Source organism: Balaenoptera borealis (assembly GCF_965194805.1).
Source record: "Balaenoptera borealis genome assembly, chromosome: 2".
In the NCBI taxonomy this organism is placed as follows: Eukaryota; Metazoa; Chordata; class Mammalia; order Artiodactyla; family Balaenopteridae; genus Balaenoptera; species Balaenoptera borealis.
The window spans coordinates 15,230,967-15,375,145 of NC_138867.1; the positions used below are offsets into that span (position 1 = coordinate 15,230,967).

Genomic DNA, 144,179 nt, shown 5'->3' on the forward strand with positions numbered 1-144,179 from the left:
TGATTTAACGTTGGTTTCTGATTCCAGCATTCTCCTTTCAGAACTTTGAGTGGGTCATAGATTTCTTAAGCTTCAGTTTGTCTGGAGGGAAAGCACAGATTTCCTTCTTACGTAGGCTCATCAGCGTTAAAAAACAGGGCAATTACGGGTCCACCACAACCTAGTCCAACATATGGACACTTGACTAAAGACCGGCTCATACACAGGAACTGGCAGTGGAAGTGGGGTAGCAGGGATAGAGCAGCAGATTCCAGCCCTTCTGCCTTCACGGGGGCGACAACCCTTGTTTCTCAATCCCAAGCACCCAAAACTTATCGATCTCGAGCAGCATCTTACAGGCTGTGTGGAGGGCTTCATTAGGCTGTGTGACCAACTGTCCTGGTTTGTCCAGAACTGTCCTGGTTTCAGTCCTAAAAGTTCATGCATCCCAGGAACGCCCCCCAGCCCTGGGAGAATCAGGATGATCATCCCACCCTTAGCTGTAAGAGAAATACTTAACACAGAATGGTTCTGTAGCCAAAAAATTGTAGAAACTGCTCCTACGGTTTCCACCTTTTAGAGATATAAAAGATAATAATATACTGAGGCACTTAAGCTCTTCAGCAAAGACACCTGTTAACACTTATTGTTTCCCAAACTTATTTGGCCATAGAACCCTTGACAACACCTCTTTAACATTGTTGATTATAACTTGAAAAATACCCTTATGGTTTCAAGGATATTGTGATTTATAAGAAGAAATCTATTTCTCATATATATTTCGTCTTTGTCCATGGTTCCTGGTTCACAGCTCCCCAAACCCTTGGAATTTCTTAAGCAGTAAGAGAAATGCGGGCATCTTTTGTCATAATATTTTGTCTCTTGTCCTCGGTTTGTGAAATCACTTCAGAACCATAAGGGTAAAAGGGGTGTCTTGTTATTCATAATAAGCCCCTTTCCAGCACAGCTGGGTTTATGTTAATGAGGTAAATTTTGGAGAGCACCTAAGGATGGGGGCTGGTTGTCAGGAAACCAACCATGAATAGAAGGTTGGAACTTTCTGTCCCATCCTGATTTCTGGGGAGGGAAGAAGGGTTAGATGTTGAATCCATCACCAATGGTCAACGATTTAATCAATTGTGCCTGTAATGAAGGCTCCATAAAAATCCCGAAAGATGGGGTTCAGAGAGCCTCTGGGTTGGTGAACACTTGGAGATTTGGGGAGAGTGGCCTCTTGAGAGGGCGTGGAAGCTCTGCGTCCCTTCCCCATAGTTTGCCCTGTGCATCTCTTCCATCTGGCTGTTCCTGAATTGTGTCCTTTTATCATAAACCAGCGATCTAGTAAGTAAAATGTTTCTCTGAGTTCTGTGAGCCGCTCTAGCAAATTAATTGAACTCGAGGAGGGGGTCGTTGGAACCTCTGATCTCTAGTCAGTCAGTCAGAAGCCCAGGTGACGATCTGGACTTGCTTTTGGTGCCCGAAGTGGGGCAGTCTTGTGGGACTGAGCCCTTAAGCTGTGGGCTCTGACATTGTCTCCTGGTGGATAGTGTCAGAACTGAGTTGAGTTGGAGGACACCCAGCTGGTGTTGGAAAATTGCTTGGTGGGGTGAGGAAACACTGCCCCGCTCCCAACTCACACATTGAAATTGGATACAGAATTTTTAGTTGCCCTTTTTAATCTTGTGCAGTAATAAACGTATCGAGTGATGTTTTCTAGTAAGCAAATTTCTGCTTTCTGGAAGCATCTACTGACCTTCCCTAATTCACTAGAAGAGTGGAAGAGAAATGTGTTTCTGATTTCCATTTCTGGCTAAGAAGGTATTTTTTCCATAGTTAACAAGGTGTTACGAGAGATGGCTAGAGGTCTCTAGAATCATTTCTTCTGTGCTCTGACCTAGGAAATTTCCCATTGCAAACCTATTGGTGGTGCCTGGCGTCTGACATGTGATTGGCACACAGAAATATTTTTACTGAACGGAACTAACCTTCACTTATACTCTTGCTTCCATGGGGGAGATGGATTTTGAATTATAAACATATATAACAACAATTTGTTTAAAAATTAGAGACAACCTGTAATTATATTTGAAGTTTGCCTGTGGTAAAAAAACATTTTAAGAGTCTAAATTTTATAGTTTAAAACATGTCTTTATATTCCCCACCGAAATCGTTCTGTTTGAGATGACATTTTAATCTTCTGAGAAGTGTATGAACAATCTCTTAGAATTTCAGGATGTCGGAATACGGTATGTTCTCAAAAAATGGCAGCCGGTGTCATCTTATTAGTTGGACCAGGTATCTCAGGGATCATCTACTTCTATGGATAAATTGAGGGCCAAAAGTGAAGTTGCTTATCCCTGTAAATGTCAGAATGGGGGCTAGAATCTTAATGTGATAAATTCTCATCATACCTCATCTCAATATTCTTCAGATTATTACTTCCTGTGAGAAAAATATAAGGTGAGGATTTAATTCCAAGTCCATATGAGTTAGTACAAGCTCTTTCCCCTCCCCCTTTGAATATCTAGCAGTGGCATTATATTTTCTACAACCAATGTTGCATGATCAAATCAGACTACCTCAAGTTTTAGTTTTTCGGGAGCCACAGCATTTGCGGCTCCTGAGAACTCTGTGACAGAGATTACGTGACGGACGTTTATTAGGGAGTGTATTTGATGTGGACACCTGTCAGAAAGAGAGAAAGTTTGCAGGATTACGTGAGGGAAGCTGTGATGCAACGCATCTCACTAGGAGCTCTGAAGCTGAGGTGGCCCTCAGAGTTGGCTCCTCCTGGGGCAAGGGTCTTGACCTTTACAAGCCCTGTGAATTAGTCACTGGATGTGGGCAGTTGCAGGAAGGGATGCAACTTCGAGTGAAGTAACTCCTTTTCACCACGGCAGTTGTCATGGGGGTGACACACAGAGTCTGGAGGCTGCAGTACTGCCAGCCCCTGGGGGAGTGAGCTTTCATTCCCGAGGGGGATCTGTGCTGAGCACTGCAGGGCCCCCCACGGGCCTCATCCCGTCTTTCCTCCCAGGCAGCGGATGATTAGATTAAAATGTTCTGCGCTAACTTCTGCGATGCATCAAAGAACATGGACTGAACCCAGTACAGGAGTGGCTACAGAGCCGACTCCTTTTTGAAACAGATCTGAGCAGATAATAATAATCCTTTTAATGTCAGCCGTCTGGATGCTAATTCTGTTTACTTTGATAGAGTAGAGATGGTGGTAAAGAGGCCTGACTTTAAAAAGAAGAAGAGGGGCTTCCCTGGTGGCGCAGTGGTTGAGAGTCTGCCTGCCAATGCAGGGGACACGGGTTCGAGCCCTGATCTGGGAAGATCCCACATGCCGCGGAGCAACTAGGCCCGTGAGCCACAACTACTGAGCCTGCGCGTCTGGAGCCTGTGCTCCGCAATAAGAGAGGCCGCGATAGTGAGAGGCCCGCGCACCGCGATGAAGAGGGGCCCCCGCTCGCCGCAACTGGAGAAAGCCCCCGCCCAGAAACGAAGACCCAACACAGCCAAAAATAAATAAATAAAGTGTTTAAAAAAAAAAAAAAAAAAGAAGAAGGAGGAGGAGGAGGAGGGGGAGAAGGGGAAGAGGAGGAAGAGAAGAAGAAGAAAAAAGTTATGGTGCCAGAGTATGGGCATTTTTTTTTAACTGTTTCGTTACTTTGTATATTTCCGTGCAATCATGTATTGCGCACCATTTTTTAAAAAGTATTGCATAATGTAAGTGTAATTCCTGCCCCCGCCTTGGAGAGTGTCTTTGTTTAGGGAAACCTCAGGGCAAGCAAAGAATAGTGGTTAGTGACAGCCTGCCCGCTAGAGCCACACTGCCTCGTTCAGTTTCTCCAATTCCACCGCACACGGGCTGTGTGACCACGGGCCTCATGTGTCCAGGATCCTGCCTTAGAAGGTGGCTGGAGAGTTTCACTCCGGGGCACTGCTCAAAATACACAACCTCACCATAAGATGCAGCAGTTCCACTCCTGGGTATATATATCCAAAAAACCCGAAAACACTAATTCAAAAAGATACATGCACCCCAATGTTCATAGCAACATTATTTACAATTGCCAAGATATGGAAGCAACCTTAGTGTCCATCAACAGACGAATGGATAAAGAAGTGATATATATATATATATATATATATATATACACACACACAGACACACATATATACACAATGGAATAGTACTCAGCCATAAAAAAGAACGAAATGTTGCCATTTGCAGCAACATGGATGGACTTAGAGGACATTATGTTAAGTCAGACAGAGAAAGACAAATACTGTATGATATCGCTTACATGTGGAATCTAAAAAAACCCAACAAACTAGTGAATATAACAAAACAGAAGCAGACTTACAGATAAAGATAACAAACTAGTGGTTACCAGTGGGTAGAGGGAAGGGGGGAGGGGCAATATAGGAGTTGGGGAGTGGGAGATACAAACTACTGGGTGTGAGGTAGGCTCAAGGATGTACTGTACAACACGGGGAACACAGCCAAAATTTTATAATAACAGGAAGTGGAGAATAACCTTTAAAAATTGTGGACCACTATGCTGTGCACCTGTAACTTACACATTATACATCAGCTGTTCTTCATAAAAAAATAAACTGTAGGTTCCAAACAAAGAAACAAAAAACACACAACCTCTAGTTGCTGTTTTTCCCCCCAAATGCACACCTTTCCTGTTGACCTCCATCCTAAACCTTTCAAGTGTGCATCTGGAACATCCTGTTTTTTCTGTTGTAAAGACTTTCTTTATATCATCAACTCGTTGTAGTCTAATCCGTTGTCCTCCCAGGGACGCTGTTCTTCTTGAATTACTGGAGGCTGCTCTTTCTTCTACAGTCCCTAATCTGGGAGAGGGCACCAGCATTGCCCTCAACCCCTTTCCGGTGCCTGGATAGTACCTGCCCTCTGGTAGAAAGCCTCTTTGTTTTGGGTCATGCCATCCACCTAATCCACCCTACATCCTTGTGGATCACTGTCATCTACTGGCCTCCTGATCTCTCCCAAATTAAGGAAAACCTTGGTCGTTGGTTCACGGTCTCCTCTAGGTCACCATCTGCAACATACAGAGTCAAATTGATGTCCATGTCGATAACCCCAGACGTGGTGACCTCTAAGGCTTCTTGATCTCAGAACCAATGCATTTTCCTCCACTGCATTTTAGCATCTCTCTTTCACTAGCACACTCTGTACCTTTTTACTGCCAAACAGTGTCACCTCTGAAAACTGCAACAGCAATAACTTAATGTTTTGGCTTGAGTCTCACAAGAAGCAAACACTGAAAATAGATTCCAGTCCAAGTAGTTTACTGGACCTAATCCCAGTAGGGGAGTGGGGTGACAAGGAAGAGAAGGAAACAGAACATCCCTTAGAGCTATCCCATCTGGAGGAAGGGAAAAGGAGCTGGGCAGCTATCCACCAATTCCCATGAGTCCTTGGCTAAAGGCTGCTTCTAGTGGACATTAATTGCTTGGTGTTTCTGGCCTGAGAAGGCGCTGAGCTGAAAGCAAGTAAGTCTGGCTAGAGAAGGGGGCATAGAAGTAAGGATTGGGTGACACAGACAGCATCCATTTCACCTATCAATTCATCTCTCTTAATGTTGCATTTCCCCTAAACATGCCTCTCGTCTTTATTGAGGTCCCTAATCCCTTGACTTGTTGGTTTTCAGCTAAACGATCAGCCTCCTGGTACCACAATTCCTTCCATATGGAGCCTGGGTCCCAAGAACAATTTGAGCTTCTTTCTCTCAAGCCTCTCAAATTCACTGTCTCCTGGCTGTTGTTTTTTTTATTTTTTCTTCTTTTTCTTTTTCAACCACAATTTAGTATTTCCCAACTAAGCTCAGACTATAATAGCTAGAAAGAATTGCTCACCCAGGCACACTGGTGCCACCGCAAATTAATGGAAATCTGTCTTCCCAGTCTATTATATTTTTTTACTTGTTCTAGATCAGCCCTCTTTTGAATAACTCTCAGTGGCTCCGCTAAACTTTCCCTCTTTCGTCAGGCATCTTCTCAGCTTTTGTCCCTCTCATTCTCTGTGATGACTCGGACACATTTCTTTGTAGACTGGGCTCTATATTCACTGCCTCCATTTCTTCTCCTCTCCCTCATTCCACAACCTGCCCCAGTGTGGTTTCTGGTTCCATTACCTCAATAAAACTGTTTTTGCCATAAAGCCAAACTCTGTGTCAACTCAATGGACATTCCTACTCTCTTCTTTCTTCTTAGCAAACTTCTTGGATATTTTCTGTTTCTGGAACATTCTCGTCTCTTATTTTCGGTGCCACAAAACTATCTTAGTTTCCATCTTATCTTTCTGGCCAGTTCTTCCGTCTCTGGACAGTCTCATTATCTTCGATGCATCCACTGAATGTTTGAGCTCCTCAGAAGTTTGTCTTGGACCCTACCCTTTCCTCTATAATCTTTCTATAAACCATCTTGCTCTACTGATGCCTGTGCTTTATATCTACAGGTTAGCCTTCTCCTGCAGGACTTAGGCTCCTATGTGCCGCAGTCAAAGACATGTTAAGGTCAGTATGTCCAGAAGTAAACGCATAATCTTTCCCCCAAACCCAGCCCACCTTCAGGGTACTTCATTTCAGCAATGCACTCAGTCTGTGCAGAATGGAAATCTAGGAGCCAGCCTCAACACTCTTTCACCTTATCTTGCTGAACCTCGCTTCATAAATGTCTCTTGAACTCATCCCTCCGTTTTCACCACTACCACCTTTTTGAGCTATAGTTACTTCTTGCCAGGATTACACAAATGGGTCCATCTTGTTCTCCTCTCACTCTTCTAATCCTTTCTCTGGGCTACGGCCAAAATCAACTTCATGAAATCCGAATGTGATCGTGTTACCTCTGCCCCCAGCCCCTCTTGAAATTCCTCAGTGACTTCTTAGTACTTTACTGATTAAGATGTGCCTTCCTGACACGTCTTACAAGGTCCTACTTATGTCTCCAGCTCACTCTTTCTGCTCCAGCCACACTGCCTGTCTTTTCCTCCTGGCTCTTTCAATTCTCCCCACTTTCACAGGACTTTTGCAGATGCTGAACCCTCCCTCTATCTCTTCTCTAGTTGACTCCAACTTGTGGATTGCAGTCACATCTCTTCAGGGAGTGACATGTCCTAGCTGTGTTACTTTAGCAAAGAAGGCTTTGTTGATACCTTGGCAGGTCAATTCCTTTCTGTTATAAACTCTTATTGCACCACGTAAATCTCCAGAAATCTATCCCAGTTGCAATTTTACATGCATTTGTGTGAGTTTTTGATTAATGCCTGCCACTCCATCAGATTTTAAGCTCCGAGTGGACAAGGGTGATGCTTATTGTGGTGCCAGGGTACTTGGCAGGCGCTCAGAAAAGATTTATTGAGAGAGTGACAATTAGTGAATGACTAATTTTCTATTTCCTAGAGAAAATCAAGTTTCTAGAAGTGAATGCCCTCATTTTCCAACCCACACCTTAATGAGTCTATAGTCCCGGGAAGATCTCTGTTCTAGATGAACCCCCTCAACTGTGCTCTTAATCACGTGCCTTCCCTGATCTGGTTCCAATGAGTCCATCTTTCTCATATTTCCACCTTTCCTTATTGCCTTATTCCTTTCTTGTATCCATTTATATTTTCAAGCCCCATCAGAAAAAAATATCCCCCTCAATCTTACATGTTGTCTGTCTCTACTTCTCATTTTCATGTGCTGTCATCTTCCCTAATTAATTTTGAAATCAAATTCAAATCTTTTCCTTGAACTCTAGACTCTGATTACCGACTGGTGACTTGATATATTTATCTGCATGTCTCAGGGGCTCTTCCAATTCAACCTGTTTCAACCCTTTCGAACCTGCTCTTCCTCTACTCCTTTAGAACTGGTAAAAAGTACTATCCCTCACTCAGTTACCAAGTTAGGGTTCTGATAGTCAACCTAACAGCCTTCAACTTACGCTCTATCCCAATTAGTCAACATGGCCTGTCTATAGTATTTCTTAAATGTTTCTGGAATCTCTGCATTTAATCCGTATTGATACTCATTGTTACTTCTTGGACTATGGTGAGAGCTTCAAAATGGTCTCCCAGGTCAGCCCAGCCTCACTTTAGTCAGGTATTCACACTGCTATAGTGATCTTTCTAAGGCACAAGTCTGGTCCTGTGTAATCCGTACCCCTGCCCAGGGTCCCCATGCTCTCAAATGCATTGACGTAGCATGCAAGCCCCTACATGATTAACAGCTTCACCTCCAGCTGTTTCTCCCATTATCCCCTCTGCTCTAGATATTCCCCAGTCCTTGCTAATCTTGTAATGCTAGGACGTTGCACTGTTTTATGCTTCTATGCCTTTTTACGCACTGTTTCTCCCTACAACACCCTTCCCAGACCTTTGGAAAAATGGAGAAGCCCGACTCATGCTTCAAAGTCCAGGTCAATGACTACTTGTTTTGAACAGCTTTTCCTGAATCTTCCCAAATAGTGTTGAGCATTCTGTCTACTGTGCTTTCCACGTACCATGTCACATTCTGTTAGAACTCATGTTGGCAGAGCTGCTGCATAGGGTTGTTCAGGTTGCAGACTGCACAACTCTCGGACCCTTGTTCACAAAATCAGCACCGTCATACCTCATGGCATTATTTTTGAACTCTTTTTCCATTCTTTGTTCTTAAGGATCACAGGAATGGGGAAGAAGGATAAAAAGGTTAAGAATGTAGTGTGTGGAAGGAAACCATAAACAAAACGAAAAGGCAACCTACAAACTGGGAGAAAATATCTGCAAATTATGTGACTGACAAGGGCTTAATTTGCAATATATACCAATAGCTCATACAACTCAATAACAAAAATATCAAACAACCCAACCCAAAAATGGGCAGAAGACCTAAATAGACTTTTCTCCAAAGAAGACATATAAATGGCCAATAGACACATGAAAAAATGCTCAACATCGCTAATTATCAGAGAAATGCAAATCAAAACTACATTGAGGTATCACCTCACATTGGTCAGAATGGCCATCATTAAAAACTCTACAAATAGGGACTTCCCTGGTGACGCAGTGGATAAGACTCCGTGCTCCCAATGCAGGGCGCCCGGGTCCGATCCCTGGTCAGGGAACGAGATCCCACATGCATGCTGCATCTAAGAGTTAGCATGCCACAGCTAAGGAACCCGCCTGCCACAACCAAAACCTGGTGCAACCAAATAAATAAATATTTAAAAAAGTCTACAAATAATAAATGCTGAAGAGGGTGTGGAGAAAAGGGGACCCTCCTACAATGTTTGTGGGAATGTAAACTGGTGCAGCCATTATGGAGAACAGTGTGGAGGTTCCTTAAAAAACTTAAAACACAGTTACCATGTGATCTAGCGACTCCACTCCGGGGCATATATCTAGAGAAAACGTTAATTCAAAAAGACACATGCACCCCAATGTTCATAGCAGCTCTATTTACAATAGCCAAGACATGGAAGCAACCTAAATGTCCACTGACAGATGAATGGATAAAGCAGATGTGGTATATATATATATATATATATATATATATATATATATATATATATATATATATATATCTCCACACATACACACAGCCATAAAAAAGAGTGAAATAATGCCATTTGCAGCAACATGGATGGATCTAGAGATTATACTAAGTGAAGTAAGTTAAAGACATATCATACGATATCACTTATATGTGGAATCTAAAATACGATACAAACGAACTTATTTACAAAACAGAAACAGACTCACAGACATAGAAAACACACTTATGGTGACCAAAGGGGAAGGGGGAGAGGGATAAATTAGGAGTTTGGGATTAGCAGATACAAACAACTATATATAAAATAGATAAACAACAAGGACCTACTGTATAACATGGGAAACTATATTGAATGTCTTGTAATAACCTGTAGTGGAAAAGAATATGAAAAAGAATATATATGTATAACTGAAACTTTGCTGTGCAGCAGAAATTAGCACAACATTGTAAATCAACGATATTTCAATTAAAAATTAAGAATGTAGTGTGTGGAATTTACACGTGCAGCATTGCTATGTTAACTCAAGACAAATGAAGGACAAAGACATGGGTGCAAGTTAAGTCAGGATGCTCATGTGGTAAGGCAGGAGCTTAAGAGCTAAGCTTTGTTGGGCTTTAATGTACCACACTTAAGTGGCAAATTGCGTAAGAGGTGTGACAAGAAGAAGCTGGCTTAGGGTGGTGATGTTCGTGCAGAACCCCAGAGCAGGAAGAGCTGGAAGAACATAAACAGGCTCTTTAAAAATGACCTGCCCTGGTGGCGCAGTGGTTGAGAATCTGCCTGCCAATGCAGGGGACACGGGTTCGAGCCCTGGTCTGGGAAGATCCCACATGCCGCGGAGCAACTGGGCCCGTGAGTCACAACTACTGAGCCTGCGCGACTGGAGCCTGTGCTCCGCAACAAGAGAGGCCGCGATAGTGAGAGGCCCGCGCACCGCGATGAAGAGTGGCCCCCGCTCGCCGCAACTAGAGAAAGCCCTCGCACAGAAACGAAGACCCAACGCAGCTAAAAATAAAATTAAAAAAAAAAAAATGACCTAAACACAATTGACCACTGAAAGAGGAGTTGATGACTGGTGCTGGCAGTGGGGAATCTCGCCCATAAATCTCCTCCCAGGGCTGCTTAAGTACTCAGTTATGGACAGACCAAGGCAATCACCGCTAGTGTGGGTGGGTCGTTTGTTTATATGTTTGTCCCTCCCGTCTCTCAATAGATGGAGAGCTTCACTAAGCCAGGCATTGAATCTTTTGATTTTTAATCACCGGTATCTTAGGTGGTGCCTGGCCCATGATGGGCCCTGCCACACCGGTCTCAGCCAGAGGGAAAAAAGAGAGAGGTTTATGGACTTTGACAATAACAGTAATAATAATAACAGTCAACACTCATATAATCTTTATTACGTGCCCTGCACTTTTCTAAGTGCTTATCTATAGTAACTCACTTTATCCTCATATGTAGGTATCATAATTCCCATTTTACAGATGAGGAAACTGATGCTAAGAGATGTTAAGTAACCTGCCCAAGGTCACACAGCTAACAAGGAATGGAGCCTCCTTGGTACCCCACCTCTTGGGATGGCAATTTTAATCTGAAGAGAGGTTGAGGAGTTTAAAGCAGATTAATTTCCACCTGCCTTTTTTTTTTTTTTTTTAATTATTATCTCAAAGCTCTTAATTTTTATTTTATTTATATTTTTTATTTTTGGCTGTGTTGGGTCTTCGTTTCTGCGCGAGGGCTTTCTCTAGTTGCGGCAAGCGGGGGCTACTCTTCATCGCGGTGCGCGGGCCTCTCACTATCCCGGCCTCTCTTGTTGCGGAGCACAGGCTCCAGACGCGCAGGCTCAGTAGTTGTGGCTCACGGGTCTAGTTGCTCTGCGGCATGTGGGATCTTCCCAGACCAGGGCTCGAACCCGTGTCCCCTGCATTGGCAGGCAGATTCTCAACCGCTGCGCCACCAGGGAAGCCCTGAGGAGTTTAAACGAAACTTCTGTGCAACCTCCTGCTCTGTCTCCCTACAATCTCATTGCTTTTTGTCTTATTTTCTCTTTTGTCTTTCATCCTTGGAAACCCCTCATTGCTAATAGAACCAATTATGGGCTTTCATGCATGTTCTTTTTTCTCTTTGTAGTCCTGGTGGGTGAGTCAGTGGGCAGAGAGGTTGAAACTCCTATTCCAGGGAGACATTCCACTCCATTTTACTGGGCTGCCTACCTGTTCCCTTAGGCTGCCTTCCTTTAAATTGGTGAGAAATTAGGGAGATTTTCTCCCAACATTTTACCCACTCATCTTTTTGTTTTGGTACTGTTTCTGGGGATAGAAGGCTGAAAGGTACCTTCCCATCTTTGTAAACACACAGGTTTTTCTGGGTAACACTTTTCAAGGATTTAACATGGGTTTTCCCTCCTTATCTGTTTAAGGACAGTTGATAAACACTTCCTTTTTCTCTAGCTTATGCTTTTCCTTATGCTTTCCTATTTTCTTCAATGGCTTTTGTGAATTGAGCAATTTTATAACTTGGTTCCACTTTGTCATCTGACCCCGGAAGTCAAATAATTATATTTCTTTCGGAAACATTTATAATTTAATTTTCTTTGTTACTTAGCTGTATATCCCTAACCTGTAGAGAGCTTGGAGATACAGTGTTGTAATACGAGGTCCGTGAGCCTGAAGTTTCCTGGTGAAAGGCAAAAAACAAAAAAAACACACCTGGCTTGCATTTGCGGAGGATCCCACATGTTCCATTATTTTCTTTGGATCCCCAACGGGCTTTTAAACATGTACATGTTAGTATTTTTGTGTCACGTATATTAATAAATAAGAGCTTTGATTTTTAAATTCTAGTTCTGTGGGAGAAAACAGACATTGTGTTTAATATGCACAGTATCAACAACAATGGACAGATTCCAATTCATTCCTTGATTTGGATCTTGAAAAATATTTAGTTGAAAATAATCCCTTTCCACCCCCGTCCCCTGGTGTTTTCTAATTATATAGTTGGTTGGCCTAAGAGTCTGCCAATGCTGGCCTATGCCATTTCTCTTACAGGATTTGTCTTCTTGAAGCATTTAGGCTTCTTAGATTTCCTCTTGCCTAAAAATAGAACAGTATGTGCTCACAGTCACTTATATGTTAAGGACAAAAAGTCCATGGATTTCTGTCCTTAATTCTCTCTAAATTACATTTGGTTTCTAAATGGTGTCAAAATGAGGCATGGCAGCAAACCTTCAGTTTTGCAATTGGTACATTTCCAGTGGTGGTAACAGAGCTCCCTTTTGTAAAGAACTGAGTAAAAGTTATTTTTCTAGGATTAAGTCATGTCCTATTTGGAAGTGAGACTACAGATTAGGTATGGCTGGGTTTCAAATATAGGGTATTCCAGTCAATTGATTCTATAAATCACTTGTACTTGTCAGGCCACGTGTCCTAACTTTCCACTAGGAAAATATGGTCCCTGTATTCATTTTCTAGGGATGCCATAGGCTAGGGGGTCTTAAATAACAGTAATTGCTTTTCTCACAGATCTGGAGGGTAGAAGTCCAAGATCAAGGTGTTGGCAGGGTTGGTTTCTGCTGGGGTCTCTCTCCTTGGCTTATAGATGACCATCTTTTTGCTATGTCTTTGCTATGTGGTCTTTGCTCTGTGTTCACATTTTGTGTCTTAATTTCCTCTTCTTGTAAGAACACCAGTTAGATTGGATTAGGGCCCACTCGTATGACCTCGTTTTACCTTAATTACCTCTTTAATGACCTAATCTCTGAAACTGTCTTATTCTGTAGTACTGGGAGTTAGGACTTCAACATATGAATTTGAGGGGCGGGATGTTGGGGACACAGTTTACTCCATGACAGTCCCTACAGGGCTGGTCATCTTCTGGCCCTTGGCAGGTAACTGGAACTTGACCTTCTTTAGGATATTTATTACTATACTGAAGAATGATAGTGATCTCAAGGGGTTGACACACTCCTTGATACCACCAAAGAATAAGGAATGTTTTAATTCCAGAAAAAAAGTTTAATAGTATAAATATAATAATATAATAGATTATTATTATATAATAAATATAATAACCTGGAGTGCCTTTAGATAATAAATCGCTTTGTCCAGCAATGGCAGAATCTTAGGCTACCAACTATGATAAATGACATCTCAATACTTACTAATTAGTTAAAATTTGCAAAGTAATGCATTAATATTCTTTCCTCACCGATTATGATGTAGGCACTTTGCCCTGCTAGGAGAAAACAAACACTTCATCCTCCTATCCTTGAGTTCCTAGTTTAGGATCTCAAAGATTGCAGATATAATGGGGTCTCACATATGTGTCAACCAGGTATCAGGCTACCCACCCTGCCCTTAGATCTGGATCAGATCTGTTCAAACTCCTTGTCTACCAGGAAGTTCAATGCAGTTGTCAAAAACTTCTATCCATTCCTGGTGTCACACTTCCAGTCACCTCTGCTTTCAGCTTCCTGCTTCTGCTGAATTTTTGTTCTCCACTCTATGTTTTGCAGCTGTTCCTTTATCTTTTCCTTGGAATCAACCCAAACATGGGACACAACCCTTGATTATTTGCTCCTTCCACTAAAATACAATATATGATGTAGCTGTGTGCAGTAGATTTCTGTTGGCAATTTGATGACAAGGAAAGTTACACTGCAAGGCCATAGAGCAATTCATTTAAAATTCAATAACGGACTTCTCTATTCTTCAAAACACTTCTTGGGCATTTGCATTAACTCAAATTCCATTCCTCCACTATTTTGCTGAGACCTCTTTCTGTTCTCTGCCTTCCTTCTCATTTCCTTCTCTCCCTCTCTGCCTGCCTTCCCTGCTCTCCCTTACCTCACTCACTCCATCCATCTAATTCTCTTTCACTAAATAAGCAGAGCTGTTGGACTATCTTCCTGTAGTTTGCTTCCAAATTACACACTCAGGGCCTCAGCTTCTACCCCTACAAGTTTTTTCTTATACAAATACAGTTCTATCCCAGAGTAAACCACTACAGCTAATTGGGAATAATGAGATTTCTTAACTTGATACTCATGCAAACAGATTGAGTGTTAGCATTTTAGCAGTAGAGGTTAGTACACATTCTTTGAAAATTTAGGGAAAGAGGTAATTAGTCATGCCTACAAGTGTTTGAACTTCGTAATAGGAGGAGGTGACTTTTTAACAGGGTCTTGAGGGATGAAAGGAGGGAGGGAATTTTCCCCTCCTCCACCCCCATTCTACTTAGAGGGAGTAGCCCAGGGGGGGAAGCAAAGCGCTCCACAGTTGAGCAAGGGGTCCTAAAAGCAGAAGGCTGGGACATACAGGGGAGAGAGAGGCTGGGCCCACATTTCTGATAGCCTGTGGTAGGTTGCAAGGTCCAAGCCTCAATTAGGGCTTTTATTTGTTTCATTTTAACAGAGAATTTTCTGCAAAGGCTACTACAGATCTGAGATCAAAAGTCAGAGGCAGTCGACTTCTTCGAAAGTTTAAGCCCCTCTAGTCCCAAACTGCAGCACCTCTATTTACTCAGAGAACAGAAAGATGATAGGAGGGAAATTTCTTTTGGTTCCTTGCTTGCTTATCAAGGCGATTCACTTTCCCATGTGACAGATCTCAGAAGATTTCCTGGGTCCTTGGTGTTAAAGGGTAAGTTTTTTAAAAAAGGCAAAGTCATGATTCTTATGAAAATGAACACATGACAGAGATATTCTTGGACTTCCCTGGTGGCGCAGTGGTTAAGAATCCGCCTGCCAATGCAGGGGACACAGGTTTGAGCCCTGGTCCGAAAAGATCCCACATGCCGCAGAGCAAATAAGCCCGTGCCTCACAACTACTGAGGCTGCACTCTAGAGCCTGTGTGCCACAACTACTGAGGCTGCACTCTAGAGTCCGCGAGCCACAACTACTGAGCCCGCGTGCCTAGTGCCCGTGCTCTGCAACACGAGAAGCCACCGCAGTGAGAAGCCCGCACACCGCAACGAAGACCCAACGCAGCCAAAAATAAGTAAATAAATATTTTTAAAAAAAGAAAAGGCAATTTCTTTTAATTAATTATTTTTTGGCTGCGTTGGGCCTTCGTTGCGGTGTGTGGGCTTTCTCTAGTTGCAGCGAGCGGGGGCTACTTTTCGTTGTGGTGCATGGGCTTCTTATTGCTGTGGCTTCTCTTGTTGCAGAGCACGGGCACTAGGCACGTGGGCTCAGTAGTTGTGGCTCACGGGCTCTAGAGCTCAGGCTCAGTAGTTGCGGCACACGGGCTTAGTTGCTCCGCGGCATGTGGGATCTTCCTGCACCAGGGCTTGAACTAGTGTGCTCTGCATTGGCAGGCGGATTCTTTTTTTTTTAAAGTATGTTTACCACCTATGTCATATCTTACTTTATTTATTTATTTATTTATTTTTGGCTGTGTTGGGTCTTCGTTTCTGTGCGAGGGCTTTCTCCAGTTGTGGCAAGCGGGGGCCGCTCTTCATCGCGGTGCGCGGGCCTCTCACTATCGCGGCCTCTCTTGTTGCGGAGCACAGGCTCCAGACGCGCAGGCTCAGTAATTGTGGCTCACGGGCCTAGTTGCTCTGCGGCACGTGGGATCTTCCCAGACCAGGGCTCGAACCCGTGTCCCCTGCATTGGCGGGCAGATTCTCAACCACTGCGCCACCAGGGAAGCCCCGGCAGGCGGATTCTTAACCACTGCACCACCAGGGGAGTCCCTGGGTCCTTTACTTTGATAGGTGATTTTTACTTCGTATTGTAGATATTTCTTCCCTGGACTGTATCCCTAAGGCCAGTGCCTTTCTCTTTCATTGCTTTGGGCAGGTCACAAAAGCAAGTTTAGACCAAATATATGTTCTAGAAGAGTAACACGGATAACCTTCTATTTTACAATAGTTGTACACACTACGACCCATCCTCACTGTCCGTGTTCCCATAGCACCATGCAACTGGAGGTAGAGTCATTCTGAAATGAATAGAAAAGCCCTCCGATGATTTAAAAAATTTTCTGTTGCTTCTTTTACAATAGTAGCTGAAAATAATAATCTGACACACTGAATGCTGTGATCCTCAGATGGGGTTGTGTGTACTCAGAAGATGCAAAAGCTAATCCAATCGGGAGTGGGAAATATATTTAAACTATTTGAGTTTATTCTCATATTTTAAAATGTATATGCAGTAAAATTGACTTTTTTTAGTGTACAGTTCTCTGGATTTTAACACATATATATATAAATTTGTGTAACCATTGCTGTAATCAGTACCCAGGACATTTTCATCACCCCAAAGTATGACACACGAGATAATGTCACACTTTCAAATTGATTTTCATGTGTGTATTATTTTATGATATGCACAATATATTAGCATAGTAATACATATTTGTAATTTTTGAATAAGTCATCGTATTTTACAGGTATGAGAGCTTAAAGTTCTTTACTAACAGAGGCATATAAATAAAAGTGTTTGAAGACAACCTCTATAGACAGTAGTAATGAAAATCGTTAATTGGGAAAAGTGACATAAGCTGATTTGTTTTAAAGATAACTGGGCAGCTGTGCTGAAGCTACGACGCAGAGAACCTGAAGGTTGGTGGACCAAATGGACCATTATGATTACTTAGGCAAGAAATGCTGAAGGCCTGGATTAGTTAGTGACAGAGGAGCAAGGTGGCATTCAAGAGACTTCTCTGGGGTGAACTGGGAGGTGTGGGTGAGTGAACGTGGGAGAAATTGAGCAGAGATGTGGGATTTGTTGGGTGTGAGGCAGGGCTGATGGTGGTACCACCCAGGGAGAACTTGACTGCAGAGGCAGACCTGGTTTACCGGATGCGGAGATAATGAGTCCAGGTTGGTTCCATTAAACTGAAGAGAAACTGACTGAAATCATGTGAATGATGTGCAGTGGTGAAGGTCCTGGGGTCCATGTTGGGATAACCTTTTGGATTTATAGTTTATAGTTACAGCCAGTTGGAGCCAGTTAGGAGACACATGGGCCCATTTCCTATCTGTCATATGGCAGGACTGACCTCACGCTCCAGGATTTAAAAATGCCTTAGAAAGAACAGTACCGGGGCTTCCCTGGTGGCGCAGTGGTTGAGAATCTGCCTGCCAATGCAGGGGACACGGGTTCGAGCCCTGGTCTGGGAAGATCCCACATGCCGCGGAGCAACTAGGCCTGTGAGCCACAACTACTGAGCCTGCGCGTCTGGAGCCTGTGCTCCGCAACAAGAGAGGCCGCGATAGTGAGAGACCGGCGCACCGCGATGAAGAGTGGGCCCCGCTCGCCGCAGCTAGAGAAAGCCCTTGCACAGAAACGAAGACCCAACACAGCCAAAAATAAAATAAATAAATAAATAAATAAAATTAAAAAAAAAATTATCAAGTCTTAATAATAGAGAAAAAAAAGATTAAAAAAAAAAAGGATAGCACCTCTTCATATATATATATATATACACACACATACATATATATATACATTTTATATATATATATTTTATATTGGAGTATAGTTGATTAACAATATTGTGCTAGTTTCAGGTGTACAGCAAAGTGATTCAGTTATACGTATACATGTCTCTATTCTTTTTCAAACTCTTTTCCCATTTAGGTTGTTACATAATACCGAGCAGAGTTCCCTGTGCTATACAGTAGGTCCTTCTTGGTTATCCATTTTAAATATAGCAGTGTGTACATGTCAATCCTAAACTCCCTAACTATCCCTCCCCCACCCTTCCCCCCTTATTTATATATAGTTTTAATTGAGATATAATTGACATATAAGATTGTATTAGTTTAACAATGATTTAGATATACGTATGTATTGCAAAATAATTACCAAGATTAGTTTAGTTAGCATACATCACCACACTTAGTTACAAAAAAATTTTTTTCCTGTGTTGAAAACTTTTAAGATCTACTTTCTTAGCAACTTTCAAATGTACAATACAGTGTCATTAACTATAGTCACCATGCTGTACGTTACATCCTCAGGACTTATTTATCTCATACTGGATGTTTGTACCTTTTAGCCACCTTCACTAAAAGGGACACTTTTAATCTCCTGAAAAGTTGTAGTTCAGACTTCTGGCCAGTTATACCTCAGGGGTGTTCTCAGCTGGAAAGCAACTTGGCTTCTGGCTATCAGGAACCTCTGCCTTTTCTGTCTTAACTCCTTCGCTGCCAAAAGTTCAGCAGGACTGGAGCAAAGGGCCAGATGGAGGGGGCATGAAAATGAGGGTGAAGATGGGGACGCGTGGGGTGTGCTCATCTGAGCAGATACCTGTTTATCTTTAGAGCCAGATCTGAGGCTACAATGAGCAAAAAAGGAAATCCAGAAGGGCCTTGGGTTTACTTTAAAAGCTAAAGACCATAAATTGCTTGCAGGACTTCAGAAAGGGACTTAACTATGATCTGATATCTTTTCAGAAAGTTCGCTCTGGTGGCTGTTTTGAGCAGTGGTCTCACAAGTTGCAGGGGAGACTTGTACTCTGAAAAGTATGCAAGAAAAAATGAGAAGAAAATTGGTTGCAGATGTACTCTTTTATTTGAAAAAAGAAGACACTAAACTTGACTGATATTTAAACAGTAGTTCAGAGTATTACATTTGTATAACTTATAAATAAATGTACCCAGATTGGGAATGCCTGCTCAGAAATATTTTACTGATGGAGACGCAATTATGGTCTTTTGCTTTTACTTTAAAATAAACCCAAGGCCCTTCCGGATTTCCTTTTTTGTCCTTTATGGGATACAAAAGAGGAGGAGATGAAGCAGTTGGGATAAAAAGAAAGAAGCAGATGGGAATGGTATTTAGGATTTGGTGATTGATGGTTTGTGAGTGAATCTTTGATAAAACCCTGGCCCCTCAATGAAGAATGTATTGCCTTTCTAGCACTTCGACAGAACTGCCATCAATTCTGTGATGGCATTGTAATCTATCTAGTTATTTACCAGTCGTTTTCCTCTCTGTCTTCCAGAGGTGTATTCCTAGCAATTTAGTGGATGCTAAAATAATATTGCAATGTGACCATTACTTTAAATGTTTTAATAGCTCAAAAATGGAAGAGATTCATAGTTTTGAATAAGAGAGTATTCCATATAACGGTTGGCACTCAGCCTTTTGCTTCAAGAATGAAATAAGAATGTATTAGGCTATGCTGTGGAATTAGGGCTGTTAAGACTGGCCTTACGATTCTGCACTACAGGTTGGAAATTGAGTTAGTCATTTGTTGGTGCCACTATTTGAAATTTACATGGTGATTCAGGACACTATTAAATATTCACATTTTACAAACTGCAAACATCAGAGTCCAAATTAATCATAAAAGTTATTTTTTCCTTACGAAAATTTAAGAGTCAAAATTAGCCATAAAAGTTATTTTCAAAGCATTTCCTTTTGGAGATGTAAGGAATGCTGACTATTCAACAAACAGTAGTTGCATAAAGAAGATTTTGGTCCCATGATCTGGCTGAAGCTTTGCAGGAACAGCTGCTTATCTCATGAATGGAATTTCCTGTTAATATTCTTGTGGGCTAATTGTTCATCAAAAGTATAACAAACGTCAACAAATATCACAAATGTGTTACATCTTAATATTTAAGAGACAGCAGAAATAGTTCAGATGTTTAACTTGGTTGCGCTTAAAAGGCAAGAGCACAATCTTTAGCTTTTGTCACAAACTACCCTTGAAAGGATTAATGCTATTCAGAGAAACCATTTGGTTTAAATGCCCTTTTCTTTTAATTTACAGCAACATATGGCTTAAGATAAGACAGGCTAAGGGAAGAAACAAAATTGTAACTTCAAACATCGTTATTATAAAGCACCTTCGTTTTAAATGGATTGCATATAGTTTTCGTCCCAACTACATATGGAAATAAATTTTCTTAGACTGAAAACACTTCAAATGGACTCAAATTCCTCGGCAGCAACCACAAGGACATCTACTTTTTAATGTGAGATGCGAGGTGCTTAGATGGAGGTCCCAACCATAGGAAGTAACATCACCGACCCCAGGGCTGAGGTCAGAAGTGGAAATTTAGTGTCAGTAGAAACCTCCCGGAACACAAGACAACAGGTTTTTAAAAAGCATTTCCACTTTTGTTTTTTTTCTTTTCCTCCTAGTAAAATTAGCATTTTGCACTAGGGAGCTGTTTCAGGAATTTTAGCATAACACTCTGCACTTGTTCAGATTGTTAATCCTGCCCTATTTTCTCTTCCTTCACCCTAACACACTCAGAGTGCCCAAGAGCTAGAAACAAGCTACAGGTCTTTTTCCATTCGCTTCCAGATAGAGTCAGGCTTCTGAAAACCAGAACTGCCTCTCACCTGGTTGGCATCTTCTCCTGGGGAGGGAAGGTCACACCGTCACAGGCACTGGAAGCCACATTTGGGGTTACAAGGAGGGAAGTTTAATTACTCCCACCTCTGCTTTCATGTCTGTTCCTGTACATTTGCAGCTGTTAACTCTCTTCTGGCTACCTGTGTTTAGTCCCAAGAACCTCCATGTCAATGATGATCAGACCTAGGCACGGCCACCAATCTCCTCTCACCCTTGGAAGAAGGCTTGGCAAGTGTCTGAACACACAGGGTGGTACTGCCTGTAACCAGTGCTCTGTTTATATGTAGTGTTTTTTATAGTTCTGTATAGTTCAATTTTCTGTATTAATAACAAATTCTTGTAAGTATGCCATATAATAATTTTATATATTCATGAGTTTCGCAAACATTGAGTGAGTATCCCTTCCTACGTGCCCTGCTATAGGTGGGGCATACAGGGATGAGTGACACTTTTCCTGCCCCCAAGGTACACGAAATAAGAAAATGAAATAAGGAAGGTGTTGGCAACCACCCAAAAGCCAAAGCTCAGGGCGTCGCCTGTTTTTATCCACCCTGCTAACTGAGAATATGAAGAATTACAGACGAGAAGAAGAGTATGTGAAAGAGATGCATGTGACTTGCAAAGCCTACAAGTAGCTACTATCTGGCCCTTCACAGTCAAAGTTCGTTGACCCTGGACATAAGGACTGTAACGCAAGGTAGAACTTTGAATGTTTTACCTCCATTGAAGTCCTATCAGGAATGGTCAAAATGCTATAGGGTTCCAGAGGGGGCAGCTGCTATTTTTGAATTGCATCCTTCGTCCAACTGACACTTTTTGACTCTCCTTGACAAAAATGAAACAACACAAAAACAAAAACAAACACATTCTACAGAGGTTTTTTTTTTTTTTTTTTTTAATTTATTTATTTTTGGCTGTGTTGGGTCTTCGTTTCTGTGCGAGGGCTTTCTCTAGTTGCGGTGAGTGGGGCCCACTCTTCATTGCGGTGCGCGGGCCTCTCATTATCACGGCCTCTCTTGTTGCGGAGCACAGGCTCCAGACGCACAGGCTCAGTAGTTGTGGCTCACGGGCCTAGTTGCTCCGCGGCATGTGGGATCTTCCCAGACCAGGGCTCGAACCCGTGTCCCCTGCATTGGCAGGCAGATTCTCAACCACTGCGCCACCAGAGAAGCCCTCTACAGAGTTTTTTAACTTCACTGAAACCTTTGGAAATTACAAATATGGCAATAGTTAAAGCCGTTTTATTCTTTTGGGATAGAAATCTCTTTACCTCTGAGAGCGGACACAGAAACCGTCAAAAAAAAAGAGAATTTCCTTTTGTTCTCTTGGAGTTTCCTAAAGCATCTCACATTTAATTAGTGGCATCATTTTGTTGAGTTATCCATTTCTTCTAGCACATGCTGGGTGATCAGTTGTCTTCCTACGCTATCCAGAGCTGTCATGGGAAGCGTCCAGAGGAATAGCACAGTATTATTATTATTTTTCTCCACAATTCTCTAAACTGAATAGTAAATCCTCATAATTTTAAGTGCAAGAGACTGAAAACTGTGGAACGCTTGATGAATTTGCAGGTCATCCTTGCGCTGGGGCCAGGCTAATGGTTCCAATTTTAGTATATGTGCTGTTACTCTTGACTAATGGGATCAAAGGAAGGATTTAGAATGGAGGAAGTGAGCCTTCAAGAAAAGGTGGAATTTCAATAAAAGCAAATGGGAGAGAAGCGGTTTCAGGAGGAGGGAAAGGGAAGAGAGAGCAAAGAACCCAGTCCGTGCCTCTCAACCCGTAACTGCACCCTGGAATCCCTGGGGAGCTTTTAAAACATACTGAGGCCAGACCATAAAATGGAAAACAAATGGGAACAAATACACCTAACTGTATATCAAGTTGCAACATAAGCACACGGAGAAAGAATTATTCCAAGTGACTTTTGAACGCAGTACTCTAACTAGATATCCCTAGCAGGAAATATTGTAAGGATAAAAAGAATTGCAAAGAAATGTTAAACTTCCCTCAGCAGTTTTATTAGTAGTCATATGGCACTGTGATCTTGATACTATTTTATTTGTATGATGAGATAAAGCAGATTAGTAAATATGTTAATTTTATTAATGTTTGGTGAAAGGGAAAAGAGGTACAAATTAAAAAGTCAAAAATGTTGAGAAGGCTAAATTTTAACAGGAAATACTGATATGAATTCATGATTTGTATATATGTAGATATCTTAGTTTTTGATCTAAAGTGTGTGTGTGTGTATTTCTACTGAAAGAACCTAAACATGATGACATCCCAGTAGCCACGAGAAGGCTATGGTCACTTAGTTTCTCAATATCATTTAAAGAAATCGGTGCTTTTGGAGAGCTGGTTGGTTCTAGGCCTGGGTCAAGGGAAGTTCAAGGTGAGAATAGGAATCTTACTGTGCCAGAAAGGAAAATAGTGTCAAAGGCTAATGAAGTCATCAAAAGGTCAAATGCTACCAACTTGATAGCATTTCCATTAGGCAAATTTGGGACACTTTGAGAATGAAAAAGAATGACAAGTGTTATTGATTGTAAAATATGGAATAAATTCAGAAGAGCATAGTTACAGAAAAGAAAGAGAGACAGAGAGAGAAAAAAGAAAACCTTGCTCGCTACCACTGGAGGTGATTCCTATAAAAACTCTCTATTCTAAAAATTGGTAATTAAGCAGAAAGAATTAGCATTTACTCTGCCTTTATGATAAGAGATAGAGCTCATATCAAGTTGATGAGAAAATGTGTTTTTTTTTTTTTTTTTTTTGCCCCCTGTGGGAGATTACCAGTTAAGAAATATAAAGGATGATAGAATTTTAAAAATGACCATTTAACTCTCATGCATCATGAGTGAGAATGTAAGACGGTACAGCCACTGCGGAAAAGAATTTAGCATTTTCTTATAAAGTTAAACAGACACTTACTGAACACTCCAGAAATCCTATTCCTAAGTATTTACCCAAGTGAAATGAAAACGTAAGTTCACAGGGAGACCTGGATGAGAATGTCTGAATGGGTTTGTTCGTAATTGCCTCAAACTGTAAACAACCCAAATGTCCCTCACCTTGGAATGGCTAAACAAACTGCAGAGCACTCTTGCAATGGGATTCTATTCAGCAATAAATGGGAAAGAACTACTGATACATGAACAGCATGGATGGGTCGCAAATACATTCTGTTAAGTGAAAGAAGCCAGACTCAAAAGGCTACACAATGTATGATTCCATGTATGTGACATTCTGGAAAAGACAAGTCTAAAGGGACAGAAAATATGTTAGTGGTTGCCAAGGTCTGGGCTTGGGGGTTGACTGTAACAGGATATGGGGGGACTTTTGGGGGGGAGTGGAAGTATTCTATATCTTAGTGGTGGTGGTACAAACATATACATGCATTTGTTGAGACCTACAGAACTGTACAGAAAAAAGAGTGACCTTTCCCTGTACATGGATTTTGCCTTAATAAAAAAGTGAAAAAAAAAACTTTTTTGCAACTTCTAATCAAATAATTCTTCCAGGCAAGGGTAATCAATAGGTCTTAAAACTATTAGATGGAATTTTGTTGGGGAAATAAGAAATTCATGTGCCAGAATACCACCTCACAGATTCCTTGCTAATTTTAATAGAAAAAAGAGTTTTAATGGAGATATATGACAGTCACCCCCTTAATCACAGGGTCAAGGTCAGGATCACTAATGGTATGACAACCCAACATTATATGCCACCTGGTGTGGTGTAAATACACACCTCCTATGAATTATACTTGCCTCAAAGCTTGATTTGAATCTAGTCTCTTTAGACTTAAATTTCAGTTTAGGACCAACTGGGAATAGATGTATACGTTAAATAATGCCACAAAGAGACAATCAGACCAATACAGATTCTAGGCTATGCTATAAGACAGCCGGCCTGGTTGCTTTAAAATGTCAACATAATTTTAAAAATAAATAAATAAAAGGGAGAACAATAGACTAAAGAGTCTTAACAAGCAAGTGCAATGCATGAAAATTGATTGGATTCTGGTTTGAAAAAAGAGGAAAAAATGAGATTTTTGAGGCAATTGGGGAGATTTGAACATGGACTGGATATTGGGGAGTTGCTGTTATTTTCTTAGACCTGATAATGTTACCGTGTTTATGTAGGACAATGCCATTATTTTGGGATAGTTCCATGCTTAAATACTTACAGGTAAAATATTATGTCTGCAAATTATGTTCAAATAGTTCAGCTGTATATATCTATCTGTGTATCTATGTATCTTTCTACGTATCTATCTGTGTTTATATAGATCTATCATCTATCTCTCTATCATCTATTTCTCTATCAATCTATCTATCACATTGCAAAATATTCACGATTGTGATGGGTTCACAGATTTCCATGTGTTATTCTCTCCACTCTTTTTTAAAAAAATTAATTAATTCATTCATTAATTTATTTATTTTTGGTTGCATTGGGTCTTTGTTGCTGCGCGCAGGCTTTCTCTAGTCAGGTGAGCAGGGGCTACTCTTCCTTGTGGTGCGCGGGCTTCTCATTGCAGTGGCTTCTCTTGCTGTGGAGCACCGGCTCTAAGCGCGTGGGCTTCAGTAGTTGTGGCACGTGGGCTCAGTAGTTGTGGCTCGCGGGCTCTAGAGTGCAGCCTCAGTAGTTGTGGCGCACGGGCTTAGTTGCTCCGTGGCATGTGGGATCTTCCTGGACCAGGGCTCGAACCCGTGTCCCCTGCATTGGCAGGCGGATTCTTAACCACTGCGCCACCAGAGAAGTCCCTCTCCACTTTTCTTGATGTTAAAAAAATTTTATAACAAAAAGTAGGGGAAAAATTAATAGCAGATCCTACTCTAGACAAAAGAAATCAGGATGTCTTGGGGACAGGACTGAAGCTACAGCATTTTTTAGAAGCTCCCCAGATGATTTTTTCAGAAAACATAAAACAACCAATTTATTAGGCTCCTGGATTCTGTTGGTCAGGAATTCAGACAGGGCAAAGAGGGGATAACTTGTCTCTGTTCCACGACGTCCAGGGCCTTGGCTGGGATATCCGGGTACCTGGAGGCTGGGGTCATCTGGGTGCAGCTTCACGCGTGTCTGGCGGTTGAGCCTAGCTGTCGGCTGGAGCCTTAGCTGGGCTGTCAGCCAGCACTCCTCTAGGTGGCCTCTCTACGTGGTGTCTCTGTATGGCCTCCAGGTGATTTTAATCTGAAGTCAGCATTTTCCCAACCTTGGACAGTCAGAAGAATGATCTTAAGCATTTATTAAAATTCAGATTCTCTGGCTCTTTTCCTGGGTGTGGGATAGGGACTATTAATATTTACGGTTAAAAGCCACCCAACTGATTCTAACAGAAAGGTGAGTTTGGAAAGCACTGACCTAGTGCATCAGCCGTAGTTTTCTCTTAAGGTCCCAGATCTGTCCAGACACCAAGTACCAGACACCAGAGAAGAGGGACCATGTCATTTTCTATTGCCTTATTTCTGAAATTTTGTCCCACCTTCTTCCTCTGATTTCTAGATTATCTTGCTGCCTTTGACTCTTTCACTTGGCTGTGATTATGGTTCTTCCATGGCTATGTGGCTTTTGTTGCTTTAGTTGAAACACTTGTCTCATTTGACTAAGCCCTTGGAACTTCTTACTCAAGGCATGATTATGTGGGTATAGAAATTGGATGGGTTTGAGATAAACTGGGAGAGAGAAAAATGAGGCCAGGTCAGACCAGGTCTTGAATGCTGGGTTGAGGAGTTTGGCCTTAAGTCAAACTTAATATGCAATGGTAATTCAGAGAGAGTTTCTTGATTAGGAGTGCAAAAGGATCAAGGATGTGTGTTAAGAAAGTGAATCAGGGGCAGGGAGGACCTGGAGGCATGGAGAACAGGTTAGGGCCTAGGAGAAAAGTTATGGGGGGCATTTACCAAGAAGGCAGCAGTCTCAGTGTTAAGGAGGAGATGGATCTGGGATCCATCATTTTCAAATTCCTTACAGACCACCATCATATTCTTTGGCATTACTGTTGGTGTATAAAATGGAATAAATATTTTATCTTTGAAGTAGAAAGATGACGCTGCTGACTTATAAGCTACACTCTGAGTTGCTTTTAGGCTAGTCATGATGTACTTGAGGTGATCAAATGAGTTCATGACTCTGGTTCCCCTCTTGACCAAGGGAACTGAAACTGAGCCAGACTTTGGATGTGTGGACTTTTACTTCAGGCGCATGATTTTCCAGCCAACTGAGCCTACTATCATAATCTAAAACTAAGGAAGAACTTCTCTAAGGATGTTCTTCTGAGGAGGTTGCCTCAGAGAAAAGGATGGTCTTCTGAGGAGTTCCCAGTGGAATCTGTTAAGTGATTACTCAGATATACTGGTGTGTTTTTTGTTTTTGTTTCTTTTGTTAAAATTCTGCCTAAATTTAATGAGGGTATAGTTCCTGCTCGTTAGTTTGGAATAAGGAATAACTTGTAGATGAATCTAGGATAGGTCATCAAATTATAGGCCACAGCTGAATAAGGTCCAATGCCTGTTTTTGTAAACAAAGTTTTCCTGGGGTGCAACCATACTCATTCCGATATGCCCTCTATGGCTGCTTCCAGCGACAATGGCAGAGTGGAGTAGCTGCCACAGAGCCTTGGGTATTTACTATCTTGTCCTTCATAGAAAATGTTTATTGACCCCTGATCTAGGAGAATGACTTTCTCATCAACTGATGGCGTGATTCTGCACGTTCAGGATATTGGAGGAAGGACGATGAGAGGAATGCAAACATCTTTATCTATTTTTTCCTTTAAAGCCAAGAAAGTCTAGTTGGCAGAAACAAATTTGGGTCCCCTTTTGTGTGTATGTTCTTTGAAGTTTCCCTTCTTTTTCTCCCCCAGCTCCTCCTCCCCCTCCCCCCCCTTCTTCTCCTCCTCCTCCTCCTTCTTCTCCTTCTTCCTCTCACATCTGTGGTTTCATCTGTGATTTGTGGTACCAGTTAACACTGTGGGCTCTGGAAGCAGACTGCCCATGTCCACAGCTCAGTGGCTCTACTGATTCCCTGTACACCTTGGGCAAGTCATTTGACTGCTTTGTGCTTCAGGCTCACCTATGATAATAGAACCTGCTGTCCAGGGTTGTTGGGAGGATTAAGTGAGATAATGCAAGGCATGGCTAGGACAGTAGCTGCCTACAAGCAATACTCTGTAAACACTAGCTCTTACTAGTATCAATTTGACTTAGGGTCATCTACAGCCAACATTCCTTGCTGAGACTTCCAAGATTCTTCATGTCAGTGATGACTTATTTCAGGATAAGAACCTGTCATCCGTTTCAGGGCTCTCTGAAATGTTTTTCCAAGCAGTTCTCAAAGTGTGGTCCCTGGACCAGCAGAGTCAGCTTTACCTGGGAACTTTACTAGAAATGTAAATTCTCAGGCGCCATCCAAGATTTACTGAATCAGAGACTCTGGGTGATGTGGTGATAAAGGTTTAACAACTGGCTCACCAGGGGAAGATATGTCCTAGAGTTTGCTGATTCCAGTCATTTAAATTCTCCCATTGTGACTGCTTTCAAGCTACCAAAGTGAAGTTATCGAATGCATTGTTATTGAGTTGGAAAGAGATACACACAATCATCTCTCCTGAGCTGATAGGGGAACCTGCTCTAGCATGCTACTGGCCCAGAGAGCTGTGTTTCAACAAGCTTTCTGGATGATTCGGATGCACGCTGGAATTTGACCACCATCGCCCTAAAGAGCTTAGTCTTCCAGAGATCCGGGGAGAAAGTGTAGCAGAGCGCCTGGACTTTGACAGCAGAACAGCTGGGCACACATCGCACTCGGCCACTTCTTGACCTTAGGCAAATGCCTGGCGTATACTTAAGCATAACTGCATATCCGTTGTTATTATTATTACTCAGGCTTCATTCCTTCTACAGTCAACCAACACCTTCTCAAACACTTAGAGGAGCTCCGAGGACTTTTACTGCTGCCCAAGACCCCTTGGGTAAGCCAAGGATGATCCCATTGCTGCACTTTGCAGGTAGAATGGGAGAACTTTCCTGAGGACTTTGTCATATTGTCCGTTGTGTCTCACGGTGATTATGCAAAGTGGAAAATGGTTGTTACCCGCATTTTACATGATCATAAAAATAGCCAACATCAGTGTGGTGATTTGCAGAGCATTGTTGTAATACTAGGTTGGGGTCCAGGCTATAGGTGGGCTGGAGGTTCATTTTTGTCCTATAATATAATATATGTATCTGAAACGACTCAGGTGGAGGTCTGGCAAATCTTTTTTTTTTTTTTTTTTGGCCGTGCCCCACACAGCTTGTGGGACCTTAGTTCCCTGACCAGGGATTGAACTCACCCCTCCTGAGCTGGAAGCGCAGAGTCTTAACCACTGGACCACCGGGGAAGTCCAAATCCTTCTTGATAATCCCAATTTCCACCACAGTCAAATAGCTGGGCTCCTGCGTGTAAGGGAGCCTAGAGGCCAACGTGCTAATCCTGAACTCTCATGAAACTTCCTTAACTTCGCTGAGTACGCCCAGCCGCACCCCAGTGTTCACACCAGCGTCTATGCCGGTCCTCCTCTGGTCTTCCTTTTTTTGTTGATTGCCAGCCCAGTGTCCACCTCCACTTCTTCCTTGTGAACAGAGCCCTGAATTTGTTCAGACACCAGGCGAAGATGTGCTTAGGGCAGGTGGGTCCCTCATGCGTGAACTCTGATTCCAGAGCTGTCCAATAGAACTTTCTGTGAGGATGGAAACAGTCTATATCTGCACTGTCCCTTCTGGAGACCACTGGCTGCATGTGACTATTGAGCCCTTGAAATGTGGCTTGTGTGACTGAACAACTGAATTTCTAATTTTTTTTTTTTTTTTTTTTTTGGCCACACCAAGCAGCATGTGGGATCTTACTTCCCTGACCAGGGACTGAACCCCCGCCCCCAAGTGGAAGCGTGGAGTCTTAACCACTGGACCACCAGGGAAGTCCCTGAATTTCTAATTTTAACTGATTGTCATTTAACTCTCAATTGCTTCGTGTGGCTGATGGCTACCGTGTCAGATCGTACAAAGACTCCAAATCATGATAGTTCCGGCCCTCTTTGCCAGGCGTTGCCAGACATGGTCACCTGGCCCAATCCTGACCTCCAGGCTCCGGTGAAAAGGGATGTGGGTGTCTGGGAAAGACTTTTGTCCCTGCTAAAGGAGAGGGATGCCCTAGGAAGCACCTGTCATTCTCATCCCCTGCCCCATCCCCCTCCCACAATTTCCTCCCTGCCCTGCAGGTTGTCATGTGCAGTGTGAAGCTTGGTGCCTTGCGAACCCTCTTGTGACAATGAGAGGATGATATTAATAAATAAAGTTAATACAAACTAACATGTATGGGGACTTCCTGGAGGTCCAGTGGTTACGACTCTGTGTTCTCACTGCCGAGGGTCCAGGTTCAATCCCTGGTTGGGGAACTAAGTCCCACAAGCCACGCGGCCAGAAAAAACACAAAAAACAAAAAACAACCACCCCCCTCCAACGTTTATGTAGTGCTTATTACACATCAGGCCCTGGCCAAGCAGTTTACACGTACTAATGTAATGCTAGCAAGGCCCCTGGGAGGGAGGTACTGTGTCACCTCCAGTTTCACAGCGGAGAGAACTGAAGCTCAGAGAAGTTAACTTGCCAGAAGTCCCACATCTAGGAAGCACCAAAGCTGGGATTTGAACCCAGGGACACTGACGGCAGAGGCTGTGCCCCTCACTGCGGCACCATCCTGCCTTTCCAGAACCGAGAGAACGGCATAACCCTGAAACCACCAATTCCCTAGACTTCTTGGTATGTGAGACGAATACACGTCCTTATGTTTAAGCCACTTAAGGTTGGTTTCCTGTGACTTGCAGCCTCAGACATCCTAACTGATACTGTATCTTTGAGTGGGTCTCCTTCATCTGGAGTTCCCGACCACGCTGGTCCACTGTATCACACCTCCACCAAGGGCTGATTCACAGCTGACACGGATTAGGAAACCATCCCAATGTCAGGGAGGAACAATCCATCTGAGGCCTGGGAACACCGATGTCGAAATATCTAGATAGAGATGCTCACGGGGGGATTCCATCTGTGCTTACCCTGGAGCTTATATTACAGCAAAGCTCTGTCTTTCAGCTCCTGCCCTAATCTCTGATTCTGATAAATGAAGCTTGTCCAGAGGTAATGTGCAAAAGAGAAACTCAGAGAGATAGGGAGACTTGAAAATCATGCATACAAGTCTGCAGCGCAAATTCTTCAAGTCTGTTCATTATGTTCTCATCGTGGAGTCAGCATCTGGGCTCCCCAGCCTCTCAAGCCCTCTTCTGTGACTAAGAATTCAGGCCAACTTGAAGTTGTGTTTCACTGATAACAAGTACGGTGTTTGTCTCTCCAGGCTGATGAAAATTTGGAAAGCTATGAATGTTCGATTCATTCAGTTAGAAGTAAACATGGGTTTATGGGAATAATGCTGAGACTCTCTTGTCCAAGACAGCGTGTGACACATTGAGCAGGGACAGAGCAGGCGCCCATTCACAGGTGGAGCAGGAAATCTCCTTCCATCCCCAGAGCCATCCTCCTGCTGCTGGGTGGCTCTACCTTCTCCATTGCCTTTCTCCACACTGCCCCAACCCTTGTAGTAGAAAAGAATTTTACGACATCCCAGGACTAAGTAGAGCCAGGGCTGCAATGGCAGGATGCACGGGATGGTCTGAGAGGAGGAAAGAGCAAACCTAAGTGGCAGACAGTCCTGGGTCCAATCTTCACCACTCTCTTTATTTGTCCCTTTACTTATTCAGCAAAGAATTCATGTGCACCTACTATTAAAGGCACCAGAGATAACAATGGTGGAAAAACTCTTCCTGGGAGAAAAAAGAAACTGCTGTAGGATCCCGCTGGGGTTTTATTTCTTAATCTTATTTCAATATTTGGTGTATCCAAAGACCCAACATTATATCAAGTCTGCAAGATAAATAGGTTAGGCTTTATTGTCTCATTTCACAGGAAGGTTGAGGTCAAGTGACTTTCTCACGGGATGTGGGTAATTGGCAGATGCAAGCTGCCCGAACCCACATCTTCCGACTCATTTCTTTTCTCCCAAGACACCTCACCCTGGGTGAGGGCCAGTCCCTGCCGGGTTCACTGCTCTGAAGCAGACCCTCAGAAGTTCTTCTTTCACCATGAGCCCCTCATTGTAGGGATGGGAGGGGCCCCTGGCAGACTGTGCAATCCTGCTGGCTAGTCTTTGAAGTAAAAAAATCTCGAGATCAAAGGAAATATTTGGTTGAACCCAGTCATTTGGACTTGATCTGCTAGAAACCTTAATTTAATTAGCAACATAAACTTTGTAAAGACTTCACTTTCTCAGCTTGGTTTAACATATATCATTTTTTTAAATTTCTGAGTGACTTGGAACAAATAAGGGGAAAAATGTAGACTATCTCATGTAAGACACGAACTTTGAAATACTTCGACCTCATGAGTATTTTTCAGTAGTACTGACCCAGACTTGTATAATTTTCATGCTACTATGAGTAAGAAGTTAGAGTGGGAAATATTTTGGACTGAATTATCTAGTTGTGTTACAGAAAGGCAACCTGCCCAGATTCTTTGATGTTTGAAATCATAGCATTTTAGGAAGGAGGGTACTAGCAATGTGGCATATTCCATAGGTCAGGTGCTTTATATATGTTGAAAGAATTCAGTCCTTATAAGAACCTGTGACATAGGTATTCCTCTCTCTAGATGGCAGAAGAAATCAAGTGACATTCCCGTGGACACACAGCTTGGATGCGTGGAGCTAAGGTTTGATGCCGGCAAAGTCCGAGCCCTGGTCTGTGTTCATAGTTTACTATGTATTTAGAGCTGCCTTTAGACCTTCAGAAATCATCTGGTTCACTTCCTCTTACATCAGAGCTGAAGAAATTAGGTCCTGAAACTTAAATCCCTGATGGAGTGCAGACAAAATCCAGCCACTAACTCTCTGGAGGGTGGTCCTCTCTTTCGCACCTCTGCAGATGGTAAAGAATCGCGAAAGGTCGTCCCGAGTGGATGCAACCACCTCTGGGGTCCTTGAGGAAACCCTTCCATTTCAGGATGTTTGCCTGACAGTGAGGAGCCTTCCAGGGCATTCATGGCCCAAGAGAATGGGTCTCCTTATTTCTATTTGTGTATGGTGTGTGTGTGTGTAAGCTATGGAATCCACCCTCCTCTGTGGGAAGGCATTCATTTTAGAGACGTGTCTGCCTTAAGCATTTTTTCCCAGGGAGGAATACACGTGGAAGTGGAGATGCCTCTGGCCAAGATTTCAGCCCGGATCTATTTCATGCTAAACCTATTGTTTGCTGTTACGTAGACATGGCCAGGATTTGGAGGCCGTCCGTCATTTGAGTTCATCACATCCCACAATTGGAGGTTTCCAGTGACTCTGGAAATAACTTACATGGCTAGATCTTGAGCGAGAATTGGTACCTACTGCTTATATTTTTTTCTTTTCAATTTCACCTGCTAACAGAAAACAGGAGAGTGATTGTGTGACTGCTAGTACTGATGATGTGAATTCTCTTTTTCTTAATAAGGCCAGGCTCTTTAGAAAGACAGAAAGAACGAGGGAAGGAAGGAAGGAAGAAGGAAGGAAGGAAGTGACGAGCTACATTTGAGAAACTCTCAACAGGCGGACCAACCTCTCCCCCTTGCTCAAGAAGAGTCAGACTCTCTCTAGAGTAGTCTCCGTTGACTCACCCTAAAGTGACCTCCACGGACTCCTTTTCAACAGTCTGAAACGTAAACTTGCATAACTTGGCTGGAGGTTACAGAAATCCAATATTATTTGTAACCCCCCCTCCTTCTTATTCCTGCCCCGATCCTGCCACCACCAGCATTTCTTTAGCTGGGAAAATTTTAAAGCTTCTTACCAGAATTTGCTGCATGTGGTTAAAATCCCCAGGTAAAATGTGAGCCTGGCATAAAGAATCAGTTTGTTTTAGAGCCACGTTCAGAATAATAAGTGACAATGAGATAAATTCCTTTGTAAGGAGGCTCCTAATTCCTATCACCTAATGATTTCCCTGAAAACTATTTGAAATTCAGAATCTAGGAACAGTTTGCAAAAACAGATTATACGTCATTTGTGCTGAGAACTATTTCAAATCTGGGTTCCAGTGTAAGAGGAAATATGGAAGGAATGGGGGATCGTACTCCAAACTGTGTGCAACATTTTAATGCATTTTTAAAGGAATACTGAAGATAGTGGCTAAAATGAGCTGATGATTGCTGGATCTGAGTGATGGATACATAGGGCGTTATTATTCTTTCCTCCATGCTGTTGTGCATGTTTGGAACTTTCCTTACCAAAAAAAAAAAAAAAAAAAAAAACCAAAAGACAAAAAACAAAAAAACAAAAAAGGAGAAAAGAGAAAGAAAACAGTGGCCGAGAGAAATGATCATGGCCCTCGTACTGGACTGCTCTCAACTTGCAAGAGGCTTCAAGGGGACCTTAACAGAAGCACGGATTCCATTCAGTTCCAACTCATCTTTTAAAGAGACTTTAAAAAAAATGTTTTCTTGGAACTTTAAAAGCACACTCAAAAACTATTTCAACACAATCCAGCCTGGGAGGGGTCAGAGATGGCAGGAGAACAAGACGGTTGAGAAAGTCTATGACGTACCGTTAGCGGCTGGTTGAGATCGTTTCCAAGCAGAAACAGAAAGGGAAGATTAGAAAAATAGCCTAAAACCAGTGAGCCCGAGATTAGTCACGTGGCTGCTGCATAACTCGACTTTACCTAGGGCCGGAAGAGAGCACTTCCGTTCCCGGGTCTTAATTATCCTAATCACTACAGGTCTGGCTCCTTTGGGTGACTCCGTGTCCCACCCCTTCCAGACAAGCAGAAGGTACAGTCATGCTTTAAGGCAAATTGTCCTCTGGTTCAGATTTTCCAGTGGAAAAAGGCATGTATATTAGGCAGATTATTTTACCTTCGCTGTCACGCCAGGGTAAGCTTCCTAGACTGGTTAATTCTCCTCCTGCGGGACTGAGGGCTCCCAGCCGTCAGCGGGAGAAGCAGAATCGCTTCCTCCTCCAGGGTATCTGCGGCCCCAAAGATCCCCCTTCCACCTGGGGTGGCGCCCAGCCCACCGAGCGCTCCGGTGCCCCGGGGGCTCAGCGGACTGGAACCGACTGGACGCTTGTGGGGCTCCTGGAGGCCGGCGAGTCCCATCGTGTCTGCCATTCTGTTGTCTCCAGGGATCGCCCAGGGCCTGGCCCCTCCGGTAATGTGTCTCCCGTGCTCCCTGCTGCTCTGTGGGTCTCTCGCAAGGACTTCTGACTCCGCCTGTGCTCCAGATCTTCCCACAGCGCTGGCTGCATCCTGGTTACAAGCCGGATAATCTCTTCTGCATTCTCAGAGCCTTCAAAGGATGCCAACCTTACCTGCAATCTGGCTTTCTGTTCACTTTTCCACCTTCCACCGGCCAGGGTGGGGATTCAAGGTTATGTCAGTCTCCTCTCCTCCCCCCCCCCGCCCCTCCCCCAATCACTTGCAGTCCATCACTTTTCTTCTTTTTTGGAAAATATCCTCCATCTCTTTGGTGCTTGACATTGTGTGGTTCCTCTCCCTTTCCTCCTGACTGTCCCCTATGGGATGGCTTGGTGACTGCTCCCTCCCACCTCCCCAGTTCAATTAAGATGTGAGTATGTGTGTGTGTGTGTGTGTGTGAGTGTGTGTGTGTATGTACCTATATAGTGTCAAGACCCCCGGCTGCAATACCTGCTGACTTGGATTCTAATTTCCACTTTGTACTCGCTAGTTTGTGTGACTTTTGGCCAAGTGACTGAGTGTTTTTAGGGTTATGAACTCCTCTCTAAAATGCAGATAACAGGAATTCCTAGAGCATATGGTTGTCGAAAGGATGGAATGAGAAGATCCAAGTAAAGTGATTGGCACGTTTCAGGCATAACTCAAGAATTATTAACTATTATATCTGGCTGCTTCTTTTCCTTCCCAAATCCACCACCATCTGGGGAAACTTCAGTGTTCTTTGGAACAACCTAAGCTGTTTCCCACCAGAGATTCCCTGCCTTCTGCCGCATGCCCATCGCACATCCTAATGACAACGTCCTGGTCTACGTGTCCCCCCTTCACCGACAGTGTCACTGCCTTCTTATCCATCACACCCTCGTCTTCCTGTGTCACTAGCTGGAACCTTCAGCCTTGGTCAGATGAATTACGTTCCCTGCAACCTACACAGGCTGTGATGTGTATGTAATTCATCTTGTGTGAGATTCATGTTTATTCTAAGGTTGTACTTTCATAATTCTTCCATTAAAAGGATGAATATGGGGCTAAGCCACTCCCTATGTGAAGAATCTTATTCTCTACCTCTCAGCTGGAGATTGGGCCTTAGGCCAGTAATGGCCTTGATCCCAGGGGGTGATCCGTCTAGGACACTGGCTTGGCAGGGAGGCAGGATGGCACCCTTCACCTGATAATGACTCAGTAGCTGGGACACCAGGAGGTGGTCTTCATCATCTGAATTCATTGTCTGAGCTCCGATGAGGAATGGGACAGGACCTCTGAGCTCTGGGACAAACCCAGCTATGCTCCTCTGCTTCCTTGACTTTCTTTGATTTCCCTTAAATTTTTCTTTGGTAATTTCGGAAATTCCAGTCTGACTCAACCCTGCTGAGTCACAGCAAGGATAAGGGATTCTGTCCTCGCGTGAGCCAGACCTGGAAGATGGCACTGCTCTTTGGGAGGCAACATAGGGACGGCAGAGGGAATAGGACCAAGGGCTGCCTAAGGCATTCTGAGCAATCTTGGCGCACAGAACCAGCAAGCTAATGATCTTCCTGTGCCAGGGACGTGGGGAGCCAGGAAAGTTGGGGAGAAGGTTTAGCTCGGCTTGATCTTTCCCATATTCTGAGAGGTGGCTGGCCCTTTTCCAGCGATGCAATGGGGAGGAAGGGAGAAGAAACTCTCATGGATACTGAGAAATTAGAACATGACAATGTACTTGTACCACATGGCTTGAGGTTTTATGAAGTCCCAGAGAATCAGACACATTTCTATCCAAAATACAGAAAAGGCACCCAAAAGGCAACTTTTGATTGACCCTGATTTTGGAGGATTTCTGCACTCTTCTCTTATTGGTGGATAATTAAGAATAAAATAGAACTGTACAATATTTAAAAGAGACCACAGTAGCCCCCCCCCCTTATCCATGGGGATACGTTCCAAGACCCCCAGTGGATGCCTGAAATCACAGATAATAACAAATCCGATATGTTATGTTTTTTTCTATACCAACAGATGGGTATGCTGGACAAAGGGATGATTCATATTCTTGGTGGGACAGAGTGGGACAGTGTGAGATTTCATCATGCTACTCAGAATGGTGCGCAATTTAAAATTTATGAATTGTTTACTTCTGGAATTTTCCTTGTAATATTTTTGGACCGTGGTTGACCTCAGGTAATTAAAACCATGCAAAGTGAAACCTCAGATAAGGGGAAACTACTGTATACAGGGAGTTGGGAGATCTGTCTCCCAAACCCTGTTCATCCACTGAAAGGCTATGTGATTTAGGACAAGATGCTTAACTCGGCTCTATATTTCCTGAGGTTTAAAATAACTGTTCATTAAAAAAAAAAAAAACTCTTTCTTTAAGATGTCATGAAGAATAAGGGAACATTTATGTCATCCTTTGAGCAACTCAAGGGAGCAAGATGCTTTAAAAATGCCATCTGCTCTGTGAAGTTTTTAGGTAGTTGAGGAGAACTATAAAATGTACCAGGAAAAAAAAAGGACATATCTCTAGAAAGCATTAAGAGCTGTGCATGTAAAGATAAATAAAAATAGTGTTTTATATTTCATAAAAAATTGGAATAGCGGGGTTGGTTAGACAGCAAAAAAGGAAACGAAAGGGAGAAAACAGAGGAAAAATTCTTTAAAGCCTTACATAGTAAGTTAAGTCTCTCTTCACTGCCATTCCCAGAATTCCATCCTACTGTTTCTGAGTTTGGTCATAAATAATTACCTTCCTAGGGATGCAGTAACAAAGTGCCATAAACTAGGTGGCTTAAAACAACAGAATTATGGATGCTGGAAGTCTGGGATCAGGGTGTGAGCTGGACTAGTTTCTTCTGTGGGCTCCGAGGGAGAATGTGGGCCATCCTTCTTTCCTAGCCATTGTCCGCAATCCTTGGGGTTCCTAGCTTGTAGATGGATGACCCCAATCTCTGCCTCTTTCATCACATGCCTCTTCTCTCTGTGTGTCTCAGCGTAGAAACTTCCTCTTCTTTTAAGGACAACAGTCATACTGGATTAGGGTCCACCCTAATGACCTCACCTTAATTTGATCACATCTTCAAAGAACTACTTTCCAAATAAAGTCACATTCAGGTGTGTTGGGGAGTTAGGACTTCAACACATTATTTTGGGGCAGGGGGACACAATTCGACCTACAACGCTGACCAAGTTAAAACTGAATCTTCCCTTTGCCCGGGTGATTGAGGCACTGGTAACTTCTCTGCATGGGTAAGGCGTCTGAGGGCACTTTAGAGGGCAGGCGGGAAGCCCAGGGACTGAGCTGTAGGGACTTGAATTGTGCTGTACGTACCTTTATGGTGCCTTTGCTGTAGCTTTTGCCCAGGGTTCCATCGTGCCCTCCACTAGCCCCGAGCCTCAGCTGTTCTGCTCTCAGCCCAATAAATTTAGTTTTAGTTTAACAAATAAATCAAATACTTTAAAAAATGGAGTTAGTTAAATGCAAAAGTCAAATGCTTTTAAGAAATGGGTCAGAATACGTGCTTCTGGCCTCTTGCACTCCACTTCGTTTTCCGGCATTTCCTGCAGCCACAAAGGAGCCCCTCTTGACCTTCTGAGGCAAAGGGACCACATCCCCCTCGAGATTAGGCCCTCACTCAGCTGGAGGCAGCTGGTGATGTCAGCTGCATTATGAAATTAAATGCCTTCTACTCCTAAATCTTATTTTAAAGCTTCTCTGAGTCCCCTAAATTTTCTTGTCTGTGTTTATCAGCAGGGGTGACGAGGGGATGGGGAGAGGAGAAAGGAGGGGGGAGGACATTTTCAGCAGAGCCAGTGCTGTACGACAATTACAAGACCCGCTGTTAACCTCTGACCTGACCGGCTTGGTTCACATTCTCATGCAGCTTCATGTATATTAACCTTAGTACAGAGTCAATTCTGGGTGCCCAGAGTGAGCGACTTTTTAGCTTCTGCTGCCAGAAAATGGATTTTTTCCCCTTCTCACAAAATGTGAAAAAGGTGGCCTCTCATTTTGTGAAAACAATATGCTTTTGACAATATTAGTGAAATGACTTGAGTTTATCCCAGTTGATGAAAGGTTTAGAGTTCATTCTGGTCTGCTTTGACTGCAGTGCTCCCTAGTGGATACTTTTATAATAAGGTTCTCACGGTTGATCACTTGACAGAAATAGAAGAATGAATTTTAACAAACTCATTGTTTTCTAAAGTGGGTTCGTATTTCGTTTCTTCTTTTTTTTCCAACGAAAGTTCACTTCAATACATGACCAGATTGTGTATACGTATAATCCTCTGACTGTTCACATGAAATTCTCTGCACGTCCCCTCTTGCTTGTTTCAAGAGAAGGGAGAAGGAAGGGAGATGTAAGGAAATGAGCACAGAAGGAAATGACCATAAGGACTTTCTGAACTGTGGTTGGTAACGTGATATAGGTGCCTCGAAAACTAAAATGCTGAAAATATGGCTATAGTGAAGATTTTTTAAAAAAATAAATTTATTTATTTTATTTTTTTATTTTTGGCTGTGTTGGGTCTTCATTGCTGCACGCGGGCTTTCTCTAGTTGCGGTGAGCGGGGGCTACTCTTCGTTGCATTGCGGTGGCTTCTCTTGTTATGGAGCACGGGCTCTAGGTGTACGAGCTTCAGTAGTTGCGGCACACAGGCTCAGTAGTTGTGGCTCACAGGCTCTAGAGCACAGGCTCAGTAGTTGTGGCGCATGGGCTTAGTTGCTCCGCAGCATGTGGGATCTTCCCAGACCAGGGATCGAACCTGTGTCCCCTAACCACTGCGCCACCAGGGAAGCCCTATAGTGAAGCTTTAAAACTGAGATTATCATGACTAAACAATTTTAACAGCAGGATAAGGATATGAATTCACACAGCCAGAGTCTGACCTCTATTTTCTGCCAGAAGGCTTGTAACAAGTGTGTGGGGAGGAAACAGCAGGTCCCCAGATAAAGGCCACTTTCTTGCTGCTTTGCATAAAGATATTCTGCCTGTGACTTTTTCCCCATTTTATTCGGCTAAGACCCGGATCTCCAGCTGCCCTGCTGGCTCCATCTCCTTCTGGTCCATAATTGGGGTGGAGCTGAAGGCCCTGGCCTCCCTTCCTGGCTCTGTAGAGTCCAGGAGACTGCACGGCTGCAAAGCCAAGGGATTCAAGCAAGGATTGTCTTGTACGGGAAACAGACCTAGGGTGAGGTTTCTCAAGTCTTCTCTAAAGCTATCGCAGAGATTCCCAGACTTTGAGATTTTACACGCAAGCCAAAAATAAAAGAAAGTTTTAAGTGGGGAATTAAAAAAAGACTGCTAATTAAAAAAGTTTTCCCCAATGAATGGCATTAAAAGTAATAATTAAACAACTATTATCCACATTAGTTCATAAAAGAGAGAACAGTTATATACGAAAGATAAGACATAATTATAGAAGGACATTTCTTCCGGTGGAAATTGTGTTTTCTGTATATGTTATACATGTGTGTATGTGTATCCATAGACACAACACACACACACACACACACACACGCACACACACACTTGCCCTTCCTTGTCTTTCATTTCACCACGGAACAGGGAAAAGTTTGTCCTGAATTGGCAGCTGTCTGTGAACTGGCTTTGGGGGACGGTGTGGGAACTTGGCTCCTGAACTTTGACCCTCCCTGGCATGATTTGGAGAGCACCTCCACTACCTGATTTCTTTGAAATTGGACTCAGGACCCACTGCTGTGTAAGGAGAGATGAATTGTGAGAGACAGAGTTTGCCGTCGAGGGCTACAGAGCTTGTTCCCTGCTGGGCTCTGCTTGCTGTGAAGGGCACATGAGAAGTTCAGACTTCTGAGAACCTTGGGGACCACAGGACCCAAAGACAGTGCCTGGTTAATCCTTCCAGGTTAGTGCAGAACCACATGTGAAGCATCCCAGACAGATGGGCTGTGCTCACGCTTAGGGCCAAAGCATCCTCGTACACGGTAATCCTACCCTCAGGCATGCTGGCTCTCAAAAAGGAAATCCACAGACCCTTAGAATCAGCAATTTAGAGCCAGAGTGGGCCTAAAATCACGTAGTTGAATTTCCCCATATTATGAAGTCACTCATTCACCTGGAAGAGGCAAAGGACAAGCACAGGTTCACTAAAATGCTCTTGGAGGGGCTGGCACTACTCCGTATGCACCACTGCCCAACATTGGAACCTTGAACACCTCAAGGTGGTGGGTGCCTGGGCTGGGGTCTCCTGACACCCAGCCTCACTCCTAACCCCGACCCCCTGAGATACAACCTTTACCTACTAGTAGCCCTGTGAGCCGAAGAAAAGGCAACAGCAGAGGACTTTCTTGAGAGCCTTCTCCCCCTGGGCTGGGATCAGTTATTTTATCGTCTAAGCTTTCTCTTATTGATGCTCAATCTTTTTATCCTTTCTTTAAAGCCATTATTTTACAAATATTTAATTGTTAGTTATTGTTTTTCTCAAATTTAGTTCCCTTTTCACAAGTATTGTTCCAAATGGGTCACAGTGTCCTAATGTCCAATTGACGTTGAACATTTACACAATTTAGGCATTTTCCTATTCTGTCCATTTTGAGTGTCTGTGCATTGCACACTCCTCATCTTTTTATTGGTTGTGCATCCTTCCATTTGCCTTGTCTTAGGCTGCCAACCTTTGAATTAGTTGTATATTTCAACTATTTAACTCAGTTCGTTGATTTTGTTGGTGTCTCTGTCGTGAACTTAATGATGCCCCTTTCCCCACCCCCCATAAAAAGAGAAATGTTCACGTCCTAATCCCTGGAACATGTGAATGCTACCTTGTTTGGGAAAAGGGACTTTGCAGATCTAATTAAGTTAAGGATCTTCAGATGGAAGATCATCTTGGATTATCTCAGTGGGTTCTATATCCAGTGACAAGTGTCCTCATGAAAGACACACGTGGGAGAGACACACGGAAAAGGTGATACAGAGATGGGAGCAGAGACTGGGATACGGCCACAGGCCAGGGAATGCTGGCAGCTCCCAGAAGCTGGAAGAGGCAAGGAAAGGATTCTCCCCCAGAGCCTGCCGAGGGCGTGTGGCCCTGCCAGCACCTTGATTTTGGACTTCTGGCGCCTAGAACTGGGAGAGAATACCTTTCTGTTGTTTTAAGCCACCAAGTTTGTGGTCACTTGTTAAGGTAGCCACAGGAAACTCATGTAGTCTCCGATATTCTAAGACTATGTTCAGCACATTTCCTATATAGTGCTAGTCATTCACTATTCCCATATTTAATGCTATTTTCCAACTGTCGACATTTTACTGCAACTTTTCGGTCACTGATCTCAGTCCTTTGTGTATTCTAATCATTACTTTTTTATTTTTTATAAATTAACTTTTTAAAATTTATTTATTTTTGGCTGTGTTGGGTCTTCGTTTCTGTGCGAGGGCTTTCTCCAGTTGCGGCGAGCGGGGGCCACTCTTCATCGCGGCGCGCAGGCCTGTCACTATCGCGGCCTCTCTTGTTGCGGAGCACAGGCTCCAGACGCGCAGGCTCAGTAGTTGTGGCTCACGGGCCTAGCCGCTCCGCGGCATGTGGGATCCTCCCGGACCGGGGCACGAACCCGTGTCCCCTGCATTGGCAGGCGGACTCTCAACCACTGCGCCACCAGGGAATCCCCTAATCATTACTTTTTATGTGTCAACTTATGAGCTGTGTCTAGGATTGGAGGAGGCTTCAGTGTCTCTCTACCAGTCAACAGAAAATAAATTGGTTTATTTTCTGATCCGCAAATTTTGGAGCAAAAGTCTGGGAAACTTACAGAGTTGAATGGTTTGACAACTCAAAAGGAAATACATGTCCTGTGAAGGTATTTGTGAGCTATTACACTGATTACATTCTTGTAGCAGTTTAGTGTGGCTTGGAGCTAGACTTGCTGGGCTGGGATCCAGCTTTACCAGTTGATGGTGGGCAAGTTATTTATCTTCTCTGGGTCTCAATTTCTCCATCTGGGAAATGGGTAAGATGATGGGTAAGAAATGGGTACCAATTTATAGGGATTTTGGTGAGGATTAAGTTACACATTTAATCCTGTGTAAAGTTCTTAGAACACCAGCAGAGGCATGCTGAGTGCCACAGAAATCTTAACTATTCATGTCTTTATACCTCAAACATCCAATTAGTGTGAAAGCACCTTAAAAACGGGGAAGGACTGAGTGTTCATAACCTTAAATTATTCCTTTAGACTAAGAGCATCAAGAAAGATCTCTGACAGACGTAAAGAACAGACTTGTAGTTGCCAAGGGGGAGGGGGTGGGAGAGGGATGGATTGGGAGTTTGGGATTAGCAGGATTATATTATATATAGAATGCATAAACAACAAGGTCCTACTGTATAGCACAGGGAACTATATTCAATATCCTGTGATAAACCATAATGGAAAAGAATATGAAAAAGAATGTACGTATATGTATAACTGAATCACTTTGCTGTACGGCAGAAATTAACACAACATTGTAAATCAACTACACTTCAATAAAATAAATTAAAAAAATAAAAGAGAGTGCCCCTAGGTACATAACCCTGTGTATAACTGAAAATAAAATTTTAAGCAGAATACAGTTGCCTAGGGACAAACAAGGAATGATAGTCATAAAGTTAGTAGTATTATCGCGCTTTATGCTGTTGATGGTTGTTTTTACCAGGCAGTGTCATGACAAATGCCCTCCCTTATTAAACCAGCCAGGACTCTTTTCTTGGTCCTTTGCAGTATTCCTCCAATTTATTCCATCATTGCAATTCAAGGGCTAATAGATTAATCTCCTTTAGCTCATTACGGTTACATGACTGCGCTGCTGTAAATATTCATGGAACCCATCCCCACGGGACTAAGTCTTTTCCCTCCAGTAGAATTCTGAGCACAGCCTTCTGCGGTCCCCAGATCTTATGAAATTCCCATCATCTACAGTAGCGGGCTCAAAGCTCTTTGATCCTGCGTACAATCCGTGGAGAAAAAAAATTCACCAGTCATATACATAATACGCAAATACAATTATACTAAGCATAGGTACATGATAAAGCACACAACAACAGGAAGCTTTAAAAGATAAATCTATGCAGAAATAGAAAGTATTTCTAGATGTCTTGCTAATCATGTTGCTCAATCCCGCCATTAGCTGTCACCTCCAGGCACGGTTTACTTTTAGGGCGAGGTTCCTCTTTAATAATAGTGGGTGCAAATCCTCATGACAATGCATCTTCCTGGCGCCTTAAAACTTTTTGTCCATAGTATTATCAGAGGTGATCTGATTACCGCTGCTTTTACCTCATGCTGAAGTAGAGATATATCTGCCCTGACATTTTCCTGTTGCTTGTCTGTGTTGGCTTTATGTACAGTATGCCATTTCTTTCTGGGAATCTATTTAAGCCACTTGTCCGTTTTTTTGAGGGTTAATTAAGCTAAAACATGAACTGTCTGCACTGCAAAACGTGACAATAAATAGGAAGTGAAGAAACAAAGAGGAGCCCCTTTGGTCACCCACTCCCCTTTGGGATAAACTTTCGCACTCACGGGCCGTCTGACACCCAGGCTGAGTGAGGACATCGGTGTCCATTGCTATATTTAATGCTGACAAAAGAGAAGACCCCATATGCTCTTGTTGCCTCCCATTTTGTGTACTTTCAGGGTGAACGTGCATCTCTTTGGGGACCACTGTCTACAGATAAAAAGTCCAAACTGTTTAGCCCCACTTCCAAGACCCTCCAAGACCTGGTCTCCACTGGCTTTTCCTGCTCAGATGGTCAGACAGCTGGGGCCATACTGGATGTACACAGTTAGACTTGTTTAAGTGGATTGCTCTCTGTTCCCTTCAAGTATCCCTCATTTTTGCCTCTAAAGTCCTTGGACCACCCTCCCCATGTTCAAGTAGACAATTCTACCTTTCCAAGGAAACTTGGGCCGGATCTCACCTCTCCACAAAGTCTTTCCTTACAACCTCAAGGCTGCAGCAAGAGCTCCTCTCTCTGACTCTGGAAATAAACTTTTGGGGATTAGGCAAACTGCCTGCTGAGTTATCTTCTAGTATTGTCTTTAACTGTTATTGAGAATTCTATTATTATTATTCTAGTTCTACATGCTTCTGTCTTATCTCCCCAACTGGACTGGTAATTCCTTGATGATGAACCTGTTTTATCTTTTTTTTTAGTTAACTTAAAATAATCAAGGTAATAGGTGCACATAATTTACGATGTCACAAGTAAGAAAAAGTTTATAATGAAAAATACCATTTTTCTACTCACTCATCTTTCTTTTCATGTTCCTTACAGGAATTCCCTTTCTAGTCTTATTTGGTTCTCCTGGCAAATTCCTCCCTGTATTATTGCCCTTTCTCTAGGTCTCGAATTGTCACTTATAGGCTATCTATTGAATTTCTGCTAAGGAATATAAACATAGGGTATTCTTCTCCCCATCTTTTCCTCCCCCTTTTCAACCTTGCATTTTCCTAATAAGTCACAATTTGTTGTTAAATTATTAGTCAGTATTTACATACTTATGACTATATAACTGAGCCAAGTAGAGTATACGAGCTCATTTCTTTTTCCAAACTTTTGTTGTCTTTGAAACTGTCATTACATTTTATTTCCAAATGCTCTCGTAGAACTAACAAGTGTCTGTCAGTATTATTTTCCAAATTCTCAAATGCATCATATAAGCTTTCGGTTCAGGTTTTGCTGGGAGAACTTCCTCCTCTGGATTTTAATTCACTTGATCTAGCCTGGACCAGTTGTTGACTGAACTGGCAGCACTGCTGCTCTACTGGGACTTCCCTCTGATGCTCTCCTATGTTCAGCATCCTCCTTTCTTGATTCCATGTCTCACTTCTCCTTGGTGTTGGTCCCCATTCTGATGGGGTCCTTAAAAGTCTGCAAATGTCTATTCCACTCTTACGTTTGGTGCATAGATTGGCTGGGTATAAAATCCTAGACTGAGAACAATTTTCCTTTAGAATTTAAGAAGTTTTCTCTCTCACTTCTGGTGTTTCCATTCTTATTCCTGATTCCATGTGTTTCTTTCCTCTCTGAAAGGCTCTGGCATCTTCTCTTTATCACTGGGGAATTTCAAGACAGTCTGCTTTGTTGTGATATTTTCATACATTGTGCTTGGCACTCAGTGTGCCTTTTTTATTTGGAGACTTGTGATCCTCAGTTCTGGGGAAAATTTTTCTGTAAACTCTTCGACAATTTCTTACTTTCTGTTCTTTTTCTGGAATTTCAGAAATGTTGGACCTCTTATTCCATACCTATCTTTCTTTTCTTTCCTAATTTCTATTTCTTAATATTTTTGTTTTACTTTCTAGAATTTGCTCCATATTATATTTTAATCTTCTATTAAAATTTATCTCTTGGCTATAATTTTTTTTTTAATTCTCAGGAAATCTCTCTTGCTCTTTGACGCTTGTTTCATATCTTCCTGTTCTTATTTTATGAACAAACTCTGTTCTCTAATAGCTCTGATGGGGGAATTCCCTGGCAGTCCAGTGGTTAGGACTCGGCACTTTCACTGCGGGGGGCCTGGGTTCAATCCCTGGTCTGGGAACTAAGATCCTGCAAGCCGTGCAGCGTGGCCAAGAACAAACAAACAAACAAACAAACAAAAACAGTTCTGATGGTATACACACACACACACACGCACACGCACACGCACACACACACATACACACACACACACACACACATCTGTTTCCTGCATCATCTCTATTTCCCCCGGAGTCCTTCCTATCACTCTCCTCTAAGTCATGTTACAAATTTTCTTAAATACCTGGTAATCCTTGGCTGTCCTTTTGTAATTTAGACTAAGAGACTTGAAAGCGATTTACAGCTCTCTGTGTGGGCAGAGCTGTGGGCAAATGGGCTTCACAATGGTGTCAAACTAAAATTTTGGCTAGAGGGCCAACTGGCCTTTTCATTAGGGAGCCATTTCTCCAGAGAAGACTCCAATCTCCTATTGAAGGGTATTTTATGGCTGCAGGAAAAGACAGGTAACACGTTCTGGAAAACGTTTCTGGCATCAGGTTGTGGGAAATGGGCTGGGTATTCTACTATCATTGGGGCGACTCTCAGTTAATTCCCGCACTTTCAGGCCTGTTGCCTCATCCTCTTTCTGTGCTCACCAGTAACCATTAGGCTGGTGCTTCTCGGAGTCAGTTTCTCTAGAGCAAGTTTCCAGTCCAGGCTGGGGGCAGGGAGCTTGGAGGCGGTTGCCTCTGTTGAATGGTTGGGAGGGAAGCTGGGGCTGCATTTGTTCTACGCAGAGACTGTCAACCACCCCCCTGCACCGCCCCTCTGCCTTTGGGTATCTCCCACCTCGAAGTTGTGGCTCTTTGAAGGTTCTGTAAGGTAAGCTGGCTTTCCAATACTTCTGGAAAAGAATTACAGTTTAAACCACTTTCTTTTTCATTAAAGGGACCAGCTGAAGAATTATTGTTATGAATTGTGTGACGGGGTGGAATTGGTGGTGCTTGATCTGGGCTGAAAGAATCAGCAGGAGCTGCAGACCAGACTCTACGTGACCCAGCACGCTGGCTGTTAACAGGCACGCATTAAAAGCTGTATTAAGAACACTAAGTTGTCACCAACTGGAAAGTAAATTTGTATTCTTTGGGACATTAGAATCCATTCTTGCAGAAACATCAAGGGGATGTAAAAATAATTTTAATTTGGCACCAAACAGACATTGCTTTGTTACCAGTTAGAACCAGTAGGGGAGTATGTACTTTCCCTTCCTTGATGCCGAGAACAGAAGTGAAGAGCACAAAATTATTTAATGGAATGGAATTTTAAAATCAGAGTATCTCAGGTTAAGTAATTTGGTTTCATCGAATGCACTTAGCAGTCAAAGAAATGTGCAGCTTCTGAAGAACGGGCTGTAAAGGCAGAGTAGCAGCATCAAGAAAATTAACACTAGCTGTTCAAGAAATGACTCTCGAGTATGTGCGCCCCGTGGATGGCACTTAACCACGCTTTCCATCGCTCTCCATGTAAAATATGTCTTAGTCTCTTTATTAGACTCTAAATCTCATTTTAAACCTCTCTATGATGCTAACACTTTCTAAGGCAAATTAAATAAAGCCTAAGTATGTTTTTATCATGAATATGGTAGGTAAAGTGGATGAATGGAAATGATCAATGATACTAATAACTTAACATTTATTCATTGTTTAATATACACCACACTTGAGGCTAAGCATTTTATAAGTATTTGTTCACTTATTCTTACAATCACCATACAAGATATTGTATCAGTCAATTTAGATTAAGTTATGCTGCAGTAGAAAAGAGCCCTCAGATCTCAGAGGATTATGACAACACTCGCTTACTTTTTATTCACATGACATGTCCATTGTGGGGCTGCATCACTAGGGACCCAGGGGTTAGAGCAGCATCTGGGTGGGTGGTGGTAGTCTCAGGTGATGAGAGAGGAGAGATGGTGAACCATGAGCTGGTTCTTAAAACTTCCATTCAGAAGCGATACATGTCACTTCTCCCCTGCATTCAATGGCCAAAGCGAGTCACGTGGTCACTCCTGACCTCTATGTGTCAGGGAAGTTTTAGTCTGTTTCATGGAGACACATCTCAAATCACGTGGCCACGCCTGCTATCAGCAGGTGGGGACGTCCTATCCTCCATCAGGAAGAGCAGCACATATTTTGAGGAATACACCCTACCATAGACAAAACAAAACCAGCAAAACAAAACAAAAACACAATATCGAGGGCTTAATCATGCAGAAATGTTAGAATCAAACCCTGTATGCTACTTTTTTAAAAAGAGAAAGAATTAAATTTCTCCTGTATGTTATTATTCTAGGAGGTAGTTGGGAAAGAAAAAGAAAATATTAAGATATTATCTGTGAGAAATAACACCAAGAGAGTTCTTTACAAAAGGGCCAATCTAATGTTATTTCTACAAATTAAATTCAGGTTCTAGAATCTCGATTTCAGACAGCTTAGGTGGTCTCAAAGAGGATCTTGTTTCACTCTGGAGATTCTGTAGTGTTTTACATTCATCACATGACTCTGAAACTTGCCAAATTTGAGAAATAGCTGAGGCAGTTAAGTGTTATTGTTTTAAAGGGAAATAATTTTATTTTATTTATTTAGTTTTGTTTTAAAGGGAAATGACTTTAAAAGGAAATAATTTCACATCATCAGAAGCATATCTTAAACTCTTGGGTACCTAGCCAATCTTTGCATTTTATTTCCTTTCTCATGGTTACATAAAGTCTTATCTGTCAAGTAAGTGCTTGCCAAGACAAATAAGTTCATACACATCCCAATACTAGAAATTGTTTTCTAGTTTATTTGAATGTTCCTTAAAAAGTCACCATTTCTCTGGGTTTAGCATTTATCACACTATAGCAATTAGCTAACCAGGTGACAGTGTTTTCTTGGTACGAGCCTGCCACCTTGTGGTCATTTGGAAAACCAGAGTTGGCAAAAAAGTGCTCTGCAGTACTTTTCCTTCAATAAGTATTTTTTGACCTCCTAATGTGTACCAAGTGATGTCCTAGATACTCAGCTTATGACAGTGAATGAAATGGACAAGAATCTCCACCCTCCTGGAGCTTATGTTTTGAAGCACAAAGACTTGCGTATATAAGTTAAAATTTGGAAATGTAACCCCTTTTCATAACCTGCTAACCTTATATCCTACCGGCATGTGTGCCCATTTTCTCTACGATTCTTCCTGCTGTATTTGAGCAAAATATCCCTATTGCTGTAAAGGTCAGCTCGTCCCTTTTTTATTCTCTGGATCCAAATACATCTTGCCCTCCCAAGGACTCAAGGACTTTACATCTGTAATTAGCCCCTTGTTCTCCTACTTTCTGTTTTCCTCCTTTCTACATTTCCTTCAACATAACACATGCTCCAAAAACTGCCATTAAAAAAAAACTTTCCCTAACTGCAAATTCTCTCTAGCTAATGCTGCATTTCTCTGCTTCCTATCACAATAAAACTTCTCAAAATTTTGTTTTTATCTCTTGTGCCCACAAGAACATCACCCGCCTTGTTTATTGCTGAATTCTCAGCACTCTTGCAGAGTTCCTGGCATTTAGTAGTTGCTTGATAAATGTTTAGTTTGCATATGAATTCATATTTCAAGAATGGCGACTCCCACCCGACCCTGGTCTCTGGGTAATCTGGTATATGGAAAATAGAAGTCGAAAAGGCATTAAATTGATGAGGATCTTGCTTAGCACTTGGGAAGATGCTTTAACCTTATGGCTTCCCAATTTGTAAAATGAGGGACTGGAATACATTGCAGATGACAATTACATATCAGCCTTGGGTATGATCTAATTGGCAGTGGCATCTTGGGTGTAGTATTACAACGAATTTTTTGGCCAGGAAAAGAATGCTGTGGTTGACTGATATTGATTGATTAGCCATGCCCACCTGGACGTGGAAGGCGGTGTTGGCTGTGCATTCCTGGGTCACATGGTTTCCTTCAGCTCTAAAGGGAATGTGATTTTAAAAGACAGATTGTCAAAACATTGTCGTTTTAACTGCATTTTAGATCTGAACTAGACTTAAACCTTTGAGCAGTTCTCAACTTTTAATGATAGGGTAAGAATTCAATTCAGATGCAAAATGATAAACTACAATCTCCAGGAATAAATCTGAGATGAATGCAAAGGGATCTGCATCTATTTATTTAGCCAGTGTTCATCTGATATCCTATATCTCGAAAGAAAAGCATTTTATTGTATATTAAAAATGTTCCTTTCAGAAAAATGTCCTGCACTGTCCAGTATTTATTATGCCTATTATTTTATTTCCCTAGATGCGTTATCTTTTCTTCTATTTGGCTGGCTTCATTTGCTTTCTTTTCTTCCATTTTGCTTCTTTACAAGGAGATAATTCCAGACTAGCCTGACAAATATTTCAAGCCATATTTCAATTATGGGAACAATAAATGTGAAATTAATGAGATTAAGATAAAATGAACCCCAGAAGGGAGTGTAACCCCCTTTTAATGAAAATCCGGATTAAATGCAAATTTTCATCACTTTATAGGTCACTCAGGCAGTCATAAATGTTTTGAGTGGATGAAAAAAACACCTGAATGGACATGGAGACTTAAAAGAATGTGTAGGGTTTATCTTAGTGAAAAGAAAATACAGTGACTGGTGATTTTAGCAGGAGGAAATTACTAATGATCTAGAGCAGGGGTGGGCAAACTGCAGCCCTTGTGTCAAAGCTGACCTGCCAATGTGTTCTTTTTTTTTCAATAAATGGCTTACACGCCTTCTTTTTTTTTTTTTTAATAAATTTATTTATTTAATTTTTGGCTGCGTTGGGTCTTTGTTGCTGCACGCGGTCTTTCTCTAGTTGCGGCGAGCAGGGGCTACTCTTCGTTGCGGTGCATGGGCTTCTCATCGCGGTGGCTTCTCTTGTTGCGGAGCAAGGGCTCTAGGCGCGCAGGCTTCAGTAGTTGTGGCACGCGGGCTCAGTAGTTGTGGCTCGCAGGCTCTAGAGCGCAGGCTCAGTAGCTGTGGTGCGTGGGCCCAGTTGCTCCGCGGCATGTGGGGGGTCTTCCTGGCCCAGGGCTAGAACCCGTGTCCCCTGCGTTGCCAATGTGTTTTTGTAAATAAAGTTTTATTGGGACACAGCCATGTCCATTTGTCTTTATGGTCTATGTGGTTGCTTTGCTGTGAAATGGCAGAGTCCCAGTGGCAGACAGAAATCTCATGGCTTGCAATACCTAAAGTATTTACTACCTGGCCCTTTCTGGATTATAAGCTTCTCCATTAGATTGTATATTTTTGAAGGCAGGGATTCTAGGTTTAACTTCAGTTTGTAATTTCTCTTTAAAAACGTATCAATCCCTTTAAGATGATCAGTTAATACCAACCTTAAGAAACAGAGTATAAAATACAAATTTATGCAGTGGGTGGTATTTTGTATCAGTAATTACGTGTGTCCTTTAGGCCAACCCTGTTTTTTTCAGCCACCAGAGAAAGGCTTGTGCCGTCTGCTTCTCTGCCCTCAGCTGGGGTCTGTAGCAAGCCCCACCCGGAAGGGCGTTCTGTACAGCAGGACATCAGGGCCATCACCCTCCAGCCTGGATCTGCTCCCAACATTCCCCAGGAGCCACTTATGGCATCTTTGAGGCCATCCAGCTGGTTGGCAGGAAACAACTGCCCTCAAAAGTCTTCCCGGCCCAGGCCGCCTCTTCCATCCTCAGGCTTTCAGCCTCTGGAGCAATTTGCAGGCCCTTGAGCAGATTTTAAGCAGCTGGCAACAAGATGTGGGGTGTCCATTTCCGGACTCCCACAGCACCCCTTCTGGCAGACATCGGGGAACCCTCTACCTGTGCCAAAATACAAGCTAGGGGCTTAAGTTGAAAAGAAGAAAAAGAAAACCTTAAAATACAGATATTTTCTTATTATTTTTCTGCCAAAACAATACTTGAGAAGTCAATTTTTGCGCTGCAGTGTTTGCTTAAACTTCACATGAAAATATCTAGTAAGCATTTAGTAAGAAGAAGCTAAGGGAGAGGGGTGAAGAGTTCCCTGATGGCCACCCCTAGGTCCCTGGGGAGTCTGGAGTCCCAGGTTGAAAACTTCTGCCTGAGACTCAAGGGGAGAGGCGGCATCAGAGCCTGGGGGTGAGGGTGGACGCGTATCTTGAGTAGACCTTGCTCCCGCAATGGACATTCTGCCCAGTCCAAGGAGAGGCGCCCTGCTTCCTCCCTGTACCCTCCATCCACATGGAGAATCTGTCTATGTGCTCCAACACAGAGTTGCTGGTCTGGACCACATGATTTTTACTCTTTTCATAAAAATGCCTTAGCAGAATTATACTGAGATGGTTTCTGCAGTTTACAGGTGGATGTAATAAATGGCCTTATGAGAAAATTGCTGTATCTCCAGTAAAAGTCATTATTGAAAAGTTGTCCTTTGTGAAATTCAGCATCTTTTACAGAAAGGGATATAGTGATAAATTCTTCTTAAGGTTGATTGCTAGGAAGAGTTGTCCCTTCTGACACACTTGAAATGTTTCCCCTTTTAGAAAACTTAATAGCCTATAACATTTTGATTTTTTTCTCTTGGCTGCCAGGAAGCTTAGAGCTAAATTCTTTATGGAAACATAGCGACATACTTCAGGTTTTCCGTTATAGCTATCTGAGCCCTCCCATCCTCCCTGATTCAGTACTTAACTCTTGTTATTTTATCCCTTCCTTAATGGTCCTGTTGGTGGTGCTGTAAAATTAGCTTCTTTAGGACACATTTTGTGAGTGTGTTTTATGAACTGGCTAAGGGCTTTAAATCCATTTTCTTATATGATTTTCAGAACAACCCAATGAAGTTGGTAATTTTCCCATTTTTCCGATGAAAAGACCAAGGCTAAAAGACAGGAAGGATTGTGTTCAAACTCATAAAGCTAGAAAGTGAAGGCAAAGTTAGGATTTGACACCATTATCATCTAAAAGCCAAGCTTGTCAACCACTGAGATGGACAATCTCCCCTAGTCATACTCCAGTGGATTTCAACAGATGTCAAAGAGAATGGCTCTATAAAAATGGAATCAATTTTCCCATTGAACAATGATTAAAAGGATAAACAGTTAGAAGACTTTGACCCATAGAATTGATAGTAACATTTTCATAGGAGACTGTTACACCAAACGAAATACAAGCAGTGAATCAACATTGGAAAAACAGAGTCTAATCTTGTCAGTAATTAAATATTGATATGTGCAACTTAAAACCATTTTGCACCTATGAAAAGTTGTAAAATGTTTTGGCATTGAATCTCTGGGGAGACGGGTTCTCTTAGGTTCTTTTGGTTGCACCAAATTTGTTTAATCTTATTGGAGGGCAAAAGTCAGAAAAATCAGCATAGCGTTGATTTATGGGTCCCATTTCCAGAAGCTGAAGCTGAGGAAATATATATTTTTTAAATTTTTTAAAATTAATTAATTAATTAATTTTATTTATGGCTGTGTTGGGTCTTCGTTTCTGTGCGAGGGCTTTCTCTAGTTGCGGCGAGCGGGGGCCACTCTTCATCGCGGTGCGCGGGCCTCTCACTATCGTGGCCTCTCTCGTTGCGGAGCACAGGCTCCAGACGCGCAGGCTCAGTAATTGTGGCTCACGGGCCTAGTTGCTCCGCGGCGTGTGGGGTCCTCCCAGACCAGGGCTCGAACCCGCGTCCCCTGCATTGGCAGGCAGACTCTCAACCACTGCGCCACCAGGGAAGCCCTGAGGAAATATTTTAAAAGATGAGGGCTATGTGTTCAAAGATGTCACCGCAGTATTATTAGGAGTAAAAAAAAGAAAGGAGATAACTGATCTTCAATAGAAGGTAAAATGCTTAAGTGATCTTTGATTCAGCAGCAATGCTGTGTACTAGAAGTTCACTGATAGACTGAGGAAAACATGAAAAGCAATGCTACAAAGAAAACAGAACTTTGTGTTGATTATGAGTCCATCAGTGCAAAAATTAGGTCAATACAAGGATGGAGTAGCAGGGGCTAACTGTAGACTAAAACCTTCTTGTTCCTGCAATCACCTGAAAAGCTGGGGATAGGAGGCAGTCTTCTGCATTAGAAGTGGACTGGATTAGGGTACCCCAGAGACCCAGGCCCACAGCCAAAAGGGGAGTGCCAGGGCTGCGGCCACATTCTTCATCCTACCTGAGCCACTAATTCAGAGGTGAAGAAGCAGAGAGATGCAAGAAGCAGAAGTACGGTGTTAAAAGACAGAGTGTCAGGAAAGCTGATGAGAAAGCAGTTTCCAAGTAGTGATTTCTCAGCCTAGGTCTCCTGAGCTATGTACTAAATTATATATTCTGATTCCCAGAGTAATGAGCGTTCATTGCAGAAACATTCATTCAACATAGAACTTTAGAACACAGTACTAGAAAGCTGGGCAACCCTCCATCCCACCTCTGAAATGACACCAATCCCCAGCGAGAGCTACGATTAACAGTTTGGGCTAAAATCCTGCAGACGCTTCCCATGTATTGATATTTATTTATAGCATAATATAGGGGCAATAATACTCTCTATATTGTGCAGCAACTTCCTTTAGGCACCTAAGAAGTTGTTTTTGACATCTTTCCTTGTGTTTGATTTTGATCAGATGAATATTTTAATTACTACAATGAGATTGCTTTTCTTTTTTGTCCCATGTCCTCCAGAAACGCTGATGCTTTAAGACGGGAGCCATGATTTTCTTGTTGTGTCCAATACCCTGGCCCATCACTCATTTTCACCGATGGCTTTTGGGTGCCCTTAAAACTACTGACACGATAGCTACTTTTGTGGTTGGCTGGTTTGGTTTTGGCTATCCTCAACTATTTATGCCAGCTCTTTCCTTACTACATTTTAAGTCTGGCTCTCTCATTTCTCACTGTTTCACTTTTTTTTTTTTTTGTTTGGGGAGAAATCATTCTTTCTGACATTGAGTTGAACTTAGCTGAGTAGGAGATTCCTCGGCTTGAGAAGCAAGAGGCTTAGGGCATCTGTTCAGGAGTCTTAGGGAGTCTATCCAAAGAGCGGAGTTAGGGAGATGTTGGAATTTGACAATATTTGCACTTGGAGCAGTAGGCAAAGCAGCATCGCTTTATTAATTTACAGCAAAAAGTGCATGCTCTGCATTCTGTTTGGCAACGTGCTTTTGCAATTACCAAGTGATTTTGGGCACCATTTCTTGCATTGGAGTTAAAGTAAAAATATTTTCATTACCGGTAGAGGCTGATCTGAGAGAGAAGCAGGTGGTAACAAGAAATGGGGCTAGACTTAAGGTTCACACTATTTAACGTTGGAACCTCTGCAGTCTCATTTACTCAAAAAGGAAGCCATGTGAAAAAGTGTTCTACAACATTCTTTATGCCATTGGAAAGTCACATGTTATTTGAAGGGTTTAACTGGTGATTATGGGGGAAGGGAAGCCAAAGAATTAAGGACTATTCTCCCAAGACGAAGGTCTCCCTGTTCTAATCCCCTGCCTTGTGTCTGTAGAAACAGGTGAGCACTGCCTGGAAAAAAGCCCTCCCTGGTTAGTGAGGCAAACACCCTTTGATCACTGGTTTTATGTATTTTCTTTTCTTCCTTTCTTTCTTTATACTGAAGTATAGTTGATATACAATACTGTGTTAGTTTCAAGTATACAGCACAGTGATTCAGTCACATACACACACACATGCACACACATATGTATATATACATATATATATATTCTTTTTCAGAGTCTTTTCCCTTATAGGTTATTACAAAATATTGAGTATAGTTCCCTGTGCTCTACAGTAGGTCCTTGTTGTTTATCTGTTTTATATATAGTAGTGTGTATCTGTTAATCCCAACCTCCTAATTTATCCCTCCCCCCTTTTCCCCTGTGGTGACCGTAAGTTTGTTTTCTATGCCTAGTTGTATGTATTTTCTTAATAGAAAATGCTGGTGAGTAGAAAAAGTGCTTTGGGATTGAAAGGATAGGTGGGGAAATTCTGGTCTATGAAAGGGAGGAGTTGGGAATGAGAACTATTCAGGTGGAGGATAAGATTATTTTTTATCCACCTTTTATCTTGGGCAAAAATGTTCCCAATGTGGTACCAAGGCCAGGTTGCTCCTTGCATTTCAAGTCCTATGCTTCGTGGTAAGCACACGTTGGCTCAGGTTTCCAACTATCCTCTTACAGGACATAAAGAGGAGCGTGAAATAGGGGACCGGGTAAGCTGTTTTCTTCCAGTTACTCAGCGTGTAGTAACAGAGTGGAATTCATAATCCCGGATGGTAACCTTTGTCATTGCTCTGGAAGCCACCGCCTAGATCTATGTTCTAGCCAAAGAAGGTGGCAATGAAGGGCTCGGGGCACAATGCAGCCCCTGCTAAAAGGAAAATCTGTTACATCTTTGCATCTCCAGACCTGCTGCCTGTTACTGACACCCTGAACCACAGCAAGAGGCGGTTCCCCAGGTAGCATGTGCTCTTCAGAAAAATCAAGTTTTAAACCAAGGTTTCTCAACTCACCATTATTGACATTTTGGGATGGATAATTGCCTGTTATGGGGCTGCTCTGTGTGCATTGTAGGATGTTTAGCAGGAACCCTGATCTTTATCCATTAGATGCCAGTAGCATGTCTCCCCTTACAGTCTTTTCCCCCAAAGCCTGGAGATATTGTCACATGTCCTCTGGGACGCAGAAGAGCCCCTGCTTGAGAACCACTGATGGAAACAAAGTCCTTTCACTTGGCTATGGGAAGGGTGAGGTTGTAACACCAGAGGGAGGGTAGAAAAGGAGAAAGATGAGGTAAATATACAGATTTAAATATTTTCCTTTGATTAAAAACTATTAACATATTTAAGAAAGAAAAGCTATCTGCTTTCATATGTAATATTGGCTGTTTGGCCTTTAGCTTGCAATTTGTAGAAGAGATCTTGTGAGCAAATGATAGCAGTTCAGTCCTTCACCCAATACTTAGCTGTCGAGCTGAATTGATCAAATTCTCTACATGGGTCTCTGCGGGTCTGCGTTAATTCAGTGGCCTTGAACAGGAGCTAGTCAAAAAGATGTCAAGCAAAGGTGGCTAGGGCAATACTGGGGTGACACTACTGTCACCATGCCTTTGCTTCATCCATGTTGGTCTACATGTTTTATTTGGGATCTTAATTCTCTTTTTACTGTTTAGGAGGAAAGGATGGGGAACTGGGAAGATGCTTAGCCTTGGTGGGTGATATGAGAGGTAATGAGAGCAGAGATGTGGGTGAGATTTGGAGGTGAGACGAGGTCTATATAATAATCTATTATATATGTCTCAACTGACAATAGATACAATTTGAAAAGCTGAACACATATTGAGGTTTTTGTAAACCTACTAATTTAGGTGACAATGAGTCCATTACATTGCAAGCAATTCTACAGCAAATCATTTAGCAAAAATCAGTAGTCACTGAATCATTTATCTTTTTGATTAATATTTCCATAATGCAGGTTATGCCTCACTGAAGCAAAATATGTAGGCAATTGAAAATGACAGTGGAATTCATTTTACAACCCAGGAGGTCTAGCTTTATTAATTAAAAAATTATTCATTCCTTTAGGAGAATAAAGCAATCTTTATTTTCAGGAGTATAACGTTGAAAGGTAATTAAATTTGTCATAAATTGCACCTTTAACATCTACTCTCAAGTTCATTCATCTATAATCTAAACAGCTAGTGACATCCACAATAGTTAATGTTAAAAATTTTCTCAACTCCAGAGCTTTAAATGCTTATTCATTAATTTCCTAAGTGTGTGTTTAAAAAAAAAAAAAAAAAACTTTCAAGAGAATGCACCTTAAAAATGTAAGACGTTAGATGAACAACTAAAAAGGAGACTAAAAACTTAATCAAATTGGATTTTATGTAGTAATGTATTGGGATATAACATTTTGGGTACCATTTGATGTATGTCTATAAATTCTGGAAAACCTTCCATTCTTAAGGTTAATAGCACTATCAGCCAGTTACATTATTTTATTAAAGAAGAATTCCTTTAAAAATTTTTTAAGTAAACAAATAAATCTGATGGAAGACAAAATTGAGGAGACCCACAGTCTCACTGGTGTAAGCTTTTGCCTCCTGTTTCTATGATAACCTATGATCTATATTCTAATCACACCTTTAAAAGGCTTGTTTTCTCCATCATGAAAATTTAGCCAGTAGCACCGAAGACATTAAATTTTATGTCTTTTTTTGAAAAACTGAAAAAAGAGAAGATAGAAAGAAGATAACATCCAGAGGCTTACCATGCAAACACAATGGGAACATATATTTACTAATTTTGAGATGAGTTTACATGCCTGGAAGATCACAGGGATAAAAACCAAATGCTAAACGAAATAACTACACAGATACACTAACAAGTACACTCAGTACAGGTTTTGAGCATAAAATTGTAAGTGCTCATTTAATTTAATAGGGTAAAAACTTAGACACTTGCTCACGACAGTTGAAAAAAATTATAGCCCAGTAGTTTTCAACCTGGAGTGATTTTTATCTCCCAGGGGACATTTGACAATGTCTGGAGACATTTTTGTCATCACAACTGGTGGTGGTGGTGGTGGTGGTGATATGTGTGTGTGTGTGTGTGTGTGTGTGTGTTACTGGTAACTAGTGGATGGATAGAGGCCAACAGTACAGGTTCACCCGCATCCCCGTTGGAAAGTTATCTGCCCAAAACAGGAGGTTGAGAAACCCTACATCTAGCTTCATAGATAATGTGCTGGAAAGAGGGATGTATACTTAACATATTAAATTATTGAACATTTACGTCCAAATAAATAAAATGCTTTGGAGGAAACCCTAGCTGTAATTTGCTTCCCTGTTTTTGTACCATATTTACCTCTTTGCTATTTCATTTAAATGGCAAACAGAAAAAAGAAAAAATGAAAAAGACAGCAAAATTCCCCTGCCACTTTGGCTTTCATGTGTGAACATCCAGCTTGCATGTCTTTGTCTGATTTGGTGTGGTCTGTATAAACTGTAAATACCTGCACAATCGGGGAGCCTTGTTCCACTGCAAAACTTCTAGCCTAGTATGCGGTTGACACTGCCACCCCGCTGAATTTAAATATAGTAATTAGATTCTGGTAAGTTTTCTCCCTGTTCATCGAAAATGGACTTACCTTACCCCAGTTGAAAGCGGATGCACTTGCCTTTGGCGTCTGCCTCCCTAAATACGGTTACATTTTGTCACCCCGATTTTGGATAACATTTCTATCCTTGAATCCACGCCCAGGTCAAGAGGGCAAAACCATCCTGGAGGGGAAACATCAGCTCAATCGTTTTTTTTTTCCTTTGCTGCGACGTAGGCGAACATAAGAGCAATTCAGACACAGCCAGAGGGCGCCCAAATGCCGCAAATGAAAGTTCCAACGTTCAGATGGGTTTTGCAGGAAGGAAAAATTGGCTTTTGTCTAGTGAAAGAGCTACCGTTCTAAACGATGTCGTATTTGCTTCTTGCCAAAAGATAAGCAAGGTGAGCATATCTCCCCACCCTGGTGGTTACTCTGTATTCCTGTGTTAAACAAGTGGCAGCCCCCCGGGCCACGCCGACACACGGCAGCTGGCTACGGTTTTGACCTGTGCGTTTCTGAGCGGCACTGTGCAGGTTGCCTCGGCTAACTCAGTCTTCCTGAGAACCGGTGCCTCCATTAAAGCACAGGCATCAAAAAAAAAAAAAAAAAAACCAACCCGACGGCTCCTTGCCTAGGGCTCTTGTCTTCCCTCCTTCCTCTCCCAAGTCCTGAGAGCATCCTCGTAGGGGCTACGCCGCCCGCCCGGCCAGCTGAACCTTAGCGCCGCGCTTGCCCAAAACCGCAGCCTTCCCGGCTCAGCCCAGCGTGTGCGCCCGCCGCCCGCCGAGCGCACTCAGTCCGCGGGGGCGCCGCCCAGACGCGCCTGCAGTTGGAGGTCACTGTCAACCGCGCAGGCATCTGTCCTGATGGGCTGAGGGCAGCCACCAGGTCACCCCCGACCTCACTGCCTGCCCGGGGATCAAAATCTCAGCCGGACGTCGCGAGCGGCCGGGTGGGGATGCTGAGAAGGGTAGCAGGTGGCAGGGGGCGTCATTCACCACCTCGAGGCAGCCCCTGGAGTCTGAGCGAGAGCCCGAGCACTTCTTATCCAACCGTTCCAAATAGAGAGAGAGAAAGAAAGTGAGAGAGAGAGAGATTGAGAAAAACAGAGAGTAGTGCCCACGGACATCTCCGGCGCCGCGGGGAAGGGGAGGCGACAGAGGTGGGGGGCATGGGACCGGAGAAGACGGGAGGGGAGGGGAGGTGGGGAGGGAGTGGGAGACCGGCGTTCAGATATGATGTAGAGAGGCAGGAGGGGCACAGGGATGGAGGGAAGGGGAGGGGGAAAGGAGGGGACCAGCCGTTCGGAGGAGAAGGGAGGTGGGGGTAACCGGGATGGAGGGGATTTGAAGGGAGACGGGCGGGGCCCCAGCGCGGCGGGGAGTTCAGGGGAGGCGGGAGGGGCACCGGGACGGAGGCGAAGGGAGGGGAGCGAGGTGGGCGGGGTGAGCGGGAGGAGGGAGGCTGGGCGGGCGGACGCGCCGGGGGAGGGCGCTGGGCAGGAAGGGGAGGGGGAGCGCGAGCGCGAGAAATGCAGAGGCTGCAGCGGCGGCGGCGGCAGCAGTAGCGGCAGCGGCGACGGCGGCGGCGGCAGCGCTCCAACTCGCTCCTCGCTCCGGGCTCCGCCGTCGAGCCGGGGAGAGAGCCACCGCCAGCGGCCAGGCACCCGGCCGGACGACGCCAGCGACCCGGGCCCTTCCGCGGCACCGCGTTCCCCCAGGGGCGGCACAGGCACCCAGATCCGGTAAGGAGGCGCGCCCCGGTGGCCCAGCTGCCGCCGCGGACCCGGGGTGCCGACCACCCGGGGGCCTCCGTTCCCCCCTCTGCCCCCGCCCCACCCCGAGGCCCTTTGTTCTCTCTCGGCGCCGCAGCCCGGGGCGGGGAGGGAGTGGTGCGGGCCCCACTAGACGGCGCGGGTCGTGCGGTCCCTCCGTGAGGCCTCCGTCGCGCTTCGGGCATCTGGGGTGATGGGGGGCCCCGAGGTGGGTGGTTTCGACCGCTCGCAGGGCGGGGAGGATGGTGGGGGGTTGGTGAGCCTGATAAACGGAGTTGGGGGTGGGCGGTGGGAGGGAAGCTGCTGGTTAAGGAGGAAATTGCCGAATGTGAAACCCTTTAAATGAATTGCGTCCCGAAGAGACGGTTTTGTGAGGCCGAGGGGAGAGTATCTGCCACCGGCACCGTCCAGAGCCGGGAAGAAAGCGCTTGGTGCGAGGGGCGCAGCAGCAGAAGATGGAGGGTGGGGTGCGGTGGGGCGGGAGGGAGGGAGGGGAGAAGGAATACGGGGAATCTGGTGTGATCCGAAGGGAGGAGGCGGCTTTTTGGTTCAGCAGATGGGTTTCCTTGACCCGTGGGACTCCTGAATCTTGGCTTGGGGTGGCCAAGGAAATGCGAGGTTCACACGACAACATGCCTCCAGAAGCACAGCTGAGCAGAGCAGAGCCCCAGCCTCGGTCGTGGCTGAACTGCCTTCCCATGAACCCGTGGGCTACATCTGAGCATTTTATGTTTTCGAGTATTCGGTTCGGAGAATGCGCTGAGCGCCTCCTGTCGCGGGCCCGGCCGGGAGGGTGTGAGCTTGAACCTGACAGCGCGCGGCCCCTGACCGCCCAGCCCGGCTGTGAGCGAAGGTTTGGGGTTTAGCAGGTTTTGCTTAAAGCGCTAACACTGAAAGCCAACGCCCGGCCCTTGTTCGCCCTCCTCGCCCAATCGCCCCCGCCTACCCGCCCCCCCCCCCCCCCCGCCACCAAGAATAAAAATTGCAGAATCCCTGGGTCCGCGCGCACACACACAATGCGTGGCTACAAACCGCATTCTTTCATGAATATTCATCGAACGCTTGGCTGGCCTCCTGATCTGCTTCCTCGGAGACATGTCCGCCTTGAAACGGACTCCGTGAACAGTCTTTGCCTGTGTAATTTTCACTCTGCTTAAATTAGCACAGCGCACACGGGTGCATTTTTAGTACCTTGACCAGGATTGACACCACACCTCGGTCTGCCGCGAGGCCACTAGCACATCTTTGGCGGGCTAAAAATCAAACACTAGTCTAGAGGTGGTCTTCCTGCTATAGGGGTGTGGATCAACCTCCCAGGGATTACAGCCGGGGCCAGCAGATCCTCAGTACTGCGGGCAAAATGAATGAATCGGGACTGTAATTACCTATTCCTTTGTCTTGGCCTGGCGCATGCGCCGGAGAACAGGGAGTGGAGGGCCCAGGCAGCCCCATCTGATCTCTCCATCACCCACCCCCCCACTCCCTTCCCAAGCCCAGGAACAAAGGCGTTTGCCCTAAATGTTGCGTGAAACCGCTGGATACAGATGACAGTTTTTTTTTCCCCCCCTTGTGTGTGTATTTCTTCTTTTCCAGGCTATCTCATCTCTTGCTTTCTTAGAGATTTCAATTGATGAAAAATAAGATTAGCCTTGACGATGAGGGCAAACTGGGGATTAAATATTTTTGTAAACGAACACTGCTGTTTTCCTTTCTCGTGCTGTTCATTGTTCTCTTTCCTGTAAAGTATTGCTCTGCAGTGATGGCGGCTGTCTTAATGTGCATCAATTAACCGTTTGTCTGACAGATTTTTGCTGCTGGCCATTTGATTAAGGGACCTTGGTCTCAGAAATGACAGTGGGTATTGCCCCTAGTGTCACTCCTTGGGAAAAATTAAGACATTTTGGCGTTTATACGAACAAGATGGCCTACAAAACCCAGAGCTGAGAAAAGGGTTACCTTGTCAGGATCCTAACGCTGTTTTCTCTTGATTCCTAGTACCTCATTGTTTCATTAGGAATCCCAAAGACGAACCCCATGGAGATGGAAATCCACTGATAGGAGAGGAAGAAGGCAGCTGGGGCTGCTGGGGTGAAGATGATTGATTAAGTTCTTCATTTTTTTTTTTTTTTCTGTGTCTAACAGAAGCCATGAGCCATCCTCTCTCTCTCTCTCACACACACACACACACACACACACACACATTTGATGGTTGATGACTGATTTTTCTTCCAGTGAGGCAGTAACCAGATTATGGCCTCTTTTTGGGCTAGTTTGTTCTACCAACTAAAAGGAGACTTACTGTGTGTATAAAAAGGAGCTAAATATTAATAATATTTTCGCAATGGTACGTTATGCTTGAGAGAATTTTATGCTTAAGTATTCTCGGTACACCCTGGTAAGACAGCACGTGGCAGGAAAATGGAAATCATCTCTTTTGTTCCTTTTAATAAAACTTGATATTGATCAAGTTGACTGTATCAGGACCTTTCTTTGGTAGAGTGGCTGCCTGCTATCGTCTCTACTCCGTAGTATTGAGTGGTTTTTTTTTTTTTTTTATGGTTTAGAGGGCTAGATGTAGGGTTTTTTTGTTTTTTTGTTTTTGTTTTTCTTTTCCTTTAGGTTATGTTTTTGTGGAAGGGATGAGTCAATATAGACCACATGCAATAGCAAATATACACCAATATATCCCCAATTCAATGAATCTTAGGTTTTTGAGCAAGATAATTCTTAAATTGAATCATAAATGATCAGTTACCTTTTTCTTTTATCCAGCTAGCTTTTTGGCAAGCTTTAACAGGTAGAGAAAGGGAGTTGGGCCTTTTGACAAAATGCGCCAACAATGACTGCACAGTATTATCAGTGGCGCCAGTGGCGCATCTCTCCTTCACTGGTGCTCGCGCTCTGATTACGTGGGCACAGGAGGACCTTTTCTCCCCACAGACCACCCTAATTTGAACATCTAATTTGAACACCCTAATTTGAATGGAAGAACCCTATGGGCTTTGGCTCCCTCTCTTTGGAGGTATCTTTAAATCTTCCTGGATTTACTAGACCAAACCATATTATAATCTAAGATGTGACATATTCTCTTTAATTTTTGTCTTTTTAAAAAAAATTTCACATTAACAACAATTTCAAACCATTTTCACTCCGTGGTCAAGATAAGTGGAGTATGAAAAACTTAGGTTTGGAGGAGATTCGGTCACTGTGCAACGGATGTCTGTAATAGTCACTGTAGTTTTGTAAAAAATGGCAAAATCCAAAACCATTTTTAAAGCAAGGAAGGTGCCGTGTATATACACATACACAATGTATACATATATCCTCATGTTACGAAATAAAATTTTATTAATGATATGAAACTAAACTAGTTGGTGTAGAATATCACTTTACAGTGCTTCATAATGGTCTTCGGAAAGTAATCAGTTTTCTGTTTTTCTCAGTATACATATAGATGGGACAGCCTAGCTAGTCTACTGAGATGCTCATTTCCAATTTTTACCCATGTACCCCTGAAACAAATGGGTTGCATTGAGCATCTGAAATTAACATGTTCGTTTATGGGCTTAAACATTCACGTAAAGCCCTTTAAAAGCTGTAATAAACAATGCTTACTAAATAAAAGATTTATAATAAAGTTGCTCTGCCTTATTTTTGTTATCGTTTGTAAAATTTTGTTTTGAAAAATATTCAGGAAAGGCGTGCTAACTGTTGTTTGTCAAAAGCAACGGCCTTTGGTGTCTGCTTCTGTTGAGGGCAATGCTCTCATTTGCTTAGGTCTTTATCTTTCTAATAGGTAGTTTTTACCTACTCATTTTACACCCTGTTTATCAAAAGATTAACATCTCCTTAATGATTGTTTTAGCTGGTAAACTGGAAACCAGGTAACTTCTGAGGGAAAACCGAGCATGTATCTGGGTTGAAGTTCTGGGGGTGGGGCGAATGGGTGCGGAATCTGGCATTTTATCAAGTTTTCTCAACTCACTGAATCCTTTGCATTTATTCTGCCTCTTAAGACTTTGGATAATACAATGCAATGTGAACTTTACAGCTTAATTCTGGTGGATTAGTATCAGGAAATAACGGAGGTTGTGAATAGCCAGAATGTTTTTTAAAAGAGCAAATACTCTTGATGGGGAGGTTTCCTAGGATGTAGTTAGTGGAAGAGAGTCAGTTTGAGAAATCCCTAGGCACTGGCTCGGCCACTTTGGCCAAATTACTTCAAACCTCTTTGAATTTCACTTTATTCAATTGTATAATTGGAGTAATAATTCCTAATCTTAGACTGTAATAAGGACCACACATATGTCTGAAGAGTGCGTAAGTACAGTGGCTGGCTCTTAGGGGCCGGCCTAACCTCTCAGTCTGCATTTTCAGCAGTCATCAGTGTGATTGACATCGGCAACTAATTTCTGTATATTGAGCTGTATTTTTGTTCCACGCTGATTAAGACCTGAGGGTTTCGGTGTATTCAGTCAGAAATAGGATATTTCAAACCTCATGTAGATATTTGAAATTCTGTGAGACGCCGTATGGGAATTTGCCCCAAAGTGGATTGAATGAAGCTGGGATGGCCACCCTCACTGAGTTTCCCATGGCTGCTTATGTAACTCAAGAGATGGCATTTAAGTTCTTTTGAGAAAATACAGGGGTAGTCTTAAAACCACAGAAGTTCCCAGCCTGCCAAAGGAAGATTTTTGTTAAATGCCATTCCCTCCGCTGCTATTAAGACAGACATCTAGGTAAGTGTCATGTGAGAAAAAATGTCCAGTAAACCTTATAAAAAGTAAAAGGTAATCATTTAGGGAATCAGAGTCTTACCAGGATATAGTGAAATTGTAATTTTGAAAAGACACAAGCCTAAGAAGCAATGAGGTTAAACCACAGTCTTTTCTTCCCTCTGGAACTCAGAAATGGGATAAGACGGACGCAGAGAGTCTCATAGTGTGTTTTCCCTCTTCTGCACCCTGAGGGTTTAAGTAACTTTAAAAATCAGCCTTTCCAAAGGCAGTAGAAGTTTTGAACAAAAACAGGGAAAGCAGAGATTTTTTTGACTAGCGAAGGCAGTCAGTGAGGGGAGGTTATGATTGAGCGTGCTTCGAAGTCTAGGAATAAATTCCTGAAAGCTTTAGAGACTTAGAAATGGAAGTCATCTGCAAGCACAACAGGGAACCAGGTCATAAGGAAACATTTCAAGATAATGTAAGAAAATGGTGTTCAGTGAGAAAGGCAAAGTATTTACACATTTCCTTCTTATCTCTTAAACACTTTCTGAACCTGTTTTTGACTTGATTTTTTATTTTCTTGTTCATTTTGGATGAGGGAGGAAGGACTGGACTTCATGCGTTTGTTCCTTGAACTTCTCTTTGAAATATAGGGCTCAGCCACTGTACATTGTGTAGGAAGTGTGATATTTAGAAAGCGTGACTTGAAGGGCTGGGTGTGGAGCCAGATGCACTGGGTTAAGAATCTTGTCTCAACCATTTACTAGCTGTGTGACCTTTGGCAAATTGCTTAGCTTCTCTGTGCTTCAATTCTTATCTATAAAATGGGGGTTATAATACAGAGTTATTGTAAGGATTAAGTAAAATAGTCAAAGGCCTAGGACAATGCGTCACACACATTCTGTGCATCTTTATAATGCACATACACTATAAAGTTGTGAGAGGACCAGCTTTCTTTACTTTATCCTCTACATTTATAGCTGTTTATATGCTTACTTCAAAGATTATTATTGCAAGACAAGCTGGTGGTAGTACCCTGGACAGTTGGTAGAACATAGAAGTCTGTGGTTTAGAGAAATCCTCCAGGTGTAGCTATGATACCTTGAATATGTTGCCAGGACACTTGTACTAGTTTTGAAAGTCCAAAGTAGGTAGAGTCATAGAACCCCAGCCTCCATATTGATTGGTATTACAGTATAAAACAATAATGTGCAAGTCCTTGGAAATTGAGAGACCTTCAGAGAAAGGCTCACTGGTTTGATATGTTGAGATCTGGACTCCACTGGATAACCTTGGGTGTAGACATAATTCATTCATATTCCTGAAGAGGCTTGGCTTTGTTGTGTCCTGAATCAAGGTGCATTCATCAGCATCTGAAAGGAGTGTTTTAGTCATTAGTGCAAAGATTGATATAAACCAATTTAGATATTTAAAATCCTGAGGACACACCAGGAATAAGTTTTCACTTTTCCACATCCCTACCACCCACACCAGGAGTAAAGACTAAAGCTTGTCTTACTCAGGAATGTTGAAGGTGTTGTCACCTGTTGACAAAATCTTTAGAAATAATTATCTCTCTGGCAACCTTAGTCACTGTGGCCTCTTAAAAAAAAAAAAAAAAAGGGAAGTTCTTTGGAATCAGTTTGACCTTTCAGGCATTTAATTCAGGGATCTGCCTAAGTGATTTGTTTTTGGCCTTCTGGACACAGGGCTTTGCTGCTGAGTGAAGGTAAAATCATTCTCATTTTGGCTAAATTTTTTTTAATAGTTTCTTTAAACAGGATTTTGAATCTTAAGGAATCAGGAAGGAAATTATATTTTACTTTATCTGTCAGGTATTCACTATAGGAAAGAGGTTTTGGATATAGTGATTGTATCATTTAAGAAATTTCCTCCATCAAAGGTTTTATTTTCTTTTAAATCTGGAGAAGTTAAGGGACGAAATTGGACACTTCTTGACTATTTATTGTATGTCATACGCTCTAATTGAAATTTATGCCCTGAAACAAATTGTAAGATGCATTTTACCTGTGAATAAAGGAAAAAATAGAGGGTTAAACAATGTACATAAGATCCTAGAGCTAATAAAAATTGATAGAATTTGAATCCATGTCTGATAGCCCTATTTCGCTGGCCAATGCTGCTGTCTTTCCCATAAGCCATGGCCATTTTATTTCATGTAATTATGGACACTTGAAGAGAAAATGGATAACATATTGTAACACATTAACTTCTTTAATATTCATTTAGAGAGAGTTGTACTAAGTTCTTCAATGAAAAATTATTTGTCTTAGAAGAGATACAGTGTCTAATAAATATTTCATCTGTAAATACATTAAGTGATCTCTAGATTAGAAATGCTTCCTGTCATAGTGCACATGGGCTGATATCCTTAAATTATTTCTGGGATGACGATGGTGAGGATGAGGGCTGCTTTTCAGGACTGTAGAGAAACGTGGGTTTGGTTGCCCCCTTCACTTTCCTCATTACACTTCCCAAGTGGAAGGAATCATTCAAATGCCGTACCTGTGATTCTACCTCTGAAATACTAATCAGAGATACTAGTCAGCCCTCTTCCAGCTATGTAGTTAGGGTTGCCTGATTAGAAATAAACCAAGTCCTAAATTTGTGACCCCATTTTCCTTCTGCCCCCACACAGGATTCGTTTACAGAAGGTTGGTGGCTGCTTTTAAATACTATCCTAACTCAACCTCAGTCCTTTGTAAATACTTGCCTGATTGTAACAGAAGGTTTGAAAGCTCATGACTAAAACACTTCTTTGGAACTCAAAAGGATCTTAGAAAAGTTAGTGGCTTATTCAAGGTCCCCTGAGCTGGTTAGTGGCTGAGTGGAAACCCAGATTATTTCTCAATAAAGCCTCACTCCTATGGGCCCTCCCTTCTGTCTGATTGAGTCAAGCTCTTACTCACTGTCTGTAACTTAAAAAAAAAAATTCTTACCATTCTTTGACTCTGATACCAGTTTTTGAAAATCCAGTCCTGATCCTGTTTCTCTCCCTGATGCCCTGTCTCCCCTCTCCAGCAGAGAGAAGCCATTCTGCCTTTTGATAACACCACTTGTGCTTACTGCCTGCTACTGCTTTATCTACGCGCCATCTTTCCCCCTCAACTTCTCTCTTTTTTTTTTTTTTTTCTTACATTATAGGCATGTGGTTTCCTTTAGATGCCAAAGAATTTATGGCATGCATTAAAACAACTTCGCCCAGAAAACTAAATTTTCGTGTCATATCTTTGTTTTCCTCCTAGAATAAACAGTGTTGCAGGATTTGCAGCCTGCACATGGAGGGTAGGAGTTTTTGAAAAGAAAGCAAGTTGGTTTTCGACTAATTTGGGGGCTGTAGAGTGAGTGGAGCAGTCAAGCATGGTACTCTCGAAATGCTCCGGAATCTCCTGGAAAAGCCAGAGCGCACAGCGCTGTGGAGAGGTGATGGACACGAGCTTTTATGCCGATTACTAGTGTTATCTGGCTTATTGGTTTGAGAGCTGCGTGAAACATGAGGTTTAATCTTTTTTCTTTAAAATGATCATTTATAGTATTTGGGCCGATTTAGAGGATTTAAAAGGGCTGTAAGTTTCTGAAGTAGTCATTAAGATATGGAACTTAAGTACTTAAGTTGTTAAAACACTTCATAAAGCTTCATATTCAGATGTTTGAAACGGATTTTAGCAATGTGAACTGTTTATGTGCATCTGTATTTGGAGAAACTGTGATAAGTTTAGTTTTAGATAAGAGAGTTCTAGTTTCATATTTAAAATAATCTATTTAGACATTTCAATAAGTGGAGAATAAGTTTTAGATAAATTTATATTGTTTCCCAGGGAAACCTGCAATAAACAATTGGCGTCACAGTTTTCGTAATGCTTTTAATTATTACAGTTTTGCAGGTTCAGAAGTGGATATATTCCTAAAGTAAACCCAAATTAAAACTTTTTTGTAAGTTTATGAAGAAAAAGATGTCAGAGAACAGCTTTTCCTGGTTGAGCTTTCTAAATTACAAGTTTCCTGGTTTGCTTGGCCAAGTGGTTTTGAAAAGACCCACATCATTTACCCACTGACAGGCATTCAAAACACCATTGCCACATAGACTAATACAATAGCCAAGTTAAATAGTAACAGAATCTAATTGGGAAAATAGTATATCAAAAGAGAAAACAATAGGAACCATCTAATAACTGAGGACATCCCAGTTTCTTAAGGTTGTAGAGAAGAGCGTCTCCTTGGAATTGTTGGGTAGTCACAGAGTACTGTTTTAAGCTTCTCTGAGCTTGTCTTGGAAACTGTAGGAGCTGTAGGAATATTTGCTGTCTCTGACCTTTACAAATGTTCTCAGCTGTTTCAATACAAGATAACATCATCTGTATTTGCTTTCGGCATATTTAAGACTATTGGGTAAAAGGAAAATTGAGAGAAATCAGTGACTTACAGGTGGAGAGATTTTGAGATGACTTTCTCTCCTCCTTTATCCTGCATTCCATCAAGAAGGTAGGGTGAGGTTATATGACCACTTGGGTATTCACCAAAGACTTAAATGATTAAATGAGGTGTTCTGGAATCTTTTCTGAATGACTCATTTTCCTAAGGAAGAGTCTCAGTTAACAGTTGGTGGTGACAATAGCTCTTGGAAGGTCTTGTGATCACCCAGCCTCAGTGAATACTACCCTTATTGACCAGAGGTTATTGTGGCACTAGGGTTTCCTCAGTAGCCCTGGTGATCTTTTGTTGAGACCTCAAGCTTTGAATTCCTAGGGCTCACCCAACTGGACTTTTCCAGCACTTTCAGTGTGTGGTTTTCAGACAAATAGTAACAAGTGTTTGTAGCAATGTTCTCAAGAAGGTTGTTAATACAAGATTGATGGTTTCCCAGGTATGTGTTTCTTCATGTGACTTACATGATTATCAGTCTTCTTCCTCACCTAATCTGGTGGTTGACTAAGGAAAAGTCTCACTGAAAGTTTCATTGGTGTAAGAGACAGAACTAGTAGCTCACTCCATTTACCTCCACCCTTTCTATTCTTACTGGTTTTGTTTCCACTATCCAGAGAGCTTAGCTTTGATTTCATCTATAATAAAGTCTCCTGGGTGGGTGGTTGGGTAGGTGGGTATGAGGGTTGTCCTAGGAGAACTCAACTGGCTACAATGCAGAGAGAAGCAACTACATGATGGGATTATAACACATGATTTCACTAAGGTAAGAGTTGTAGTTTTAAATGGGAAAGGAGTTCCATTAATATTTCTAAGCTTTGATGTTTGATTTACTACTAACTCTGAGTGCTGAGAATATAACCAAAAAATGAACTCCTGAAAAACTGAATTTGAATGTCAACAGGCTTCACATCTCTCTGCCTCATCAGCCCTGTTAATTAGTCCTTCCTCCTTAAAAAATATCACATTGTTGCACTTTAAACTTTAATGTTGTCAATAGTAACACATTCTTGGACTGTATCCTTATTTCCAGCAACAAATATTACCATGTTAAATGGAGAAGTGGTGGTTAAAGGAAGCAGTTGGCAAATTAGGATTTGTCCCCAGTTAAATTAGGATTTGTATCCATGCTACTCCCTTTAACTTGCCTTCTTTAAGACCAAGAGCAACTGCTTGCATATCTCTTTTCTGTTATTGATCCGCTTTGCTAGGCATACTACCTAAGGAGTATCCTTTGTCATACCTGTAGTGAGATAGCCAAGAATCCCAGATAAAGGGTAAAGAAGTCCAGAATGATGTAATACTGCAAAAAATGTTACTGCTGTTTCTAAGGGGACTGAAAAAAAAACTCAAGCCAGTTTTGAGTTGAGCATGATTTCTTTTGGAAGAGGGCGTGACCTGAGGGAGATATATCTAAAAATCAACCCCCAAACCTCCCAAACCCTTAGGGTATTTAGACAGCATAATATAATACAATTAATATTAGCAGCACAAACCAGCAAGCAGGCCCTGACATGCTAGCAATTGTTTGCATAGTTTACCTAGTAGAGAAAATATCTAACTACTAGAATAAATGTTTTAGATCACTAACATGCACCATGGTTAGTGTGAGATGTGAGTTGGCTGGGGATGAATTTCCATTGAAATCTGATTCAGATAACACATTTAACTACCACCCTAGCTAATTAAACCATCTCATCTTGAGAGAGGGAGAGGCATTTGGATACAATAGCATTTCTTGTGAAATACTGAGCTTTGTAAAATCCTTCTGAAAGGGAGCAAATGGCTATACTTGAGGGAAGTTTCAACGAGGTACTTTTGCAGCCATATTTCTGGATGGAGAGAGGGGAATGCCATTCCTTTCAGTTCTTAAGAGTGTCTGGATTCCCCTTGCGTGGGCAGGATTTCTGGTAAGTACGCTACAGGAAGCAAAACTACATTGTTCTAGATCAGCAGTCAGTGACCTCGTTTCCAAGCCCCACACCACCCCCTCCTTCTAGAGTTTTCAGGGGAGAAAAGGAGACTAGAGCATGTGAGGAGGAAGGGGAGGAACAGGAGGGGAGAGTTGGAGATGCTCACGCAGTGATAGGAATGGCAGAGGCAGGGATGCTTTGTTCCTGTATTCATCTGCTAGGGCTGCCATAACACAATACCCCAGACTGGAGGCTAGAATTTCAAAGTCAAGGTGTTGACAGTCAAGGTGTTCGGTTTCCTCTGGGGTGTCCCTCCCTGGCTTACAGATGGCCGCCTTTTTGCTGTGTCCTTACGGGGTCTTGCATCTGCGTGCGTGCACCCCTCGTGTCTCTTTCTGTATGTCCCAATCTGTTTTTATAAGGCCACATCAGTCCTATTGGACTTAAAGGCCCTCTCTCCAAATACAGTCACATTTTGAGGCACTGGAGGTTAGAGCTTCAACATATGAATCTGGGGGAGGAGGGGACACAGCTCATAACAATTCAGGTTTCATATTAGGAAAGGTGGTTTACAGTGAGGAACATTCGAAGCCCCTGTGCAAAGTGCCCTTTTCCCTGCCCTCAAGATGAAGGGGGTGGGGAGAATGAGCTACCCTGGAGCCTGTGGTTTAATCCTCACAAATCCACGTGAGGCAAGCCTAAGTAGCATTCTCTTTGGACAACATGAGATGCAGAGAAGTTAATTTCCCTGAGATTCACATTGCTGGAAAAGGTAGAGCCTGTGTGGGATTCAAAGCCTGTTTTTGTGGCTCCCTTGGGCTGGGGTTGGCAGAGTGTGTATGCAGGTACCGTTCCCTCTGTTGTACTCAGGATGGACATGGGTCTATGGATGAGGCCTCAGAATCCTTCTCAACACAGTGCTCTAGGCAGTTGCCACCAATCAATAGGCATTAATACGTGGTGAAGCCTATTTTTCATTCTAGCACTGTATGATCATGTTTTTCCTCTGCTTGAAGCATTTCCCATTGGTTATCCATATACCTAAAACTGACAAGAGTGAATAAAGGAAGAGAGAAGGATTTACCTAGTCCATGTTGTATAAAGAACTAGCCAGTCTTGGGTAAATTAAAATAGAGGTATTCTGGGGGAAAAAACAACAACAAAAAACAAACAAACAAACAAAAAACTCTTACCAATAGTGGCATTGGTAAAGAGCCCTTCCTACTCTAGATGGAAGAGTTGACCAGATGTGTAAGCCAGTTTAAAATCCTATTCTAGCATCCATGCTTGTTGGTAGGGATTCACCATACAGAGTATTACTACAGGGCAAGTTTTATTGCATGGAGACTTGAAGACATTAGAAGATACAAGCTTTAACAGAAAGCAAATGTGGGAAGAATGGTTGGAGTTTTGATAGGTTTCTGCACAGTGGGACGTTAAAGACTGGGAAGTTAGTGTCAGGAGTCATATGAAGTCTTTGATGACAACAGAAATCAAGGCTCATGAATGTTGGGGCCTTTCCAAGTAATAAAACAAGTAGTGATACTGAAGGGATTTTTTGAGGGGCATTCTGAACAAATGTGGATGTGGGTATGTCTTCACTGAACACTTTGGAGACGCTCTTTTTCAAAAAGCAATTTACAACTTTTGAAAGTGCCCTCTCAAGTGATTCAGCCGTTGCCTTTCTGTTTCAAGCTGCAGGTCACGTCATGTTGTGTTCACTACGGCAGTAAAAATATTACCTCACTGAGCCACAGTCTAATTGAATACAGTAATTCACTGTGATGATTCTAGATGAACCAGCAGCCCTAAACTAATTGAAAGTTGGTACTGTTTAATATCTTTTATAAAAAATTTCACTGGTAAATTACTTTCTGCATAAAACCTGCAATGTGAGTTAGTGTTGAATTTTTTATTTTAACTAGTTTAAGCCACATCTATTTTCGAGCCAACGTCTGTGGTCTTCTTTCAGTGCTCGACTTCTGGTCAATAGCATCTTCTTCCATTCGTTCCAGAAAACTGGGCTCTTCCTGCTGACAGAGCTCTATGGCGTCTACCTTATAATTAGCCCTCACATCCGTCCATTCCTCTCTACACTAAGCTAGGAGCCTAGTCGAAGTTTGATCCCTCTCCTCGCTTACTGCTGTCTTCCTCTGCTAAGTCTAAGCATGGCATTCCTGTGCCGAAGACTCTTCTATCATGACTTTCTGTTACACTTAGAATAAAATATAAAAATCCTTTGCTGATCTGTAAGTTCCCACGTGTGCACCTTCTGTTTTCCTCTTCAGCCTCCTCTCAAACTCACCGTCGCCCACCCTCTGTTCACGGCCTGCCTCTCAGTTCTCCCAATGCTCCAAGCTCTTTCCCACTGTTCTTCTGCCGGGAGTGTTCTTTTTTCCCATTGTCCGAGTACACCTCGGCTTAAAAATGCCACTTTCTCGGAGACGCCTTTCCTGATTATCCCCACGCCTCTCAGAACACTTGGCAATTTTACCCCCACATTTATCAAAACTGATGTGATTATTTAATGCCTCCATTCCTCTAGCTGGAAAGACCTGGGAGGCAGGGGTGTGTCAGTTTGGTGGATCCGTAACAGGGCTGTGCAACAGTTCTGGGACTTAGCAAGCGCTCCGTATTTGTTCAGTGTCAAAGGTTGCCTACAGGACATTATATTCATGGAGCGCACACATCCTCTGAAAGGCTGAGGTCCTTTGCTAGCTGAGGTAACTTCCATTTATGGACACGAAATTTCAGCTCATCAGTTGTGCTTACCATGAAGATGAATATCTGATGAACTCCAATTAGTGTAAGTATTCTGTCTCCAAGCGGTAACCTTAGTGGTAATTGTACTAAAGCCCTGGGACATTCTGGAGTAATTAGTGCTAATGGCTCCTGCACCCGAGCTTCCTTCTAAGGTAGAGTGTCAAAGGAAGAATGAAATCGTATTGTTATTTGGGAAACAAATAGTGTTATTACACTGTGAGGTCTTCTCAGACATAAACCGCAGTGAGTGAAAGCTGGGGCTGGCTGTGGTTATATTTCTCATCCATACTTGCAAGTCACTGAATGTCATGGATCAATAGTATTCAGCACCTTAACCAATGAATGTTTGTAACAGTCTTTGTGAGGTCAGGAGTATTAGGCCTCCAGATGAGCATATGATTTTAAATCTTAACACATTAGTGGATTATAAACCTAATGAAGTAGATACGAATTTAGCCCTGGTTCTGTGCTGTCACCACTTACTCTAAATGGTGAGTTCATCCATGCCAGGACTTTGCTTCCTTCATCTTTGGATGTCAGTTTCTAGCACAAAACCTATGGTCCAGTAAGGGCTGAAGGCACAGAAGGGCGTGTTTTGTGGCTGTGTGACATCATGCGATACAGATAAGGCATATTTCAGAGTGTTGGCCCTTCGCTGTACTTTCACATCCGAGAACCAGCTTGTAACGAATCTTTAGTAAATATCACAGTGTTTTCTTTGGGGGTAGGGGGTTGAATACAGTTAAGACAACATTTGTGATTTAATCCTTACCCCCTCATTTACGTGTCATCCTTGGCGGTCAGTATTCAACTTTTATTGTCTCATTCCTGAGTGTCTCCGGCCTTAGTGGGAACTAAGATTCTTAGAGATAAGTGTTTTCGTGTCAACCCTGGGATCTCACAGGACAGTGCCTAGTGCTTTAAAGCTGATTCTTAATGATCGAATTCTTATTAAATAAAATAAGTTTGTAGGTTTTTACAGTGATAGGGAATTGATTTCTGAAATAACCTGTAGTTAAGAAATAATGCAGGGTTCCAGTAGGCAAGTCTAATCTGGCAATACAACTTACTCATTCTAGAACATTTCTAGGTATTGATACTTTATTTGCAAAATTTTTATTTTAATAAGCTTCCTTTTTACATATTCAAAGTGTAGTTATAGTTGAGGTGATGGCCGGGTATTTATTGTCTATATATGTGAGCTGCTTTGGGCTCTAGGACATTCTCATACCCTCTCCAAGATTTATACCATAAACATGTGCTACTTTTGCTATTAAATCAATACTTTGTCTTAAAATGGTCTCATTTTAGACAAGATGGGACACATTCCGGTTGTATGTGGCTGATTACTCAGATGGTCTCATTTTATATGAATTCAGTTTATGAATTAGCCAACGGCATTCTCTGCAGCTGTGGCTCCTTTATCTCCCCCCCTTCCCCTGGCGCCCCTCCCCACTAACATATGAGGATGGCACTTCCATATGGATCTAAAGGAACGGCCCTCAGAAGGGAGAGCATAGCTAGGGATCATCTACTCTGTAGGGTCAAGTCAGTTGGATTTAAATTGGGTAGTAGAATAAAAAGGGCAGTGATAGCTCTTTTTTTTTTTTTTTTAACATCTTTATTGGAGTATAATTGCTTTACAGTGGTGTGTTAGTTTCTGCTGTATAACAAAGTGAATCAGCTGTATGTATACATATATCCCCATATCTCCTCCTTCTTGCGTCTCCCTCCCACCCTCCCTCTCCCACCCCTCTAGGTGGTCACAAAGCACCGAGCTGATCTCCCTGTGCTATGCGGCTGCTTCCCACTAGCTATCTATTTTACATTTGGTAGTGTATATATGTCCATGCCACTCTCTCACTTCGTCCCAGCTTACCCTTCCCCCTCCCCGTGTCCTCAAGTCCATTCTCTACGTCTGCGTCTTTATTCCTGTCCTGCCCCTAGGTTCTTCAGAACCCTTTTTTTTTTAGATTTCCATGTATATGTGTTAGCATACGGAATTCGTTTTTCTCTTTCTGTCTTCACTCTGTATGACAGTCTCTACGTCCATCCACCTCACTACAAATAACTCAATTTCATTTCTTTTTATGGCTGAGTGATATTCTATTGTACATATGTGCCACATCTTCTTTATCCATTCGTGATAGCTCTTTGCAGCTAACTTTTTATCTTATGCACCCTTGAGTATCCCTAACTCACCATACGGATGGCTGATTACCAAACTTCATGTTTTGTTTTGGAGCCCTGAGGTCGTAGATTATGTACTTGGAATGTGTAATCAGCTGGCATGACATGGTATTGATGGTTGAGCAGCAATTTATGACAAATGAGTAACTGGACGACTGGTATACCTTTGGATGTGTATTTCCAAGCAGTTTACTAGATGATATTTTCCTTACTTTATTTTTTTAAAAAGTCCTCTCATGTGACTTGCTAGGGTAAAGGTGTCATTTTGGTTTTGCGATTGAGGAATATAAACAGGAAAGTTGGTGTGGTTGCAGTAAGGAAGCCCAGGGCATGATTGGCTTAGATGTTTAAATTCCACCACCCCCAACTCCAGGAAAACATTCTCTGTGGGCCTCCATCTTCTGCTATTGTGGGTACCTACATAACTCCCCTTCAGTTGTGTGAAGACAATTCTATTTCTGCTCTATAAATGCATTATTGGGTTGGATGCACAAGATGTAAGTTTAAAATTTTATTTTATATAGTTAAAAGGTGCAAGTATTGCTTTGGTGATGAATTCATTCTTTATTTAGAGATCAGCGGTTTTCTAAAAAATTTAAAAAAAAGATCGGTTGTTTTGGTAAGCATATTTTTAAGACTGAGCTTTTTAAAAGCAGTTCAAATGAGCAACGGATGTGGGAGTTTTCTACTCTGTTAAATGCAATGTAGGAAAATACAAACCACATTAAAATCTTGTAGAATTAATGTTTGTTTACTGACTGAGCTGAGAGATGCAAAGACTTGTTACCTTGTTTTTAAGAAGCTCACAGTTGGTGAAGACAAACAAGTACACCAGTAATTACAGTGAGACAAGCGTTGGTCTGTATAAACAGGATAGAGATATTAGCAGATAATCATTGAATTAATAGCATGGATCAATGATTACCTCTGTCCTTTCTCTATTCTGCTGTCAGTAGATCCATCTCTTCCACTTGACTAAGCCATGTGGGATATTCCAAGTTCAACTGGCTATTATTTAAAAAGAGTTTTATGTAACTACCTCTTTTGAGAGTATGGAATTCAGGATTGATTTCACTTAATTCAAAGGTTATAAGCACTCGGTAGAAAAGTCATTTACATATCTTACATTTTCATCAAAAACAAAGTACTTTAGGATTATAAATTGAAGGAAAAGCCTTCAAGAATAGTTAGTTCTTAAAACACACTAAGGATCTGCTTTAGATCTCGAGCAGAACAGCATCCCTAAGTACCTGAGGACCTTCTGGGGAAACGTCCCCAGCTGGTGCTCCCTCCTGCTGGCCTGACTGCCTTAAGACAGGGTACTCAGCTTGAGAAACAGTGAAGAATTTCTGTTGTTCTTTTTTCAAGAGTCTCAGAAAAGCACACAATGGTTTGCAGGATCCTTCAAGTCTTTATTCTCTGGAAGTTACTCCCTGATTCCAGGAATGAATGGTGCTGGTCCTTTGTTCCAGAGAGAGATGGAATCTCTAGGAACACAATGGGAGGTGCATGGAAATGACTGACATGCGACTGAGGAGTGTCTCTATACAAAGAAAACATTTTATTTTGATAAACTGTGCTTTGAAAAATGTAAATTCGAGTTTTTTCTTGGATTGGGTAAGTCTGCAGTGCTAAGGTTGATAGCAGATCATTTTTCCATTAATGTTTTGTCACAGGAATTATATTTCCTTGTGTGTCTAGTCCTTTTTGCTCTAAAGTGCTGGTTTCTCTTGACTCCTGAAATTTGCAATTCAGGAGCTGACAGAGACTCTTGAACATGATTTAAAAAAAAAAAAAATCTCTCAATGAATTTATGGCAAGGTTGGTAACCAATTTCTTATTGTTCCTCTAGCCTTCACCTTCTAGTCTGATTTGTACTACCTGCCATCTATATCAGCTGACTGACAAACGACTATTTCTCAACCTCATGGGGAAACTCCTTGGACATAGGAGCCCTGTCTGCTTGACTGTTGTTCTCCTAGAATTAAAGGCAATAGTTGGCCCAGAATAACTGCTCAACATAAATCAATGTTCTCCTAAAATTAAAGGCAATAGTTGGCCCAGAATAATTGCTCAACATAAATCAGTGTATTAATCTGGGAGATTATTCTACCTTCAGGGAGAAAAGCAAAAATGATTACTTTTTACATTTTAAAAATTTATTACTACATGAGTTTAAACCAGTGATACATTTGTGGGTCTCTTGGGCAAATCACTCAAGAGAGCTAGTTTCCTGGCTGATAAATGGGAATTAAAGTATTCATGCTCTGTTGATGTTCTTTCCTAAATAGTTAAATGGCTACTGAATATATCCTGAGACCATATCCTAAGAGTTTAGTTTTCATGTCATCGTTTAAAAAAACCCAAATATTTTAATAATAGGAATTAAAGATTTATGTCATCTTTGTAGCTCCTAATATCAAAAAGTTGCGTAGGTCAAACGTGGCAAGTAATGCACACTTCTAATTAAATTCATCTTAAGAAAAACTTCTTAAGAGGCGTCTTGATATAAATAAATCATGTCTTCATATCGAACAAGCTACTGTGTAATTCCTCTGAAATTTTCAAGAGCTGGAATTTTTGTGTATACCTTTGAAAGCTTGTTAATAGAATGTTCCAGCCCACCCTGCAGTAAACAACCAAGAATTCTTCCTGGAGGTGTTGTAAGGAAGACCCGATAAGGCTCTCTGGTAGGGAAGCAAAGACCCCTCCTTGAGCTCATCTGGAATTCTCTTCTGAATTAAAACACAGACTAAAGGTCTGTTTTTAACGTTAGTGACTTGGATAATTTTCATTTTGAAGAAGGAAAACTGCCTAAACCTGGGGTTGAACTTGCAGGCATTACAGTGTAGACCTTGGATAATGAGGTGTTTAAATGAGGCTTCTGTAACCTGGCCTTTCCTGGGTGTTCCCTGATGTTACTTTCTGAAGTCAGAGTACTTGGGGTGTCACCAAGCCACTACAAAATGGAACGTGTGTGAAGAGGCTATTTAATTACATAAATGCTTGTTTGGGGAAGTCTTGTCTTTTCCAGTTCTCAGTCATATTCTCTTGGATGGATCTGAGCAGTTTGACACTTCCACTAACACTTTATTTGGTTTGCAACTTGGAATATGTTCGTGAATTGTACCTATTCTATTGTCTAGGCGCCTTTCTGTTTTTTTCTCTATATCAATCGCTTTCTCTTTTCAGAACGGCATTGCACTTCCCTTCTCCTTAAACTCAGTCCAGATTCCTTTGGTTCTCCTCAACATCTTAGTCTTAATACAGGAAAAGTGGTCACCATTCTCAACCAACTCAGTTTACATAGCTGGCTATCTGAGTTTTTATTGAAAGCAAAATAAAACTTCAAAGAAACTGAAGAAGCTTGAGTGTCTCCTCTCTCCCTTTCAACTAACACGATACCGAGGTTTATCTTGGGAGTAATTTGATGTTTATTTGATGAAACATGTAGTTAAGTGTTAAAGGAGACTAATGTCAAGCTTCAGAACGGTGTGCAGAAACCTTGGATATTTTCTGTTGAGCGTTGGGTATTCTTTGGTCATGGGTTTCTATGGAATCCACGAAAGCTAGGAGTAGATGCTTGCCTTACTCCTCAGTAATCTCAACCAAATGTACTAAAGTGCAGCCACAGCCATTTCACATCTGAACTTGATCCACCTTTTCTTCATCTCCTGCTGTCTCTTCTTGCTGCCTTGGGCCATCTCCGGTTTGCCATCCCATTATCCAGCACCACGAGCTGCTCCTAATTTCTGATAAATATCTGAAGTGTGGCATAAAGGATATGACTCTTTAAACGTAACTCATTATGAATTGTATTTAAATATTGATATGGCGATGATTTTCCAAAGAATACATGGAGACTTCTTTTTGAGTGTAAACTATTAATCACCTACTTTTCTGTTCAACTTTGGTTATCTTTGGTAAATTTTAAGGACCTTTCCACTCAGATGAAGACTGCCCAGCTCTCTGATAAATGCCTGGAAAAGGAGGATTGGTTTAGTGCTTCCTCATTTCAGTCGGGTAAGAAGCCAATTTAGCTGGCTTGAGCCAAAGGAACGTGTAAAGAAGTGGGGGGAATAGAGCCACACAACTCCTTATTCTTACCTGAATAATCAGTCAGCACTTGGCTGAATATTACACACTACTCTAGCTCCTTCTGAAGAAGGTATGGATGGCATAGATGAAAAGTCCCCTTACTCTGTTTTTTCTTGGTAAATCATTTTCTTTCTTCCTTCCTTCCTTCCTTTATTTCCTTCTTTCTCTCTTTTCCTTCCCTCCTCCCTCCTTCCCTCCCTCCCTCCCTCCCTCCCCTCCTTCCTTCCTTCCTTCCTTCCTTCCTTCCTTCCTTCCTTCCTTCCTTCCTTCCTTCCTTATTGAAGTATAGTTGATTTACAGGTAAACCATTTTTGAAGTTGCCAAACCCAGGGTCCAAATAAGAAGGTCATTGTTGGTCCATATACAGAGGGCTGTATATTTGGCGATAACTGTTGGCCCCGTACGCACCCTGGGACCTAGGCCTCAGAGTCCTGAAGGATGTGTTTAGACAGCCTAGACCATCACCTTAATTACAGCTTTGGTTACCTTCCTTCCAGGACCTTGCAATATAAGGCTGATCCTAGTCTGAACTCAGTTAGGGATTTAGATGTGTGCGGCATATTTGCATCTGCTAATGTCCTCTAAGGGTTGAAAACAGAAGCTTCACTTAGTGAAGCAAAACCTCCCCAGTTTAGATTTCCCCTCCTCCACCACCCCCAATCTGTGAATCTGTACAGTACTTTTTCAAAGTCCTCTTTACTGGTAACCACCACGGTGGTGGTGGAGTCTTTGGAAAAGTAGTATGGTGGTATTTGCGTTTTCTTTTTCAACCTGTAGTCCTGTATTTGGCACTGTTCATAGAGATGCAGTTTCAAAGATTCTACTAAATAAAAGGCCCGGATGGTTATGATTTTGATTCTAAGTTGATAACATGAAACCATCGTTACAGGGAAGGCAAAGCTATACAAATATCTAGTGTTTAAATGGCATTTCACAGCATTTTGTAATCTTTAAAGTTATATTATTATAAAATAAAACCTTTTAGTCTACTGAATACAAGATTATCATGGGCCAGGCAGGCAGTGCACCAAGCTTTACAGAGACTGACATTTACAGAGACTGACAAGATACAGCAAACTGATGGTACTGTTGTCATCCCGTTGTACAAATGAGGAGACTGAGACACAGAGAAATAAGTAACAGGTCACACAGCCAGTGTGACCAGCCATTCTTGGGCCACATTCCAGGCTCGTAACTTGCCAAAAGCATTGCGGTCAATAGAAGAACTTAATTTGTTGCTTCCAATTTGGGTCACTTCTCTTTGACCTCTTTAAATAAGTGCCACGCATTAGCTGTATTTGTTGGAAATGAACAAGACTCTGAAGCTTTCCTATGTCTGTCCTGGGACTGGAGCGGAGCCGCTGTGCCTGCCTGTGAATCCCTGAGGGCCACCAGTGTCACCGACGCCCCTCCTCCAGTCCCTTTGGCTGCAGTGGGTGGGAATCGGTCCTGTGGGTCAATCTACCAAAACAAAACAGAGGCTCCAACCCCCCGACTGACCAGGAGCTGGGGATTTGGGGACCAGGCTGCAAAACTAGTACATGGAGTCAGGATGCAAACTTGGGATTTTCTGAGACTCAAACTTAAGCTTAAAAAATTAAATCAGAGGACTATTAACTGAACTATTAAACCATACTTTGGTCTCCCCACAAAATATGAGATGTGCTGAGTTTTAAGGGAAAGTGGTTATCTCAGAGAAGACACCTCATTCCCTCGTATTCTGTGTGCTTTCTTGAGTGGCAGAGAAGGGAGTACAATTACGGTAAGGCACTATCTTCTCATGCTGCTCCGTAGAGAGGAAGGCATTCTTGATGCACCCTTCATACTTTTGGCAATTACTACCAACTACACTGAATCACTGAATTTGTAGTTCCCTTTTTTTTTTTTTTTTTACTTTTATCGATGACTCAGTTAATAAAAAAGCAAGGAGAGGGAGAAGTTTAGGATACGTCCATATCAGCAGTGAATGGGGTTGAGAACGATCCTGTGGCTCTGTCTTTCTCTGTCTCTCTTTGAATACTTTCTAGAGCAGTTTTAGGTGCACAGGAGAATGTAGCAGGAGGCACAGAGATTTCCCCTCTGTCCCCTGTCCCCAGACATGCATAGCCTCCCTCATTATCAACGCCTCGCCACGAGAGTGGCGTGTATGTTACAATCCATGAACCTACATTGACACATCATAATCACCCAAAGTCCATAGTTTGGTGTCGTACATTCTGTGGGTTTGGACTAACTTATGACATGTATCCACCACTACTGTGTCATACCTTTGTCTCTTAATAAATGTTCAAGTCAGGCCTCCTCATTTAATTTAAGGGGGATTAAGTGATTGTCAGTGCATTTGTTATGTCATTATGACTACTAATATGTTTTAAAATCTTTAAACAACAAAAAAAATTTAATGTTATTTATAATACTACATATTTGCTCAACTTATTAATATTCCAATGGAGTGGAAGTTTAGGGAAAAAAATCAACTTGGTTTAAAAAAAAATGGTAAGCATCTTTTTCCTCCTAAAAGGAATTTTTTTGGGGGGAGGAGGGCATATCTTTAAGTGAACATGTGCTAGTAAGATGACATTTTTATAAGCCCTTCCATCCCCAGAAGTTTGCACTTTTCCTTAAAATCTGAGTATAAGAGTGGATCATGTGTGTAAAGGGGAAAGGAACATTCTGGAACACCTGTACCCTACTGTCTCCACCAGGCTCATGCGACAGATGGTGAAAGGGAATCATGATAGACCCATCTGGACTTAAATCTTTGTTCTATGCCTTATTTATATCCAACTCCTCCATCCTTCTTAGCTTCAGATACTTTGTGTCTAATTTGACATGAATGGTATCTACCTCATGTTATTACGAGGATTTGCCAGGCACTGGAGTAATCCCTCAAGAAGGAATGGTAGTTACTGTTATTCACCTCCCTGCTCTAATCCAGATCTTTGTTTCCTTATAGCACTTATGACACATAGTAATTATTTTGTTTGGGAATTTGTCTTGTTTGTGGACTATGTCAGATCATATGACCTTATTGTTGGTGGTCTTGTCCTGTATGTGCATGATGCTATCTCCCTGCTAGCCGCTAATGTAAGCTCTCTGCTATCAGCCCAGGTCTCTCTCCAGCGCTCTGCACCTTGCATGTCCTCAATGCATAATTATTCACTGCCAGCAGAAAACAAAGCACTGGAGCTCTTGCCAAAGTGTTTATCAGGCACAGTTTCTCCAGTGCAGTACATGCTGGGTACTACGTGAAATCAGGTAAAGTTAATTCCTTGCAAATGTATCCTTACACTGAACTGTAACACAGAGTTGAAGATTTCTATTTTGATATTTTAGATTCTCAAATATTGGTAGATAACTTTCTATTTGGTGAGAATCTCTATATTAAATATTTCCAATATATGCCCTCTTGATAAGAATATATACATTATACATTTGCAAGATTAGGTGAAAGATTGGTCCAACATCATGCTTTTTTTCCAAACAAGTAATTTAACTCATGCCAGTATAATTGGATTTATGCTTATCAGTGATCTGCTTTAACTTCAGACTGAGTATTATATAGTGTCAGTTTTTGTTTGATTTGCTCTGTGTGTACAGGTAAAAATTATGTTGAATCACAAACATGAATAAAACATGTGTTGCCCGTTATCAGGAAAATACATAATGGCTTAGAAATTTGTTATCCATGGATATCTGGGGACCTACATTCTAGCCAGTAACTCCTGCTGAGTTTGGGTCTGACATTGAATCCTAGGAGCCATCTCTTCCAACTCTCCCTTTTAGGGGTGAGGGAACTGATGACGAAAGGGTCTATGAGTTACCCATAAGCACGCTGCTATTGTATATACTGTCAGATCCTAAAGTTATGTTTTAACGTAAAGGGGGCTTGATAGGTGTATAGGCATTGAATATATATTTATATTTATGTGCAAAATACTCTAATTACAGTTTCTAAAAAGGTAGTTAAGACAACATTTTTTTTCTTATAGTGGATGTCAAATAAACTATATAAAAATTATCTTAAATTTTAATATTTTAATATTAAATTATTTAAAATTAAAATTTAATTTTTAAAAATTATTTTTTACTCTCATTTTGAAGATGGAGTTTATTTTATCATTACTAATACTATTTTGTCTCAGGTATTTGATTAACATTGTTCTGTTTCAGTATTTCAGTTGTTAACTAGACATTTGTAAACACTAAATCTAAATGCCAGATATATTTGTAAAAAAATCATATAAATCTATAAATACCACTTTGCCTCCTTTACTAATTTCATTTCTTTTATAAACATTCTCACCTCAGCAATTTAATATATGAGATTCTGAGATTAAGGATAAATAAATTTATAGTTTTATAGGCCTTTAAAATTTACTAGGTTCCTCATAGAAAGTTACATAATTTTTTTTTTTTTTCCTCTAATCAGAGAATCTCTTCGGTCTTTACTGTTTGTCTCAGTTGAAAAAAAAATACAGAGAAAGCTCGCTGGGTGGGAAAAGGTGAAAATAGAAAAAGGGAAAAGGGAGGGAAGACAGGAAAAGCAGAGACTGAGATCAGAGTGAATAAATACGTTGCTTAGGATAACTCAGGTGTTACATGGAGGCACCAGGATTCAGAAGTGTGTGTGTGTGTGTGTGTGTGTGTGTGTGTGTGTGTGTGTGTGTGTGTGGTGCTTAAGCTTGTGTGTTTGCTTTCATGGAGTCTAAACAAAACTGGGGGGCAGTAGTGAGTAACTGATAACGTTGAATAGTATCAATGGACTGTATGGATAGAGAAAAAATGTGAAGAGGACGCTAGAAAAGGAAAGGGAATAGATGTTTTTCTAGATTTTTTTCTGGAATTTTCTAGAATTATTGGAGAAGATTTCATGGTAGAGCCGCATCACATTCCAAGGTATTTGAAGAAGGTTTTTCAGCAAGACTTGTCTCAGCTTTGAGGACGGGCTTAGCCTCTTCAGAGGACAGTCTCAACTGTATTGACAAGAATAAAAGACTCCCTGTAAAAGGCCTTTGGAAGGGGGAGAGATTCTAGATCAGAGGGCCCAGAAGACAACCCTGAAAACTAGGTTGAAACTTGGGCTTACAAGATGGCAGTGGGGAGTTAGACTGGTCACTAATGGAGCAGGTTCCAAACCCACAGCTCTCCAGTGCACAACATTGTCACATGGGAGGGGGAGAAAGAAACTCGTGTGCCAGGGGCTAACCTACAGGCAAACTAGTAAACTTGAGAGAGGATTTTTAGGTTTAGAATCGAACCCTGGTTATTATTTCAATTATTGCTCTTTAGTTCAAACTTTGTTAAATACAACTCATTATGAGAGAAACGGTGCTGTGCTTTGGGTCAACTCACATCTCTGTGTCTAGGTGTAAGCTTGTACAGATATTTGTAACTTGGCAAAATCTAAAGGAGGGGTCTTTTTCAAAATTGCATGTTTCTACCTCTGAGCCTCTGGGGAGTTGAACTCTGGCTGTCACCATAGAGGAGAATTGCCCTGCCTTCTATCCATGATTTTATATCACCTTGTAAAAGTCATCTGGATTTCTGAATGTTGGATTCTTACTGGGATTAAAGTTCTGAGCATAGAAAGTACTGGTCACGGGATCTGAGAGGCCCTTGATCCAGGGGCCCTCGGCATGGAAAAGGGCTCCACGGGCTCTAAAGGATGTGGATCCTGACTTCATACCTACAACTGTGTTATTGCGATGTTTCCATTTGGTTCAGAGGATGGGGAAAACATAAATGTTACCATGTCTTCATTCAACTATGGAAGAAATCATTTGAATACCAGACTGCCCAGGGGGTGTGTGTTCCCATTTATTGTCCGGCTTTTGAGACTGATCCAAAGCTATAACTGTATCATGGATGCTGCTTCTTCAAAAGGTACCCATGGTTGGGAATCAGCTTTGATGTGGCTTATAAAGTTCCTGGACCAGCACTTAAGCCTGCCTTTGATGGAATCGCCCCTCAGTCACGTTTCAGCAATGTGACTGAAATTGTATCTCTTTCAGCATATAAGACAGTGGCAGGAATGAAGTACACGAGTGTGTCTGAGTAAATCTTCTGGCCCTTCACATGTCCCAGATTTAGCTTAAAAGAATCAGTAGAGTTTGTGTTACGAGAATCAGGGGATAAATGTATTGCAGAGGATTTGGAAAATAGTTAGCATTTTTGTGGTCTCTTCAGCAGTGCCCCACTGTTTCCTGGAAAAGCAACATTAGTGATCAGAGAAATTGTGAATTTCTTTGCAACTGGGCCACCACGAAGCTGTCTTAGGCATAGGCTGGCCAATAGCCCCACAGTCATGAGGTTTTCTCTGTCTTGTTCTCAGTTGCTTATGATTATTTCAGTTCAACCATTTAAATATTCCAGGTCTGGGATAGTGAACAGATGGTTTCATGCTGGTCAGTTTTCTAGTAGATACATTTTAGACGGTTGCCTGTCAGAAATTCTCACTTCAGCTATAAATGCAATAGTTTCTCTGGCACACACTTAAATGTAGCCATTGTTTATAAACTATTGCAATGAAAGGACCAAGTTCACATCCAGCATCTGTTACCTGGAGAAAGTGACCAACAAGTGTGCATTTCAGAGCAGCCTCTGTTGTGACCTTAATCTATTGATTTGGTGTGAAAACAGTTCCATCATACTTTAAAATAAGAGGTGTTTTCATCATATGCTGTTGCTGTGTGTGCCGGATAAGGATTTTGTAACTAAAATTTACTTCTGAACGTCAGTGCATATTGATGCTGTAGTTGGCTGTGTGAATTTAAATGGGAGGTCACTTCAGCAGACTGTTGAAAAGATCTGTCTCAGCTTGAGTTGGACATTACTCTGTCCAATGTCTCTTCTAGATGGAACATTCTCATTGCATAAACTAGAGGATTAATAAAACCAAGTTCAGTCACAGAAGTGTTCTTTTGAACTCAGAAGAAGGGAGCGATGTGTTGCCGTATAGGATGAGAGTAGCTTGTAGCCTGTGGTAGAGCATGATGTCCTAAAACAAGCATGTCTGGGGGCCCCCATCAAACAGGAGGGCACTGGATGACTCTGACACCATAATATCTTGATATAAATACACTTCAAACATTGCAATTGTGCTTTTTCGTAGCTTTTAAGCACATTTACCTATTGTTGCCCTTTCTTTAGGCTCCTTGATTACCTTTTTCTATTCGCATACCATCATTCCACAAGTTCTAGCATCTCTTAATTATGGAAGGCTTACTCCACATCATATTAAACATGAGAACACTTTCATCCCAAATTAAACATAATTTGCATAACTATAAATCTCTCTGTGTTGAGTTGTAGGAGCTCACTGGCATAAGTGTTACTGTAGACGCATTTGTCTGAGTCTATTTGGGCTGCTTGAACAAATAATGTAGAGTGGCTTAAACAATAAATGTTAATTTCACTTAGCTTTGGAGGCTGGGAAGTCCAGGATCAAGACCCCAGCAGACTCGGTGTCTGGAAGGGGCAAGGAACTCTCTGGGACCTGTTTTATAAGAGCACTAATGCCATTCATAGGGCTCTGCCTACATGACCTCGCACCTCGAAAAGACCCGACCTCCAGACACCATCACATCGGGGATTAGGTTTCAACATGTGGATTTTGGTGGGAGGGGGGAGGAAACAAACATTCAGTCTATAGCGACACTTAAACACTTATTAGTGAAAATCTGGAGGTCTTCTTTTTGCGCTTTGGAGGAACTATTTTATTTCTTCGAGATCTCAAACTTTTAGACTTTCCAGAGCCCTTGTGAGCTCAGCCAGCCTTGCCCTGCACCTGCAGGGCCTGATGCACAAACCGTTCCTGCTGTTGGCCTGCACTGCTTCACCTCTTGATGGGTGGGTCTGACCTGTATGGGGTCCAGTTTTTGCCAGTGTCCCTGAAGCCTTTTGTTTCTCACCCTGAAGAAAATTTGGTCATAGGTGAGAAGCCGTCTGCGCCTCTCTTCTGCAAGCCTGTAGCAACAAGTCAGAGCTGTCATCCTGAGTTGCAGCGTTCAAGCCCTTCTTTATGGTAGTTCCCTCCTGAGCTGAGGGGCTGGCAAAAGTCTAAATGGATGTGATTAACTGATGCAAAATTTGCAAAGCCAAATTCAGTGACTAGTTCCATGAGACCCTCTTGGTCCTGTTCAATCAATGCCGAGGCAGTTTCCCATCATACATATTTTTTAAACCCTACTTAAAACCACTTGCTAAACATAGCCTCTTTACCTTTTTAAAACTTCAATTTAGATCCTATCCTGTTTTCTATAAATCACTTTTTTCATACTAACACGTCTCTATGTTTCCTTGCTTTGCTCCTTCCTACTTAATTTTTTTCAACCCACAACTTTTTTTCTTGACCATCCTTAAGGCTTCTCATGTGGGTGTGTTTTTAGGGCTCCTTTTTGCTTTGACTTATTGCTAAGACTCACTCTTGCTCATGCTGTTTGGTCCATCTTTACTAAAGTACCCCTTCTGTTTCAATTTGATATATGGTCTGCTTGACTATAAAAAGTCACTTTGTTCTTTATAAAATCTTTGCACTTTACAGAAAGTGTGTTCTTTGATTAGCTTGTCTCTTCTTTTGTGAGATTAGCTGCACTGACTTTGTAGTAAGTATGACAAGTCAACCTAATTTTCTGTTACTGTTTTATTTTTTTACAGCATCAGTAATATTTTCTGTGGCGAACTCATTGAGCAGACTTGGTATTTTCAGGTGATACCTTACTCTGAACACTGCCTATTTAGAAATGTATGTATGTATTATTTGAGAGATGGTCATGGGGAGGAGGGAGTCATCTGAATGATTTATTGCCAAATGTGTTGAGATACTTTAACCTGAACTTTTGGTGCTTGAGGAGTGATTTTGAGAAATCTACTCTCTGTTAGGATTAGATTTTGCTGCATAGACAGAACAGAAAATCCAAAATTATAATGGCTTGAGTGAAAGAGAAATTGAATTCTCTCTTACGTAAAATTCCAGAGATGGGCCCCGGGGCTTATGTGGCATCACATAAGCAGTGCCATCAAGATACCAGGCTGTCTTTCTGTCCTCATGGTTCAGAATGGCTGCTGGCGCTCCAAGCTATCTTTCTTCAGAAGTACATACAACACTTTATAAATTTATTTATTTATTTATTTATTCATTTATTTGGCTGTGTTGGGTCTTCGTTTCTGTGCGCGGGCTTTCTCTAGTTGCAGCAAGCGGGGGCCACTCTTCATCGCGGTGCGCTGGCCTCTCACTATCGCGGCCTCTCTTGTTGCGGAGCACAGGCTCCAGACGCGCAGGCTCAGTAGTTGTGGCTCACGGGCCCAGTTGTTCCACGGCATGTGGGATCTTCCCAGACCAGGGCTCGAACCCGTGTCCCCTGCATTGGCAGGCAGATTCTCAACCACTGCGCCACCAGGGAAGCCCCCATACAACACTTTAGATCATATTTTGTTTTCCAGCACTTAGCTGTGGAATGATGGACTGTTTTCAGCAATTGGATACAAAAGTGCTGGTCGTGGTGGTTCAGCTTGGTCCACAAAGACCCCTGTATTTCTGCCCAGGCAGTGGGATGGATGGTGGTTGTAGTTTCTTGGATGGGAACACAGGAAAAGGAGTAGGTTCAGGAAGGTGGGGAAGGTAGCAATGAGCTCACTTGGGGAGATGTTGGGTTTGAAATCCCCAAGGGACGTCCATGTTGGGTCAGTGGTATATATACTGTGTGTGAGTCTGAAGCTCGGGAAATAACAGTCAGTGAGCTGTAGACACTCGGCAGAGGGAACCTTAGCATCCCAGAAGGCTCTTGGAAGTGTGCAAGTGGTTGGATCTCCCAGGAAAAGCAAGGCAGCTGAATTGATGAGGATCAAGGGCGATTCCCCCATGGACCTCTGGAGGAAGTTACGGACAGAGGTTGGAGGAGGCTTGAAGATGAGAAAGACAGGTCCAGGGAGAATGGAAGGAGATCAACAGCTGTGCTTCCTTCAGCTTCACTTTCACCATTGTTTGATATTATGGAAGCATCACAAAGCTGAGCATTTTCACTTCAGAGAAGACCGAGCATGATAGAATCTGGAGGGTGTCACAAGACCACGTGCTCTGCTCAAGAGGAGCATTGAAGTCTTTGTTGTCTGATTTGTTATAAATCCTCTCTCGTGTAAAGGTATTATCCCCATTTTATGCTTTTGAAAAAAGAGGCTCACAGAGGATAGGAAACTCACTCTACGCTACGCAGCAGAAAGGAATGGAGCCCTAGCTTGGAAACTAAGCAAGTGTTTTGGTTCTCGTCTGGATTTTGTGCTGGGGCACCATGCCTCCTGAGAGGTTCAGTGGCTTGTCCAGTTTTTGACCTGGAAGTGCTGTGTTGATTCCAAACCTAAGTCTCCCTGCTCTCAGGCACTCAGAATACAGAGAGTAAGTGATAAGAGGTTAAAAAAAACAAAAAACACTATCTTGTTTCCCAATCTTAAAACATTCCCATGTGACATTCTTCTTTACTGATAATATTGTTGCAAACCCAAAAGAGCCTGATTAATTTTTGCAGCATCTTTTAGGCTTGAATCACACTTTCATCCGATAGTAGGAACTGAGTCACCGGTGAAGTATGTTCATCCAAGACTCTAGACAGGGGTCAGCAAACTTTTTCTTAAAGGACCAGATAGTAAATATTTGAGGCTTTGCCAGCCCTACAATTTCTATCGCAACTACTCAACTCTGCTTTTTCGGCATGAAAGCAGCTGCAATATGTAAATGAATGGGCATGGCTGTGTTCAAATTAAGCTCTATTTTCGAAAACAAGCAGGTGGCCCAGTTTACTGACCCCTGCTCTAGAAGAAAGCTAAGTTCTAGAATTTCCACGTTTAATCCTGCAAGTAAAATCATCTGACAAAATTGTGAAAAAAGGCAATTGTTCTTTTTCATTTCCAAAACTCAAAATATTTGGCTAATTTTGTTTTTAAAAATTAACTTATCTCCGTAATGATCTTTTATAAGTGTAAGGACAGTTCTGGGAGAGCAGCTGCAAAGTATGAAACTGGATTTCCTTATTTTGTTCTCTATTTTGTTTTCTCCTGGGTAGTCTTGATGGAATTCTGAGTTGTCAAGGTGCCTCCACATCTCTCAAAATAATCCGTATCTTTCAAGTCAACCCCTAAATCGTGGAGATGCTTGAGTACCAAGCTGAGACGTTGAGCTGCTTTGATCCTCATCAATGTGTGTGTGGACCCCAGCATCTGTGGATTCACAGACTGGAATCTGTGAATGTGAGAAGGTTCCTCTGCGTGCATTATTAGCAGAGTTTCACGCATTTTACTCACCAATGATAAGACCACTAGCACATTCTGGGGGATTTATAGAATAGAAAAGTCCTTCAACATCAGTTACTTTATCTCCTGTTTTTTATTTGTATTATGCAGATATACATAGCTATCTTAGGAAAGCATTCTAAGTGGAATTTGCATGTAGATAGTTTTCTGATAGGTTCAAATTGCAAAGCTGCATTTGTTTTGTAGTTGAATGTTTTGGTAACATGAAGTAGATGGAATTTTTAAGGGAAATAACTTCTTTTCACATGAAAGAACAAACTAGGAGGACTTCAACATCTTGGATGCAAATAAGGGCTGATTATGACAAATGAGCATAATTAATTTGTAAAAGAATCGTAAGCAGATTCTTGATTCTCTTTAGCACTTCTCATTTATTTGTAATTGAAAAGGCAAATTTCTGCTAAAATAATTGTCATTCATCCTTTCTGTTCATTTCAAAGTGCGCTTCCCCTCCCAGGCAAGGCCGGCTGCATGCATTGTAGTAGTAATACAGGATGCACCTTTGGTGAATGTCCCCTCTCACTGCTGCTGAGTTCTGCTTCTGTGTTTGGCCTTTGCCTCTCCTTGTGACTTACAGGAAATAAAATATTTCTCCTCTTCGTGCAGAAAGTCTTTGAAATTCGAGTGCCTGGGGGAACTGAGATGTCGTGACTGTGTTTGGGGAATCCCGTGAGTCTGTTATAATCACCTGTGACAGTCAAGTTTCACTAATTCCACGTAAAATGAGACCTAAGAGGATGGTTTGGATGTTAGCGTAGTCTGCTTTCAAAGCTGCGTTATAAACAGAATAAATCTGTGTGAGTAAGTAAAGTGAGGTAGGTTGGTAGAAATGTTTAATTTGCAATGGATCTTCTGTATTTAATGAAGAATTCAATAATTTTTGAATAACTATATTCACTTCTCAGATAAGCATTTGGTAAGAATCGCGAAGCCCATGTTTGAGTCATCACAAAGTGTGAATCGTGATTTAGAGCAAGGAATTTTTACTGTACAGCATGCTTGGTAATGATCCCTAAGATACTTTAGGCTTAAATTAGTGAGAGGTCCAATACTAAAATGGAGGAAATAAATCTTAAAGCACTGTCTATGTTGAATGTCCTTATTTCAGTAGATGGCACCTTGGACGGCCTATTTCAGTTGACACCAAAAGAAATAACAATGTTCTGACACTGATCTTTACCTTATTAGATGCTCCCTCTTTTATGGGTGGTCTTAGGTAATTTTAATTCACATTCTGCTTCTTTTTAGCCTTCCAACTGACTAAAGGTATAGCTTTGATTTTTCTTCATGTTACATGATAATTTATTCTAACCAGCAACGTTTATTTATGTACTTATTTGCACCCATTTTTGCAAACAAGTAAACAGTTTGGGACATGCAAATTTTTCTATATTGGTATTTATTGTAATAGTGTTTTACACACATGACATTTTAGAGATGAAATAGCTCGAGCCCTTTATTTTACAGGAAAACCTTGTAGGCCCAGAAATGTCGGGGACGGGTGGACAGTCTCAAGGGCTAGAGGATGCCGTTCTAACAAAGATTTTCCTTCCCTTTGGTTCAAGTTAATCTACTTTAGGTCTCCTGGTAATGATATAGTAAAATAATTTACCCACTTAATACTATAATCGGTTCACTAGGATTTTCCCATTAAAACGGACTCATGAGTCATAGCCTAGTGTTACCTTCCAAGCTTTGATTCTATACTCTCCGTACACCTGAAGAGTTGTATGGCATCTGTGGTAGCTGTGCCAGTCTCAGGCTGGTGTGTGTTTTGAAATCTCTTGCCCCACACTGATGCCTAGCGTCAAACAGGAAATGCTGTAATTTGTCACCCACTACCCTGAAGGTGTTACAGGGTCGGAAGTTGTGGGAGCGCAAGGTGGGTGGTGGGAATGAGTGCTAGAACCTTCGGGATCTTTACTGAGGCTTAGTTTTTCCTGCCTGTGTAAGTCAGATGAACTTTGTCACGTTAAATACATGTCTATCACCTCCACCTTCTGTTTTCAGTGGACACTATGTTTGTCTTTGACTTTTTTATTAAGACAGTACACCCCTCATCAAATGTATCTGTCACAACTCCAGGATTGCTTAAGACTCACGCTGTCACCGGCACATTCCATTTAGCAATGTCCTACAGATCAGAGTAAGGAGAGGCTGGATGACAAAGGACATTAAATGTTACACTGTGTTGCTTAAACTCAACATTGTAGTAGCCTCTTGAAGATAGACATAGCACATATTTTCTGCCTGTGGATTTAATGCATTGTTTCTTAATTCAGCATCCATTTACTGAATCCTTATTTGTGCCAAGCACACCACCAAGAAAAAAAAAACATTCTTTGTTTAAAAATCCAGGACACATATGAAGAATTTTGGAAAGGTTTTCATCAAAAATATTAAAATATGCAATAGTTTTAGGACTGGAAATGCTGCATTTGCTGTTGGTGCCGGGGAGGGGTGGGGGGCAGGAAAAACACATTCAAACGTCAATATATCACGATTTTAGGCAATCATAGAAAGTGTGAACCTCCCTTGATTGGATATAGAAATTACTAGAAGTAAAATTGCAGCTCCTCTTGGTGTCGGTGGGCCGCCTCCCCGTCTCCTGGGCCACCAGCCTGTCTTTGTCGAGTGAGCTACACTGAGCAAGCCTGTTATGGCTCCAGAGCCCATGATGGTCTGTCTAGTGCATTAATAATCTCAGCTGCTGTAAGGTTTTTTTCCGTGTGCTTTATTTTAACTCTGTTTCGAGAATTCAAAATTAGTTGTGGTGATAAGACATGATAGTTTCCTGACTCTGTGGAAGAGAGAAAAGGTCCAGAAGTGATCTCAGGGGCTTGAATTTCCTGGGCTGGTTGTGGTTCACTTAGTAGCTTTATTGAATAAAAGACCAGGTGATTCATGTAAAGTCATATGTTAGGATGCTGTAACCAGGGCTTTGGAAAGGGCCACCTTACCCGTTAAGTGCAAATAAATAACGATGTGAATGTACAGCAGACTCTAAAAGCATATTAGACTATAGATGAGAATGAATAATACATGTTTTCTGATAGTGTTTGCTGCATGTGGCAGGATATTTTAAAAGTGGGGAAAAAACCCCTCTGTGTGAGGTCTGCATTTAGTTAACCTTTATATTCCAAGACAAGCTTAACTGTCATCTGTCATATTTATAACAGCAGCATCAATTCAGAGTTTTATGCTCAAAACTTGTAGACTCAATTAGGAGATACACTTTGAAGAATTGGTCTCTACGATATGCACGTAGTTACCTAAAAGAAAAATGTCTTGTCAATATTATTGTAGTGATTTCTGTGTATTCTTGTTTTAATTATGTGATGGGTTCTAGTGCTTTAGAGCTTGCCATCATGGATGATCCCTGGAACTTGGCCATGTCTCATTGAATGGAATGGACGTTTCAGTTCTAATTTAGCATACTTACTTCTACTGCTAAGTGAAAGCAGAGTTTACATAACTCAATTTATATGGTTGTACAGACTTTCATCTTCTGAGTTTTATAACTCTTTCAAGTTAGTTATAAAACTTGAAAATTGCATGTTTCAGTGGATAGTGAGTCCGTAGTACTTACCAAGTACCCATCGTGCTTTACCAATCTTAAAAACAAAATCTTTGTTCTGGGGTCATCATATTTACATTGAATAAATCTGAAGTTAGACTTTAGGTCGATGTTGAAGTGGGGTCAGATCTATTTTACTGCTAAAACTTCCAGCACAATCACAATATAAAAGGGTTAAGCAATGATGATACAGGTAAATAACCAAAGATGGAGGCTTATCTAAAACCAAGACTAGATTGCATAATAAGGAAAGAATAAGGATAGTAATGAAGTTCTTCAGAATTAATGTTCCTTGTATACGCTGCTATATTTAAAATAGGTAACCAACAAGGTCTTACTGTATAGCACAGGGAACTCTGTTTAATACTCTGTAATAACCTAAATGGGAAAAGAATTTGAAAAATTCATACATGAATACTGTATGAATACAGGTCTAGATGTCAGCTATGCATTTCTTATCTAAGAAACTCTTAAACCCCTTCATAATGCACTAAGCCTATTTGCTCTACTTTGCACATTAAATTCTTTCACAATAAGACCTCTCCTGGTTTAGTGGTCACTATGTTAATTCTTTAGCATTTTAAAGCATTTTGGTTGATGAAATGTCTGTCCTTTTCCTCCCAGTACTTGAGAAATCCTCACTGTTATATGAAAGAACTGAGAAGATAAAGTACCAAAAGGTAAATGACTGTTTCAAAGACACATGATCAAACATTTACTCTAGAGAGACCTTATTGAGTCTTTGGTCTGGAATCATTCAGATTTGACTGCGTGCACTTGAAAGACAGTGATGCCAGTGGCCAGGCTGGGAAAACCACTGGATTTGGAATTCATTTCACTCCTCTCTTGCCCTCCCCCATCTGTATAGTTAAGGGTTCCTCCTTACCAAGGTTAATCTTGACTGACCTTTCTGAGTCTTCCCGAACCTTGCCTTATCAATTATTTGTCCTTTGTCTTTCCACTTTCGTTTCACTCTTTATTCTTTGTCTCATCCCATCTTCCCGTATATATTTTCACTTCTTCCAACTGCTTATAAACAAATAGACAAAACTCAGTCTTGACAAAGTTGCAAATTCTTGCCTTGACATTGCTTTTACTTCACTCACGCTCTTCAGCGTGGGCCTTTGTGGATATCTTTTCTGGCTTCTCATGTGTTCTTTGAGCCTTTCCAAAAAGGCATGTGTCTTCACTCCTCAACCTGAGTCACTCCAGGGTGAGTAGTTAACAACTCGTCACAAGATCAAATCGCACAATTCCTGTTCTTGTTTCTTTTTTCATCTTTTTATAGCAGAATATATCTCCTCCAAGCTGCTTCCTAAAATTCTCTGTTGATTTCTGAAACATATTTATTTTTTTCCCTTTCTGGAAAAAAGCTGGCTTTCTGCTTTCTGCCACCTAAATTCAAACATTCGATTAGGCAACCTTGATAGATTATATTCCATCATACCTCCCTCCAGGTAGATGAGTCCTTCCTCACTGAGCTCCTGAATATAAATCAGGTTTTCTCATACTCTTGACTGGATTCTTCCTGTTGGTTTGCTCTAACATAAATACTTCCTATTTCCCTATATTGATCTAAAGGTAGCTTAGTCATCTTTCAAGGCAGTTTATCACGATGGTTAAGAGACCTCACTCCAGAGCCAGAGTGCGAGGGTTCACACCACATCTCCAGACTACTAGTATTTGATCTTGGGTAAGTTATTTGGCTCCAACATGCCTTAGTTTCCTCATGGTAAAGTGGAAGTAGTAATAATTTCTTCCTTGTAGGATTGATGAGACAGTTAATGGGTTAATATATGTAAAGATTAAATAGTAAGACAGTTCTAGACAGAGTAAGTTCTGTGTGTGTGAGTACTTTCGATATTTCTACTCTCTCAAACTCCACCTTGTCTATAATACTTTTCTCATCTCCTGAGTCCAACTAAAGGTCATCTATTCTGGGAAAACTGGGGGTTTTTTCCTCTCTTATGAGGCTTAACTTACTCTAATTTTAATTGTCTCTGTCTTAACCTAGATTAGAGTAGGCTTTTTGCTCTCATATGTTCTCATATCTTACTTAACTTCAAAAAAATTTTCTTTTCCTACTAAAGATCAAGTCTGTTTTTTCCTAAAATAATTTCTGAAGATTTGAAGGTCTTGAGACTATCCTGTGTTTTGAATTTTTGATGAGAGATCCCCAAAGATACTTTGAGGATGCCCTGTAGGGCTAGCCTGAACTTCATGAAGGAGAATAATGGAAGTGTCACTTGTGATTAATTTCCTTTTCTATAGGAGGGCTTTCTGACTGTGTAGCTCTAACTCATCTTACCCACCTCTTTGGGAAGATTGGGTTGTAGCAGTGTATGTGTATCTCTGTGTTTTTCAAATATTTCTTGCACATTTTACAGTACATTTTTACAATGTTGAACATTTTTATTGTGACAAGGAAATAAATTATCTTGAAAATGTTTTCTTTAAAATTTTACTCTTGTATTTAATAGGTTGGCGTTAGAAATTTTGACATGGGTTGACAGCTCTTACTATAGTACCCTCTCCCCAGAGGACATTCCGATACCCTAAATGTTGGTGATGTCACAATTGCTGAATGGAAGCTTTCACTGAATCAGATACTGACAACAATAATTCCAACAATAGAAATTATCACCAGGCATTCATAAAACCTGAGAGCAAATCATTATGACAAAGTGCATCCTGATGGGAATACCAAAAATACACATAGGCTACATTATCTTTATTTCATTTTCCTCTTTTAGAATAAAAGTTTTGATATTTGAAAGAAAAGGGACAGTTGTTTGTTGAAAATAGAAATTGTTGGACATAACCAACCGTATGTTTTAGATTTTTTTCCCTGTGTTCTCACTGAAAATGTATTTTGAATTTGTTGTGTTTCTCCATACTTTGTAAATTCTTTCCTTAAGGTAAAAAAAAATTTTTTTCCTTTCTCTTATCCCAACATTTGCTTCAGCTAGGTTTGACCAACAAGTTGGATTCTTTCAGCCTGAGTCATTGTAAAGCCAACATGTCTGGTGATGTTTGTCTGCAGATGCAACTAATGAGTCAGTTCTAACTTTGTATGTTACTTTAAAAAAATCAGTAGCGGATTATCTTGTATTTAAACCTGTTGAACCTCTGCAGCTTGAATTTGCAGAGTGACACAGTTAATGTGCCATGGTCACATGTTTAACTTTGTCAGGAAACATTGGTTCATTTTCATATGTTATCAAGACAAGAAACAGTCTCTTTTTGATTCTGTATCCATCTTATAATCAGAAGAAAATATATCTGCCTCACAGATGGAAACAGAATCAAAAGGAGACTGTTTTTTGTCTTGATCACACTGTGAAGCAGCAATCAAACCAGAAATAACACTTCAGTCTCTGACACATACTGTTGCATATTCAGATTGGGTTTTGCTATAGACTTGGAATCATCTTTTTCATTGTAATCTGTTTGACATCATCCCTAAGAACTTTAGTCTCCTGGTTCTAGATGACATGGTTAATTAATCCAAATTTGTATTTTCAAAATAGAAACTTGGCAATGGATGGGCCCTTTGTATGATTCAAACTGTCCTATATAGAAAATGCCTAGATATTAGTGTAGAGAGAGAAGATATAAATAGGAATAGCATTGGAAGTCCATAATATAGTAACTTTCAGACCATATGGAGAAATACTATTATCAGTCATTTTCTTGTTTTGTTTTATACACCAGTTAACGTATGCCAGTGATTTTCATTGTCACAGAATTGCATTGTTGTTCATTGACAGAGTAGCAAAAATGTAGAAGTATGCAAATGAGAAATGGAATTGGGAGATGTCATGGAATACGTACTAATTGAAGGAAGAATACGGTGCATGTAATCCCCGTGGTTTTGGGGTAGTTAATGCCTGGAAACTGTGTCATTATGCAAGGTTGCATTTTCTGAAGAGGGTCAGTGCTATAATTGGGGCTTGCATTTTTTAATCTGAAGATGTGGGAAGCTTTAACTAATGGATATAACCAACAAAGTGCTACCTAAATGAAAATTCAGCAGTCACAAATGGTGGTCATCTGCACACCAAAACATCTAAAATTCAGTACATGGGCTGAGATAAACACTAACATTTAATTACCAATAATTTTGCTTGCCAGCAGAATGCAGAATGGTTCTTGAAAGCTCTTTGGATAATGCAGCTCTCTAGAGGGACTCTTCTAGGATGCCTGATGGTATGCTATTACTTAGACCTGCCTCAGAGGACTGAAATTTTAAAGTTGGTGATGACTGTTCTCTTGTTGTTTCTCCTACTCAAAACTCCTTTTGATCCAACACTTCCCCCTTCTCCCTCACTTGCACTCAATCAGACTACTTAGCAAGTATTTTATTTCAAAGACTAAAGAAAGGAAACAGTAAATGATAGCTCCCAGAAACCTCACATTTTATTGGAAAGCCATAAGAACAACTTCCGTAACGGCTAAAATTTTGATTAGATTCTATCCTGGTAGGTAGGGTTGTGCCTATGTCTTAAAACACTGGCAGTTGTCTTAACCGAAACCAAAGGAATATATGGGGAGAGGGACGGAGCTGTGTGTTTTTTTCACTTGGTAGCCAGAGCATTTGAGAGCCTCAGTCTCTCGAAGGGGCAGAACTGTCTTCTATAGAGACCACTGAGGACCAGGTCAGCTCCATGGGTCCACTCACCACAGTCTGCTAATTGGCTCCTTTCTTAACACTGGGGAACAGGAAAACTGTTCCAATGGGCTTCTATTCCTAATACAATTGCTTTACCTTTAGCGCAGAATGGAGTCAAGGTTTAAATCCTTTACTGCTGGATACTTTTGTCTTGCCTCCGAAGGTGTCCTGCTAGAGAAGCTTATGGGATTGAATATTTGGCTTCAGTTTCTATAAGTTAAAATGCAGAAAAAGATTGGTTCCAGTGGAGGAGCAGATATTCAGAAGCAGAATAGGGAGGGTGAAGAGAGACTATTCAAAACGAGAGACTTCCTCTTTCTCCAGACTCTCTCCCTCTCTCTTTTATGTGTGAGTAATGAATCTTTGCCCTTACTGTGTTAAAAGTCACCGTGACCTCATGCTGATATTCCCAAAGCAAAGCTGTTGGTATTAAAAACCTATAGCTGGCCTCGAACTCTTTCCCAACTTATGATAAACTCCAAACAAAATCTTCTATGTTGCATTCTAACAGCTCTGTAAAAATGGTTCTATGTCCTAGTTTTGTTTGGTGTAGCTTTCCAATACAATCGATGTAGAAATGAATTACCCCTTGACTTTGGAAATAAGCAATTCATGAGAGATTTCTTAGATAAAACTATTTAATCAGGTTCTGAACATACAAGAGAATCCATGAAAAGATACAGGCCTTTATGAACAAGTGAACATTTTTTTTTCTTAGAAGAAATATTCCATTTTCTGGGCTCAATTCAAAACAAAACAAAACAAAAATTGTTCCTTCCAATAGTGTTTGCTTATGTGTTCACCTCTTCAGACTTGTTGAAGGAAGGAAAAGGGAATGATGCCACAGTTAAAACCTTCAACTTTGGCAAAATTGAGACCATTTTTGTGGTATCAGACAATCTTAACACTTATTCTTGCTCAGGAATTTAATCCACTTTCTTCGTAAAATTCAAGATACTTTATCATATTTTTTTTCCATGAGAAGATTAACCTAGGTATAAATAAAATTACCCTTCATACTTTAAAGATCCCTTGCGAACTTTGGGGGACAAAGGAGTCTCTAGTTAGGAACTTGAGAATTTTAGCATTTATTGAGGAACAAGTGAATCCAGCCTCTACTTAGATAATTTTTCTCACCAGTAGCAAGTGGGTGAAAGCTGGTTTCTGGCAGACAAAATACACCCTGTCGGGAGGCCACACATGACTAAGTGCTCAGTGTTAGTGCCCTATGAAACGGCAAATCTTGCTTTAGAATAAAGTCAAGACTTGCATTTGCATTGAACGTGTGTTCCCAAAGGATTTGCAGACACTGTTCGCTATATCGACTAGTTCTGGATGAGGTAGTGGAGATGGTGAGGGCAAGAAAATAATTTCTACATTGCACCAGTTTATGTTTCATAACTGGTTTTTATATATAGGAAACAGAAAATTTGGACATAGAGCAAATCTTGCCAAGCAGAACCACCAGTAGTTGGTAGGTTACCCATCAAAAGGAAGTAAAGTGGAAACAACTGAGCATCTTCTATAAACACAACGCTATGAAGTAGTTCTGCATAAGCAAAGCTAATGAAACCGATTTTTTCTAGCACTGATATCTTCATCTAAGATGTCTTCAGCGTTCACTTCCATTCCCATTCTTTACTTACAGAACTGACACATTATCCTGAAAACATTTCCTAAACGTAATTGAAAACATTAAAAAGTCTGGTATTTGATAAACATTTGGATGTTGTTTTACAAATTTTTATTTCTGATTTTTAACAAGCTTCACACATGTTAAAATTATGTATAAAGAAATCCAATCATACCAATAAACCAACTGGTTGGCAATTTGATCTTCAGGGTGAAAGATGGTGTAAGTTTTTATGGTAATAATTAACAGCAGTATAGAACTTTATTGATTGTCTTCATCCATTTGGGCTGATCTAACGAAGTATCATGCCTTGGTGGCTTATAAACAATAGAAATTTATTTCTCATAATTCTGGAGGCTGTAGAATTTCAAGATCAGGGTGCCAGTATGGTTGGGTTCTGGTGAAGGCCCTTTTCTGTGTTGTAGACTGCCATCTTCTTGCTGTATCCTCCTATACTGTAAGGGGCCAGAAAGCTCTATGGGGGTCCCTTTTATAAGGGCACTAATCCCATTCATGAGAAGTCCGCCTCATGACCTAATCACCTTCCAAAGGTCCCAGTTCCTAATACCATAACCTTGGAGGTTAGGTTTCAGGATATGAATTTTGGGGAGACACAAACATTCAGACCATAGCATTGATCACAGCACATTTTTCTCACACATACCTTATTGTTTAGTGCTATAAGCATCCATAATATATACGTAATTTTTTTTTTCAGAAAAAGAATAAACTAAATATCTTCATTTTACTGAATGGGAAATTTGAGACCCAGAGGGGGAAGTGACTTGCTCAGAGTTTTATAGCAAATTATTGACAGCTGGGAGCAGCATTCAATGTGCATGCTATGTTTAGCAAACTTCATACTGAGTGAGTGCTAGGTGGCTTGTTTTTGACATGAGTCGTAAAGAAAATATTTATAATTTAATTTTTTCTAAATGACATTTTGTCCTCTGCCTATCTACCTTTATTTTCTCAAAATGAAAGACTAAGTTTTAATTCAGTAGGCTATGCTGATAGATTGGTTTATTTCAAGGTGAGAAAAACAATCAGGTGCATATTAGGAAAGTTCTGGATGAGTTGATCATATTAGAATTTGCAAGAATGGTGATTGTTTAGTGAAACCCCATGATAACTCAGCTTATACAGAGGTGATTTTGCCCATTGTGTCCTGGGATTGTGTGTACAAAATAAACACAACTTAGCTGATTTGAATGGCTCAGGACCATCTTCCGTGTTCCCTGACGGGCTTCCTGGAGCGAAAGGAACAAAGAATTTGAAGAGCTTTGTAGAGGTGATTATCTTGTCTATTAGAGTGTCTTTATTACAGCATAGCATTTCAAATTATTTCTTGCCCAGAACCCCCCAAAGAAATTTTTTTTTTTTAAATTTTAGGTTTGCTAGGGTGGCATATGTAGGATCATATTTTTTTTCCTTATAGATCTATATTTGTATTCAACTTGGTAGTTGAACATTAGCTTGTAAACAGGATTTCCTTTTACAAGAAAAGAAATACTTGTTAGCTCTAAGACTCAACAAAATCCTCCAAATATTTGCTTTGGAGAAAAAATTAAAATCTAGTATTTAGGCCACTTATTATTTACTTCATTTACTTATTTCTGAGGACAAAAAATTCCTCACCTTACCTAGCCTGCCTAGCTAGGAATTTACTCTATCACATGGATGCCATCACATGGATGCCATCTCTCTCTGGGACCCTGACGGGAGATGTAGGCAAAGGAGAACTGGGCTTGGGGGCTCCATACTGCCACGGATCTTCTCTCTAACTTTCACAGCTTCTCTTCTGTTTTCCCGCCTACCATCCAAGGTTGCTTTGATCACATAACGGTGCTAGAATGTCACTTTCTCTCTTCACCAAAAAGCAGAATTTTAATTCTTATGGACTATTTGTTTATAGCCAAGTGGGATTAATTAACTAGATAGAGGCTCACTTTGATAAGATGGGGGGAATAAGTCACAAGACAGATGTGGGAGATTTAAAACACTGTTTCTTAGTGCCTAAAAAATATTAAATCATTTGGGACTTTAATACAAGAAAAACGTCATCTGTGGAAAATTAAAAAAAAAAAAAAAAGGTGGTGAAATTTGACTGTTACCTTCCCTCACAGACATTCTATGTTTAGCTTATTAGCCAAGATAAAGTGTAGATCAATTTTTTTTGTGTCTTTCACGTATGTATATAATATGAGTCAGTAAATGAGTTTTAATTGAAGAATTGGGTTCTCTTTTCATCCTGATGACTGAAAGGGACTTTTTTTCTTCTTTCCTTGGACCAGGTGATGGAGAGGTAGTGGGAAGATGAAATGATATTTCTTCTGTGATCACTCCAGTATCAGATCAAATTGGGAGGAGTTACATTTGATGACTGATCTATAATTTTTACTTCTGTCTGGAAAATGATTTCTTGGTATAAGACTGTTTATATTTTTAAAAGACTTGGAACCTCGAGAATCTTAAGTACATAAAAGATTCAAATCAAAGAAGTAGACTGATTTTAATATTAGCAGTATGGTGGTAGTATGGTGACAACAGATAACTGTACAAACGTCTTTTCCACATATATCCAGTCAGCAGGAGCATGCTTGGAACACAATTGCCGAAAGTCTTCTTGATGCTATTTAAAAATATTTTTTAAATGTTTTAATGACAGTGCTTCTAATTCCTGATTCTAGAACTTGTGTGTGTTTGTGGGTGTGGAACCTGTGTTCTACCTTTCTCTTGGGGTTTAGAAGCACAGAATTATCTAAGAATTGCAAAACTAAATGATGGGGAAAGGAACTAACATTTATTGCAGGCGCATGAAATGTCAAACGTTGTACTGATGTCTCACATAAAATTTTCCTAAGATTGACCTTTCTTATCGTACAGGAAATGAAAGGACAATGAGGGTAAGTAACTTGCCCAAGGATTCAGGGCCGGTGTGCTGTGGAGATGGGATTCGTAACAACATCTACCATGATGCAATGTGCAAAGTCTCCATGAAATAATTCCTGTCCAACATTTTCCAGATTAAACACAGTGAAGTTCCTCTCTCTTGCTGTTGGTTGTTAGTTGTGTTCTGTGCCGATTTGAAGCCATCAGTCTTCAAATAGTTTTGGCCCTTGGAACTTAGAATTCTTTTGTAATTTCAAAGGGCAACTCCGGAGTTTGCTTTCCTTTGAGATGCTGTAACTAATAAATCAACTTTAGTGTTTGGTTATTGTATCAACATGGAGAGCTTTAGTTCCAGTGCATCAGCTTGGGTGTGAGTTTTCTTGCTGTGTCACTCTATGGCTAGTGAATGTCCCAAATGTGGAGAAATGCAAAGGTAATCCCAGCCCTTTCATTGTAGCTTAGATTTGGGTTTAAGTGCCTTCCAGCATGGATTACTAGTTGCTGTGTTGTTTTTGTTTTGTTTTGTTTGTTTGTTTGTTTAACTGCCTTTTTTTTTTTTAACTTAGAAGTTCCAGCTTCTGAATTTCTATACCAACTGATTTCTTTCAAAATTAGAAGTAATAGAAATGAGAAATAATTAAAATATATGCCCACCACTCTCCTTATTTCTTAAGGATTTGATACAAATCTCCATTGGCAAATGGGGTGGTAAAAAGTTTAGGGGCAAAGGGTACTTGAAATTCTGAATTTCATCCTTGTCTTGTCAACATCTTGAGTTTTGAATCACCCTAGATCTGCACCAAACTTGTGACCCAAGGTGGGTACCATTCCTGAGACAAGAGCTTTGCCCATTTGCCAACTTCTTGGTGGGGTTTCCTGTAACCTCCTAGATAGTGCCCTCCTGCCTTACCTAATTTTGTTGGCTTGGCCTTTTGCTTATGACACTGCTGCATGAACTCAGCTAGTTAGAATTTCCATACGGGTAAAAGGAGGACACTAATGGTACACTTATGACCTCATGGTCCTGTTGAGAAGACTAAATAAAATAGTTTAGTAATGTGTTTGGAATTAGGATTGTGCTGGACCCCTGGAAACAGTTAATAGATTTTAAGTTATAATTTTAATTTATCCCTGGCTCTTGGCAAGGTTTTCACCCATATTGTCTTGGGAAATAACCAGACTGCCCTGCTTTTCCAGGGTTCTAGTGGATTCTATAAGCCTCCCTCTGATACCTCACTATAACTAACAAGAGAAAATTTGCAAAAGTAGGAGTGTTTATTAACTTTGAAAGGCAAACAGGAATGGAGACACACTTTCTTACTTAGAATTTGATTATGTACATTCATTTCCTACCCAGAAATAAAGAATAGAAAGTGGCCCTAACTGTGTTTCAGAACACCAATTTTAGTAAAGTAGATTTTAGGTTTGTAAACCAACATGACTTTAAGCCTCTGGGGATAGCTGTATAGAATTTCATGCCTTGTGGGTCAGAAAGGGGCACTCATGTGTTATGTTCATACACACACTACATTTATCCTTTGTTTTCTATTCTATAATTTCTAAGTTGGTGCATGGGTTTCTATTATAGAATTGGGAGAAGATCCTAAAGGCAGGCCCGTCAGGTTTTCTCTTTCTTAGCTCTAAACTAATGTACCAAAATATCTTGAAACATCAGAGCTGACATTTTGACGTGCACCATTCATGCATACTGGGTAATTAAGAATTCAATGAAAGAGTTATAAACTACAATTTAAAATACTGCTCCAGTTTATTTCTTCAGATTTTCATCTATTGTTTTGTGATTGCTTTCAGGATAAAGGTGCATTTAAAGTATTTTTACCATATATGTTTGCTCCCACTTCTGAGGGAGAAATAACCAAAAATTAAGTCAAATAGAGCCTGTCAGATGTCTGAAGTAGGTTATGACCAAAAGCCACTCTCTTTTTAGAAAGAAATGTGTAAGAGAAATTCTTACTTTGATAACGTAATAAAGGCCTTCCTTGAGAATTGGAGCAGTTTTTTCGTCATCCTTCGGTTTGTTCCTTTTTTTTTCTTCCCCAGTTTCCAACAGGAGATTCACGTATAGAGTGGTGAGACAAATTTTGACTGAAGAATAGCACTCTTCTACTTAACACCTGGCTTCTAAATAAGATAAATGTAGGTTATCACTGTCCTGAGTCATGATTCCAAGGAATGGAATGTATAAGCAGCAAATTTTCTGTTCTAAATGGAAAATACTTTAAAAAAAAACACAAAAAAAGATTGGTCAAAGAGTACAGTATAATTCTGCCAGGAGACAGCCCTGAACTAGAACAGAACCAGAGGTCTCACCTGTACACCGGTACATGGGGCACAGGGCAAGGCGTGTGTCCTCTCTCTTTTTCTCTCTCTTTCTCTCCTGGACTTATTTGTGTGGACTAAAGAGGATATTGCCATATAATTTCTGCCATGCTTCATCAAGGAAAGGCAACAGATTTTCCTCTAAAGAGCAACATTTCAGTGGATTCCCACTGATATATGATGCCGTAAAAATACACTTGAACAAAAAGAAATGGAGTGCCTGTTTAGCTCCGACAACGGTCCTGGATTGAATTTATTATTTTTAAATTTATAATTGATTACAGATTTGGATTAATGCTTTAGTACCAGAGGAGAAAAATTCAGGATCCAAATATATTCATAGAATAAAAGTGTCAACCTCCAGGAAGTTGGAGACTTAACTTTGAGTGAAATAGGCTGTTAATGACCATTGAAGTTGCGTATCTAGTTTGACTTCTCATCAGGAAATTGATAATGAAGGACACTTGTATATTACCATGGAACTATTTCTTTTAAGCCGAAAATACCTTGAAAAGCAATGAATACAAGTATGACACAACTAACAAACCAAATGTAACTGGCAACACCATGCTTTTCATTTTCTGCGTGATAGTTTTCCTTTAATGGGTCCTTCTTAATAATGAGATAGACTAAATCCTCCTTGCATTTGGTCTTTGAAGATGTGTGTGCATATATGTGCATATATATGAATGATGGAGTTTGAAAGGAGTTTGGAGTTAGAGATTATTTTCTTGAAATTTGTGATTTTCCAGCTGTGCCATTTCTTTGCAAAGTGTTTTAAAGTTATGACACCTTTTACTAGCTTTACTATAGACCTAAAATGGCTGTCACTGCCATTTTGTTCAAGACTTGGTGTTTGAGCCGGACATCGGAAAGCAGATAAAACAAATACTGCACCACTTCTCTTTACAATTGACAAGCTTAGTCTTCTTTTAATCACTGCTTCTTTGATCTCAGCTTGGTATGTCCTTGGCTTACTATGATTAGACACTTTTTTTTTATGACTCCTTTTTTTTTTTTTAATTGTGGCAAAATACATGTAGCATAAGATTTTCCATGTTTTCCTTTCTAAAGTGTACAGTTCGGTAGTGTTCTGAGCTGTTTACTTTGTAAACAGAACAAGCAGCTTCCTCCACTGGGGCTGCTATAACAAATTACCATAGACCGAGTGGCTTGTAAACAACAGAAATTTATTTCTCACACTTCTGCAGGCTGGGAAGTCCCAGACCAAGGTGCAGGCAGATTTGGTGTCTGGTAGGACCTGCTTTGTGATTGTAGATGGCTGGTTTCTGGCTGCGTGGGCCCATGGGGAAAGGGGCCAGAGAGCTCTGTGGTGGGGTATCTCCTGTGAGGTCACTGATCCCATCCATGAGGTCTCCACCCGCAACTCCCAAAGGCCCCTCCTCCTAATACCGTCACGCTGGGGGTTAGGATTTCAACCTATGAATTTGGGAGGACACAGACATTTGGTCTAGAGCCGCGAGTAACTCTCTCTTCGTTTTGTGTTATGTTTTGTTACAGAACGCCAAGATGGGAGGCAAGCTGAGCAAGAAGAAGAAGGGGTACAATGTGAATGATGAGAAGCCCAAGGACAAAGACAAGAAGGCAGAAGGAGCCGGGACAGAAGAGGAGGGAACCCCGAAGGAGAATGAGACCCAGGCGGCTGCGGAGACCCCAGAGGTGAAGGAGGGCACGGAGGAGAAGCCAGAGGAGCATGCCCAGGACGCTGCCAACAAGCCCGAAGACAAGGAAGGCGAGAAAGACACAGAGGCGGCCAAGGAAGACGCCCCGAAGGCAGAGCCCGAGCCGGTGGAGGGAGCCGAGGGGAAGCCCGAGCCCCCGAAGGGTGCTGAGCAGGAGCCGGCGGCCGCCTCGGGCCCCGCCGCGGGCGGCGATCCCACGGCTGCGGAGACCGAGGCGGCGGAGCCCGCGGCCCCCAGCAAGGATGACAAGAGCAAGGAGGGAGGGGAACCCGCAAAGACTGAGGCCCCCGCAGCTCCGGCCGCGCAGGAGACGAAAGGTGACGGGGCCCCAGCTTCAGACTCAAAACCCAGCAGCACTGAGGCTGCCCCATCCTCCAAGGAGAGCCCGGCGGCCACGGAAGCGCCCAGTCCCACGCCCAAGGCCCAGGCCCCCGCAGCCCCCGCAGACGAGGTCAAACCCGCCGAGACCCCGGCAGCTAATTCTGATCAAACCGTAGCAGTGAAAGAGTAACAAGGACAGCCTATGGAAAAGAAGAATACCGCTTAACGACGACCTGTCTCTCTGTCTCTCTCTGTCTCTCTCGCTCTCTCTCTCTGTCTCTCTCTCTCTCCTATACTAACTTGTTTCAGATTGGAAGTAATGATATGTATTGCCCAAGAATAAGGATGTGTTCCCATCAAGGGAGGGGGGGGGGAGAATCCAAATAGTATTTTTGTGGGGAAATATCTAATATACCTTCGGTCAACTCTACCAATCAGTCCTGGATTTGAAAGCTCGATGTCTGAAAGTACAGTACATCTTTTGTACCTGAACTGCTGCTACATGCACTCCGCCACTAAGATCTGAGCATCTTGTCTTCTGCAAGGGGAGTTGGGAGTGATGCGTTTGATTCTGCCCGCAGGGCCTGTGCCGAGGCAATCAGATCTTTATGAAAGCAGTATTTTCTGTGTGTTCTTTTTCATTTACAGCCTTTCTTATTTTGATATTTTTTTAATGTTGTGGATGAATGCCAACTTTCAGACAGCCCACGTAGCCTGTCCACATGTATCTCAATGCCAATACTCCATTCTTCCTTCCCAGGTCTTTTTGGGAGTAACAAACATTCTCTCATCCTACTTAGCCTCCCTAGATTTCTCATGACGAGTTAATGCATGTCCGTGGTTGGGTGCACCTGTAGTTCTGTTTATTGGTCAGTGGAAATGAAAAAAAAAAAAAAAAAGTCTGCGTTCATTGCAGTTCCAGTTTTCTCTTCCATTCTGTGTCACAGACACCAACACACCACTCATTGGAAAATGGAAAAAAATAAAAATAAAAAAAAAACAAAAAAAATGTACAATGGATGCATTGAAATTATATGTAATTGTATAAATGGTGCAACAGTAATAAAGTTAAACAATTAAACTGAAGTCACGAGGATTACTGGTTTCTTTTACCACCGGCACGCTGCCCCCTGCTCTGTAATCGCCTCAGTAGAGAACAGAACAATGTATTGGGCATTTTCATGGGTATATTTGGATAGAAGTATAAAGCAGGATCCTCAATGTTATCTTTTTAAAAAATTAGCTGGATCTGTGTCAGTAAATCTTGGAAGAAGGTAAACTGAAGACTTACTGTGTCTGTGGAGATACACCCTATTAAAAAATGTGGGTGTTTTAATTTAATTTAAAATTTACTTAAAAGTCACAGATATTTTGAATAAAATACATTATAAGACAATAAATGGATTTGAACTTGAAGGCTGGGTAGAAGAGAATTATAAGGTCTTATAGAAACATCACACGTATGTAAGTGGTGAAGCCACTGAAGATTGTTTCGTTTTATCTGTTTATGTACCGTAGTCATGATAGAGCCCAGAAAGGGGACCTGAGTGTTGTGAGCAGGCCATGAGATAGCAGTGGGGTGAAAGCAAGCATGGAACTGGCCTTTACAGTGACCGGATTCCTGTTCACATTTTGCCTTGACTAATGACTTGACTGATGACTCATGGCTTTTAAGTCACATCCAACCTGCAGGCTTCTCTGCTCTACCTACAAGAGGGTTAAGGCAAAGCCCCTTTTACTTCTGAAATATTTAATAGTTTGTATATATGTCTGATGACGATTTTATAGGATGGATAGGTATATACCAACAGATGTGATGTCACTTCTGTCCCTCGGTTTCTCCCGCAGAGCTGGAATAGTGACCCTCAGTTTGCTCATGTGTTCTGTAGGTGGGGAAGGGGCTGGAGAATTGGTGTCAGCAGTGGCTTTTATGGGGAAGCCAGGCACACGTATCAATTCTATAATGTAAGAAAAGAAGGAATTGTCTCTAATCTCTCGGTAGTGATTTTGGTCTTTCCGATTGGATATTAGAAACCAAATCTCAAATATAAAACACTTAAAAATGAATTTAATGCTAGCCACTACAAAGATTTCTCATGATTGAATCAGCTAAATGGCAGGTTTTGGGGAGAGTGGGATTGGGTGGTAATTACCTAGAGTAGTAAATACAGTTTCACCCTGTAACCTAGAAAATTTTCTTTAGAATTTGTGAAGGGCCAATATACTGGAATTAATTCTCAGATGGACACTAGTGATATAGTGGGTGAGGATGAACCTTCTTCGGTTCTTAACGGGTTACATTACACATGGTGAAGTAAAAAAGGAGAAAAAAGTCCCCTCCAATTATCGTCTCAGTAGTCTAGTATGTACCACACCTGAGATGTTGCCAGTGGGTAATACTGGAGAAGAAGAAATGGTGAAACTGGATACTAGGCCAATATCCCTGTTGGGTTTAATTCATATCTGTGATCAACTTTTGGCACTTTTGGTTCTTGTTTCTATAGTGAAATAAATTTGAACTCTTAATGCTTGAAAGCACAACAAACAAGAAATATGTAAACACATTAACCACCAAGCAACTGTTTTAGGTAAGCAAAATAGCAGAGGAATGTCCAAATTATTACTGGTGTGTCCTAGCAGATGTAAAATAGCTCAGGGGTGGGTTGGTCGTGGTGGTGGGGAGATAACAGATTCTATGAACCATGGAGGACATTTAAATAGTTACTTATATTAAATACCACGCATTTCTTGCAGATAGATGTGCTTGATGGAAGTCATATAAATTCACTCTTTTCATCTTTTAATAAAAAAATTCACTAGGATTTTGGGTGATTAGAACAATCAAATCAGCCTCCTGGATTAGCGTTTATCACTATAAATTGCTGTTTAGGGATAAACGAAACTAAGGAGGCATTTTTCCTAGTTTGTTTACACTTAAAGTTGTTTTGCGGGAGAATTAAAATCTGAGCGGTTTTTCTTTTTTCTAACTCTAGTAGGTGTTCCAGCAATTAAAAAGTATCAGAAATGTGGTCCTCCAAATATTTAAATCAGAGTTTTAACCTAACTGTGGCTCATGACATTTAATTTTACCATAGTTAAGAAAAACTTAGTTTGACATTGTATATTCAGCAGAACGTGTTTTGCGTGTGGGAGTGATGGGCTTAGTCAGGAAGGAACAACATTGAGCATCCATTTCAACTTCGGAGGAACCTCGATTGCTCCCTTCTCATGAATGATCTTAAATAAAGTGAAGGTAATGCACAGACTTTGCTTAACTGGCAAGTTATTTGGAGACTCCCCACATGTTTGGCTTAACTACCTCATGCGTGTTTAACGTCTGCTTTACGAAGAAGAAAGGGTTCCAGGACCTAACACTTGTTGGGTGCCTATGGACATACTGCAGGTAGGAAACGTAACAGGAATTGAAATGAATTTGTCCACAGTGACCAGCTTTGTCCCTCTACCTTGGGTGTCCTGTCCAGCAGCTGACACTGCCTCTGCATGATAGGGATGGACCCCAGTCCTCAAGAGCTGGGGTGTGCCATGGTGATCCTACCTGGCCTCAACCCTAAGAGCAGGCCATCTTCAGCCTGTCCCTGGCCACTGAGGCAGAGGCCACACATGGCCACCATCCAGGGATGCCATTTGTCATTCTTAGAGGGCGTCCTTCCTTTCAGTGGGGTCGGACCCAGGTCCAGTGTATATTGTCAACCGCCAGGTACTGATGGGATCTAGACATTCTTTAGCTGCCTAAGTTGGGAAAATGATTAGGTGCCAGCAACTACACACTTTGTTCTCATAAAGCATCCTGAAAGCTTAATTTTCATTAAATGAAATACCATGGTATATTGAAACACAAATGTTTCTTCATTGAAACATTCAGCATATCAACTGATGTCCACTGTCAGAGCTGGCTTTGAGACACCCATCTTATGTTGTTCCTTTACATATATAAAGCTTTGACATACAGCAATTTCAGTCAAGTTTCATTTATGGGAAAATAATCTACTATTTAGAGAATTAACTATTTTGTTGTTATCCAATTCTTGTCTCAAGATTGATGAGCTTGATCTCCATTCTTTTGATTTCTATTTTCCAGAGTAACAGCACAGTTATTTTGATCTTTATTTTTAACTAATTTACACAATAGTGGAAATCAGATGCTTGGAAGATAATTTTAAGAATATACCAAATAGCCATGCCACTAATATTTGTGGGATTAATCGGATGAGCTTTTCTATGCATCCTTATAAAAGGAGGCAAAATTTGTTTCATTTATAACTGACACTGTTTTTGGTCAGCCAAGTAGTTCATATTTTAAATGTTTAGCTCAGGGACTGCTATTTGGCTAAGATGTCACATTTTTTTACCCTTTCTGTTCATGAAAAAGTTAAGAGAGTAATGTAGAGAGTTTTTCATAAAGGTATATGTCTTTGATTTAAAAAAAAAAGCTATTTCTTTTTATGAGCCTATATGCTGCATGCCTTTTTAAGGATAGAAATTTTATTAGCATATGAAATCTCGAAATCCAGGAACCATTGGTTCAGTACATTTCTACAAGTTTTTCTCAGTCTTCATTTTATTAAAAGCAATTTTCCTTCTGAAGCTGTATACTTCCACTCATTTACATATTTGAATTCCTAGAGGGAATATCTATTTAAAGAAGAACTATGCTCTTGAAAAAGAATACTTAGTACAACTGTACACATTGAAATAGAAAAATCAAATAGCAATATCATATATCTCTATCTCATGTACACTTGACCTTCATATTCTCCTAAGGTCCAAATATCACATTTGTTCCTCATTTTGTTCCCTTTGAAGGTAGTTTTATGTTTCCCCCAAGTTTCCCTCTGAGTCCAGGAAAATTCACATTTAATATCATTCACTTATAAATTAATTAACCTTCTATAATGTATCCACCTCTTTTGTTTTAACTCCCTCAGGTTCATGTCTTTAATGGTCGAATGACAAAATGATAGCGCAATAAGCACCAATTTAGAATCATCTAGAAAGCTTTCATATTTGCTTTCTTCACATATGTTTTTGCTTATATAGCCCAGGATTTAAAAGAGTAAGAGTAAAAGTGTCTCAAAAATGATGTATTGGGGAATTCTCATCTTGAATATGGCTTTACATGTATTTCCCTAATTCTGAGGCAGAGTTTCAGATGACAAAAAGAAAGCCAGACAAGCTGCGGGCTTCCCTGAAGTCATGGGTGTGGGAAGGTCTACTAAAACTTAAAAAGAAATCTATTTTTTTTAACTTACATAAATAATCTGATACATTAAAAAAATATATCTTAAAGACTGAGTTTCAATCATTAGAAAGCCTACTGGCAACCTCACTATCTTTTGGCTTTTTAAGCTATGACTTTATTCAAGTAGAAAATATGTAGGAATAGGTACCAAAGACGCTTGCTTTATAATTGACTAAATTAATCCTGAATGTCTATTGGATTGTACTTAAGAGCCACACATCCAGAAAGTCAGGCCCATGACATTGTTACTCAAAGGAAAAAGGCACTTTTTTTAACCTGGAGGAAAACACATTCACTTGTAATACACTTTTGTTAACAAAAAGGACACCGAAGAAAATTGAAAAAAAGAAAAAAAATCCCTGAGCCCTTAAAAAGAAAGCAATCCTCTTAATGGAAGAGAAAGACTACATTTTAGTACTTTACTGACAGAAAGGACCCTGCTTGGACATTTGCCATGAGCAGAAGGGAAATGACATGTCTGATTCCAATTGCCTTTTGCGCAGGTTTGGGAAATTTGATCTGACAGGTGAACCCCATTAAAATCTCCGATTAGAAGAAGGTCCTAGAGCAGCAGTGAACAGTTTCCGTGCTACCCTCTGCCTCAGCCCAGACGTCTAAGAATAGAGCTGCCTGTCAGCCAGAGCCACCCACCGCAGCCACCAGAGTCTGGCTAGTATGCAAATTCCCCAGAGGGTTCTTGGTTCTTTTTCTTTTCTTTTTTTTTTTTTGCTGAGCATAATAGAGACTATATTTTGCTACCTATTCAACTGCCTTCTTTGGCAGGAGCTGAAAATGCCTTGACATTCAGAGCAAATTCTACCTTTTCAAAATAAAAATAAAACACACACACATACACTAGTAAAAAAAAAAAACAAAAAACGAAAAATAACATAATTAGAAGACAAAGAAGAGTTGCTTACATTTCTGATGCTTGTCAGAACTTCATTATAGCTCTTTTTGTCTTTTATTTCCTCTCTTCCTTATTCTGTTTCCTCTGCGTTTTGTCTTTCCTATCAAGTCTCCTACTTCTACATTTTTTGGTCAACTAATCAAATTCTAAAGTGATATGGTCACTGTCTTCCCTCCCTTTCTCCCTTCCTTCCTTCCTACCTTCCTTCCACTGAATTCACACTGAGGCAAATACATACACTGGGCCAGAACTATAAAAATTATATACATTTTAAATGTGTACTCCTTAAATACACTTTAAGTGTACTGTTTTGTTTTTTACTTTGCACAATGCTTATTATTTATTTGTTCTTTGTTCAGGAAGAACAATATACTTTACTTGGAACTTACCTATACTTTACTTACGTCTCCTCTCCCCCCTCCCACCCCTATTTATCTATAAGAATAACAGGGAGATTAAGGGAAGATATATTCAGAATCTAACATAATTTGAAGCAGTCTTTGATGTAGAGTGCTTATTAAAAGGGAATCCTAAAGGTTTCACCTCCAGAAACTCTATTCCAGAATTCAGGGCAGTGGTTCTGAAATGCCATAAAACCCGACTACATAAAATTTTCCAAGGTATTGAAATAAAAACATTCCAGGCACCAAGCCATGATTCTGAACCAGTAGTTCTTATGGGAGGTAGAGGGAGGGGAAGAGTTTCATAAAGCCCTTCTTTGGGAATCCACTGAGATAGTGTAACTTTGACAAGATTTGCAAAGAGACTTGGGTTAGAATCTGTTTTTGTGGATTATTTGATCTTAAGTAAATTACTTAACATCTCTGAGGCTCCCTTACCTCATTAGGGAAAAAAGGAGTAATAATAAGTTGCTGTGAATATTTTTAATAAGAGCTGGAAGTAACCAGCTCTTGATAGATACTCAATGAACCACAACAGAGGCTTCAGTTCCTAAAAAAAGCTGGGATTGTAAGCTCTGGCTTGTCTATCCTACTTAAATTGTAAAGGAAAATGTAATGGGAAGACATTTCTTAATGTTTCCTTGGAAATACAAAAGCAATGACTGTGGAATTGAGACCCAAATTATCCTAGATGAGACAGCCTAGTTTGTAGGAAAAAAATAAAACACACATGCAAGGCATGGAAACCATTTGGGGGGTGGGGTGGGGGGGAAATGTCAAAATCCAAGATGGTTTCCCTGAGAATATTCGAATTAGTTTACTGAGATAACTAAGATATGACTCAAGGAGGGAAAATGAATTGCCTTGTGTATAGCAGGTGAAGACCTGGAATCCTACCTCTATTATTTAGTTAACTCTGTGACCTGGGACAGCTTTAACTTCTCAAAGCCTCAATATACTAATCTGAAAACTAGAGAATATGCCTGTCTTGGGGGCTTGTGGAGAGAATCAAAGGACATATTTAGCACAGTACATAGTACATAAGTGTTACCAAGGCTGTTGCCCCAGAATCATACCCCTGCGTCTCCCTCAAATGGAAACCAACTACTCTTATCTAAGTTTCAGGAGGAAGCTGCAAAGAAAACAAAACAAGAACTGGTTAGAAGCAACTAGGCCCAAGATGGTGAAAGATTTGACTTCCAGTAGACCCTGAGCCTCATTATATGCCCATTGTAATACATTAGCATGCTAAAGACACACCCACCAGTGCCATGAGAGTTGACAGTTGCCATGACGACAGCCAGAAAAGGCCATACAACTACTGAAAAGGAGTGTTGCATCAGGTCTGGGTCCAAATTACTCTCCTGTTCTCAAAAAAGTCATGACTATTCCTCTGAGGCAAGAGTATTTACTGCGAGTGAGGGGGGCCAGCTGGGGTGCTGGGCAGAAAGCTTAGTAGGAGATTTGAAGATGCAGAAGAAGGAAGATCTGCAAGGTGACCCTCGAAGTTTAGTAAGGTGGTGAGACACACTTGAGGGCCCATTGGAGACGGCTGATCTTGAACGATGAGTAATGATGCTCCGTTGCTTGCTCTTCCCCAGAATTCCTTGGCTACTTGGGTGCAGACACATAAAAAGAGCACAGCTGGGGGCCTCCAGGGTTGGATTTTTCTAGGTGCATGTGACAGAAACCCAGCCCTCAAAACCCAATTAGGGAACTGGCAAGATTGTTGTTGATATGGTGGCGATCCTATGGAAGTAAGACCGAGAGAGTGAAGAACCAGGAGATGGGTGGGTGGATGGGGAGAAAGGAAAGCAGTCCGTGCGATAAACACCGTGGGGAAGTCGAACCACAGTCTTGGTAAGAGTGGCTGGAAAAGCATGTTTGAGAAATGGAGCAGGACACTTGAAGTGGAAATTTTGGAAGTGGAGAAGTTTTGCACAGTGACAGTTTTCCTGGTGACTGAGGAAGAAGGTCGCTGAGGGGGTGAGTGGGTTATTGAATAAGAGGAAGTGAAGACACTGAGAGGCCAGGACTTGAGCTAAGTTGTCCGCTTGGAAGGCAATGCCACCCAGGAGGCTGGTGGCCAAGATGTGGGGAAAGAGAAGGAGTAAGCAGGAGCCCATGAAAATGTGAGGGGGAGGGGATGCTTTGGTCAAAGGGCAGAAGCCTCGAGGCAGACTTGGTGCTGTGTTGCACAGGACCATTGCAGACCAGACTTCTGGAAGTTGCTGTAGGAAGCAAGGAGGGAGCTCATCCTCATTGGCTCCCTTTAAGGCAGGGAGGGAGGAGGGACGTTCCAAAAAGACAATGGAGGGCAAAAGGCCTCTGCTTGCTATGACGCTGCGCTTCTGGAGCAGAGTCTGGGAGGTGGGGAGGAGAGCGCAGCTGAGTCCAGGCAGGGAAACAGAGTGCATTATGGGGAGGACGATGTCGCAGCAAATGGGGCCCCCCGGTAGCTTACACTGTGTGTTGACTGATGGTAACCGGAGATGAGAGATGTAGAGATTAAGCTTTAACATTCCCTTTGAGGACAGTAAGTTCTGGCCTTAATGGCCAAAGAGGTATTCTCCACTTTGCCTCAGTAGACCTTGCAGGCTGGCCCTCAAACAAAGCACACGTGGGTGAACCTGCTTTCCATGTGGGCTCGGCACACACCTCACATCTCTCCGAAGACCTCCCGTGCCTTTGTGCTCCTTGACCCTTCCTCTTTCACAACCTGCACTGAGAAGCTGTTAGCAGACTCCTGGTTTGAAGCTTGTCTCTGAGACTTTCTGAGCTCAGCGACCTTGGGCAAGTGACTTAACCTCTTGGTGTTTCATCCTCCTTATCTGTAAAATGGGAATAATAATACCACCCAACTCATAGGCTTGTCACCAAGATCAATGATATAATGGACCTGAAGCACAGTACCTGGAACCCAGTGGTGGACTAAAGAAAATATGCAGCCTTGTCTCTGTTTCTCCAAATATTTCCTAAAATCCAGACTCACTGGACTTTTTCAAATCCTCTGTGTCGTATAGCTCCCTCACTAGGCTGTGAGTGACTTGAGGGCAGAAACATAATTTCTCATTCTCTTATCTCCAGTACTTTGAATGTTGCTTCTCACTTAGTATTTTTAAAATATTTGTTGAGACGTAAGTGGCTTATATAATATGACCACTTATGTTCTCTCCCAGACCTATTTGCCTTTTAAGATGAGACAGAAAGTTTACGGAAAAATGACTCTCAACTGTCCAATTTCAGGTAAATGGTCAGGCAGAGGAGAGGTATTTGTTTGGGGAAGAGTGGGGTGACTTTGGGTGGGCAGGGCAGCATTATTGACGAGGATCTTCCTAGAACCACTGAAATTGCATCGTGCATGGCTGGTTTTGACTTTCTCAACTAACAAGGCCAATTCTGTATTTGGTATTTGTTACAAGTACATGATACGATAACAACATAATTTGTTTTCTTATTAATAATTTAATATATAGCAATCTCTAGCATTTGGAAAAGAAGGGACGGAAGCGCTTGTCCTAAATCAAATATTATAAATGAAAACCATGCATCTGTGAACCACAGATTGAAGCCAAGCGTTATTAGTTTATGAAGATGTTGAACAGAATTGCCTCCCTGAGCTTCCTATCTCTGCAGAGTCCAAAAGACCTCCAACAGCCCTCCTGTGGATTGAACAGTAATGAGCGGATGGCCTTAGAGCGATCTTGCTGAAAATACTATTATTCAATTTAAATTTGGATAAAAGAAAAGAAATTAGAAAGCAACTAGACTATCAAGCTGCTTTGCTTGATATTCTTTGGAGAAAGTAACATTTATTGTTGAGTTCTTCGTGGATTCCTGGAAATTTGATGTCTGTTCTGTATTCTGAGTTTCAAACTTTTCCTGAAGGTCCCACAGGAAGTTCAACTAGAAGAGCTGGCATTTCCTTACTTAATTCTCTAAGTCTCTCTAAAGACGACTAATAATTATGGGATAACTTTATCTTTTTAAAACAAGGAACTAGGAGTTTACACACTAATTCTATAATCAATCCATCAGGGTTATTAAGTAACTAGAGAGTGAGTTTATTCTGGCAAAGCCCCTACTGTAAACTAACATACATGTTACCTTCTCTCTATATGTAATGCATGATGATTCGGTAACTTCTAGTGGAAACGTACATGATTCACTTATGGATTTTCTTTTTATGAAATATAGTATTTTCCTTGACAGAAAAAAATGTACAGTGTTCATAATTTCCATCAATTATATCATGTATTGTGCATATGCCTGTATCTTCATTATATTTCAGTAATTAAAAATAACTTATTCTTCATTTACACAAAGCATACAAAAAGGTGCTCCATCTATGTTGCACTTTTAAAAAGAAAAAATCCTGTTATTATCCTTAAATTTGTTCACTTATCAAATGTATAATACAATGAAAATAATCTGTATAAGGTTATAAAGCATGTGGATTATTATATTAAAAAAATATTCACATTGCTAGTTTCTTCATTTATCTTGGGCATCTGATTTTAGAGAGAAATTCTGGCTAGTCATGCTACCTAGTTTGATTGATACTTTCTTATAATCTTAGTCCTCGAGGAAACATTTGGATCTATCAACTGAGAAGTTGATAGATTAAATCTTGGTTACTTTTTTTAAAGGTCACCATTTTGTTGGCTGCCCAACCATCTATACTTCATAGCTCAGAGTCACTCACATGAGGTCCTTTTAATGCTTTAATCAGAATTCTTCCAACTTTCCCCATCTTCCAATTCTCTGAAGCAAGCACAAGTTCATACTTACGAGAGATTTCATACCAGCTACAAGCCACTACCACTCCCAAAGGCAAAAGGAGGCCAAAGAATTGCCGATGATTCAGGTGATTTTGTTGGGTTGAGCCTAAAGATACCTTGCATTTGAATTCTGGCTCCTTTTTTATATCTTATACTATGGTTCTGCATTGTTCCTTGAGACAATTTGGTTTATGGAAGAGCTGGAAGAAGAGTCTTGTGTGACTTTTGAGGAAGATCACTTAGGAAGATAAAGGTGCAGGGGTAATAGTTGTAGACAGGCTAGATGCCTGAAAACCAACAGGGCCCAGGAATGAGCATACCAACTGGGGACTAGCAAATCAGATGAAGAAGAAGCTGGTTATCCACTTGAGCACCCAGTCAAATGGCAAAGTCAGAAATCAGAGATCTTTGTGATTTATGAAGCCAAACACCCAACCATATGTGCATTTATCATGGATACTCCATGCTTTCAACTTCTCCCCAGCCTATCTTTCCTGCCTTTTGACTTCTCCCCAGTCCTCCCAGGGCTTTTCCTGAATGTGTGGGCTTCCCTCCTGCTGTTCACACCATTCCTCATCCCACTTGTGTTTCTGATAATGGGTTTGCTAAGTATAAGGGAATTTTCACCTTTTTGAAATGGTTGAGGTGGAGGCGTGGAGATAGGAAGTAGTTCCTTAGTATATTTACCTTCACCAATTAAGAACTATACTTAAGAGATAACTAATGGCGACTATGATGGAGAGTTTTCTGCATAAGAAATAAATGTAATTTTCTAAAATTTCCTTTTTGAGCAAGCTGAAAAGGGAAAGGTACTAGTATATATGTCAGAGTATTTCTCAAACGTAACCTGCATATGAATCACCTGGAACCCGCATTCAGTTGCAGATTCTGATTCAGTAAGTCTGCACTGGGGCAAAGGCTCATCATTTCTAAAAAGCTCCCAACGAATGCCCATGTTGCTGGTCCTTGCTCCACACATCAATAGCTAGGTCTTAAGGGATTTCAAATAATTAATATTATTTATTTTATACAATTGAAAATTCTTGATTTCTGGAAATGTATGTCATAAGTGTGTATCTAATTTTTTCCAGTCTGGTACTTAAAATAATATTTCTAGGCTTTCTGCTTTGCTGTCTGTATCTGAATGATTGCTAGGCTTAAGTCATGAGATGTTGAACGGACATTGCTTGGCCTCCAACAAAAGACAGCTAAATGACAGCTTCTGTATCTTTTAATACATAGAGAATTTTTGTTTTCTTTTTCTCAAAGGATTGCTGACCATTCCCAACATACCCTCCACCCCCAACATTCACATACGACTAAAATAGAAATAAGGTTAAATTGGGAAGTCCCTGGTGATCCAGTGGTTAGGACTCAGCGCTTTCACTGCCAAGGGTGTGGGTTCGATCCCTGGTTGGGGAACTAAGATACTGGCAAGCTGCGCTACGCGGCCAAAGGAAAAAAAAAAACAACAAAAAAGTTAAATTAAGGCTGCATAACTGGTTTGTACATAGCAGAGATTTATAGAATGCTGGGGCATGTAAGAATCCTCATCACTGAGTGATCTTCTCAAGGAGAATAGACTCTCATGTCATCCCTGCCCCTGGACAAGAACCACTGATTCAGAGCATAACCTACAAGATTTAGAAGGTTGGACCACTGACCCTCACAGGTCATGATTGTTCCATGTAATAATGGAAAGATCACACTGTCACCTTCCATTCGTGTACAGCCCCTGCCAGGTTCTCATCCTCTGAAGCCCTCTTCTGCCTGCCTCTTGGAAGACCTCATTCCCACATGAAGATTCATCTTTGCCTCCAAGATAGGGGACCATTTCTTGACCTCAGTCCTGTCAGGGGACTTAGGAAGACGTAGACTAACACTGAGGTTAATGATGGCACTGTGGCCAGTCCTCTGGTTTTGAAGACTGGTTTTGAAGCCCAGTCTACCCTTGGACTTACTTAGGATAAGAGAATCAGCAGCCTATCCCAGAACCTATGCCTTCCTAAACTGTGCTCCTCCAGAACTGAGGTCCTTCCTAGGTCTTGCCAGCCCTCGTCTTGCCTGGGAGGCCAGGTGTTAGCCCACTGCTAGTGGCGAGATCCCAGCCAGCAGCCAAAAGGGGCTTTTCACAGACTCTACAGAGATTGCCTCTAGAATCTCTGAACTTTGCCTTTTACCTGGACCCCTGTCCCTCTTACCTGTGCAGAGAATCCTGTTATTGTTATTCCACCCTATACATCCTCACACTATTTGCCTGGACTGGTCAAAATTTACCAAATTCTCTGAATTCTGAGTTTTGTTCAGTTTTATCCCTGAACTGACAGGCATCAGAGCATTTCCCACATTAAGTGGCAGGCGGCCTATTTCTGGGTCCCCCTCCTCTGGTCTAATCTTTACACCATAGTGAATCTAACTTTTCCTGATAATGTCCTGAGATGAAACGTGGACGCCAGGGAGACGGATGTTCTTGACGTTTCTGAGTGTTTGGTGATGGTGTCACCCAACAGAAGAACCATGTGCTGAAATTTTGAAACAAGGGTGTTATAGAAAGTTTTGGGGAAGAGTTCTTCGCCTAATCTCTGGGTAAGAACTCAGACTCTATGAACCACATATATTCCATTACCGTGAGGAATAAAGCTTATTATCTTCCTTTACCATTGCATCTTTAGAGTACTTATTGATCATCTATTATGTTAACTCTCAGTTAGTTAGGAAAAAGCATTCTTTTGTGAAATAGATGTTTAATCTTGGTACTATCATTGGGAATTGACTGCTTATTTTACAAAAAAAACCAGGCACTTTGGATACTTTTTGGTTCCTTCTTAGTTTTTTTTTTTAACACTATTCTTTGTCAGACTTAAGGAGATTTGAAATCGATCAAGATATATATGTATCTAATAAATATACATGTATGCATACACACACATATATTAAAAATGTCTCTAACGAACTCAATGTTTTCTTTTTCAGTCACTCACATACAAAGTTGATAGTTTTGCTACATTCATGTAACACTTGGACTTGTTTACTTAAATGTTTTCTTCAAATTAGTTCACTGGATATTTATTTCTACTGAGTCATATTTATTTAAAGAGGAACATTTATTTCACCATCAAAATGGAAAGCCATTATAATTTGCCATAAATAGGAGATACCTGAAGACTTGAATTCTAGCCAGATGGCGTGGGCTGACACAGCCTCTGGATGGGAGGTATACTGACTCAAGTGAGGAGATTAGTCAGTGCAAGAGCGGAGATGAAGAACTAGTAGATCAAACTGAGACTTTAACCTGGTTTTCATTTGGATTGAAGAACCCTGAAAAGGCAACCACTGTGTGTTTTATTTCATGTTGGTTCCAGGAACCACCTAACATCATCTTGCCGATCCCCAGGGTGGACACCACACTGCATGGAAATTAATGACCAAACTGTCTGTGCTCAACAGAAACTGTCCGTGTTCCTGCTACTCTGAACATAATTCCTATTGTACCTAAGCTGCGAACACTATCAGCTGAAAAGAGAAAGATGAATCCAATCACATACTGTCCTCTTTCAAATAATATAAAAGAGCTCCTTTAGCTGGCTGTGTCACTAGCTTATTGCTACTTCACACAGCAATAATAATTAAGAAGAAACAAATCATTTGCTACCTCTCTGTACAGACTCTGCCCTTGAGAGCTTCCCGGAAGAGTTTGCTAGGAGCTGCCTCCAGGACCCCTTCAAACAATTTTTTCATTCAGTTTCAAGCCTTTTGTCATTCAGCTTCCAGGCACTAAGCTCTCCACTTTTTCTCATCTCTCTTCTTCCATTTCTCTCCATACTCGTCCACTTGTGGTGTAAGGCTTAAAATTAAGGCCCAATATTATGCATTGCCTTGACATCTAGGGGAAACTGGGAGGTGCTTGAATGGCCTAAAGCATGTTTCCCTCTGCTCTCTGCTCCCGTGGGCAAGGTGCCCTCGCCAAACAGCCCCCCTTGTCATGGGGACCAGGCACTGGTCCTGCTTCTCCCTGAGTGGCAGGCTTCAGTTCCCTGCCAGCCCCTAGATTTGTTCAGATGAGCCCATCGCACCCTCCCGTGGGAGCCACCCCACCCTCTTGTTACTACAAAGCCCGCTTCTTCAGCCTCTGCTCCTTCGCTCTGCTCCCAAGTGCACCTCCCATGTGGCCCCACGGAGCAGCGTCTCCCTCCCGAGACTGTGAGTACACGTGACTAATAAACTGCTGTTGTTCTCCTCTGTCCAGAGTCGGGTGCATGTTGTGGACCATTCCTATAACTCTCGAGTGCCACTGCTGTAACAACATTCCATCCTCCAGTGCCCTTTGCTGTGGAAGAAAGGGAAAAATCAATTTGAAGACACATTTCTATTGAACTGTGAATATATGGCCATTTCACAAGTTTTCAGGGGGTGCAATTTTAGGCAGTGTACTCGGTGGATGGGAGAGATATGTGGGGGAAGTGGACATATCAAATCCCGTTGCAGGGATGACTGTCTTCCTTGTCTGATGGTAAGGCCTTGTCCTAAATACTCAGCTCATGTGCTTATATACCAGAGGAGAGAAACTTACCTAAATATAAAACATAAAGTCTTGGACATACGGCCAGAGTGTTTTTCAGGAAAGTACCACACTCCATATTTTAGCATTTCAAAGTCCTTACAAAAAACCACATCAACAGGTAAAAAGAAAAGATTTATTTCTCTTGGTCATTGGTACCATGGTAACAGTTTGTTAATAACAAATGCAGGGGTTTCACCTCACTGGGCTTGACGTCTAGTTCTGACTCGAACCATTGATAATCCTGGCTCAGTTACTTACGCTCAATCACATCTGTAAAATGAGTACCTATCCCTTGGGGTTCTTGTGGGGATGAATAGGGTTAATAGTGTCAGGCCCCTGGAAAGTGCTGCTCACATTTTTGCTATATTTCTACTCTATAGAAATCTCAGTCTCAGATGGATGTTTGACAGCCTCCATATGTTCTTACATTGCTATTTTCTAATATCCTGACTTTCTGTAGATTTATGGCTAGTGTCTTAGTTTAAATCTGCCCTAAAGCCTTACTTGTTCTTGATTGAACTGCCATTTTATTTGAAAGTAATTTTTTCTCTGATCTGAATTATTGCAAGGGGGAAGCAACAAATACTGGGCATAAACGTGCTTGGTGTGTGCTCGGCAAGCCGCAGGCTAAATAAATACAATGTTAAGCATACTTTCTGATTTAATGATCTGGATTTTTTTCTACACTAATGCTTAACTTATTTCTGCATTCATAGCTGTATTCAAGATGGTTAGATTTTCCAAAAGTTTGACTTCCAGAATAAGGGAGATGTTCAGTTATTGCCTTGAGGAATTATGCTTTGGTCACCATAAGTTAAATTCACTGTTTTCATCTGAGAAAAATCATAATTTAAAACAAAAGGCTATTTTTCATGTTGGAAATAAGGCTGGAACTCCATGCCCTGTTTGTCTAATCAGACCTCTAGAAGGGCAATATCCTAGAGAAGTACTAATATGGTTTGGGAGGGGCTATTATTTATAGATAGTGGGCTCAGATAAGAGTGTGTTTGATATGCCATATTTATTAGAGATAAAAAGAGGAAAAAGGAATTAGACTGAGACATTGCAGATTCAGACACGAACTTTAGGTTATTTTAAGTTTATATGTGGACAAGTGACAATCGGTAGAAAGCGTTTCTGTGTATGTATGTTTGCATGTGCATGTAAGTTCATCTAAGTAGGGGGGAAACGAACACACTGAAGGAATGCACAATAATCACAAAACACCAGTGATCATTTCAAAGTGTTGACTGACAGTCATGCATTATAGGAAGAGCGACATTGCTGCCATAACTCTCTGCTCTCCTGAGATGGCAGACTAAGAATATTGCTGTGTTAATGGCACTTTCCAGAAGAACTAGTTTACATATTTTTTCTATCAAACCACAGTAGAACTAAGAATGGAAATAAGATTGGACCTTCCAAAGTTGTTTTTATTATTCATTTTCTAGCCTTTGAAAAAAAGTATATTTGTTATTTTGGGTCACTCATAAGTTGGGGGAAATATCCTTCGTGAGTAGATATATGGAGTTAAAATCATAAACAGTTAAGAACTGAAGCATTTTGATAGGCACACCCATGCATATTTTGAACAATAAAATGAGTTTTTGTTTTAAAGAAATAATTTTTTTTTCAACCAATGAAGCATTTTAAGTACATTTTATGAAGACCCAACAGTTCAATTCGTGGACGTGTTAGCACTGTGACATTCCTCTTACCTTGGGAGGTCAGGCTTATGGAAGCTCATGAGATGTGAACCCAGAAATAAACCAAAGAAAACCATGAGCAGAAATCAAAGAAAATTCCTGTTACACAGCCTGCAAGACATTGCTCTCCAGAAGGTCTCAGTTCCTTGCTTAGATAGTAGTCTGCAAATAAGGGAGTGGAATAGAAAGATGGTGAATTACACAGTAATGGTTGTGCGTAGAGAGAGGAGACAGAAAAACTGTAAAGGATGGGCAGAAGTACCACAGTCTGAGTCCATCAAGCATGGGGCAAGTTGTGCCACAGGTCTCAGGAGTTCTTTTTTCTGTTGCAGTTGCTGTTCTATTTTCTCATATCTTTTTTAAAAAATTGAAATATATTCTCAAACTCTTCCAAAAAATTGCAGAGGAAGGAACACTCCCAAACTCATTCTATGAGGCCACCATCACCCTGTTACCAAAACTAGACAAAGATACTACAAAAAAAGAAAATTACAGACCAATATAACTCATGAATATAGATGCAAAAATCCTCAGCAAAATACTAGCAAACAGAATCCAACAACACATTAAAAGGATCCTACACCATGATCAAGTGGGATTTATCCCAGGGATCCAAGGATTCTTCAATATAGGCAAATCAATCAATGTGATACACCATATTAACAAATTGAAGAAGAAAAACCATATGATCATGTCAATAGATGCAGAAAAAGCTTTTGACAAAATTCAACACCTATTTAGGATAAAAACTCTCCAGAAAGTGGGCACAGAGGGAACCTACCTCAACATAATAAAGGCCATATATGACAAACCCACAGCAAACATCATTCTCAATGGTGAAAAACTGAAAGCATTTCCTCTAAGATCAGGAACAAGACAAGGATGTCCACTCTCACCACTATTATTCAACATAGTTATGGAAGTCCTAGCCATGGCAATCAGAGAAGGAAAAGAAATAAAAAGAATGCAAATTGGAAAAGAAGAAGTAAAACTGTCACTGTTTGCAGATGACATGATACTATACATAGAGAATCCTAAAGATGTCACCAGAAAACTACTAGAGCTAACCAATGAATTTGGTAAAGTAGCAGGATACAAAATTAATGCACAGAAATCTCTTGCATTCCTATACACTAATGATGAAAAATTGGAAAGAGAAATTAAGGAAACACTCCCATTTACCACTGCAACAAAAAGAATAAAATACCTAGGAATAAGCCTACCTAGGGAGACAAAAGACCTGTATGCAGAAAACTATAAGATACTGATGAAAGAAATTAAAGATGATACCAACAGATGGAGAGCTATACCATGTTCTTGGATTGGAAGAATCAATATTGTGAAAATGACTATACTACCCAAAATAATCTACAGATTCAACGCAATCCCTATCAAATTACCAATGGCAGTTTTTACAGAACTAGAACAAAAAATCTTAAAATTTGTATGGAGACACAAAAGACCCCGAACAGCCAAAGCGGTCTTGAGGGAAAACAATGGAGCTGGAAGAATCAGGCTCCCAGACTTCAGACTATACTACAAAGCTACAGTAATCAAGACAATATGGTACTGGCCCAAAAGCAGAAATATAGATCAATGGAACAGGATACAAAGCCCAGAGGTAAACCCACGCACCTATGGTCAACTAATCTATGACAAAGGAGGCAAGGATATACAATGGAGAAAAGACAGTCTCTTCAATAAGTGGTGCTGGGAGAACTGGACAGCTGCACGTTAAAGTATGAAATTAGAACACTCCCTAACACCATACACAAAAATAAACTCAAAATGGATTAGAGACCTAAATGTAAGACTGGACACTATAAAACCCTTAGAGGAAAACATAGGAAGAACACTCTTTGACATAAATCACAGCAAGATCTTTTTTGATCCACCTCCTAGAGTAATGGAAATAACAAAAATAAACAAATGGGACCTAATGAAACTTAAAACTTTTTGCACAGCAAAGGAAACTACAAACAAGATGAAAAGACAACCCTCAGAATGGGAGAAAATATTTGCAAATGAATCAATGGACAAAGGATTAATCTCCGAAATATATAAACAGCTCATGCAGCTCAATATTAAAAAAAGAAACAACCCAATCCAAAAATGGGCAGGAGACCTAAATAGACATTCCTCCAAAGAAGACATACAGATGGCCAAGAGGCACATGAAAACCTGCTCAACATCACTAATTATTAGAGAAATGCAAATCAAAACTACAATGAGGTATCACCTCACACCAGTTAGAATGGGCATCATCAGAAGATCTACAAACAACAAATGCTGGAGAGGGCATGGAGAAAAGGGAACCCTCTTGCACTGTTGGTGGGAATGTAAACTAATACAGCCACTATGGAGAACAGTATGGAGGTTCCTTAAAAAACTAAAAACAGAACTACCATACAACCCAGCAATCCCACCACTGGGCATATACCCAGAGAAAACCATAACTCAAAGAGACACATGCACCCCAATATTCATTGCAGCACGATTTACAATAGCCAGGTCATGGAAGCAACCTAAATGCCCATCGACAGAGGAATGGATAAAGAAGATGTGGTACATATATACAATGGAATATTACTCAGCCATAAAAAGGAAAGAAATTGGGTCATTTGTAGAGACATGGATGGATCTAGAGACTGTCATACAGAGTGAAGTAAGTCAGAAAGAAAAAAACAAATATCATACATTAACGCATATATGTGGAACCTAGAAAAATGGTACAGATGAACTGGTTTGTAGGGCAGAAATTGAGACATACATGCAGAGAACAAATGCATGGACACCAAGGGGGGAAAGCGGCAGGGGGGTGGTGGTGGGATGAATTGGGAGATTGGGATTGACGTGTATACACTAATATGTATAAAATGGACAACTAATAAGAACCTGCTGTATAAAAAAATAAATTAAATTAAATTAAAAAAATTGAGATATAGTTGATTTACAGTATTTCAGGTATACAACAAAGTGATTCAGTTACGCATACTTACATATATGTATATTCTTTTTCAGCTTCTTTTCCATTATAGGTTATTACAAGATACTGAATATAGTTCCCTGTGCTATACAATAGGTCCTTGTTGCTTATCTATTTTTTTGTTTATCTATTTTATATACAGTAGTGTGTATCTGTTAATCCCATACTTCTAATTTATCCCTCCCCCTATTTCCCCTTTGGTAACCATAAGTTTGTTTTCTATGTCTGTGAGTCTATTTCTGTTTTATAAATAAGTTCATTTGTATTTTTTTTTTTTAGATTCCACACATAAGTGATATCATATGATATTTGTCTTTCTCTGTCCGACTTACATCATTTAGTATGATAATCTTTACGTCCATCCATGTTGCTGCAAATGGCATTCTTTCATTCTTTTTCATGGCTGTGTAATATTCCATTGTATATATATGTACCACATCTTCTTTATCCATTCATCTGTCAGTGGACATTTAGATTGCTTCCATGTCCTGGCTATTGTAAATAGTGCTGTTATGAACATTGAGGTGCATGTATCTTTTTGAATTAGAGGAACTCCTTTTTTTTTTCCTGTTTAAAATATAAGTTTAGTTCTCATCACACACACAGAAATTCTGTAACTATGTGTGGTGACGGAAGTTAACTACACATTGCAGTGATCATTTCACAATATGTACAAATACCTAATCATTATGTGGTACACCTGGATCTACTATAATGTTGTATGTCAATTATACCTCAATAAAAATAAAATGTAAGAATTTATTAGAATTGTATTCTACTGAAATGATAAAAGCAGAAGAATTGAGAGGGAATTTAAGGAATCTCTGCCAACATTTCTCAAGAGCCCTTGAAAGCAAGCTTGCACTATGGTGTACAATAAAATACTTGATGTGTGTAAAGATGAGCAAATCACAAAAAGAACTTAAATTATGCTCAGTGTCATTCCCAGCTCAGTTTCTTTTCGTTTCCTCCACCAGATGCTCATTCCCGTTGGTTACATTGTGAGAAGGAGCATGACCTTTGTTTCTTCTTCGCATCTCTAGGTACCAGGGCAGAGCCCCAACCAGCCTTTGACATTAAGCAGAACATTCTGGTGTCACAACACATTGTAAAATCATGTGCCTTATATGCTGTATACATATAGTCTACAAAACCTGGGACTTTCATCTTCACCCTCCTCCCACCACAGCTCTTACTTTGTCCTCACCTCTCCTCACACCCTAACAACACTGCTTCATCCTCTAGCTCAGAGGTTGCAAGCTCAGGAGTTGTGAACCCAGGGGTTGCGGACTCAGGGGCCTACAGGAGCCACGTAGGGCCCAGTGGGGACTGAGACAAAGTGCTCTGGGGTTAGCTGATGCTCAGTTCCCACAGATGGTTGTTATAAGTGAAGGCAGGCCCAGAGTTGCCAGGCCTGCTTCTCAATTTTGTTTTTTATGTGGGATTTCTGAATTTTTATGTTAGTTAATGTAATATTTTAGAATGTGTGGGATAAAAGTAACAGTTTGCATGACCAATCTGGCCCATTGATTCAAGTCTGTCACCTCGGCTTCCTCTATCTTTGAAATTCACTCCAGGGGACTTCCCTGGCGGTCCAGCGGTTAAGACTCTGCACTTCCACTGCAGGGGGCACGGGTTCGATTCCTGGTTGGGGAACTAAGATCCCACATGCTGTGTGGCATGACCAGAGAAAAAAGAAAAAAAAAAAGAAATTCACTCCATCCCTGACTCTCCCCGCACCTGACCTGTGTCTAATAAGATGTATTAAGGACAAAGATGTGTATCAAGACACCACTTCAAGCTAGATTACGATAGCAGTCTTGTGCAATAAAATGTTATAATATATACTATAATATAATAATAATAGGAGTGTGTTATAATAATATAACCCTGGACAGCAATGTATTTCCCGAAAGAATTGTATATATTCTTTAGTTATAAATGGCACATTGGGGAAAAGAAAGCTTATACATAATTTATTCTTAAAAACTTTAATTCATAATGGAAGAAAAGAAAGCTCTAGTTAATATTCTTCAGCGGTTGTAAACCTCCCTAAACTATTAAGATGTGGCCTGGGGCATATTTAGGATGTTAGGAATAGAATTCAGATTAAATAAAATGTACTTATGGTCATGCCTACTGCACAACAAACACACATTTTAATCAAATCATGGAAATAGGAAAGTTAGAATGCATTATATCAGTCATGAGAAACATTTTCTTGAAATTTTCATTTGGTCTGACAACAGTTTCCATGGGCAAATATGAATTTGTCAGCCTCTCATATGAACCCCTTTGCAAAGTTCTTGCCTTCAGTAAACACTGGAATGCTCACATAGCCACTCTGCTGCTAATAACTTCCTTTCATCCCCTCTGATGTTGGCCTTGTACCCCCAGATTTAGCCTTGGGTAAAAAATTCCCAGGCTATTATTCGGGGATCTTTTATCAGCTTTGAGTTGGCTTTGTGGCACTAAGCTTTGTGCCAAATTTAGTTTAATTATACAGGTTGAGGGGAGGGGAGGAAAGCAAAACATTTCATTGCCTTGATGGGAACCCTCAGGTGATCACCTCCATGATGCGGTCATTGCAGAGTCCCACTGCCTGGTGCCTGGCCAGTGTCACCCCCAGGGAGGCCCTTGCTCATCATGGATGTTCTTTCATGACTTCCCCTTGGACCCCTCTCAGCCTTGAATCTTCGCATCTACACCAGCCTTGCAATTCTGGGGATTTCAAAGGGTCCTCCATTGTTCTGCTGAGCAATCAGTTGGTAGCTTGAGCCACTGCCTTGAGGTCCCCATTGGCGTTGCCACTTCTTCACTGCTCAGACCCGGCTTCTGAAACCCCTACTTCTGCTGCTGTGCCAGGGTTTCTGCTGAAACGTGTCGGACACTTACTTTTCTCTGCTCAGTCTTACAACTCTGAGTTGTTTGTTTGCCGCCAGCTTTTCTTGCCGAGGAGTCCTCTTTTCTTGTTATAACTCTATGACATCTACCCGGAATAAACTGCTCCCTGAAGGAATATACTCTTTTTGTGCTCCTCCCAGGTGTTCTATCTAGAGGATTTCTCACTCTGGAGACACAGCCCAGGTTTCTGCCGAGAGCTGCTCCAGGAGCACTGTGGAGTGGTTTTCACAGCCCTGTACCCTAAATGGGCTGGAGGGGGAGGCAAAAGAGTGTGGATTCCAGCAGGTCATAGCGGAGACCATAGACTTTTCCTCCTTTGGTTGAGATGCCCTCCCCCCTGGGGACCTTGGGTTGATACTGTGCAGGTTGATACACATCACATTTACTTTACACTTGACAATATACCTTGGGATCACGCTGTATCAGGATCATGCTGTATCGAGTTGTCTTGTGGTCTTAGGGAATCCCTGGGTTAATTGATTTCTTCATTCTCCTCCTGAAGAGCTGCCAAACTTCTTGATCACAGACACTCCAGGGACAGAGTGAATGTCCCTGTACCCATGCCATTTCATCCAGGTGCCAATCGATCTTCAACAGAAATTTTAAGTAGACACAAACAAGGAAAATGAAGAAAGAAAGATGCTGTAGTATCTGCAGCAGAAAGACCACAGGACCAGGAATCAGAAGATTTGGGTTCAAGTCTCAGCTCCACTACTTGTGAGATACTGACTGAACAACCTTCTTGAGGCTCAATTTCCTCATTAGTAAAATGGAAATAAACCCCCTGCCTTGCCTTACTCATAAGGTTTCTGTGAGCACCAGATCTGGGGGCATGCCTCCCTCTTTCCCTGCCCTTCCTTCCTTCCTCCCTCCTTCTCTCCTTTCCACTTTCTTCCTTTCTTTCTCTCCCAGTGTTCTTTCTACTATACCACAACTTTCAGAAAATTCATTCACCTCCAAAGGAGCTCTTCCTGCTTCTCGGGGTCCCTGGTGTAGGACGGGCCTGTATTCTTTCTCTGTAGCCCTTACCGTTCCCAGGAGGTCCAGAGGGACTAGGTAGGATGCTTTGAGATTAGTCCGATATGCTAAGCTGAGAATGGCTGAAGGGGTGGGTTGGTACCTGGAAACATTTCTGTAGGCAACGTCCTCTGTCTCAGAAATCCTAACCTTATAGTGAAAGATTCCTAGCAGATCCTCTTGCACTTCAGAAAATATGTTTATTTTTATTTCAGGGGAAAGCAGTGGAATTTCATCAAGAAACTTCACTTCCATTGAGAAACCAATACATGACATAATGTCTCTGAGTTTGCACACCATGGAGACAGGACTTGGAAAAGACTTCTGGCCTTTCTAAATCCAAGTGGCCCAGATCTCCCAGGCCCTCTCCTTCGCTCTTGTGCTGTACGGGAGAGAGTGCCTTCAACAAAGGATTCAGCGGGACTGTGGTTGCCTCTGTGCAAAACCCTCAGCCAAGCAGTAATTGCTCTTAGGTGTGGGGCTGCCATCCCACCCTACTGACTTATTTCCTGATTAACCTCTCAAAGATTCAGTTTAGCAATAACAGAAGTTCTTACGGAATTAGAAATGCTAGAAATTATCCTGGAACTAATAATAGGCACTATGCTAGCTGGTGCAGTTAAACAAATGAATAAGGTATAATTTCTTCTGTGAAACAATTTTTTTGTCCAGGGGAGGAGAAAGATAGTGGAACAAGTTTGAAATAAATGAAAACAGTTCTTTCTACAAAATGATTTTTTTTCCAGAACAATCTATTCAATATTTGCAAATAAAGGATTAAAATACTTCTAATAGTCTTGGCAATACTGACAACTGTCTGTTCCTTGAGTTTTCAAGTTCTAGGAAGAGGAATTTTTCTTTTTTTTTTTTTTTTTTACTGAAAATTACTATATTTTGTTCCATTTTAAAATTTTTTTAATTTTTAAAATTTTTATTGGAGTATAGTTGACTTACAATGTTGTGTTAGTTTCAGGTGTATGACAAAGTGAATCAGTTATACATATACATATAGGAAGAGGAATTTACTGAACCTATTTGCTCAGCAACTAACTTGCGTTGAGAACGTACTCATTTCCAAATTTATTCAGCATCACTATATTAATCACCAGACTCCAGAGATACAAAGTCTTGTTCTTAAAGACATTCTAGTGGGAAGGTGGAGATTGTAGCATCACAGAGTCAATTTGTACCTCTGTTTGTCTGCATGGTACAGTTTACTGAGTCAATGGCAACAAGGTTTCAAAGTTGCAAAATATTTTTCTTGTAGAGAAATTTTGCTTATAACGATATTTGTTTTGTTTGGAGTTTGGTCTAAGCTCTGATGATAATTCAGCTGGGTCACTCAGCCCTGAGATAGTGAAGGCCTCTTGTTGCTGTGTTTTTCTTTTAATGTCTGGGGAGAATTTTCTGAAAGCTTCCTTCTGTCTGCAATATGATACATGGAGAAGGTAGACAGCTCTACAGGGAAGAGCCAGAATTCGTTTCTGCAAGTAGAGGACCTCTAAGTGCAAATGTAGGAACAGGGATCTTGATTATTGTAAAGAGAACTGTTTTATTTTCTTAAGAAAAACATGGCTTTCTTAAAATTGCCACTTCTGTGAGGATATTAAATTGGCATTGGCCAGTAACTACACATTACAGAGTTAGTCCAATTGTAACCATTTTCTCTCACCAACATTGTTAATATTGTAATGCATGAAAGAAACCAGTTGAAATTAAAAAAAGAAGGCATAATTGATGTTAAAAAGTAAAATATGGTCTTAATTAAGTAGCGACTTGTACAACTCATAGCCGTGTTGACTGAATTGATCAGATTAGGTAAACAAATATAGGATAAGCCTTGCAACCTTTGATGAGGTACATAGGGTCATATAAAGTAACCTTAATATAATGGGGAAGTAGCACAATGCCAGGATTATGCTCTTGGAGGTCAAAACAAGTCACAGAAGGACTAGGAACTCCTGAACTCTAGTGCATCTCCCAAGTCCTAGCCCTTCAAATGATCAAGTGATTATTTGAGCAGATATTTAGCTCTAGATAAAAATGGAATTTTTATTGTCACAATGCATTTAAATGGTGTTGACTCTGGGTGGCAAATAGGCTGGGATCAGACCTGCTTGATATTGCTTCAGGCAATGATGTCAGCAGTTGCGTGTTAAATAAATAAATTAGAGATTCACTTAATGCCAAGTTACACAATCAGGAACACAACAATTTCTTTCCATTTGCTTTTCACAACAAGGTTTGTGTAACTTCAGGGCAAAACCCAGAGCATGTCCACTGGCAAATCTGGGGACTAGCGAATATCTTAGAGTATGGCAGATAAATGACCTGAATGCTGAGAAAAAATTCCAGCCAATTTCTCCAGCTACTGGGAGGTAGATGAGGTGGATGAAGAGTATAGGGACAGGCTGTGAAAAGCTTGATTCCCCACAAGGATCTGGGTCCCCACTCACTTCTACCCTCCAGACTGGAAGAATTCTCTATGAAGTCTGCATTCACTGTGTGCTATTTAGCATAGTGTTCTTTTAATTATTTTTATTGATAATAACAACTGCCATTTATTGAGGGCTTCTTATGTGCCAGGCATTCATTTAGAGGCTTCAACTATACTTGTTCCTTCATCACTGTGGGGTCATTTAAAATATTTTTTTAGTTTCAAAGATGACTTGTGAACAGACTCAGAAATGGATTAAGGAGGGGCAAAAAAATAATAAACTGGAAAACAGGTGCTCAAATACTTGTACAAAAAATTTCCTAGGAGCATAATTCACAATAGCCAAAAGGTAGAAACAGACCAATACTGATTTATGGATGAATCTATAAACTGTGGTTTACACAATCAATGGAATATTATTCAGCCGTAAAAGGAATGAAGTACTGACATGTGCCACAATGTGGATGAACTTTGAAAACATGATGCTAAGAGAAAAAAGCCCAAGACAAAATGTTTCACATATTGTATGATCCCCTTTACATGATGTATCCAGAAGAGATAAATCTAGAGAAACAGAAAGCAGATTGGGGGCTACTAGGGGCTGCTGGGAATAGAGCTTTCTTTTAGGGTGGTGACAATCTTTTAGAAATAGAGGTGATGGTTGCAGAACACTGTGAACATACTAAATACCACCCAGTCGTATGTGTTGAAATAGTTAATTCTATGTTAGATGAATTTCATCTGTATAAATAATTTAAAAAGACTAAATCTATAATAAAACCAAAGGAATCTAATTTTGTATACCCCCTATGCTCACACCTTTTCATTCCCAGTCATAGCACAGGCCTGATGGAAACCAGCCAAACAGTTGGGCTGGTCTGACTTACTTGAGGTCTTGGTTCAAAGGTCATCTTATCAGAAAGGCCTTTCTGGCCCATTTATAATAGGACCCCCATCATTTTTATTCCCCCTCACCCTTTGTTTTTCTTTACAGCACTTTTCACCAACAGACATATCTCCTGCCTCTCCTCCCAGTTGAATATAAAATCTACAAGAGCAGGAATTTTATTATTTTTATTCACTGTTGTACCTAAAACAATACCTGTCATAGTACAGGTGCTCAGTACATATTTGGTGAAGGAGTGCATGAATGAACATCAGGATTGGGTCCTCATTTTCTTCAACATTCATCATCACAGGTACTGTGAAGGAAAACATTGTTGAGTGAAAGGAAGGTGTCATTTATCTTTTACTTCCAACATCTAGGATGACACCAAGAACAGAGGTGATGCTCATTGACTAGTTTTGGGCTAAGCTAAGGATAATCTAGTTGGCAAGATGAGACATAGGTAGTAAACAAAAAGATAAATGACAATGCAGAAGCAGAGGAAAGAATCATCTGGGAGTCATTAGATTTCATTTTAAATTCTGGCTCTTTTCCTCCTCTGAGGAGAGGATTTTAATCTCTCTGGGCCTCAATTTTCTCATCAGTCAATTTGGGACCAGATGGCCTCTCTGACCCATTCTAAACTTTAATTATTATGCACATGTGTGTGGCGAAGGAAAAGAGTCCCATGCATTGAAATAAATGGAAAATCACCCAAGATGGGAAAGTTATTGTCACCTACTCTCCCCCCACCCTGATCATGGGACAACTTTAAAGAAGAAGAAAGCTGAAGAAAGTCTCCTTCAAATGTGAAATTTTGTTGCTTAAGATAATTTTGTGAAATATGAGTGGGAATGAGTTCTAAGACATAGTCTAAGCCTTTTGAGACAACAATCCTTGTTTGGAAAAATGGCAAATACATGAAGTTTGACTTCTTGATGTAAACTTTTCAAGGAAATTTAACACTGTATAAAAAAAATTCTTAAAGGTTGATGGGATCTTCAATGGATCTTTAAGCCTACCCACCAGAGAAAGCTCTGATTGAAATGATTTCTCCAACTGGAGTTCTAAAGTTCCCCAAAGATTTTCCTTGTTTATAATAATGTGCAAGGCATTTGCAAACTCTAAATAAATACAAACATGGAATTGAAGGCCAAGCAAAAATTTTATTCTCTGCCTGGGGTGGTTGAAATAGAACAAGGGCAGCAATATCATACAAGCAAAAATCAGGGTTCAGCTGGCTCCTTGAAGAAATGAGTTGGCTTCAAGACACTTAACCTGTTTGCGGAAATCTTTGAAATTTGACAATAGGGACCTGGCAAGTGAGAATCTCTCTTACTTGCAGTTTTAGTACAAAACACAGAATGGAGGTACAAGAGACTAGAAGCAAAACGTAATAATCTTACAAAGGAAAATCCTCAACTAGGCCAGCACTATAGAATCATTTATAAAAGGTAGGATAAAAATCCATTTAATGATTTTTCCCTCCGAGCACTAAGAAAAAGGAATAATCTTTCCAAACTGAGTAATTTAAATTCAATTCAACAAACATGTATTAAGTACCTACTCTGGGACGCATACTGTTTTGTAGAGAAAACAAAAATGAGGTTGATTTTTTTAAACAATCTAAAGGTTATTGTATAAATGTGACCAATATATGATCAATTTCTTGCTCTTAGTTCTTTTTCCCTTTTGGGAACATTTCTGCCTTAGTCTCATATAGAAGGTAATTTTCTTTCTTTGTCCTGTATTCCTTGAAATATGCATGATTATTTTTCACCATACTTTAACTTTTTCTTATATTTTGTTTCATACTATTTATAATTACATAGATATATAATTTTTTCCCTTTTTCCCCAGGACTATAATTTACTTCCTTCTCCTCGCCCCACAACCCTCTCCACAGCTCCTACCTACAGGGACTTTGGCTGAATCTATTTGATGTGGTTCTTTAACCAGATAAACAGAATGAGAGTGAGACCTGGGCTATAATGCTTGTAAGTATTGTTCCATTGTACAAATTAGTTAAATTCTCTAGGCCTCAATTTTCTTTTCTATAAAAGGTATAGGCAGTAAAATATGGAAAAGTAACCTCTTGAATTCATCGCTGGAAACCTTGGTTGAGGTGTAACCCATAGATGTCAGGAAGAATGTTGGCAATACGGCACAGATGGCTGATACATGTGTCGCAGGCTATTAAGTTGACCCTAGATTAGCATAAACTAAATGTTTATTTAAGTTGCACAGACGTGCAAGAGGTAGCAGAAGAATTGTAATGGAGGTCTTAGATTGATGATCAATCTGAGATGGCCTAAAATAAAATATTTAACTAGGAAGTATTTTGCATATTACCAAGTAATGAAGATAATACAGATATCAGCTTGCTAGGTTGAATACACCCTAACAATAGCCTGCCAAATTGGGCTAATCCAGAAGATTTCACTACATCTTGTGCAAGGCATTTGCAAACTCTAAATAAATACAAACATGGAATTGAAGGCCAAGCAAAAATTTTATTCTCTGCCTGGGGTGGTTGAAATAGAACAAGGGCAGCAATATCATACAAGCAAAAATCAGGGTTCAGCTGGCTCCTTGAAGAAATGAGTTGGCTTCAAGACACCTAACCTGTTTGCGGAAATCTTTGAAATTTGACAATAGGGACCTGGCAAGTGAGATGGACAGAGAGGGTGTCTGCTACCAGAACTGGAGACAAAGCTACATACCTAAGGACAGGGTGTTCTGGTATGCTCCCGGGGAAGAGGCGTGGGAAAGCTCAGAATCACCGTTCTCGGAGAGTTTTGTGATATTTGAACAATCTGAGGATATTCTTTGGCAATATTTTTTAACTGAAAGAGGAGTCAAATTAAAGGAATAGAATATTTGGCAAAATCCGGTGTAGCATTGCACTCATGATTATACTGGAATAGATTAGAGCACGCATGATCCGAAATAACAGTAGTTCCATTTCCAGTTGTTTTATTGAACTAGGTGAGGTCTCATGCTCTCTGCCACTCCTGACTTCCTTTCTTTTCTGCAAACGTTTATGGGACATCTACAAGGTGTCAAATACTACGTGCTGGAAAGTATGTCAAGTTCATCATTTGCAAGAGTCACCTTTAGGACCTGATGTTTCTCAAATACCTTGGATTTTAATCTGAATTTGTTTAAAAACATTTTTAAGTTGTTAAATTGTATTTTTAAATATTTACCGTACGAAAATAATGGAATGAATGAATATTTCGGCTGAATTCACAAAGTAACCTGGTGTTTTTGGTGCTTCTTCCAAATATGGTTGGCATATCCACAGCACCGGCACCACCTGGGAGTCTGTTAGAAATGCAAATTCATGGGCCCATCCCGGACCTACTGAATCAGAATCTCCAGGGGTGGGCACAGCAGTCTGTGTTTTAACAAGTTTTCCAGGTATCCTGAGAAGCCCTGATCCAAGTGAAACTATGAGATCACGTACTATTGATTTGCTCTAATTAGTAGATTTAAATTTCAATAATGAGAAAAAGTATGGTGTATATGGTAGAGTAGGCAAAAAGAGGTCAAACTGTTGTTTTTCATGAAATTGAAAATATTGCCATTTGATCATCATTCACATAGTTAGGTGAAAAGACTTCTAACAAGGGGGATATAAAGAGTTGGGGAAAAACATTGGGAAAGATATTTAATAATTTTTCAGTTCAAAACGCTTTGGATTGAGTTTCCATGTTGAAGTTATCTGTATCATTTAATTTGAATAGGTTGGCTCATAGATGCAATAATTGCAGAGGACAGATTTTCTCTTTTAATAAAATTGGAATCTAGAACATACTGGGATAAATTAACTTGCATTTTTAGTTGTTCAAACTAGAGCTTTAAAAATTATCTCTGAAAAAATGTTTTGTTTGTTTCTTAATTTCAAATCCATCCTGGGCTGTTACTTCTATAAAATACAATTAAATGAACTACCAGAAAAATGAGATTAAAAAAAAATGATGCACCAAATGCCAGCATCAGCTTTTCTGAAACGACCGGGTGGCGGACTGGTAACAATGTTTCCAGTGGGCACTAGTCTGCCGGCCACGGTAGGAGTTGCACTGGTTAAACCATCTCTCTAGTGTGTTCACTAGTAAACCAACTGTGCTAAATGACCAGGCGAATAAACTTTAATAAAACAAGAAGCAGTGGAGGCTTTGAAGTCTGGGCTTGAATGTTGGCTGGCCCCTTCTCCTTGGGCCTTGATTTTCTTGCCTTAAAATGGGGATGGAGAGGATGACAACATTCAACTTACAGGACAGTGGAAGGAGATTCTGGTGGTTGAGAACGTATTTAAGGGGATGCTTTAAATGAGAGACTGTAGAATTTAAGCTAGGTAGGGAAATGAGAACCCCAGGAAGAAGGAGGGCATTGAAAAGTGGTAGGATCGATGGATTGTAGAGTTAACTAGTGTTGAGCAATTACCTGAGTTGGTACTACAAGGAGAAGGGTGGAAACACAAAAGATAGAGGTTATGGACTGAGTGTTTGTGCCATGCCCCACCCCCCCATCCCCCACCCCCGCCCCACCAGCGTGACTGTATTTGGAGATTCAGCCTTTAGGAGGTAATTAGCGTTAGGTGAGGCCATGCATGTGGGGACTTCACGATGGAATTAAAGCCCTTATAAGAAGAGACAACAGAGCTGCCCACACCCCCAGCTTTCTCTCTCTCTCTCCCTCCCATGTAAGGACACAGCAAGGAGGCAGCTGTCTGCAAGCCAGGAAGAGGGGCCTCCTCAAAACCCATGCTGGCACCCTGATCTCGATTTCCAGACTCCAAGACTGTGAGAAATATATTTCTGTTGTTTGATCCACCCAGTCTATGGTATTCTGTTATGGCAGCCTGAGTAGACCAAGACAGCGGAGTTCATGAGTGAGACCCCTGAAATTAGGGTTTTTGGATGGATTGGAGTTAAGAACAATGACAAAATCCTTTATCTTCTGTGACAGGAAGTGGTTAGATGAAAGGGCTTCCCAGGCTTTTTAAAAATCCTAAATCGTGATGCTTGAGACTAAACTTGCAGCTGCAAGATCATAAAGTTTACAGAATCATGCATACTCAATTTCTTTTTATGATCTCCATATGAACTATGAACAAGTAAAAAGTTGTGTCAAAGCCCTTGAAAGTGTCAGACTGTCTTCACATATTTTCTTATTTTAAACCCAAATAGATTGGTATCACTTATACATTCATTCATTCAAGAAGATTTAAGTGCTTGCAAATTGCCAGGTGTGGTTCTCCATACCTGGGACACAGACATACAGTCTTAGTCTGTTCAGGTTGTTAGAACAAAGTGCCATAACCTGGCAAATTATCAAGGATAGAATAGAAATGGTTTTTACATTTTAAAATAATTTTTAAAAAGTGAACACTATTTCGTGACATGCAAAAATTATCTAAAATTCATGTCTCAGTGTTCGTAAATAGCTTTATTGGAACATGGCCAAGCCCGTTCATTACAGCTTGTGTCTGGCTGCTTTCACACTCCAAGGGGCAGAGTTAGGGAGTTGCCACAGAGACCCAGTGGTACACGGAGCCTGAAAATATACGATCTGACCCTTTACAGAAAGAGTTTGCTCACCCCTGCTGTAAACCCTTTGTTTCTTTACCTTCTTCTTCCATCTCCACCACGCTCTTCCCGCCCCATGTCTGAGGCCAGCTTGTGTCATTCGGTGTCGCCAACAGTCTCCTAGCTCCTGGTCAAGGTCAAAGAAGTTGTTTATCTTTGTTCCAGCATAATGTGCAGGGAAGCAAAGCAACCTCGATTTCCATGTGCAAACTAGATTTACACGTATCTTCTCCCGGAGAACATTACTTTCATAGAGTTTGCATTCGTATTTTTGACTTCGGGTTGAGGGCATATATTTTCGTAGCATTTGATTATGGATCTGGTTTTAACAGAAAAGCCTGCGGGACTGAAGACCAGCCTGCTACTGCTGGTTCTGTCTAGAACGCTTTGGTATGCACAGGGCAGATTATTGCAAATTGTGGAAATGAATACTTGTGGTTTAGGAACGAGGCAGTTGTCATTCTAGATGAGATTATATGTCTGTCATGTTCAGACTCTCACTTCCTGAAAAGGGTCCTCTCCTAATATTTCACGAGTTGAAGACACATATGCAAGCTGCAAACTGAAACATGGAATATGAATGCTATAGTATTGCCTGTGGCAGAAAAAGGTGATTCTGTTCTTTCCCTCTGCCAAGCAGCCATCAGCTTCTTTTGGAGGCAGG

The 144,179-nt window shown here is 41.1% G+C and overlaps 1 protein-coding gene across 2 annotated transcripts; it reads left to right on the plus strand.

The window, feature by feature from the left end:
* The first annotated feature begins 61,238 nt into the window (after nt 1-61,238).
* On the plus strand, nt 61,239-111,158 carry BASP1 (brain abundant membrane attached signal protein 1). 2 transcript variants are annotated; one of them, XM_082380484.1, is made up of 2 exons: nt 61,239-61,469; nt 109,570-111,158. In XM_082380484.1, exon 2 carries the CDS (start codon nt 109,579-109,581, stop codon nt 110,260-110,262), a length of 684 nt encoding a protein of 227 aa, XP_082236610.1. In that variant the 5' UTR covers nt 61,239-61,469; nt 109,570-109,578; the 3' UTR covers nt 110,263-111,158. The 2 variants fall into 2 exon arrangements, with proteins under 2 accessions (XP_082236610.1, XP_082236611.1); XM_082380485.1 differs by lacking the exon at nt 61,239-61,469 and adding an exon at nt 98,075-98,204.
* Nucleotides 111,159-144,179: the final 33,021 nt, after the last annotated feature.

Bases quoted from the DNA above. Each gene is read 5' to 3' on its own strand.
- BASP1 (XM_082380484.1), top strand. From the start codon at position 109,579: ATGGGAGGCAAGCTGAGCAAGAAGAAGAAGGGGTACAATGTGAATGAT.